Raw genomic sequence first — 144179 nt, 5'->3', positions numbered from 1 at the left:
TTTCTGAATCTTTTGAGAGGATCATGTGGTTCTTATCCTTTCTTTTATTGCTGTAATGTATCACATTGATTGTTTTGCAGATATTGAACCAGCCCTGCATCCCAGGTATAATTCCCACTTGGTCATGGTTAATAATTTTTTTAATGTACTGTTGGATCTGGTTGGCTAGTATCATGTTGAGGATTTTGCATCCATGCTCATCAGGGAAATTGGTCTGTAGTTCTTTGTCTGGTTTTGGAATCAAGGTAATGCTGGCTTCCTAGAAAAAGTTTGGAAGTTTTCCTTCCATTTCTAATTTTTGGAACAGCTTCAAGAGAATAGGTGTTAACTCTTCTTTAAATGTTTGGTAGATTTCCCCTGGAAAGCCATCTGGCCCTGGACTCTTGTTTTTGGGGGAGATTTTTGGTTACTAATTTGATTTCTTTACTGGTTATGGATCTATTCAAATTTTCTATTTCTTCCTGTTTCAGTTTTGGTAGTGTATATGTTTCTAGGAATTTGTCCATTTCTTCCAGATTGCTCATTTTATTGGCATATAATTGCTTGTAATATTCTCTTATTATTGTTTGTGTTTCTGCTTTGTTGGTTGTGATCTCTCCTCTTTCATTCTTAATTTTATTCACTTGAGTCCTTTCCTTTTTCTTTTTGGTCAAACTGGCTAGGGGTTTATCAATTTTTTTAATTCTTTCAAAGAACCAGCTTCTGGTTTCATTGATCCGTTCTGCTGTTTTTTGTTTGTTTGTTTTTTGTTTTGTTTGTTTCAATAGCATTGGTTTCTGCTCAGTCTTTATTATTTCCTGTCTTCCTGCTGGTTTTGGGTTTTATTTGCTCTTCTTTTTCCAGCTCTTTAAGGTGTAAGGTTAGGTTGTGTATGTGAGACCTTTCTTCCTTCTTTAGAAAGGCCTGCATTGCTATATACTTCCCTTTTATGACCGCCTTTGCTGTGTCCCAGAGGTTTTGGGCTGTGGTGTTATCATTTTCATTCGTTTCCATGTACTTTTTAATTTCCTCTTTAACTTCTTGGTTAGCCAATTCATTCTTTTGTAGGATGGTCTTCAGTTTCCAAGTATTTGTTATCTTTCCACATTTTTTCTTGTGGTTGATTTTGAGTTTCATAGTGTTGTGGTCTGAAGATATGCACGGTATGATCTTGATATTTTTGTATTTGTTGAGAGATGATTTGTGTCCCAGTATGTGATCTATTCTGGAGAATGTTCCATGTGCACTGGAGAAGAATGTGTATTCTGCTCCTTTAGGATGAAATGTTCTGAATATATCTGTTAAGTCCATCCAGTCCAGTGTGTCATTCAAAACCATTGTTTCCTTGTTGATTTTTCTGTTTAGATGATCTGTCTGTTGCTGTAAGTGGGGATGTTGAAGTCCCCTGCTATTATGGTGGTGTTATCAGTGAGTTTCTTTGTATTTGTGATTAATTGATTTATGTATTTGGGTGTTCCACATTTGGAGCATAAATGTTTACAATTGCTAGATCTTCTTGGCAGATAGACCCCTTAATTATTCATTTCTTGTTACAGTCTTTATTTTAAAGTCTAGATTGTCTGAAATACGTATGGATACTTTGGCTTTCTTCTGGTGACCGTTAGCATGATAGATGATTCTCCATCCCCTTACTTTCAATCTGAAGGTGTCTTTAGGTCTAAAGTGGGTCTCTTGTAAATAGCATATAGATAGATCTTGTTTTCTTATCCATTATGTTACCCTATATCTTTTGGTTGGAGCATTTAGTCCATTGACATTTAGAATGAGTATTGAAAAATATGAATTTATTGCCATTATGTTGCCTGTAGAGTTGGGGTTTCTGGTGGTGTTCTCTGGTCCTTTCTAGTCTTTGTTGCTTTTGCCTTTTTGGGTTTTTGTTTGTTTGTTTGTTTGTTGGGGTTTTTTTCGTCTTTCCTCCCCTCAGAGAGTCCCCCTTAAAATTTCTTGCAGGGTTGGTTTAGTGGTCACCAGCTCCTTTAATTTTTGTTTGGGAAACTTTTTATCTCTCCTTTTATTTTGAATGACAGCCTTGCTGGATAAAGATTTCTTAGCTGCAAAGTTTTCTGATTCAGCACATTGAATATATCCTGCCACTCCTTTCTGGCCTGCCAAGTTTCTGTGGATAAGTCTGCTGTGAACCTGATCTGTCTTTCCTTGTAGGTTAAGAACTTTTTTTTTCCCCATGCTGCTTTCATGATTCTTTCCTTGCCTGAGTATTTTGTGAATTTGACTATGATACACCTTGTTGATGGTCGGTTTTTGTTGAATCTAATGGGAGTCCTCTGTGCTTCCTAGATTTTGGTGTCTGTGTCTTTCCCCAGGTCAGGAATGTTTTCTGCTGTGATTTGCTCACATAACCCTTCAACACCGTTTTCTCTTTCTTCATCTTCTGGGACCCCTGTGATTCTGATGTTGTTCCTTTTTAATGAGTCACTGAGTTCTCTAATTCTTAAAATGTGCTCTTTTGCCTTTGTTTCTCTCTTTTTTTCTGCTTCATTGTTCTCCATAAGTTTGTCCCCTATATCGCTGTCATGCTGCTATGCTTTATCCATCCTTGCCGCTGTGGCATCCATTTGAGATTGCGGCTCAGTTATAGCATTTTTTTTATTTCATCCTGACTAGCTTTTACGTCTTTTATCACTGCAGAAAGGGATTCTAATCTATTTTCAACCCCAGCTAGTATTCTTATCATGATTCTAAATTCTTTTTCAGACATCTTGTTTGTATCTGTGTTGATTAAGTCCCTGGCTGTCATTTCTTCCTGTTCTTTATTTTGGGGTGAATTCCTTCATTTTGTCATTTTGAAGGAAGGAAAGGAATTAATAACGTAAAAAAATTAAATTTAAAAAATTAAAACAACACAAAAAAATCAAATAAAGGATGCCAGATCCTAGGTGTATTTTGGTCTGGTTGTTGAAAGGAGATTGATAGATTAGAGAAAAAAAGGGAAAGATAAGAAAGGGGAAAAAAAGAAAGAAAAAAGAAAAGAAAGAAAGATAAGAAAAGAAAAGCAAGGAAACGTTTGCAAATTTGAAAAAATGAGTACAATGAAATAGAATAAAATGAAATGATGGAAGTAAAATAGAATTTGAAAAATTTACAAATAAGTAAAAGATGTAGTAGAAAAAATAAATCAAAATATTTCTAATAAAAATGGAAAATAATTTTTTTCTCTTTCTGTATTCAAGAATAAGAAAAGAAAAGAAAAAGAAAAAACAATTCAATAGATGGATCAGGGGACTGACTGAAATATGATTGAAATTACATTGGTTTCCCCTGGAAGTCAAACTATGAAGCATTTTATAGTTCATAAACTAAGCAGGCGGAGAGACTTGTGGTTGTCCTCCTCAAGAGCACGGTTGGTCCAGTTGGGCAGGGTTTAGTGTAACAGCTTCGTTCTCTACTAGGTGGCGCTGCTTACCTTACTGAGGTGGGTTGTTGGGGTGTGTATGCGCATGTGCAGAAGGGGTGAAAATGGTATCACCCAGCTACCCAGTCTCTAGTATCGGGACTCTGTCCTCCCTGATCATCAGTCACGCAGCTGTCCTTTGTCTCTGGCTTCTGTCCACTCTGTGCTTTTACACTGTCCGTGACCAAGCCGTCAGAATGCCAGGCAACACCTCCCTCATGAGTTTTATCTCAGATTCGGCTGTGTTTCCCAACCCCTCACTTCTGAGGGACTGTGGCTTTGACCCATCCTGACTCTGCGGGAGAGTCTCACTGAGCAATGGCCAGGTACCGCCCACCCCCAGGAATGTTCATGGGACCGTGATGCTGCTGATGCCCAGAGACTGCAGCTGGGTGCCAGCCCGCCCCAGAAAAAGTTCACACGATTGTGTAGCTGCAGCGTTTCAGGGATTATGGTAAATCACAACACACATCTGGCACCAGGCTTCCCCCTTAACGTCCTTGTTCCAGCACCAGTGAACGTGGTTGTTCTCCAGGGCCCACTGGGACCTTTGCCTCTGGGGTTTCTGCAGTCTCTACCAAATGTCCTCCCAGCAGGGGAACTGACTCTCCTGTGTGGCCCAAGTACCCCTTGGACCTTGCTCTCTGCTCCTGGGGATTTGCCCTTCTCACCAAAGTACTGCCAGGTGTGGAGCTGCGGACTTTCAGACTCTGTGCTCCCCCTGTGTATAGAGTCTTGATGGAATTTAAACTCTCTCCTTTCTCCTTTCTCCCTTTTTTGTTGAGTCCCTTGCGTACTCTTCCTTTTCTCTCCAGCTGCTTTTAGGCAGGGGGTGGGGGGATGCTTTCCCGTACTCTCCCCCCATCTCCATCCTCTCTCAGTCATCTCTCTGCAAGCAAAAGCAGCTCCCTGCCCTCTGAGGCTTCACTCTCCTCCAGTTCACCTCTCTGTTCCACATACCTGCTGAGGTCTGTGGTTCAGGTTATGCAGATTGTTGTGTTAATCCTCAAATCAGTTTTCTAGGTGTGCAAGATGGTTTGGTGTTGATCTGGCTGCATTTCAGGAATGAGAGACACACAAAAAACTTTCATGCTGTTCTGCCATCTTGGCCCCTCCCCTGTCTTTTGCCCATTTTCTAATTGGATTGTTTGTTTTATTATTGAGTTTTGAGAGTTCTTTTTATATTCTAGATATTAGTTCTTTGCCAGACAGGTTGCTTGCGAATATTTCCTCTCAGTCTGTAGCTTGTCTTTTCACTTTCTTAAATAGGAACTTTCACAGAGTAAACACTAATTTTTATGAAACCAGTGTATTAATTTTTCCTTTTATAGACCATACTTTTGGTCTCAAAGCTAATAACACCTTGCTTAGCCCTACATCTATTTTCTCACATTAAAAAAATTATACTTTTATATTTAAGATTTAAGTTCATGACTCATCTTGAGTTAATTTTTGTATAAAGTGTGATTTTTATTTTATTTTAATTTTTAAAAGTTTATTTACTTTGAAAGAAAGAGAAGAGAGAGAAAGAGTGGGAGCGCGGGGGAGGGGCAGAGAGAGAGAGGAAGAGAGAGAATCCCAAGCAGGCTCTGCACTGTCAATGCAGACCCCAATGGGGGTTCGAACCCATCAACCATGAGATCATGACCTGAGCTGAAATCTAGAGTCCAATGCTTAACTGACTGAGCCACCCAGGCACCCCTATAAAGTGTGAATTTTAGAACAAAGTTCTTTTTCTTTTTCTTTTTTGCCTGTGAATGTTCAATTTCTTCAGCTCCATTCATTGAAAATGCTATCTTTTTTCCTTTGAGTTATGTTTGTACCTTTGTCAAAAATCATTTGGGTGTAAATATATGAGTCTACTTTAGAGTTCATTCTTCTATCCCATTGATTTATGTGTCTTTCCACTAATATCACATCGTCTTGATTACTATAGCTATATAGTAAGCCTTGAAATCAAGTAGACTAGATTTTTCCCCTTTGTCTTACTTTAATAAATATTAAGCTATTTTAGTTCTTTTGCTTTTTCATATACATTTTAGGATAATCTTGTCTGTATCTACAAAAATCTTGCCGAAATTTTGATAGGAATTGTATTAAACTTATGTATAAACTCAGGAGTAATTAAAAAAATAAATTCAGGAATAATTGACATCTTTACTACATTGAGTCTTCTAATCCATGAACATAGTATGTCATTCAATTTATATTTTATTTTATTTCTTTCATCTTGATGTGTAGTTTTCTACATACAAGTTCTATTCACATTTTGTTATATTTTCCCTAAGAGTTTCATTTTGGTGGGTGATTGTAAATTATGTTGTATTTTTAGTTTTGGTGTCCATGTGTTCATTGTTGTTTATAGGCATATGGTTATTTTATGTGTTTATCTTGTCTCCTGAAACCTTGTTGAGCTTACTTATTAGTTCTTTTCTTTAAATGGGGGAGAGTTCTTAGGATTTTCTATGTAGACATTCATTGTCATCTGCAAATAAGGAAAATTTCATGTCTTCCTTTATGATGTATAGAAGTTTTATTTCTTTTCTTGCTTTATGGCACTGGCTAGAACTTCTAGTACTGTGTCAAACAAGAATGGTGAGAATGGACATCCTGGCTTTGTCCATTTAGAGGGACACATTTAGCCTTTCATTATTTAGTATAACATTACATGTAGATGCTCTTTATCAAGTTGAGGAAGTTCCCCTATATTCCTGTTTTTATAAGAATTTTATCATGAATGGGTGTTGAATTTTGTCAGATAATTTTCGTGTATCGATTGATGTGATCGTGTAATTTTTCTTCTTTTGTTTGTTAATATGGTGAATTACATTGATTTTCTAATACTGAACTTGTCTTGCATCTCTGGAATAAACATCACGTGGTCATTGTGATGCTTAGTTATATGTGTCAATATATGTGCCAACTTTACTGGACTAAGGGATGCCCAGATAGTTGACGAAACTTTATTTCTGGATGTGTCTGTGAGAGCGTTTCTAGAAGAGATCAGAATTTGAATTGGTGAAGTGAATAAAGTAGATAGTCCCCCTCAATATGTGTAAGCATCACCCAATCCATTAAGGGCCCAAATAGAAAACAGAAGGCAGAGGAATGGTAAATACTTGTTTAAAATAAAACAAAGAAAGAGGGAAAAAGAAACATAAAACAGGTGGAACAAATAATAAACAGATAATAAGATGGATGATGCAAGTAACATCAGTAATTGCTTTAGATGTAAATGGAATTAATGCTTTAGCTAAAAGACAGCCATTATGAGACTGGATAAAAACATAACCCTATTAAATGCTACTCATAGATGTACCCTGAACATAAAGATAGGAAGATTGAAAGAAAAAGAATGGGAAATATATAAGTAATATTCAACAAACTAGACTTTAGGGAAGAAATATTTTAATTTAGATAAGTAAGATTTTATGAAGACAAAAGGGCCAATCTGGTAGAAACACAAAACAATATAGGGAAACTGCAACATGTCTCTGTTGATAACTGATAGTATAGACAGATAAAAAAAAATCAGAAAGCCTATGGAAGACCTAAACAATGTGATAAACAAACTCAACTTAATAGACATATATAGAACCCAGCATTCAATAATAAGAATTCATGTTATTTTCAAGTACACATAGAACATTTATCAAAATTAACTGTATGCTGGGACTTAGATCTCAACAGATATCAAAATTTTATTCATTCAGAGTAACTTCTCTGACCACAGAGGATCTAAGCCTGAAATTGATTATAAAGATAACTAGAGGGGTGCCTGGGTGGCTCATTTGGTTAAGCATCTGACTCTGACTTCGGCTCAGGTCATGATCTCATGTTTCATGAGTTTGAGCCCCACTTCGGGCTCTGTGCTGACAGTGTGGAGACTGCTTGGGATTCTCCCTCTCCCTCTCTCTCTGTTGCTCCCCCATTTGCATTCTCTCTCTCTCTCTCTCTCTCTCTCAAAAATAAACATTAAAAAATATAACTAGAAAATTCTTCAAAGTTTTGGAATTAGGCAGTGTGCTTTTAAATTACCTTGGATCAAAGAACACAAAATATTTTGAATCAAATGTTAATGGAAATATGACTTAGCAAAACTTGGCAGATGCAACTAAAATTATGCTTAGAGATAAATTTATATCATTAAATGCAAATCTCAGAGAAGAAAGACTGAAAATAAGTGATGTAAACATCATCTTAAGATAGTAGAAACATAATAGAAAATTATTATGATCAAATAAAGGGGAAGGATTCAAGTAATAAAAGAAGAAACCAACAAAATAGGATTCAGATTGGGCCTTCTAGGACATTTGCTATACCTAAATATACCTACTTGGGGGCAAGTTTACCTTTATATTTTCAAAAAGAAAAACAAGAGGTCAAGTTAGAGCACTTTGGCTTGATATAGTAGACAGACTCTGGCTTAGACATTAGCATGCCTGGGTTCTAGTCAAACTTTTGCCATGATTGAACCACATGACTTCTTCATGCCTCACTTTTATCTTTTTGTCACATAGGACTATAATACCCAACTTATTTCATAAGGCTTTAGATCTTGTCGTATTGGAATAAATCAGAAAACTAGGTGGAGACTTGAGCCTAGAATCCTGGGTTGTAGCCCTGCCTCCTTTACTGACTTTCTGATATTAAGTCACTTACTCTAAGTGTTTCTTTTTATCTATAAAATAGGGGGTTGTACTCCTTTCTAGTTTCTGCATTAGGAAGTAAGATAAAACTGTGTCAGTTTCACAAGTGAGGTATGTAAGACAGAGAGGCTAAGTCACTTGTCCGAGGCCACATAGTTTATTGGTAGAGAGAGGACTAGAAATAGGTCTCCTGCTTTCTGAGCATTTGTCTCGCACTCTCTCTCTCTCCTCTTTGATCTATTCATTAATTTGATCAACATATAAGCATTTTTAAAAAAAAAAATTTTTTTTAACATTTTATTTATTTTTGAGACAGAGAGAGACAGAGCATGAACGGGGGAGGGGCAGAGAGAGAGGGAGACACAGAATTGGAAGCAGGCTCCAGGCTCTGAGCCATCAGCCCAGAGCCCGACGCGGGGCTCAAACTCACGGACCTCGAGATCGTGACCTGAGCCGAAGTCGGACGCTTAACCGACTGAGCCACCCAGGTGCCCCTAAGCATTTTTTAATTAATGCAGAACACGCTTGACAGAAAAGTGACAGTCTACATGGTATGATTTGAAGGACTGACGGTTTCTGAACTTTTTGCTGAAAAATGGCCCTTTCCTTAGCTTGCAATGGCATTTGAAATTTTCATCTCTTTTCATTTCTTTAAGTGCAACCACTGAAGACCTCGTGAAGAAAGCAGTATGCTGGAAAGACACATAAAATCCACCATCGAGACTTCAGCACTAAAGCTCCCATTGTATTGTTCCAGTACAGAGCAGCAGGTAAGGAAATGGAACAGAGCAAGGATGCTTTCAGGTACTGAACCAAAGCCGATGTGACACATGGCCGCTGTGGTGGGAATCAGCATCTTAACTTAGTCAGGTATGAGTGAGTCTTACAGTGTGATGTCAATGTAGATCACTAACGTGAAGAAATATTTTATGATAGAAATCGGGGCACCTGGGTGGCTCAGTCGGTTGAGTGTCTGACGTTGGCTCGGGTCGTGATCTCATGATTTGTGAATTTGAGCGCCGTCTTGGGTTCTGTGCGGATAGCTCAGAGCCTGGAGCCTAATTCAGATTCTGTGTCTCCCTCTCTGCCTTTTCTTGCTCACGCTCTGCCTCTCTTTCCTCTCTCTCATTCTCTCTCAAAAATAAACATTACAAAATTATAATAGAAAGGAATTTAAAAATTTTTGCAGTATGTGATTTTCGTGTCTTGTTCAAATAATGCAACTCAGTGTCCTTGGTAGTTATTACAACTGTTTACATGGTAGCAAGTGGTGACTTATGCCTGGCTCTTAGTCCCGCGGAGAGGAACCAGTGGTGAACAGTTCCTGGCGTGGCCTCTGGAGCAGTTATTTGCATGCGGGGAATTCCAAGTTTCACAAAGGAGGCTGGGTTCTGGAAATTTATGCATACTCAGAAGGCCTCACTGGGGAGTGAGATCTGAGATGGCTCTGGAAAAGAAAGCTGTTTGGCTGACTGATGCACTGGGGGTACTAACATAGATAAAGGGAAGGAGATGAAGGAAAAAAGTTTCAGGTACAGGAAAGGAATACAGGATCTGGGGCCGGTTAAAGAGGACATTAGGGGCACCTGGGTGGCTCAGTCGGTTAAGCGTCCAGCTTCAGCTCAGGTCATGATCTGTGGTTCGCGGGTTTGAACCCCCCATCAGGTTCTGTGCTGACAGCTCGGAGCCTGGAGCCTGCTTCAGATTCTGGGTCTCCTCTCTCTGCCCCTCTCTCACTCATGCTCCATCTCTCTGTCTCTGTCTCTGTCTCTCTCAAAAAAATAAACATTAAAAAAAATTTTTTTTAAACAAAGAGGAGGTTAAATGGGATGGATTGGATTGATGGGGTTTTTCCTAATCATTCTGATCTGGCATTTGTTTGAGTGTTCTGTGACTTTTAGTCCTTGTGTTTCCTCATAATATATATGCCAACACTGAAGTGGTTCATGACCCCGGGGGCCAAATTCATAGAATCACTTTAAGAAGACAGATAGACAGGTTTCTAACCATGAAGCTATTTGGCAACATTCAGGTCCCACTTAAGAATATTACCCGGATTTAAGATAATCCTCAGAGGATTTGGGTTCCATTAAAAATTTTGAGCACAGGATAGATGTCATCCTTGATTCCTTATTTAATAAAAATAAAGATAAATTGGTGCACACACACCAGCGCCCTGAAATCAGAGATGATTAGAAATAACTTGATTGGAAATACATTCAGACAGATAGAAATGCATTTCAAGTCATTGGGTGGCGTTTCAGGTGGTTTGGGGAAATGTAGTTTCCCCTCGTCTTTTACGGTCTGATACAAACAAAACAAAACCAAACCCTCCCTTAAACAGAGTCTTTCCGAAGCTTTTGTGCTTGCTGTGTTCACAGGGTGCCAAGGCACGGTTTTGCTCACTGGTTATGGTCTTGCAGGTCAGGGGAAAGATGCTAAGCACCAGTTGACAAACACTGTGCCAGTTGTTCTGAAGTTAAAGGAAGGAGAAGGACCCCATTTTTGTTAAGGAAATGAGGCTAAACCTCTGAGAAGATGTAAAATAGTACCTATTAGATACATTAGGTTGTAATCAAACTGCCGGCATTTTTGCAGCGTGTTACAGTTTCAGAATAGTTTTGCAAAGCATCTCTCTCTTCGTTTGATACCAGGTGTATAGGAAATGTGTACTGTGTTCCAGACATCATAAAATATTAGAGTAAATGACTTCCATAGGTTATTTGAGACCTTATCGACTGAGTCTTCTCAACCCTTTCTCATGTGAACTTTCTGACATTAAACGTTTTTATTTATTTATTAAAAAAGTTTTTTTAAACATTTATTTATTTTTGAGAGACAGAGCAAGACAGAGCATGAATGTGGGAGGGACAGAGAGAGGGGGTACACAGAATCCAAAGCAGGCTCCAGGCTCCGAGCTGTCAGCACAGAGCCTGATGCAGGGCTTAAACTCACGGACCATGAGATCGTGACCTGAGCCAAAGTCGAACGCCTAACCGACTGAGCCACCCAGGAGCCCCTGACATTAAATGTTTTTAATGTACTATCTTTTAACCCATTCTATTTTGATCTCTGTTTATATCTGCAGTCGAACATTTTGTGTTGGAAGAAGCAGGATAATTTGCAACAGTTTTTTTTTTAATTTTTAAATTTTATTTATTTTGTGTGTGTGTGTGTGTGTGTGAGAGAGAGAGAGAGAGAGAGAGAGAGCGAGCGCAGGGGAGGGGCAGGGAGAGAGAACCCCAAGTAGGCTCAGCACCATTAGCAGGGAACCCAACGTGGGGCTCGAACCCACAAACCATGAGATCATGACCCGAGCAGGAACCAAGAGTTAGGCGTTTAACTTACTGAGCCACCCAGGTGTCCCTCAACAGTTTTTTAAAATAGCTTGTGTAGACTCATAGATTCAGAACGAGACATGGAGGGACACTTACCCAGATTTTGAGAAGGCAGGTTGATTTGATTAGATGCACTTATTTAAGGAGATAGAGCCGAGATAGGAAACTTCTCCTGCTGAGGATCCCTGTGCAGTCTGCTTAGCCCATGTGGTGACGTGTATAGGCAGGGCTATCCTAGACTGAGCACTTGTAGATAAACTCTGAGCCAGAGTTTCACGCAGAAGGTGTATTGCAAATAAACATCTATATGGTTTGGGGAAGACAGGATTGGGCTCCGGGAGGCACTGACTTATAGTTCTGTGGCAACGGGGGTCTCATCTGATTCTACAGGGAGCTCTGGAGCTGGGGTGGCCCTTCAGAATTGTCCCATATTGAGGCATTGGGACCAGACATTTGTATCCCTTCATGAGCCAGTCATTGGCCATAGCTAGTCCCCTAGCAGGGACCATCATCCTGGTTGAGGCACATCCCTGCAGCTGAGGGCAATTCCCAGTGAAGAACTCATCTGTGAGTCGCCAGCACGCAGGATCCTTAGCAGCCGGGACATGAGTGTATTGGTCCTGAAGAGGGGCACTGGCTGGAGAACCTTCGAGTGCCCTACGGTCCATTCCCTGTGCTGCTCAAATCTACTTCTTTTCTGTAAATAAACTCACCCGATCTGGGAGCATCTATTGTGTTTTGGTTGGTCTTGTTCCCTCGGAGCGTAAAAATGAAGGTTTATTAGGAAATACTACAGCTCTTGCTTCTACAGTTATCTCAAGGCTGTGACTTATGCTTCTTTACCATTCATTCTAGAGACCTCTCAGCCCTGGCTAGCCCCTCTGCTGGTCTTAGGTGGCTGATCTCCCAGATTATCCTGAGCTCTTGGCTACTGTGCCCCTCTCAAGTTATGGCTCCTGTTCTTGTCCATTTGCCATGAAATGGTAAGCATGGGAGCATCAAGAGACTCTGCAGTGGATCACCTGATTGCCAAACACGTCCTTCCCTACTTGCGCTATGTAGCTTAAGAGAATCCCCTCATGTGGGCCAGGGGTAATTCCCCTTGCCAGGATGGTAGAGTCCTTTGCTTGTCTGCAGGCCTCCTGGTATAAAGATCCCAAAGTAATTGGGTGGCAGCTATAGGCTGAAGTTCAAAGGGACTCTTACTGTGTCCCCAGGTAGAAGTATTCCGCCTTTGAGAATTAGGACCTTCAGACGCACAGAACCTAAACTTGCATGGATAACAAGCATAAGTAACCCAAGCGGATTACAGGTGGCAGGGGTGATAAATAGTTTTACCTTTTAGTTCCTGGGCATATGTATTCTACCTAATGGGGACACAGAAATAAGTGCTGGTCATTTAGAGTATATGTTGAGTTCTGGAGCCAGCCTCATAGAGTATCATCTCTAAGATGGTCCCTCAGCTATGTCATTAAGGAGCCATTCCACTGCTCTTGCAATCTAGGGCCTTCTCAGTACTACAGCATGTGAAGACACCAGTGGTTTTCACAGTCATATGCCCCCTGCCACAGTACCTCTGCTGCAAAGTGGGTCACCTGGTCTGAGGTAGTGTTTCGTGAAATCCCAAGTGGGTGGCACTCTTATAAGTCTTTGGATAGTGATAACTGTTCAGGGCTGTGCGCAGGGAAGGAAAACACACACCTGGAATAGGTATCTTTCCTAGTCAAGATGAATTGTGGCCTTTTCCAGGGTGGAAGAGGTCCAATGTAGTTGACTTGCCACCAAGTGACTGGTTGATCTCTTTGAGGGATGGTGTCATATGTTGGATATGTGGTAATATTTGGTGCTGGCACTTGGTAATTGAGAGCCTGTTCTATTAGACTCATTCATAGGCTTTATCCCTGCAATCGTGGCTGCTATGTTTATTCAGGCATTATCCCAGCACCGGGGTGGCTGATGACAAAGATAGGCCAATTCACTGTCAACTTTGTTGTTTAATCTCTTCCGTCAGAGATGCTCTGTGGTGGGAATTAACATGTACTTCGAAGAACTTCTGTGTTCATGCCCTCTCCAATAGGTCATCCAAATGCCTCTTCTCAAACCTCCTTCTCCCCAGGCTCCCAAATTATCTCCCACCAGGCCCCTGACTAACTGGCTAGGCCATTGTCCCTGAGTTAACGTATATGTAACATCCACTTACTTTCTGCACAAAGTGGAAGACAAGTGCGTCACTGGCAGCCTTGCCTCCTGGGAAGATTGCTACCCCATGCAGGCTACCCCTGCGTGGGCTGTAGTGCGGCTCAGCTCTAGGCTGAAGCGGCTCAGCCTCTTCCCTCCCATGTCTCCCAGTCCTGAGAGGCTCCCTCATGCAGCTGTAGGCAATGGGCTGGTGCAGTCGTCCTGGAGGATTTTTGAGTTTGTGCCACCAGCCTGTGCAGCCTGAGATGTTCTCTCTGCACCTGCTCATGACTGATCCCTGTTGGACCACTTCCATTTATAACCAATTCTTCTTTTTTTTAATCTCAAAAAGATGATGGCACTATGCCGTCTAGGAAGGCTCAAAGACACAATCAGTTCTGCATTTCCTGGATTAAGGATTAAATAATAGTTGGCAAGAATAGATGCCAGTGCCAATTGCCCATAGTTGAGCTGCATCCAGGAAATTTGGTCAAGGACTAAAAAGAATTTCAGAGAGAAGCAAAATACCCCTAGTGTCCAAAGAGCTAGGGTTGGCTGAGGCTGACTTAGGAAGGAGGCAAAGTTTGTTTTTCCTTTTTATACAGTTTTGTACTTGAATGTTTTTATAGTAAAAATTGGAAAGTATGTGGGTTTTGGTGTTCAAATGACCCAGATTAAAATCTTAGCTCCATTTCTGGGGCGCCTGTGTGGCTCAGTTGGTTAAGCATCTGACTCTTGATTTTGGCTCAGGTCATGATCTCATGGTTTGTGAGATCGAGCCCCACGTCAGCATGGAGCCTGCTTGGGATTCTCTCTCTCCCTCTCTCTCTGTCCCTCTCCTGCTTGTGCTCTCTCTCTCTCTCTCTCAGGATAAATAAACATTAAAAAAAGTCTTAGCTCCATTATCTTCCAGCTGTGTGAATTATTTTCTTTAACGTTTGTCTGTTTATCTATGTATTTATTTATTTTAGTGATCTCTACACCCAGTGCAGGGCTAGGACTCACCACCCTGAGATCAAGAGTCACGGGCTCTGCTGACTGAGCCAGCCAGATGCCTCTCTCAGGCAAATGATTTAACCTGTCTGAAACTCAGTTTGCTAGCTAAAGATTGTAATTAGTAGTGTGTACCTCCTGGGGTTATTGTGAGGGTTAAATGAGATCTTTGCCTGGCGTGTAGGAGTTTCCCATTACATGCTGAGCAAACGACTGGATAAATGACGGTTGTTTTGAGCTGGTGTGTGCAGAGTACCCTGTGTGGTACCTGTTGTGAAGGACAGGTGAAGGGGAGGAGGAGAAAGGATCAAGGTGAACTGGGGTGGCCTCAAGTGTCAGTCTCTGCAAGCCAGGAGGTGGCAGGTACTGAGAATGTTCAGGTTCTCTGAGCCATCTAGAACTGTCACCCTAAATTCACTGAGCGATTACAGGGAGAGCTGGGGGTTTGTGCAGAGGGAGTGAGAATGACGGGTGAGGCTATTGTATGGGGTGATCCTGGTGACGTATTTATGTACGTTCTTGAAACACCTTGAAACTCCTCCTCTCCTAAATCCTTTGTCTTGCTTTTGAGGTCCCACCCCTCTTCTACCTACTCATTCGTTTGCTTAAACTCATCTCCTCCCCATCCTCTTTTTTCCTGCACTTTTTCCAGGGTGTTTCCCCTGTTTGGATTGTCCTACACTTCACACTTCACCTCCTCCAGGCAGCCTCCTGGGGTGAATCCCTTCTCCTTGCTATTTTGAACCAAATGCCCGGGCCCTCCAGTCAGCACAGGATGGGTCTCTGCTTACCCCATTTGTGTGCTTCTCATTTCTCTGTGGAGAATTGCATTTCTGGGGAACGGCTATCACAGTGCTCAAAAAAAAAAAAAAAAAGAATATTAGCTCAATCCCTATCTGTTGGGTAATTATCATGTGTCTCTTTGGACCTTCCAACAAATAAACAGGGCAGTCCCCATGTGGAGAACCCTGATTCATTTCCAGTGTGTGTGAAAACATCATGTTACTTCCCTGAGCTTCAGCTTCATAAATTGAGAGTATTGGGTTTGATAACCGAGGTCTTTTCCAATAAGAAAAGTACATGATTCTATGAAATATGAGGCAGCAACATATGCTATCAGATCTTTGCATGGCTGGCTCCTTGTCATTCAGGTCACTTAGTCACTCTAACACATGACCCCAGCTTTTAGTTTTAAGTGGCGATAAATGCAAAGAAGAAACTGCCTGCCTTTCTCCTGTCCTTCTTTTCCTTTTTTTCTTTCCATCCTTGTTTATTTGTTTATTGTCTATCTCTCTTCACTAAAGTGTGAGATGCAGGAGTTCAGGCCCATGTTTTAGTCATACTTGTTTCCCCAGCATCTGTAACGGGGTCTGGTGCATAGTAGGTGCTCTGTAAATACTTGTCCAATGAATGAACGAGGTCCCTTAAACTGGATAAATCCAACCGTATGTGAGCTGTTAGTAGCCAGACTCCTTACCATTAAATGGGAATTCTACAGTTCATTCTGTATTCCATCTAGAACTACACATAAGTTGGGCTGAGTGTGTGGGTGTCCTCATTGCGTGCAAGTCTCAGGACAGCAGGGGCCCCAGCTGCTTAGGCGTTATGTTTGCCATGGTGTTCCTTTTGACGTTATACCATGCAGTGGGTTCTTACAGCCCTGGCTTTAGGAGCCATACATGATGACAGCTCCAGCCTCATGGTGATGACCTGAGGATTTAATTTATGAGTTCTTTGGACCAGTCCTTTCTCCTTTTGAAATAAGCCTGGAACCATTACTTGGTAAACCGTGTTGATACGTTTTCATCTCCCACTGGTTGGTTCATTACACTGTCTGGTTTATGTGGTCTCCCCAGAGACTGTCAGCTCATCTGTGCAGTGGTTTGCTCCATCTATAGTGGTTCATTGTTTTCAAGGAAAAATAGTATTCACCATCAAGCATGGCTGCAGACCTTGCCCTGCTGAGATTCTGGAGATAAAACAGCTCTGCAGATGAATACTTGCTTGAAGCCCAGGGCTCAGGGAGTTTAGTGCCTTTCTGAAACTGAGTGTTTTGGGTAGGGTCATTGTCTGCAACAGCTAGGACTTCCAGGATGGAAAAAAGAGTCAACTTTAGTTGAATTGTAGAGCAAGGGCAAGGGGAGGATGGGAAGATTGATGACTTTGCAGGGACTGTGTTGTGTGCAATTATCTCAGTTAATCCCCTGGCAAAACAGGAGAAAACCAATGCTCATTGATTTAAGTACCTATATTTAATAGGCTGAGCTAGTCCCTCAACACAGACCTGGCTGACATCAAAGGCCATGACTTTTTTTATTATACTAGGCAGTGCCCAGAACAGTGCCTGGTATATCAAGGAATCTACATTGAATGAATGAATGAATGAATGGATGGATGGATGGATGGATGGATAGATGAGTGAATGAATATTGACCAAGCTTCATTTCACTTCTTTGCATTTTCTATTGTGAGGCCCTCATTTTCATTCTACTCCAGAACTGCTGGCTACTTAACTCCCCTCTCTAACTTTGGTGCTCCCCGTGGGTCTGCCATTCTCTTAACATGCTGATCCATTTTTTTACCGTGTACACTGAGCTCTCCACCCTTCTAGACTTTCCAGTTTTGCTCCTACTCTTCTCAGGACCTTTGCTAGGAGGTTAGTAAAGTAATGGGTGCCTCAATGTTTATGGTGCTCCTTATGCCCTCCTTCTTGAAGAATTACTTTAACGCCAAGGTAGATCTCTATAGCAGCTGTTTTGGGGACAAGTTGCAGTTAGGTACAGGAGGTAGACTTTGGGTGGGAGGGAGTATGAATGCCTTCCAAGTTGCTGCTTCTACTTATGCTGATGAAGCAGAATTGAGAGGGAAACCTAGGCGCAAAGAGAGTGTGTGTTTGGGAGATAGAACAGGGGGTTGAAGGATATTCCAGCTATGAGGAGGGAACCATCAGCTGGCAGACCAAGACTGTTAAGTCTCTAATGTTGAAGAGTGAACACAAAATATCTTCTCCAGACTTCTTCCCTAGATTTTAATGAGTAGGATGGGGGATTTTGTTGTCCTACCTTTAAAGAAAATGTGACTCTGTATGTTACAATCTATCCTATATAAGAACTGATCCGTCATAAACAGGGAGGTTTGGAAGCAGAGCTTTGAAACCTTAAGGCCCCCAAACCACTGCATCAGCGGTGCTCAGCTCACTCCACCGCCAAGCCTTCCAGGGGTGCCTGCTTACTAAAGTCCAGCCCCATGGTCTGAGAAGTCTAGAAGCTTAGAGGGCAGCCCCTTTGATTGTTCTCAGGTAGTAGGGTTAGGAAATCCTCCTCTGACTTCCATCCCTTAACCTGTGTGTGGCCCTCAGGAAGGGAACAGATTTAGTCCTCAGCAGGAACAGCTCCAACAATCTCAGCCTGCAGAGGGTTAATTATGCATGCAGCTCTGCTTTGCACATTGAAAGGGACAAAAGGCAGGGTCGGATTAAAGTCACAGAAGCAGTGCTTTGCAGCTGATTGTCCTCTGCCCTATGTCCCTAAACACATACATGTGGGTAAAAGCTACAAACGTGGATCACGGTTTTTCTGTTGACTGTGTGACAGCCTCTGCCTCTGGGTCTCTGTATCCTCATTTGGAATTTCTGGCTCTATTGTCAGTGATTCTAAGCACTATAGAAATAATCCCTGCTTTCTCTCTCTCTCTCTCTCTCTCTCTCTCTCTCACTCTCTCTGTCTCTGTCTCTTTCTCTGTATGTGCATGTGTGTGTGAGAGGAGGAGCAGGGTGGGGTAAGGTCTTTGGAGGGAAGAATCTCAGAGATCTAGATTAATCTGTAATTGACAAAGGAGACCCTTCTGAAATTTGTGCACAGTCCTCAAGTAAAGTTGTTGAGCATACCATAGGCATCATCACTGAATTTGATTAATCATCGAAGATAGAGTCCAACTTTCAAATTCTCCCCCTCTGGGCACAGCATCATTCATATGTTTAGCTGGTATTTACTGAGTGTCTACTGAGTGAATAATTGTATTGCTGGTTCTGTGTGGAATGCATTATTTAAGCCACACGTGGGTTTAAGATTGACCAGCAAAGAAAAGTCAGTGATATCAGTAAAATCATCATAATTGTAGCTACCGTTTATTGACTACCTACTCATTAGACAGATATCGTATAATTCATGTAACCCTTGCTCTGACACCCCTCACTGTAGCAACATCCTCGCCAAGTGGGTGTTATCAGAGGTTTCGCAACAAGTGTATGCCAGACCTGGGACTGAAGTCCAGGCTCTTCTGACTGTGTAGCCTTGGCTCTCTTCTGGAAGTCACATTGCCTCCCCATAGGGACAGAGGCAGGGACCGGTCACAAGGCAACAACAGCAACTTTGTGCTGAAAACACTGAATTCAGTCTAGTCCATACAGTCTCACTGAGCATGCAAACATCTCGTAGGGTAAGTTTAGTCTAGGCAGACATCATGGAGAAGGTGTCTCCTTAGCAAATCATACAAGGAAGGGAGAATTCAGATTCATGGGGAAGTCCACTTGGGCTTGCCTTGCTTTTGGTTCGCTTAGGGATCAAACACAACTGACAAGCGGAAAAGCTACTCTCCTTTCTGGCCTTCCCTTTTTCCTTCAGTAAGGAGAAAGTCTGACTTAAAGGAAAGGACCCTCTCCCTCTGGCCATCTCTTTTTGCCAGTGCTGAGGTAGGAAAACCCATCTCTCCCTATTCATCTTCTTCTTCCCTCTCCCCTCAGACTGGAGTTCCCATCCTGTACTTTGTGCTTTTCACTTAACGAATGTTAATGAGACGGCATTGTAATCACCGGATTTTATAAATATCTCATCCACAAATTGGACCACAAAACCCAAATGAGCCAGCTGAGCATCTATATTCCACGAGCCTGTGTTTTCCCCACAGTCTTAACCAAAGGATGTAAAACGTGTTCTTGCTTTGAAGCTGCTCAGGCCCATGGGTGTTAGATGCCGAGGACAACTGCTGTGTGCCTGTCCCTAACTCAAGTGGCTTGTTGGGTATGAGCCTTTCACAGAGTCCTGGGTGATGTAAGGGATTTAGGCTTGATCAATTATACCCTTTTCAAGTTAACGCTAGAAAAATGAGAAATTGATTTTTTTGACGAAACAATATTTTAGAAATTCAGGATATAAAAATGGGATTTGACCTCTCTTATCAAGTCAGCTATCATCATGATGATTACAGTCTACAATTATGCCATATTTTGTATGTCACGGCCTAATGCGATCAGCTTGTCAGATTTGTTCGGGGAGAGGGTAGAGCGATGATAAAGCATCCAGCTGTGACTGCTTTGTGGTGTGAAGGCGAGAACCTAGAAGATCCATCTTGTTCAGCAAATTTGCTGGAGTGAGCGTCCTCAGACATGGGCATCAGAATCTAATAATCCTGTTTAATTTCTCTTCAGTGATCTAATAAACAAAAGCTGTATTGAATAACTTTTCTTGTGCTTCATATTTGTACGTGGTATTTTTTCGTGCCCCTATTATACCTAAATCGTAACAAACAGTAAGTGAGGAGATAATGTACATTGGAGACAGTGTGTTGACTCACTGATCGGTTAAATGGGATTTTGAAGGTAGGATTGAACTCTATGCGCTTTTGTATCCTCAGTGCTGCTCGGCTCACAGGAAGGATTCAATTCATGTTCACTGAGTATCGGTAAATACTCCCAGCCTTGGAACCATCTGAAGAATAGTCCCCAGGCTTCTCCACTGCAGTAATATAAAAGAGATCCCAATTCTTTAAAACTTGCCTGTAAAAAATGTTGCTCGCTTTGGTTAAGTGACTTTTTGCAAGGTGGTTGGTTAGTCCAAACATTTCACTGGTAAGCGAAACAAACAACAAATATAATGGAAGGAGCACATGGGAGATTTTGTTAAAAACCACCATCATCACCTCCCTTCCGATATGGACACCTGAACGGCCGTGACTTTAGCTTTCCTACTGTTCATTCCCAAGTACTTCCACATTTTTCTGCACCATTTATTTAATCACTAGTTTAAAATGTCATTATCGTCATACACTGAGTTCTGGAATCTGCTTTCAGAATTTCTGTTCCAGAACAGAATATATTGACTTTTTTGTCTACTTATTCACTAATAATACACTTTTAGTTATAGTAACTCTTTTATATGTTTTCACATCCTCCAAGGCTTGTAATTCATTATTAATTGTTTTTCAATGATTTTTTTGGTTATTTTTGGGTAGCTATTTTTTAGGCTGAACTCAATAGACATTTTGTCAAGTTAACTTGTTCATGTTGTTGTTGTTGCTGTTATTGTTGTTGTTGTTTTTGCTTGCTCTCTGCCTTCTGTTCCCAAAGTCTGGTGGGAATTTTTATCGCAACTCTTTTAAATGTATTTATTAATTTGCAGGAAAATTGACCCATTTATGATGTTACATCTCTCAATTTGATGTTGTATTTTCCGATATAGAGAAAACACTGTGTGTCAGGGAAACACCAGACTAAGAGTCAAAAGCACGTGGATTTTAGTATCTGCCCAGTCATAGCTGTGTCCTGTTTATGTCACTCTTTTCTTGTCTCAGATGTTGAAAAACATAGATACATTTACATATATGAAGCTTTATGATTTATGGTTTTCAAAATGATTTATTATCCTTTGTTTGATAGAATTGGGGTATATCCTTTCCTCAATTCTAGGATTTTGTGTCAGATAAGTGGGATAATCACTGAACATATAGAGGAATTCTAATTCTGGTTGGGGGATAGGAAGGTACAAGAGACCATTGTTCCCCCCTAAAAAGGAGAATAAGCCATATAAGCTACAAAATCATAATTTTAAAAACTCATCAGGGGTGCCTGGGTGGCTCAGTTGGTTAAGCATCCAACTTTGGCTCAGGTCACGATCTCACAGTTCATGAGTTCGAACCCCGCGTCGGGCTCTGTGCTGACAGCTCAGAGCCTGGAGCCTGCTTCAGATTCTGTGTCTCCCTGTCTCTCTGCCCCGCCCCCACTCACACTCTGTCTCTGTCTCTCTCTCTTAAAAATAAATAAACATCAAAAAAACCTCATCAGACACAACGGCAACCCAAGTGTCCACGGAGGGATGAATAGATAAACAAAATGTGGTGTCTACTACATATAGTGAAATATTCAGCCTTAAAAAGAAAGGAAATTCTGACACATGACGACCTGGATGAACTTTGAAGACATTATGGCAAGTGAAATAAGCTGGTTACAGAAGAATATATATCATTCATTCTGCTTGCACAAGGTGTACGGAGTAGTCAAATTCAGAGTCAGTAAGTAGAGCGGCGGTTGTCAGAGGCTGGGGAGAAAGGAGTAGGGGGTTATTGTTTCACGGGTACAGAGTTTCAGTTTGGGGAGATGAAGACATTTTGGAGACGGATGATGGTGCTGGCTGGCCAACCATGTGGATGCACTTAATGCCCCTGAACAGTACGCTTAAAACTGAACAAAATGGTAAATTTTATGTTATGTGTATTTTGCCAGAATTAAAAAGAAACCCTCAGAGAACTGAGGACAGAAAGAAACTTGAAGGAACTACAACCCAGAAGTATTAAGCTAATTAAATAAATAAGCTATTTCTGGATGGGAAGAACAGAGTAGTGGGAGGGAGAAGAAGATGCCAGAGGCAGGGATAAGAAGTCAGCTGAGCTTCAGATAACTTAAAAAAAAAAAAACCCAAAACTAAGTGTTTTATGGTTCTATAATTGACATACAATACATTTCAAATACTTAAAGTGTAAAATTGGATACATTTTGACATCATTATACATCCATGAAACTATCACCACAATCAAAATAATGAACATACTACCTCTGAAAATTTCTTTGTCTCCCCTCTATAATCCTTCCTTCTCCTCAACCCTCTCCCACCCACTACCCTCATCCTCAGGCAACCGATGATCTGCTTTTTTGTCACCATAGATTAGTTTGTATTTTCAAGAATTTTATATAAATGGAATCATGTAGTATTGACTCTTTTAGGCTTGGCTCTTTTCACTCAGCATAATTATGTTAAGATTCATTTACATTCCCGAGTGTATCAATAGTTCATTTCTTTTCTTGTGGAATAGTATTCCGTTGTGTGGCTCTACCACAATTTTTATCAATTCATCTGCTAATGGGCATTTTGATTGTTCCCAGATTTTGGCTGCTACAAATAGAGCTGCTCTAAGTATTTGTGCATAAGTTTTTATATGGACATAGCTTTCTTGGGTAAATACCAAGGAGTGCAATAACTGTATCACAGAGCAGGTATATGTTTAACTTTGAAAGAAACCATTGGGGCACCTGGGTGGCTCAGTTGGTTAAGTGTCCAGCTTTGGCTCAGGTCATGATCTAGTGGTCTGTGAGTTCAAGCCCTGTGTGGGGCTCTGTACTGAAAGCTCGGAGCCTGGAGACTGCTTCGGATTCCGTGTCTCCCTCTCTCTCTGCCCCTCCCCCCTCAAAAATACATAGCCATTAAAAATTTTTTAAAAAGTAAAGAAACCATCAAATCATTTCCCAAATGTGTGTGAGAGTACCACTTTCTCCATGTCCCCACCAACACTTGATGGTGTCAGTCTTTTTATTTTAGTCATGTAAAAGAGTATGCCGTGGCATTTCATGTTTTAATTTGCATTTTGCTAATGACTGGTGACGGTGAGCATCTTTTCTGGTGCATATTTGCTGTCTGTTCAACTCTTTTGGTGAGCTTCTAGTGGCCACATGTAGGTTGGCCTGAGCAGTTAGTATCTTAAGGAACTCCAGCCACAAATCAGGTTTGAACCAACCCATGAACGCTTTATAGTGGGCTTCACTGAGTACATGGGGATAGTATATACTCTATTAGTTTTTGAGGGCTGCCAGAACAAAGTGCCCCAAGCTGAGTGGCTTAAACAACAAAAAAGAGAACAGAAGAGATCTTAGATCAGTGCAAGAACACACACAAACAAACGCTCCATTACATGTGTAATTGGAAAAACAGAAGGAGAAGAGAGAGAAAATGGGACAGATGAAATAGTTGAAGAAATAAGGGCCAAGAATTTTAAACAATTGTTAAAAGATATTAACCTACAGATCAAAGAATCTTGAAGCACTCCAGTTCAAGGGAAACCACTTCTAGGCACATGGGAGTCAAGCAGCTGGAAACCAGAGATAAAAAATAATAATAATCTTAAACTATAGAAAACAATGAAAGAAGCACTTTACTAAAAGATAATATAAAAGCTGTCCATCTAGAATCCCGTTATCTAGTGACAATATCCTCCAAAAATTAAGGTAAGATAAAGACATTTTCAGATACTCTAAGACTGAGAGAATTAATCTTCAGCAGGGGGCACGTGGGTGGCTCAGTCCATTCAACATCCAACTCTTGATCTCACGGCTTGTAGGATCAAGCCCTCACTGGGGACTCTGTGCTGACAGCACGAAGCCTGCTTGGGATTCTCTCTCCCTCTCTCTCTCTGCCCCTCCTCTGCTCATTCCCTCTCTCTCTCTCTTTCTCTCTCTCTCAAAATAAATAAATAAACATTAAAAAAATCTTCAGATCTGTACTAAAATAAATTCCAGAAGAAGTCCTCCAGGCTAAAGGAAAAAATGATGCCAAATGGAACCCTAGATCTTCAAGACAATTGAAGGCCACCAGAAAAGAGAATTATCCGGATAAATATAAAATACCTTTTCAAAATTATTCGATAGGTAGACACACCTATATATATGTCTGTATGTGTGTTTACATTTCTTTAAAAGAATATGGACTGCTTAACACGAAACAATCACAATATATTCTGGGGTAATTAAACATGTTGAAGTAAGATATATGAGAATAAGCACACAGGTTAGGAGAAGGAACAACTGGGTTATACTGTTTTAATCTTACAATGTTAATGAAGCTATATTAATATTATTTGAAATTAGACCTTGATAAGTTATAGATACATATTACAGTTTCTAGGGCAACTACTAAAAAAAATAGTAGTAAGAAATATGGCTAAGAAGACAGTAGGGGATGTAAAATGAATTACTAAAAATACTTGATCAACTTGAAGCCTGGAAGGGAGGAATAGAAAACAAAGAAAAGAAGAAACAAAAAGAGGATAAATACCAAGATGGAGAACTGAAATAGATGCATATATATATGCATTAAATGCAAATTATATGAATACCCCACATAAAACACAGTGGTTGTCAGGCTGAATAAAACTCCTCTCTCTCTCTCTCCCTCTTTTGTAATTTCATATAAATAACATATATAACAGCTTTTAAATATAAAGGCACAAACAGATCAAAAGTAGAAGGGTGGAAAAACATATACCATCCACATTCTAAGCATAAGAAAGTTGGTGTAGCTTAATATCATAAAAAGTGACTTCAAAGCAAGAGATTTACCAGAGATAAAGATATATTCTAATGATAAAGGGATCAATTCATCAAGATTTAGTATTCCCCAATGTGCCTACATCTAATAAGAGAAGTTCAATATTATGACACAAAACCAATCTTCCTAAAGGGAGAAATAGAGCTACACTCATAGTTGGTGATTTTACACCCTCTCAGTTGATAGAAAAAGTAGACCAATAATTAGTAACCCTGGGCATCTGGATCTGTGGCTTGGTGACATTGATTTTGGAAAGTTCATGGCCATTATTACTTCAGATATTTCTTCATTCTCTCTTCTCCTGATATTCTTCTTCCAATTATGCATATGTTGCACCTTTTGATACTGTCCTATAGTTCTTGGATTTTCTGGGTTTTGTGTTATTTTCTTCCCTCATTCTTTTTTCTCTTTGTATTTTGGTTTTGAAAGTTTCCATTGACGTATCTTCAAGCTCATGGATTCTTTCCTTGGCTGTGTCCGGTTTACTGATGAGCCCATCAAAACATTCTTTATTTTTGTTAATGTTTTTGATTTCTGGCATATCCTTTAGATTCTTTCTTTTGCTTCCATCTCTACCCATTAGCCATTTGTTCTTGAATGTTGTCTTCTTTTCCATTAGAGCTCTTAACATAATCATCATTGTTATTTAAAATTCCCTGTCTGGGGCACCTGGGTGGCTCAGTCAGTTGAACATCTGACTTGGGCTAAGGTCACGATCTCACAGTCCATGGGTTCATGCCCCGCGCGTCAGGCTCTGTGCTGACAGCTCAGAGCCTGGAGCCTGCTTTGGGTTCTGTGTTTCCCTCTCTCTCTGCCCCTCCCCGGCTCATGCTCTCTCTCTCTCTTAAAAATAAATAAACATTAACAAAATTTTTTTAAATAAAAAAATAGAAAATAAGTTTCCCTGTCTGATACTTTGGCATCTCTGTCGCATCTGAGCCTGTTCTAATGATGGTTTGTTCAGACTTTGTTTCTTTTTTCATTTTTGCTTGCTTTGCGACTTTTTCTTGAAAGCCATGCATATTGTTTTGGGTACTAGGAACTGAAGTCAATAGGCCTTTAGATTTATGTTAATCTAAGATTTGGGCTGGGTTTAATATTTGCCGTAATTCCAGGTACCAGAAGATTCAGTTTCTTCTAGTGTCTTTGCTTTTGTGTCCTCTTGACTTGGGGCTTCCCTAAATACCCCTCTTCAGTGAGAGTCTGCCTTGCAGGTCTTTTAGCTGCAAGCCACTGTCATTGTACTGCTATTCTCCTGGTGTGGTGGTAAGGCAGGGGAAGGAAGATCGTTTTCTAGTCTAAATCTCAACCTTTTAGTGGGCCTGTGTCTCAGGGCTGTGACCTTCACAAGTGTTTCTTCAGTGGTATCCCTTTCTTCCTCTGGCCCCTGCCTCCCCTCCCTGGATGCAGCATTTCCAATCTATTTTTTTGAAGCTCTGACCCCTTTGATTGCATTTTCCCCTCTTATGTGAAACAGGAAGACTGTAGGGGGCTGGGGTGGGAAGAATTCTCTTCCTTCAGCTGGTACACGGTTCTGGCAAAATCTTTCCCTGGAAGGTGGACCTTTGTTATAGACAAGGCTCTGGCCGAGTGCATTTAAAATTTATTCTTCCTTTCCTCCTTCTAGAGCTGTAAGCTGTAGGATCCCTTTTATATGCAGTCTAAAAATGGGGAAAGTAATCTATGGGGATAGAAATCAAGATGTGTTTGCCTCTGGGGTGGGAGAATTGACTGGAAGGGAATAAATGGGAATTTCAGGATTGATTGAAATATTTTATATGCTACTTTGGGTGTCAAAAGTGATGGAATCGAACACGTAATATTTGTGTGCTTTGTTATATGTAAATTATACTTCAATAAGAAAAAAAGAAAACTCTGGCCTCTAGATATGGAAAAGCACAGTAATGTTAGCAAAGGGTGTAGAACCATGAGGACACTGATAAATGGAAATCCTGACACAGGCCTAGGTGAAGAGTTTGGGAGAGGCAAGTTGATGTCAACACTTTACTTTGTGAGCTTCTATCAGTCATTCACTTACCTGGGTTTGAGTTTCCTCCTATATGAAAAGAAGCAGCTAGACCAGATGATCAATAAGTAGGGTAATCTTATTATATATTGTCCACATCATGACATTTTTTGAGAGGGAGATGCAGCTCTCTTAATAATTATGCCAAGGGAAGAGTCATAAAGCCCCTCCTGTCCTGGGCTGTGGGGATGAACTCTCATCTTGTCAATAAGGGTCTCTAAAATGTCTCAGACCATGGGATTGTGGCAGCCTGGGTATCAGCAGCAGTGTGGATCTAGGAGCTTGATCTCGTGAGCTCACATAGGTTCCATTTGATCTGATGACGTGTCAGGACCTGTCACTGCCGCTGCTTGCAGGGCAGGGAGAGGGGTTTTAGAAAGGCCTCCAGCCCTTCCGGTTCAGGGGGCTACTGTCTCCCATTTCTGTGGAATAATAAAGACTTCCTAGTAGTAAGATATTGACACTTGTAGGCTAAAACACAGTTGTTGAAATGAAATTAATTTCTCAATAGGATGAAACATGGATCCTCCTTTCACAGGTTCTGATGACATGAAAAGAAGGGGTCTCCTTTACAGATTACCCCTCCTTTTTATTTTCTATGTTTGAAGGCAGTTTATTAACCTCTATTTATGAAACTCATAGAGATTATAAGCTATCAGTGTCATCTCTGTGCTGCCAAAGCTTTGAAGGGACTAAGAAGAAAGTCCTAAGGGACCAGGGTTCAAGCCATTCTGAAATGTAATAATGTCACGTTGATGGAATTCACTTTACTAAGAGACATCTGACTCAAATCCATTCTCAGAAGGAATTCAGTGGGTCACACAGACTCTGATATAGGTAACAGAGACTAGAAAGTATCTGGGAGATGACTGGAAAATGCTCCAGACATTAGTGACTTTCCCTCATATCCTAGGGAAGGAGTGGGATTTAGAAAAAACACAACCACTATGCTCAGTTAGGTGGGACTGAGACCCTTATAAATAAATATGCTAATTTATAAGTAAATCCAGTCTCTAAGACGGTGAGAGCAGGAAGCCGCCTTCCAATTTTGTGTGCTGCTAAATAGGAACTCTTTGTCCCCAGGTTTGCCCTGTGGGTGTGTCTTGTGCTGAGAATCAGGAGGTCTCAGAGATTCTAGTCCCAGGTCTTGCCTGATGGCCAAGTATATGGACTTCATCAGCATGACCGTGGGAGTTAGTAACCACTTTACAAGATGGTTGAGAGGAAAATGAGATAATGTTTTAAAGTCCTTTGTATGTTGCCTGGTACATCATTCCATAAATTCCACTACTAGAAAGTTACTCTCAGATTCTGCATGGTGCCTCTACAATTCGTAACCATTTTTGTGCTGCTGGATCTCTCTGTCTGTCTAGTGAAGCCTATTGACCTTGTCTCATAATTTTAAAAATACAGTTACATGGCATGTGACTATCAGACTATCAGAGTAGTAAAAACAAAATTTTTGATACAGCAGTATGTATTTCTTAGATTAATGAATTAAATAAGACTTAGTGGTGACTTTAATGCCTATTTATTTCAAAGTTGTGATGAACACATGGTATTTTAAGATACCCGCTGAAAGTTAATATGAAATGAAAATATCTGAGATTTCTGTTGGTAACCGGACCTCAGGTATTGCTAATATTACTATGATTTGTTGCCTACTTTCATAATTGAATGAAATTTGTTAATTTAAAAATTTTTTTTTAACGTTTTATTTATTTTTGAGACAGAGAGAGACAGAGCATGAACGGGGGAGGGGCAGAGAGAGAGGGAGACACAGAATCGGAAGCAGGCTCCAGGCTCTGAGCCATCAGCCCAGAGCCCGACGCGGGGCTCGAACTCATGGACCGCGAGATCATGACCTGAGCTGAAGTCGGATGCTTAACCGACTGAGCCACCCAGGCGCCCCTGAAATTTGTTAATTTTAATTGGAGGTTAATCAAATTAGAGATGTAATTTGTTTCCCATTCAGATTCACGGACCTCTTGAATTCTATGTAGGGTGAGCAATTATTTTCCAGGGCTTAGAAGTTCCTGTGCTAAAATCGGGACAGTCCCTTGCAAACTGGAACAGTTGGTCTCTTAGTGAACCCCAGTTTAAGCATATCTGCTGTGGAAACTCGATGGTAAGATGTAAATTTCTTTCCTTCAGAAAGATGCCTTTCAGGCAACATATTACCCCACTATTACCTTTTCATTTATTAGGAGGAGTTAGAATTAGCTCCAATGACCTGACTTACCAAGCGATATAGTTCCTTTAAACCTACTTTGCTTTTGTTTTTTAAACACTTTTTTGATTTTTAATTTTCAGTGGACCCCGTTATATTTTTATTGTTGCTGTTGGAAGCTGACAAGTTAATTACTAATTACAGCAGAACAGTGGTTATTTCAAATCTAAGCCACTGCCTTTTGATTAGAGAAGTCAGAAAGCAAAGCACAGCCCAGAAGTGCACACAGGAAAGCTGCATAGGGCGACTGCAGTGAGGGACGGAGGAGATGGCTGCCCACAGGGGTCACAGGGATGTAGGAAGGCACTTTGCTTCTGAAGTCCCTGTGCTTTTTTTTTTTTTTTTTTTTTTTTTTTTTTTTTTTTTTGCATAGTCATGCAAAGGGGCCCAGCCCAGAGTAAGAGTGAGGAAGGACTTAGGCGGAAGTCTTGCATCTGTCATTGACCAGCTGTGTGACTCAGTAGAAGTCCATTCACTCCTCTGAGCCCCTGAAATTCCTTCTAATGTTAGTATCCTCTAGTTGTCTGCCTGAGAAGCCATACTTTTAGTGGAAAAGTATCATCCCTCAGCCACTCGACATCCTGTTTCTAGATGGAGGAAAGGAAGTATACTGGGGTTGCATTTTCCTCCTCACTCCTCGCTGTGAACCAAGTCTCAAAGTACCATTAGTCATGGTTTATGGAGCTGCTGGGTCCTGTTCTGTGGGACAGACACAAGAAACACCGTGGAGTATTAATGGGGCATCATTGGTAGTCAGCCCAAATGGGTTATTTGGAACTCTCTGTGGAGACTGATATTCCTGTGTATGGCTATAAAAGTGAGTGGGCCTGTTGGTTTTTCCTGTTTAGCATCTATTGTTTCATTGAGCATTTTAGCTAATGAATAAAGATACTGACTAGGGGCTAACAAACTGTGAGATCAAGACCAAGACTGGAGCTGAAATCAGGAGTCAGACCCTTAACCTACTGAGCCACCCAGGCACCCCATCCTTTGAGCTTTCTCTGTGTGTCCCCAACTTAGCAGCCAAGGAGGCCAGGCTGCTAGATCCCAGATTCTAGGCTTATTTTGATAATTCTGTCCTTACATGGGCTGGGTCCTGGGGTGCTGTGGGCTTGCTCAGTCATGTCCCAAATTGCAACATCAATCCCTGGTTCAAAAACAATGTAAGGTCTTAGAGTTGGTGTTGGGTAGATGAGGACATCCCCAAGCTGGGAGCTGAGTAGGAGAGGGACTGTTGGGAATGAACATGTGAGGAAGGTCAGTGTGGTCAGAAGGAAAGCACATGTGGAGAACTACCCTGAAGCAGCATGCTGGGGCCATTTAGAGGGGCTTCCAGAGAGTTAACTCTATTCACAATGGGGAAATAGTCTAGGCATGCAGCATAGGGAACATAGGGAATTATAAAGGTGAAAGAGAATGACAAAGTTCTCTGGTCCCTTGTCCCTGATTGGTAGTTCATGATTCTTTTCTTTAGAGAATATCCAGGTCAACCCAACCCTCTCCCTTTTATACCAAGGACTTACTGAACTTACCCCTTCCATCATTATTTCTCCCTGCTTTAGTGTTTGCTAGATCCGTCATATGGAAAATACTCATCCTTAGTTAGGGCTGGATCAGAGAGTGAAAATAGACTGGCCGTGTGTGTTCCCTGGCACTGGTGGGGCATTTCCTGGTCTTGGACATCCAAGCTGGAGGACTGGGGAGGAATGTCTCCCATCTGGGAACATTTGGCTTCCTACAGGAAAAACCATTTGGGCCATTTCCTTTTGGAAGCCTTCACATTCCATGTAATTTTATCTCCTAAGAATGAGGCTCCAAGTAGTCATTCTGATCTTAATGTCCTTTAAGGCAGGAAACTTTCTTGTACTGTAAACGTTCCATTTTGAAGGATGTAATGCTTCCAAAAGGACAAAACAAATCTATGTGTTCAGTTTCTGATTTTCTGTTTAACTCTGACTTTTCTCTCTTTCAAGTCACTCAATCACCCTCCTTTACCATCTCTATGCTTTGTTAATGATAGTTTCTATTTCTGAGAAAAATATCTCCAACTAAATTTCCACCTTAGTTCCCAGTAGGCTTTGTTTGCGGATTAGGTCACAAAGGTTTCTGGAGGTGAAATCAGACATACTGGTGTTTGTGACTAAAGTTGTTTAGATCCATATCTATATATCTGTGGTATCTGCTGCAAGATGAGAATGAGTTTTAAATTGATCTTTAAGTGTTGAACAACTGTGTCTACTGAAACATTTCAGGAATTTCTTCTGAACTTATCACTTCATGTCATAGGTTGGTCAACTTTTGTATTTTCACCACACACGTTTTTACTTTCAATGTGGTTGCATGCACCCCGGCCAGAAAACTCACTTAACATAAGATCAGTATCCCTGGCACTGAGCATCTCTTGGGTATGGGAATGAGTTCTTGTATACTTATAACATCTTTAGAATTTATTGACTTCGGAGGTGATATTTGATTTGTTTCTGAATCCATTGTTGGAAGCACATCCATTTACTGTCTATAGATACTGGAGAGCTTTATAAATGTCATTTGAGAACATAACTTCCACCACCCAATAATGCTGCTGGGCATGTACAGTATGGGTTTGTTACCTTCAAAGGGGAAAAAAATGGCACCTGAAACACATCTGAGTCTGCATCACTGAATTGTGCTCCACGGGCTCTTCTCTGTGGGCCCTTGAATTACTTGGTGGTCAGGGTTATATCCTAAAGGGATGTAGTGGGCTGAATTGTGGCCTCCAAAAGATATGTCCACCTGGAACGTGACCTTATTCATAAAACGGGTCTTTGCAGGTGTGATTAAGGTGAAGATTTTGAGATGAGATCACTCTGGATTACAGGGGGCCCCAAACCCAATGGCAGGTCCTTAGAAGAGAAGGGGAAAGAGATACAGACACACAGAGAAGGCCATGGGAAGATGGAGGCAGATTGGAGTTACGTAGTTACCAGCCGGGGAACACCAGGCTTGCCAACAGCCGCCAGCAGCAAGGAAACAGACATCGAGTGATTCTCCCTCAGAACCACAAGAGGGAATCAGCCTTGCCGATACCTTGAGTTCAGACTTCTGGCCTTAAGAACTGTGAAAGAATAAATCTCTGTTGCTTTAAGCCACTGACACCATGGTAATTTATTATGATAGCCCTAGGAAATGAATACAACGAAGGTTGTCAACTGAAATATTTTACATAAAGGACATGTTACTTAAAGCAAGAGTTGGCAAACTATAGCCCCACTGGCTGCTGCCTATTTTATAAATAAAGTTTTATTGGAACACAGCCATACTTATTCATTTAGATGCTTTCTGGCTGCTTTTGTGTTACAATGGCAGAGTTGAGTAGTTGTTATAGAGACCGTAAGACCTATAGTGATTAATATATTTACTAATATATTTTTCTGTGCAAATACAGATTTACTTAAGAGAGGGACAGCAATGGGGAATAGGGAATTCTGTAGTGATTTCTTCAGCTACCCTTAATGTATCTGCTTTGAAAATCTATATGTTCATATTTCAATTTGCTTAGTCACATGTCTCCTAGAGAAGTGGAGATATTGATTAAAAGAAAGTTCAACAAAAACAACTGATCTATAGGATTTGTGTAGCCTCAAGGTAGAGTGTTAGTTCATCCTCCTCATTTTGAGTTCTTGGACTTAATGTGAATTGGAAGCATTATTAGCTTGGTAGGATTGAGTAAGCAATAAACATCCTCTTGGAATAAGGAAAAGAGCTATCCATCATTGTATTGAAGGTTTGTCTTTCCCAGATAGTCCTGGGTGCTTTTTATTTGATTAACCATGAGGAGCGATTGGATGGGCTTTCTCTCTAAATGTGTGAAATTCTCCTGGCTCCTAAACAAGAGATACGGTAACTGAATTTTATCTTTTTTTTTTTAATCTTTATTTATTTTTGAGAGACAGAGAGAGACAGAGCATGAGCGGGGGAGGGGCAGAGAGAGAGAGGGAGACACAGAATCCGAAGCAGGCTCCGGGCTCCGAGCTGTCAGCACAGAGCCCGACGCGAGGCTCAAACTCACGAAACGTGAGATGGTGACCTGAGCTGAAGTTGGCCCCTTAACTGACTGAGCCATCCAGGTGCCCCCGGTAACTGAATTTAAGTGGCACACAGCAGTAGCTTATTTATTTATGTTAATATAGTACATAAGAAGGCTTTCCCTCTCTGTGGAGGAAGTCATCCTCGATGATGTATGCTTTTCTCCTAACCTTTCCTTTTAAAGTTTTCTAGGGAAATAAAGATTTAGAAATTTTGTCATTGACCTTCTAGTCAACGTTTCTAACTGCTTTTGAAAAAGACTCCTCTTACTGAATTTTTTCATGCCTCTTGAAAATCTACTTCAGGAGATTATTCAGGGAAATAATCATGGATGTTTAACCATTTAATTACAAAGATGTTCTTCAAAGCACAGTTTACAGCAATGAATAATGGCAAAGAACCTAAACTTAAATTTGAAACAATAGAGAATTGATTAAGTGCTTCCATACTGTGAGCTCATCAAAGAATATTTAATGACATGGAAATGTCTTGGTGTATTTTTAAGTAGAGAAAAAGCAGGAAACACACAGTATGCATGGTATAGGACAAGTATACACTCAGAAGAACAGGTGAAAGTTTTAGGCGTTTTTTAAAAAACATTCTTTTACTTATCTTTATTTTCTAATATTTTTTCGAAGAATATTTTTTAAAGATTTTTTTTTAAGTAATCTCTATACCCAATGTGGGGCTCGAACTCACAACCCTGAGATCAAGAGTCATACACTCTACCTACTGAGCCAGCCATATGCCTCAAGAATATTTTTATAATAATAAGAAAAAAGAGTTAACTTAAGATGAGGAGACTGTGCTTTCAAATATTTCATTTAGAGTTAAGAACGCTGATTGATATAAAAAACAAAAAAACAAACAAAAAAAAGCCTGGGGTGCCTGGGTGGCTCAGTCAGTTAAGCGTCCGACTTCAGCTTAGGTCACGATCTCGCGGTCCATGAGCTCGAGCCCCGTGTCGGGCTCTGAGCTGACGGCTCGGAGCCTGGAGCCTGCTTCCTATTCTGTGTCTCCCTCTCTCTCTGCCCCTCCTCCATTCATGCTCTGTCTCTCTCTGTCTCAAAAATAAATAAACGTTAAAAAAAAATTATCATTTAAAAAAAACAAAAAAACAAAACAAAAAAAAACCCCCTTTCTTTTTCTTTTGCTTCCCAGAAAAACTGATAACTTACTTAAATTGTTGCTTGCTAGGAGATTACGTTTGGACAAATCATTTTCTTTCCTGAGCTTCGGTTTCTTCATCTGGAAATGAGAGCTTTCAATTCACTGAATCCTTAAGTTCCTGGTCACCTACAACATTCTGAGCAGCATGACACTGCGTCCAGACCAGGCTATTTATCGAGCTAATTTACTCACCAAGAATAGCACACTCAGAATGGAGGGTACTCAGTTGTCGAGGTGGGTATCAGCCACCCCAGGCCTTTAGACCCTAAGTAAGGCCTTCTGGGTAAGGAGCCCGTGCTCTTGCTTAGACTGACACAGAAAGCCTACTTCCCTTTCTGGCTTGGGAGTCTTGGGTCAGATTGGTCCTTTTATGAGTTGGGTTTCCTTAATCCTCTTTGTCTTGATCAGGCTGTGCCAATGCATTTTCTTAGGGAAAAAATTCTGCTTTTAAAATTTAATTTGTACTCTGCGGCTCCAGGCAAAGAGAGCCTGCAATAAACTTGGTGTCAATTCTATGTTTTGCCAAAGTTTGTGAAGTGTTTTATTTTAGGAGAACTTATCATTCCCTGTGTCAGTGGGGATAGGGGGTAGGGTGGGGTTGGCCATTCTTTTTTTTCTCTTTCCCTTACCTGCACCCTAACATTCCCTGGTGCTGCCCAGGATAAAAGATATTCCCTGGTAATGTGTTGAACTGTTTTGCCAATAAGACATGTACGTTCCTTCAGGATAGGCATTGTGATTTTTTTGCTCATTTTGTATCCTGTTCCTATCCTGCCCAGTATTGTACATAGTGACCAATGAGGGCTTTCAACTTGAATTAAGGAGCATTGCAGCAGGCCCTTTCGGACGCGACCCTGTTTACTGAAGGCAGGGTCTTTCCAATAATGCTATATTTCACCCTACAGAAGTTCTTGTTTTGTTTGAAATTATAATTAGCCAAGTACAAGAACAGGATGTGCTTTGGTGCATTAATATGCTGAGACATTCTTGATGTTGGAGCATAGATATCGAGTAAAACAATTCCTAGGGCTGTTCATTCATTCAGTCAAAAAATACTATTATTCATGGTGCTGAGGTAGCACAGTCAGAGCAGAGTGAGGACTTTTGGTGTCTGTGGTGTAGGCATAAAGATGGGAAGGGAGATAAAAAAAGAGAAGTGATACATAGAACTGTATGATGCATTCATCCATCCATCCATCCATCCATTCATCGAACAAATATCAGTTGATAGCCTGCTAAGTTCCCAGAACTATTGTAGGCACTGGGAACATAGTATAATTAAGACAGGCAAAGTTGCCTACTTTGTTGAAGGTAGAGCTTATAACATGGTGGCAGACACAGACAATGAGTTCTTAAATACTATCACTTCAAACAGGGAGAGAAAATGCTATGAAGACAGATAACACTGTGTAAAGGAATGGAGGCTGATGGGGGCATTTGGGAAGGCTCTATGAGAAAGTGCTGAAATGGGGTGAAGAGGCAAGAGAAAGAGCCCTGGGCCAAGAGTCTGGCCGAGATCTCATTTTCACTTCGCCATCGACTGTGTAACATGGACCAAGTCCCTCAGTGTCCCTCTGTCACCTGATCCTTGCTGAAATAAAATGATGTGTGTGACTGTACACGCAAGCTTAATGTATTATTATTAATCATATGAAGTCCTCTTGCATCATTTGCATAAAGGGCCAATGGAAAGATGGTGTGTGTGTGTGGGGGGGGTGCTTTTACTATTTGCTACTCGTTCATGGCTGAAGACAGCTAAGCCCAACCTTTCTGGAAATCTCCAAGGAGAATTCCTTGGAGAATTCCTCAAAACCCAGGGAATGAACAAAAGGAGGATGCGCTTAATCTCTTCACTGGATGGAGAATGTTCGTGTGTGTGTGGGGAGATAGGGGGGGGTCTTCCAAATGGGACAGAGACAACCAGCAGTGTTTTCCAATGCACAGTAAAACAGTTTATTTAAAAACAACGCATTCAGTACTGTGTTTGGCACATGAGGCAATGAGGCAGGCACATTCACACTTAACAGGTACATTTGGGGAGCTGTCGAAGCAAATCATTGCATTTTCTTCACAGACTAGTCACAATATACACACAATTACCCCTACAAAAGAAAGATGATCATCCTTGTTCACCAAGAAGGCAGAAGATATTTACATGTTCCTCAGTCCAGCAGGGCTGGCTCCTTTCAGGTCTCCATGGCCCTGCCAGTCTGGCAGCTTGTTTCTGAGGGCAGCTGAGGCTGCCTGTCACAGGAGATGTGAGTCTGATCCTAAGGGCCACGGCTTCTCCCGAAGAGTGAGAGTACTTCTGATGTAGGTGAGAAGGAGTGAAGTCTTCAATGCCAGTGTCTCAGCATAAGATGGCATTTTCCAAAATAAATGCGTCAAGTGTGTGAGGGGAGGGCTCCGTGGTTATGACAATGGAAGAAGCATTGATTTTCCCTGACACATGCTTCTTGCTCATTTCGTTAATAACTTACATTCACTGTTCTCCCACCTCTGACCTTTCGGTTTCATCATTACTCTGAAAAGAGCTTGGTTGTTCATTCTACATTGGTGTAGCATTCTTTAAAATGAGGCTAAGATGAAGTGGTGAAACCAAGTAGGTTACGTGAGAGAAGATATCGCAAACATTCTTTCGTCTTGACTTCTGATTTATGCTTTACAGTGGATTGTCAGCCTCCCCCCTGCAGAGCGGAGGCAGCATGGTGTGCAGCATGGTTTGGGAGACCCTGACTCTGATTGTTTTTAACTGGCTGGGCAGATAAGTCACTTCCTACTCTCTGACCCTCAGCTGTCTCATCTCCATGTTGAAGATGTTGATCTGGAATCTAGACCTGAGATAGTGTCTAGATCTGTGAAGTTCTGCTAGGCATGTAGTTGATTCTCCTATGTGAACAAACGATGCTGCATTGTGATGTTTCAATATTTTTGTTTTGTGTCCTTGGAGAATTTCAGCGCTAATTGCTGATGCTTGGTGATTGGATCTCAACTCATCAATAACCCCCTCCCAGGGCTCTTGGCTGTAAGGCTGATTTTCTGTATAATAAGGGCTGAGACCTGGATTTTGAAACATGGTTAAAGAGTGTTTAGACATGGAGACCAATTATTCTAAGTCTTGCAAAATGGTCTAGATTCCAGATATCAGAGGGAAACTTCCCTTTCCTTTTTGTAAGTATTTCAATGACTTTATTCCACTTCTACACATTGAACAAACCTCTCTCCCATCATCTACCCATTTTTCTAACCCATTTCCCTGGCTAAATATATTTTGGGAGTGACTCATTCCTCAAGGCTGGTTTTACTGTGAATTTGTTCATAATAAGATGGGGCCTTCTGTCAACTCCCTTCTGCTTGTAGCTATGGCCTTATCTCTTTGGTGTCCAGAAAAGAGCCAGGGGATGAAGGTGTATTTTGTGCCCAGGCCAAATGCAATTTGTTTTGAATACAGAAAAACATCTGAACATGTACCTGATCCATTTAAAACAAGATGTAGCTTATTCAGTATAGAGAAGCAAGCTCATTTCAATGGCTGTTAAGGAGCACAGAAAACAGAGGGATACCCTGGCCTTTTAAACATAAGATAGACAATGTTCAAGTTGAGTTTCAAACATTTATAGTCTAGGAACATGTTATAGACCCTGTAGGATATTTTACGACAGCAAGGAAACTAGATTTTGTCCTTTATAATCTAGCTTTGATTTACTACATACAGAATAAAAGCCTATGTCCACTTACTATGTTTGAGGAATTAAATACATTATTTTTCCAGCATTGACTTCCAAAGGATTTAATCAAATTCACCTAAGAATGATTTCCATCAGAAAAACCTTTAATTTGCAAACAAAGCTTGTTCTGTGGCTCACCAGAGTATTTGATTTCTAAACACTCTGTAAGTAGGAAATTCCCTTACAACCAGTAGGAAGAAGAAGGAAGTTTATAGTACAACTACTTCTCAATGCCCAGGGGATGGTAGTGGCCAAATGTTTGATTTGGTAGGTTTTTTCCAGGTCCCGCCTTACACTAGCATAGCTAAGGGCAAGGCATCACATGATGCCTTCCTCTACAAAGTTTGCCCAGTGGTGTTCTTATTTGTGCTGTTTACAGCCAGTCAGAAACTTTTTGAGGGCAAAGAAAGCCCAGCCGAATGCATACTCAAGCCTTGGGCATGAGGCTTAGCAGGTGTCCCCTACTGGGGTAGAGACACTTGAAGAAAGGAGACTCTCTAGGGGTGGTAAGTCTAGGTAAGCTTACTGGATGTCCGTTCTTCCCTTGCTTCCGTGCAAGTGCTGATTTCTGGATGCTGTGTCAGAAGAATGAGGAGCAAGTGGACAGGGAAAATTAGAGATCTGGGGAAACAGGTAATGGACTATAAGATATGAGAAAAGATCAGCCAAACATGGTTTCAACGGGCAGTTAAATTAAAAAATGTTTACCTGGAAATTCATCCTTAGAAATTAGAAAAACCGTGGCTGGTTATCTCTCAAAGTACTGAGTGGTCTGTTGAGAGGTTCCTAAGAGTCACATGGCTAGGAAGTATTTTGAACACCTTAGGGTCCTTAGCTTCAAGGACACAATAATATACGAAAAATTAGTAGATCTAACCGAAGTAGAAACGCCTCCTTGCAGGGAGGGGGCACTTGGGAGTTTCTCCAAAGCCACTGCTAGCCTCTCCCATGTGGGACTCACCGACTCAGAAGTCGTTCAGGCAGTGCGGTGCTGGAGCCAGCTCGTATTGGCTCCTGAAAACATGTTTTTACATATTCAGCTGGTTGACATCAAGTTAGTAGCTTGAAACTCTATGCTGACAGTATTTATACCGTGGAAATTGGCAAATGCTACAAATCAGGGCCCCACTTTCTCCAGATCCAGTTGTTAAAAGTTTAGCAGCACACTCAAGAGCTACAATCGTCTCTGAGCCCCATGGAAAGAAAATCACAGGAGCCCTTTAGTATCTCTGATGATTAAAGGCTTTGCATGTGCACAGCTGTCAAAATGAGCCTGGCCCAAACCACATTAGAGTGGTATCACCTTATTCAACAGAGGCTGGCCCACGGCAGCCAGTGCCAACCCGTTCAGCTGGTCTTAGAATTTTATACTCAGTTGGTCTTAAAATTTTAACTTCTTGAATTTCCTTTTTTTTTTTTTTTAAATTTTTTTTTTTCAACGTTTTTTATTTATTTTTGGGACAGAGAGAGACAGAGCATGAACGGGGGAGGGGCAGAGAGAGAGGGAGACACAGAATCGGAAACAGGCTCCAGGCTCCGAGCCATCAGCCCAGAGCCTGACGCGGGGCTTGAACTCACAGACCGCGAGATCGTGACCTGGCTGAAGTCGGACGCTTAACCGACTGCGCCACCCAGGCGCCCCATTGAATTTCCTTTTTTGATTGGTTTCATTTTAACCTGAGGATCTTTGTATTTGGGGAATTACCTGTAGGTTGAGAAATCAGACCCCTTTAGGAATATTTTAGGCTCTGGGAATGACATCCAAGTAGAATCTGAATGAACCACTTAACTTCTCTGTTTCTCAGTCTGTCTATCTGTAAAGATGATTGACCTGAGATCTGCCTCTTAGTTTGAAATATAAAAAGTGAAATATAAAGAGCCGGCCTTGGGGTAAAGTATATTAAAGCTATGTCCCTCGCTCTGTCTTCAGGCTTGCATCCATTCTGACTAAATTAACCAGTTGCTATTTGCTTACAAATTAGTGACAGGTCACTTCAGCCAAAACGCAACTTGAATAGTTGAGTCACTAAGACTGTGTCTATATTGCCGGGTATTATGATAACTTTAAGGGACAGATAGGATACCAATTACATGAGGAGTGATAAGCGTTCAGCTACTTTGGTCAAAATGGTATATGTGACTTGGCTATATGTTATTTGTTTCCCAATGCTGGCAACATCAGAATCACCTGGGAATCTTTGTAAGCTTAGCTTATCCCAGCACATTCTGAGTCAAAGGTCTGGTGTGGGGAGGAAGAGTGTTTTAAAGAGCTCCTCACATCATCCAGCTTTGTTTGCTGGTGGATCAGCAGCATAATCCAGGTCCTAACCCCATCACCCCATTGTCATCTTAGATTGGAGTCAGCTTTTCTGCGACAGGCTCTTCCCTATGATTCCGCTGTAATTAACAGCAGGAGAACGGGCTTCATTGAGGATAAGACATCTATTAAAACACATATCTTCAATAATAATAATCACAATAAAAACAAATTTTCAGAAATACTCTCTAATACAATAATGACGTTCTGAAAGGTTTCCCATTTCAAACGTTATACTTATGTGGCAAAGCAATATTTAGTCATTTTGGTCCTTGTCATCAATTCAACTGTGGCCTTGATAAATTGGGCCACAGAGCCCAGTCACATCAGTCAGGTGGCCCAGGGCCACCTAAGTCTCTGGCACTTGTCATGTTCCATCTGGGTTTTTCAGCCACATACACAGCCCCAACTCTCTTTGTAAGCAAAAGGACAGTTCTGTGTATTCAGGGAGAAGTAGAGGCTACACAGATACTTTTGCTTGGTACATTTAAACCATTAGAGGAAAACAATTTAGAGATGCAGATTTATATAGAAAACTGGTCTGTCATTTTGCACATGAAGACTCGGCCCAAATTATTCACTATTATTTACACGTCTTCTTAGCATATTGAACTAAATGCAATAATGTAAAGTCTGCTGTTGAAATTACTTACGATGTGGAATGAATTGACAAAAGGTATTCCTTATCTCAACAGGCCCCAGCTGAAACTATATACATGGAGAAATACAATGAGTGAACCATTTTTTTAGGTTAAATAAATTGATAAAGATTTTTAAAAAGAAGTACATAACTATTCTCAGTATTCAGCTTTTAAATTGTGCATACATATTTCTAAAACAAGGCTTTATAAGTGAATAGAGTCTTGGATAAAATTCCAGCTATCAACTGTGAACTATCAGTAACTAAATTGTGATTTACCAGAATCATGACTTACCAAGTTGGTTTTCTCTTATTTTAGGGGAAGGAGAATGTAGGATATTACCCGCGAACTGTTGTATGCCTAGGCAACCATCTCCCTTATTGTTTTGTATTGACAAATAAATACTTTTTGTGGGAGAGGGATAAATCTTCTTCCTTTACAGACTACTTGTTTTCTGTGCCATGAGGACCCCAGACCAAAATCACTTTCTTTTTGTGCCCATCTTCATTAGATGCTGATAAGGAGGAGATGAGGAGTCATACTTTTTCTACTCATTATCCTTGCAATCTTGGGAAATCCCTTAGCCTCTCTGCTTCTCCATTTCTCATTTGTAGCATCAAGGATTAGGACTAGAGAAACTGAAAGGTTCTTCCATTTCAAATGTCCCATGTTTCTACAGTTCTGTCCCTGCTTCCTCTGGCCTCAGGCCACCCTTCTTTGCTGTTTGAGAGTGTCCAAAAATTACTGCTTAGCCCAAAGTCAGAAGAAATGCTCTTCCATTCCTTAGCGTCCCACCAAATCAGGTTAGTCATGGCACTCATATTCGTGGATAATTGGAGATCCAGACACAAGGAGGCTGGAGGGACCTCTCACCTTGCATATCCTGGCTGGCAGCCTCATGGTCACATGCCTGACACCAAGGTCACCTGACACCATGGTACAGCAGTCACAGCACTGCTAGGCACACAACACTACTAAACACACAGCACTTTTATAATGGTCAAGGACACTTGAGACCCAGAAGCAAGGGCAGAGGAGCCATAAATGTTTTAATCATCAAATATGGGAAAGATTTCTGGGTGTGGGAGGAACTCTTGGTACCACATTTTAGTCCTGAATCCCCTGGTTTACAATCCCTGCACATGACTCTCAGAACAGCCAATGCAAAACTGAGGGACTGGCATTAAGCAGGTCACTAAATGTTTGTGGGGTTTTTTTTTCCCCTCTGCGACTGAATTGGTCATTTGTGTTGGTATCATGTGTAGACAGCCTTGAGGGCTTTACGGTAAAATTCATTCCAATGGCTGAGGGTGGATTCTGCTGTGAGTATCCTAAAAGATGAAAGGTTCTGATAAAAGGATGCACTTAACCTAGAACCAGCAAAGCAAGGGCAGTGCAAAAGCCAGGGATTTGTATCTGAGTTGAATCAGGAGGGGGAACTCAATAGTCCTGTCTGCCCATTTCACTGCTCTTGACCACACAGGTCAGGGAGTTCTGGCTACTTACACCACTGCCTTTCTAATCAGGACTCAGGGGACCCACCGAGTCTTTTGGTCGCGACAGTGGTTCCATAGGTTTGACCTTTGAAACAGTCCTCAAAAACAAAAAGAGATCGTGTATGATCAGCTAGAGGCTGCATTTCTCTGTGCTGCAACTGTAAGTCAAGGGCACAACTAACAACAGAAGTAACAGTAAAAGCTGCCATTTAGTGAGTGTTTACTACCTGCCGAAAACTGGGGTAGACGCTTTACCCAAATTTTGTGTCCAAGTTTTCCAACAGGAGGCATATAGGCTGTACAGAAAGAATTTATAAGCTATGAGAATTGTGGTTAACCCTATGGCAGGGCTTAAGATTTTCTTCAGAAAAGGGAAGGGTGGTGGTCCTTTTGGATCAGTTCCAGGAAGTCCTGCCCGGAAATGGGATAGGCCTGGCTGCTGAGCCCTCTGATTCTAGGAAAGAAGCCCGTTTTGAGTTCTTGTGAAAGCAACAGATGAGACGATACTGGGGGATGGTAAAGTCCTTTCACACTGAGGTTAAGACGAAGCCGAGAGTGGTGTGAGATGTAAAACGTCTTCCTCAACTTGAAACGACAAAACAACCCCCACTCCTAAAACAGCATTATGATGAGGTCTACTTTAAAAGGTCCACCATAGAACAATTAACCAGTTTTAGGGATTCTGGTCCTGTGCTCTTTTAACCTCCCTGGTTCAACATGTCTACATATTTATATTTAGTGAAATCTAATGGGCACATTGGGATTAAAACTCCAGAGTCAGGATCTGGCCCATGTAATATTGGCATTAATATCACTCAGCCGCAACCAGATGAACTAAGTGCTTAGGAAGAGCCAACTAGACACTCCTGTCAGTTGTCAATCTCGCAGTGATCCTCGCAGAGCACGGCATGAGCGCTGTGGCACAGTCCTCTTGAAAGTGACAGGGAACAAGCATGGGGTGGTGTTGATGCCCACCAGGTTATACCAGTGAATTTAAAACATGTTTTTTTTTTTTCACTACCTCCTCCTCTAATGTCTTTCAAGTATTGAGCTGTGTCAGTGTTTCCCATTTTGAAACATCTATTCCTGTTTCTTCCCATCTCTTTGGATGATTGCCATTCGTACAACTTTGTAAGATGTGCCACAGTTAGCAGCAACTCCAAGCCTGTATGGTTTTTCTTTCACCAGTTAGTATCTGGATATATGTTAGCTGCTCTGATTAGCTTTCTGAAAACAATTAGAACCAGACATCTCCCCTTTAGGACCAGGAGGCACATGAGCATAAGAAACAACGTCTTTTCTTATTGTATGCGGCTTAATGGGGGGCCTGATTATACCTTCCCAAAGAGGGACAGTGAGCCGATCACTGAACTATGGCAATTATTCTAAACGGCATTTGTAACATTACAAGCAGTGTAGGATGAGACTTCTGGAAAAGAACAAGCTACCCCACCCAAATGTATTACAAATGTGCTTGACTGGCATTTGGAAAGAAGAAAGAAACTCTTATTAAAATTTAACATCAACTTGGCCAGACTTTGGGCCGAATTGGAAGAACAAAGTGCTGCTCAGTGAAAAGCCCGGGGTGGGAGTGATGTGATTTCTACTTCTAAGGCTGAAATAATGATAATAAAAAAAAGACAGAACGGCCAACTAATTCCTTCATGGCAGATCTACACAGCTTAAATTCCAAGGGTTATTTTGTATCAAATCTTGCCATTACCCAATGGCTTTTCCTTATGAAACCCTTAATTTTTAGATACACAGATCTGATTTCAGTGGGAAAAGGGACTATCCGGTGTCTACAATTATCTTGAAGAGAACAAATGGTTCTGAGCGGTGCTGGTGGACACAGTGACACTGAAGATGACCTCACCTCAGCACTGTTCCCACAGGGGCCTGTCCTGATCAACCTCTAGTCTTCTACTTTGCTGCAACTCTGCTGGCTTTCAAAGACCAGGTGTCTCTGAATGGGCACCATGGTTACAACGCTCTAGGGTATATGGGGATTCCATAACAACTTCTAAGTATTTTTCTTCCTTTTCCTCTCTGTGTCCCAGGATCTTAAGCTGACTCATTGCCTCTATATTCTGAGAGAATGCCCAACCCAGCTCTTGGGTTGGGATTGTGGGACGCACTAAACTCAGGCTGGCATGCCCTCACAGATGTGGCGATAGAATGATCTGCCACAATAGCATTCGTGTCAAGAGATGCAGTGCCACCCATGACATTCATTTTCTTTGTGATAGTGAAAGATGCCACTCAGCACAGAGGGACCACTCTGCTGTCGAATGACGGCATGGACTAGTGAGAACTTTGTAAGAGGCATTTCTTATAAAAGTAGTCATAAGGGGATCCATCATCATTTGGTCAGCTTGTCACGAAACAGCAAAGTTACCCAGAGCCTTGAACACATCAAGCAAGTACAGATGCAACACATACAAGCAAAGCTAATTTAATATGATTCCTAGCAAATTATTAAACTCCACAGTGGTGGGGCGAGGGATTGTAGGGAAGAGATTGAGAACAACAGCGAGAAATAGAGAGAGTGAGAGATGAGATACGCAAATGGTTTTTTTGTTTCCGTTTTGAAGAGTCTGATCCCACCCAGGCAAAACTGAAATCCTGCCCAAATTGGCCAGAGGCCTGTGACAATGAGGACTGTATCTCAAAGCTGCAGCAATGACAGCTCCCGTCCTCATAAAAAAATGGGAGGCAGTTTATTATCAAAATACAAACACTAAAATACTTCCGACTATTTTGTTAGCAGCATGGTTCCCAATGCGACATTCCCTTTATCAATCAAGTTTACATCATGTGGCTTCAATTCGTTTGTCTTGCCAAGACTCTTAAGAGAGCAGGTGCAAAAAGAGGGAGAGAAGAGATCTTTCCTTTTAAGCGGCAGACAGTCTTTATAAGGAATTCTCTAGGGTTCTATTCTGAAGACTATTCCGTTTGATTTGGGGCACTTTTCAAATGGCCATTTGGCACTTTCTGTTCAGAGTCTTAGGCACAGTGTGACAGAGTCAGCTTGGTGAGCCCTTCCCCATGCATTCGGTACAGCAGCTGAAACTCGGCAGGCAGCTGGTGTGACTCCTGCCACTTGGTGGTAAATTTGGTCCCTTTTTTGTCATAATAATGGTATGGAAGATCTTCCCTTGTGTTGGGGTCAAATCCAAAAGGCCAAAATCCATACAAGTGGATCTCTTCACACATCGCTGACGCAAGGGTGTACATGAGAATACCTGTGCTCAGCCGTTTGGGTGACAAATGTTTGTTTTTCCAGTACCTGTGGAACAGTAAGTACATGTGGATTCAGAAGCCAGTGTTGGTTTCAGGCAAATAGGTCAACATGACTGGGCCAGGAGGTGGATTGGTACATGGATTTGCCTTTTTTAAAGTAGTATTTGCTTTGAATCTATCTTTTAGAACACCTCTGGGCAGAACCGGCTACATAATTTGTGAGACCCAGTATGGGACGAAAATGCGGGCCCTTCTTTCAAAAATCACTGAGTTTCCAGAGGGCGATAGCAGGGCATTAAACCCAGTGCCAGCCCTCCTGAGCACAGCTCCTGTGTGACCGCACAGGTTATACATCGCGTGACACGAGCTCCGCCTCTTGGCTGTGCTAAGGAGTGGTGGCCCTGACTCAGTGGTGACACTGCAGAAGGCTGGCAGCAATGGGAATGACTATGCTCCTGTGTCACCTTCTTATCCAAATCTAGAGGTTGGTTAAATGCTTCTTCTTTGGTCTGGAGAGATTGTGGGGCCTTATTTTTCTGTAGCTTCTTGTAAAAAAAAAATCATATTCCCTGTTCCTTTGTTTTCTACCTAAGGGCTCCTAGGGGTTCCCTTCTTTAGCATGCCAGAACCCAAGAAAAGCATTTAAACACTTTCTGAATTAAAAAAAAGCTAAATTATGGCTGTTTTTCCTTCCATATTGAAACAGTAGTTTGAAGCCTTCCTACCTATACTACCAAATATTCGAGACTGCTAGGGAGTGTGTGTGTGTGTGTGTGTGTGTGTGTGTGTGTGTGTATCATTTGCTGTGTAGGCAAAATTAAACTGTTTATGAATCAGGTTTCTACGGACTGTATTTCCCTTGAGTTTTCATTGAACCAATGTGTTTGGTTCAAGCCTGAGTGGCTGTGAAGCATTATGGCTAACTCCGTGGCCTTTCTGAAAAGCTAGGGGCAGGGTAGGCCACACAGGCCAATTTCCTGAAGCTTCTAAGCACGTATAGTTCCTTCTTTATTACTTGAAAGCTTCACAGACCTTTCCCCATTCCAGTTGAAATGTAACAGTTTAGTCTTGGTTTTCTTACTAAAGAGTTAGAATGACTTCTGACAATTCCTTTGGTATGGCTGAACTTAAGTCAAGTAAGGCAGGAGCAAAATGATGAGGTCAAAAGGCCACAGGAGGACAGGTTGGTGGGAGGCATGGCTTCTAATTCTGATTTTGCCCATTTGGGGCAGTGACATTGGGTGGTAAATAATTCCTTTTCTTTGTACCTCAGTTGACTCATCTTTAAACAAGAGTTGGGCTACCTAACCTCTCGAAAAGATGACCATACATCTTGGGAAGCTGGGATAGTCTCAATTTTTGTTTGTTATCCTGTTGTTATTAATAGTACCCTCTTTCTCTTAAAGACAGAGCTCCAGTTTGGACTATATATTATGGTGTCACCCTACCTGTTAGATATATACTACTTTATTAGATGATGATTCCTCCTTCTATCAGAGGTAACCTAAACAGACATTAAGTTTGGTAGACTTCAGAGGACTACAGGATGGGAATAATATACTATGGGATAAACATCTTTAGAATTCTCTGGTTACCTGTCCTCCCAGAACCTGGTTTAACTTGTGGGACTATCCGGACAGTATGTTAGGACATGGAGGCTACTTGCTCAGGGGAAATTAGAGTTAAGGCAGTTTCCTCAGATGATTTAAAAAAAATCCTACAACTGATTTTGCTTTATAAAATGCCCTGGACTAGTGGCTCCCAATTTTGACTGCATATTAGAATCATCTAGGAGTTATTAAGAAAAACAGGTACCGGGCCCTTCCCCTCCCCCTGCCAGATAAATTACATTAGAATCCCTTGAAGTAGAGCCCAGGCAACAGTAGTTTTAAAAGTTCTCCAGGTGATTCTAATGTACAGCCAGCATTAAGACTCAACAGACTAGACAAAAATATTGCATTTCTGATCAATCTCTCTATCAAATTATGAGGGATAACAGCAAGCTCATAAAATATCTTTCACATGTTTTGGCACTGAAATCCCAAATTTTAAAGGCCAGTTATGCAATTTATGCTTTCCTTAAGTGGTTTTCTAATCTTGGACATTGACAAAACACCCAAATATAAAATCAAAAGGAACATTTTAAGTCAATTGCATCTTGACTTGGTTTGTCTAATTCAGCCATTGGCATGATTGGGACATAGCTCTCCATTAAAGACAATTCTTGATTTTTGATGATTTCCATGACTGCCTGTTAGGCTTACCACCAGGGGAGGGGACAGGGATTAGAGAGGGCAGACTCACGAAACACCAGTCCCCCCCCTCCCCCATATAGCACTTTGTTACCAGCTGGAAGTAGGAGAGTAGGAGATTGAACTTATTACTGAGAATGATTCATTCTCTCATTACAAAAACATAAGAGTTTGCCTCAAAGTTCTAAGCTAACCACAACAAGTAACTAACCAGATACCTCCCACCCCCAAGAGATTACAATATTGATTTGCCATCTGGTGGGGTAAGACTTAAAGGCAATAAAATATACACACCTGTTGACATGTTGCATTATATTTCCAGGCCAAGCCAATTGGACCTTTAACTGACCTCTGTGTTCAACAAAAAAGTCAACTAATGTCCTGGTAACAGTTGCTGAAGTGTGGAAGAAAAATGCAGGGATCCAAAGAATGGCCCCATCGAGCTTTTTTAAACTCAGGAAAAAGTTGTTACGGTCCTGAATGGTCAAAAGATTGTTGTAATATTTTTCCAGAATGCTGGGGTTGAAGGTGGTAAGGTTGGTTTTCCTTCCAACATCTCTTTGGAAAGCCTCCGTAGGGGCAAAATTGCAACGGAAAACAAAATCTGACTTATCTATTTCTTGTCCACACCGGCTCCCTGTCAGGATCCCACTATTTCCAACCACAGCACAAATATTAAAATGCTTATTCACAATGGGTGACACATCTGGAAGCAGTGATCGGAAGTTATTGCTAATAGAGAAAACATATTTATGGCTGGAATAATCATAGTGCATCAGTTGTCCGATCCGAACACTATTCTTGGTCAAAGAAAAATTTTTTATTACATCGACATGCTGAAGAATTTCTTGCCTAAAATGAAAAGAAATTCATTAAATGCATCCCATTCAAAAGAATTGATTTTCCATCTTATGTCTTATGCTGCCATTTCATTCAGACAAGAATTGTAGGCCCATTGTATCTAAGAAAGATTATACATTCATAATAATTGCGGTCATTGTGGGAAAGACTACTTGAGAATCTACAGAGGTGTTAATTTCTCAATCAAGTTCTGGATGTAATCCTTCAAGGCTTATAAATGTTGTCACTTACAGTTTTAGCTGGCATTCTTTGGTTTTCTGCTCTATGTGAGAAGTGTATTTGGTCAAGGAGGAGGCATGATCATAGGAGGTCAAACTATGTCAGAAAATACAGGGAGACAATTTACACAGGCTCCAAAGAGCTCACATTAATTCACAAACATTGGTGACTTAGAGTTTGTAACCAGGTACTGTTTGTTTGCTATTGGACTGCAGCATTCAAGGAATATCAAATGTCACTGGTATCCAAATAAGAGCCAAATAGATACGAGTCAGTATAATACTATCTATTATTGAAATATGGAAATGGTAACAATAGTGAATGTAGTTGCGTATTTAATAGAAATGAGATGATAATCTCATTAAGGTCCTTTGAATAATGAAACAGGAATATTTTTATACTTGATTATATAGAAACACAATTTAGTTGGAGGAACTTAATCCTTAGAAAAACAGGCTATCGTGAATCCTGAAAATGTGTGCACATTCTAAGAATTCAGAGGATAAACAAGGCAAGGGTGATACTTAGCATTAATTTCAGGTTGCTCTCATGTTGAGCTTTAAGTAAAATGAAGTATTTCCTCTTAGAGTTTCAGCTATTTAAAATATTTATGAGAGACCAGTAACATGTTACTTTGCTACTAGATTCTCTAATTCTAAGAAATCACATTGTAAATTTCCTATGTCTTTTGCCTAAAAAAATAGGATTGAAACTAAATGCTTTGCATATCATCACTTTAACTGGAATTTTATTTAAAAAAAAAAAACACTTCACTTGTCAAAATATAAAGCAACATAAACTGAACGCTTTAATCTAAAATTTCCAGAGTTACCCATACTGTTCTTTACAAGCTAGTCTTTACCTGTTATAAAGGTAAAGTAAATTTAAAATGATACTGGGAAAATTAATTAAAGTTTACCTAATAAGTGGATTGAAAGGAGGGAAGTTTTGAGAAGGAAATATTGTTCTGACTGGTCATTTGGGTCACATGGCCCAGTGTGGGAAGTTAATTTTTACTATGTTAGAAATATGTCTTGGGAAAGGTATAATGTGTTCTACCATGAAAGTTTTCTGGTTTGTCTATAAAATTAATATTGGACTAAAAACCCAATAGTTTTTTTTTAAGGTACTTCTGTGGTTTAGAATTTATCAATTATTGCCATTGAACTAATTTCTAATTGAACAGTGTTTTAAAATTTTTATTCATAATCACATGACTATATCAGCTTTTCATGACACCATAGATATCTACTGAATTGGTTTTAATTCTGTCACTCAAAATAAAAAAGGGTGCAGTAACTAGAAATGCTATGACAAAACACAGCTCCCTAAATGAGTGGTAAAATGATCATTTGTAAAATAAATATTCACACCCCTAATGAATACACTAGATGGCTCACATTCCATTTAGTAGCATAATAATCCCACCAAAAAGGAAGGAGTAATGACTTAACTGGGGTTGCTAAGAGTAGACCAGAATCACTCAGGATAATAAATTTGAATAAATCTCATCCTTCTTCCCCACCTCACGCACACACACACACACACACACACACACACACACACACACACAAACTCCCTCATGTATAAACCAGGCTGTTACAAGACAACAACCTGTAAAAATGATGTTGGGTAGCTTTTACAATGTATTAAGGGCTGTAAAGGTTTAATGAAAACAAATAGGCAAAACCAGAACAAAACCATACTTAAATACCTGCATATATTTGGGCCAAGATTTTGACTAGTAATTGATAAGGGCAGATTATGGTATTTTCTGTGTGTTTCAGTGTGAGACAATTCTATTTTATTTCATTTTTAAACATTTTTCTCAGTGGGAGAATGAAAATACATTATTAGATGGTCTTTATGCAATTGTTTTTGTTTTTTTTTTGTTTTTGTTTTTTTTTAGTAGATGGCTTTGGCAGTGTTACCCATGCATGTTAACTATAAATCATTGTGCTCAATTAAGCCCAAGTTAGGGAGCATATTGGAAATATCTTTTTCCCTCCCATTCAAATTGGTCTTCTTGATGTTTTCTTTTTTTTATGAGAGGGCACTACATACATAAAAAAGAGTTACCAATCAGCCTTTGTGCAGTCAGGCCTAGAAGACAATGCAAATAACACCTCCGGTGGGGGACAGATTTTTGTTGTTTTGGAGTATTTTGTTTTGTTTTGTTTTGTTTTGTTTTGTTTTGTTTTGTTTGAACTCCAGAATTCAAAAACACCTTTCGGATCTTTTCCCCCTATCCTACCTTTGATGTAAAAACGCTGTCCGATTAAATGTCCACTTAGAAGGTTTCTCTTGGAGTTCGTGGGTCAGAGAATTCGTAATGGGCACAAATGACGGATCTAGAAACTTCAGCGCAAATTGTGACCTGGAGAGGAGCATGAGTACACAGACAAACGTGCTGGCCTCAGCTGGGGGAAGCCAACGTAGCCATTAAAGTCCAGGCGGCTGGGGGCGGCGCGCGCGTGTGGGGTGAGGGGTGCACCTGGCACACGCACTGGCTCCATCCCGCCCCAGAGCCCCTCTCATTTGGCCCACTCCCTGCTCCCACACACACCCGGGGGGAAGAAGGAAAAGTAGGGAAATCCGCCTCCATTGTCCATCCCTCCGGGTGCGGGAGAGACCATAAAATGGCCGTCTCGCGGAGAGCAGGGCGGGAGCCCGGCGCTCTGCTGGAGCCAGACGCGCCGTGAGGACCAAGGAGTCAGCACCGCGGACAGCGGCCGCGCCTCCGCTATTCCGACCCGCGACGCCCCGGCTGTCCGGGTGAATTGATTTTTGGAGAAAGGGCAGAGGAAACCGGAGTCCCAGGGGAAGACTGGGGGTGGCTCCTGCCTTAACCTCTTACTTCCCGAGCCGAGTCTGATTTCACTCCCTGTCCCCTAACTGGGGACCCCGGAGGCCGCAGGGCAGCTCCACTCTTCTGCCCAGGTGGGGCTTCTCTAGGTTCCGCACCTCTGGCCCGCTTGGACCACAGCTTGCAGTTTGTATTTGCCACCTGGCCCTCGGGAGGTCCTCCTGGAAGAGCCCCTGAGGGTCACAGGTAGAGGCAGGGGTTCCCGAGGAGCTGCGCCAAGCTGCGCCTGGCCCCTTCCCTGTCCAGCCCTCTCGCCCGGCGGCGACTTGGACCAGGGGCGAGGGTAGGCGGCCCTTAGGAGGCTCGCTTCCCGCAGAGGGCGGAGGAATTGCAGAAATCCCGGAAAGGGGGGCGGGGGGCGGTGGTGGCAGCAGTAGGGAAAGGATCGAGGTAAAATACCCCAGGGGCTTCAGAACAGACCCGCGCATCATTTGATGGGGTGGGGCGTGACGGAGAGGAGTGAGCACAGCGCTCGGGGAGTCCGGCGCCTGCGCCATTAAATCGCCCTGGACCGCCCGGAGCCCGGCCGCGGAGTCTGCGGACGCCGCACCGGGAAGGCGCTCACCTCACGCACATCCATCTCCCGGTTCACCGCCCCCTCCCACACACACTCATTGCCTCTCCCTCCATCATCATTCTCCTTAAACCCTCCCCCCATTTTTGAAATGGGGGAAGGGATGCAGAGGAAGAATACGAGAAATGCAATCACATTGATTAGGACAACGGCTTTTAGGGGCTTCGGGTTCAAATAAATAAAGGAAGGGGGAAGGGAGAATCAGAAAGAGGAGTGGAAGGACCACGCAGTCATCTTGCCCAAAGTGTCTCGGAGAAGCCAAAACACCCCCCTGTCATCTCCCCCCCCCCCCCCCAATAAACCAGATACCCGAGGGCGCTCAAATAGAGAGAGGCCCGCACTCACCGGAATCCCGCGTGGAACATGTACATTCGGGGCGCCCCCGGGTTGGCGTACTTGGGAGTGGTGAAGATGTTCTCCTTTTTCAGGGACACGTAGCTGATGAGCGATAAAATCAGCAGGGCGACGCTGAGCATGACCAGTCCCAGCACACTGGCGACCCGGGCCATTTTGCAATTTCTCATCCCGGGCTGGGCTGGGATCAAGGGAAGCAGGGAAATCGGTCCATTGAGCGGCCAGCAGCTCGCTGGCGTGTCAGTGTGTGAGTGTGTGTGTGTTCGCCCGCGCGTGTCAGCGTGTGTGGCGGGGGAGGGGGACCGGGCAGGGGAGCCGCGGAGGCCCGGGAGGTGGGGAAGGGCAGGAGCCCCAGAGAGAAGCCGACCCCCAAGGCAGGGCCGAGCGGGGCCAGGAGGCTGGGCAGGAAGATGGAGGGCCTGCGCGGCGGCGTGGCGATGGAACGCGCCGCGCTGTGCGTCCCCGGCCGCCGGCTGAGGCTCCCCCGCGCGTTTCCAGCTAGGCTGCCATCTCCTCCGCCGCCTGTAAGATAAATGTGATTGGAATAACGTTACAGTTCGATCTAAGCACAGGATTTAATTAATGAACTCTAATCTCCCAAATAAGCGGGGGGAGGGGCCGGAGAGGGGAGGGGGAAAGAGGGGTGGCAGAGGGAGGGGAATTGAGGCTGGAAGGCTGCCGCCCACGTCAGTGGCCTTCCCGGCTGAGGGTTCGCGCGGGGAGGTGGCTGGGGCGACACAGAAGCCCAAACTTGGTTAAACGGACCGTTCATTACTTTACAAATATGATGCAGGATAGGGTGATAACCAACTGGATTTGCTGCCTTGGAGGTTACACACCAACTGCGTGCTTCTCCTAGATGCAGGGAGAGTAGTTTTAGGAAGATAGACATTTAAAAGCTCTCCTCACCACTGAGGCACCACCCTGAGCCCCACGGGGTAGCATGCGTCCTAGCACCCCAGCGCCCCCGCAAAGAAGCCCTGAGAGCAGCTGGCCCAGTTTGGCTTGTGAGTGCTTAAAACCTCCCTAGAAATTTCCAGAACCTCTCCCCTATCCGCTTCCTTTGCCCACCGCATACATTGCTTCTCTCTGAAAGGTGGGCAGTGCCTAGCACAGCGGTGAGGTGAGCTGGGGGGGGGGGGGCTGGTTTCTCCCTCCCTGTCAGTGTCTCAGCACATGGCAGGTGGTCAGCTAGGCTGTGTTCCCCCAGGAGCAATTCCGCCTGATTTAACTCTTCATTGCCCACTTTCCTGATCCATCCCTGGGGCCAGGTCTTGGGGATGGGCCACCTAACTTAGTCCTGCTTGGTCCAGAAGCATTTACAAACTACTTTATAAATACATGGAACTCACCTTTGAAGGAGTCCAAGAACCAGGTAAGAGTGGCTGCCTCTGAGGGTGGAAGGAAAGCTCACTGCCTAACGTTTTATATTGCATGACCTTCCATTTATTTTAGAATATTCATATGTTGCCCGTTATAACATTCATTGGACATAAAAATTAATCCATTTTCAGTGAGGCTGCTGGACACTCAGCGGCAACCCGCCTATTTCTTTAGCTCTGTTCTTTGCAATCAACTTGTGGCTTCTTCCACCCTAGTCTCACCCTTGGACTGGTCCTCCCAGCTTATTGGACTGGCCAATGAGCACTAATGAAAGAAGCTGGAGGTGAGAAATTGTCCTCCGAGAACCTTTTCCAATAAAGCAAATTGACACTTTCCGAAGTTTTTATGATTTCTTTCTCTCCTGAACTTCTTGCCTTATGGACTTCGGTGGGCCTGATGATACGTCTGTCTGTGGACCTCACATTCCTTACAGGGGTGAACCCCTGGACTGTTAACTCCTGCAGAGCCAGGGGCCATGTCTTCTTCCCTGCTGTTTGCACATACTGTCTGGCAATTGTCCCATGTAGAGGGTATGCTTAATAAATGTTTGAGAACTGAGTGAGGTCCCTTGGAAAAACATCTCTGTCTGGTTGTGGACAGAGGCACGCAGAATGCAAGTGTCTGTTTCCAGTGAATGACAAGGGGAGTTGTTCAGTTTGTACCCACTGAAGACATTTTATACCAAAATCTAAAAATGTGGGCCAAGAAGACACAAATAATCTTCTTTTTCTCATGGGGCTTACATTATTTAAAAAATGTGAGAAAGGCCTGCACATCTATATGATGAATACTGGAATGATATTTTTTGAATAATTACTATAGTTTCTTTTAAAGAGAAGACCATGTGAATATAGCGTAAAATGTCAAAAGGAGTAAGATCGTGTCTTAGAGAGCTATCTAGGAATTACACATGTTGGAAAAACTCTTCTTGAACACGGAGTCAGGGGAACATGCTACAGAGCTCAGAGTAATGGTTACACTTTCAGGCTCTGAAGCCAGCAGACCTGACTTCAAAAGCTTACTCTGGCACCCACAGCTCTGTGACCTTGGGTAAATTATCAGCCTCTCTGTGTCCCAGGATCCTCACCTGCAGAACCAGGAATTGGGGGATGATTACACAAGACATGTAAAGGCCTTGGCAGAGCTCTGGGTCTTTGTTAAGCTGTCAATAAATATGAGCTGAACAGCTTGGACAAGTTTTCAGTGTCTTTCTCTGGCCCCATAAATGACCCACTACAGAGTGCATGGGAAGGGATGTACTTGGTGAGGCATTTTCCTACAGAAAATGGCAAGGATCAAGAAGCTCTTTGGTTTTCTTTATAAGAGAACATAAGAGGCTTTCCTGGGACATATGATACAGACTCATTCCACCTGGATTTAAAAATTGATATATTGCTTATGTTTAGCATACCTTTGTGAACTTTCTGAAGGAAGTCCTAGGAGGATGATCCCCAGATTGCATATGGGTCACTGAAAGTCATATGATGTAAAGGAACCAACTTAGCCAGAAAAGAAACCAGCAGGCGGGAATCCTGTGCCAGGCCTAGAGGTGGAAATGACAATTACCAGCGGGAAAATTTCTGGGGATGGTGCTTCACAGAGTGACTACAGTACTAGATATGGGATTTTTTTCAAGCCTGGGATGATAGCTACTTAATAAATTAAAAAAAGGGGCGCCTGGGTGGCCCAGTCGGTTGAGCGTCCGACTTCAGCTCAGGTCGCGATCTCACCGTTCGTGAGTTCGAGCCTCGCGTCAGGCTCTGGGCTGATGGCTCGGAGCCTGGAGCCTGCTTCCGATTCTGTGTCTCCCTCTCTCTCTGCCCCTCCCCCATTCATGCTCTGTCTCTCTCTGTCTCAAAAATAAATAAACATAAAAAAAAATAAAAATAAATTAAAAAAATAATGAGGACATTTGTAGACTATCACCTAACAAATTTCATTAGAAATGAGATCTATCTGGGAGAACAGGAGGGTGAAAACAAGAAATACAGAAATGAAAGACCTCCTTGACTTCTGTTTCCTAGGGGAGCTGTTATTTTGGACACAAGTATTTCCCTCTCCTACCTCCGTGAGTATGCACCTTTTGCAAACATGTCTCTGGGGCCCTGTCTAGGTCCTCACCAACTCATACCTACCAAGAGTAGCTTCCAGGCATTTTGGATGGGAAACCTGGGAAGGATGATGTCTTTTGTAAGAAAGAGCTTCATTCATTTCTTTATTTCTGTTTTCTTTCATCAATTCATTAAATAAAATGTGTTGGTTATCAGACACCTGGCCGGACAGATAAAGGGTTATAAAATCGTCCTTGACCTCCTAATGCTTATGGTCTTGTGGGAGAGAGATCAGCCGGCATAATGGCAGTATCGTGTGAGTGGGCACTCGGGTGGCTCCATGGAGTAGGCTTCCTGCCAGTACCACGGACAGCTCGACAACAGAGGGCTGATGGGAGAGGCGGAGAATAAACTGTGACAGGTTGTCAGGGTTCTTCGTGGAGGGCAACATCTGAGCTGGGCTTTAAAGTATGAGTATGATGCATTAGGTAAAGAGGTTAAAAAAGGACATTCCAAGTAGAGGGGTGAGGAGGAGGTAGGGAAGATTAATTATGGTGGGCTTGACTAACAACAAGAGATGTGAGGTGACTGCCACAAAAGAAGAGCCCAGAAAGGGAGTGAGGGCCAGACTGGATGACGTGCTAAGGAGTTGGCCGTGTCCTTGGCAGCTCCACTCACAACTGCCCAGCGTTTAAGAGAGGAATGGCTCAATCTAATTTGCACTGACTAGTGCAGGAGCAGCTGGAGGCAGGCCCATGGGGAGATGGGAACAGCAGCTGCTCATGTGGACATCAGCTGATATATTCTGTCCACGTGCCAGAAGCACCAGTGTGCCTTAATTTATCAATGAACCAATTGACCATTTTCTGTTATGAGACACTCACTCCTGAGTAAGGCACCAGGGAGTTGACTTTTGGAAGGGCAAGTGACCCCTCCTGGATGACATGGAGATCATAGTCCAGGGAGCTCGGGGACAGTCCACTGGGAAACTGCTCTTGGGCCACATGTGACCGGAGTTCTTTCTGCACATTATTGCTTGACTTCTTAGTTCCTAGTGGGTCTAACAGTGGCCACAGGGGAAAGACTTGGGGACTCTGGAGGTTTCTACCTCTTATTTTCCCTTAAAAGATAAATACTTTATGAGCTCAGGGGTGGGAAAGCCACTGTAGTCAAAGAAAGCTTCTCAAAAGCCCTCAGATGGAACTGAGACTAGAAAATGCATGGGGATTTCCAGAGGTGGAGATGGCAGGAGAGGGCAGGGCAGGGCCAACCAGGCTGAACAGAGACGTGGAGGAAGAAGAGGGAAAGGCATGTCGGGGCCAGCGAATAGATAAGCCCACTTGGAGTAAAGTGAAAACAGCCAATATGTAGAGAGCACTTCTTATGTACCAGGAGTCTTTTATACCTAATCTGTAATCTTCACCCAGATCTGGAGAGGAAGGTATAATTATTTTCACTGCATAGTTGAAGAAACTGATGGACATGATCTTGCTCAAGACAAATCCTCTTTGACTCTAAAGCCCACCCTACCCACTATTCCAAACTGCTTGGAAGTGGTTCCTGAGACAGAGTTGGAAATGTGTGCAGCCCTGGGAAATCTGAAAGCATCATTCTTTGAGAGTGAGAATCAGTTAATACTGATGAGGAGGGGGAGGAGAAGAAGGGGGAGGGAAATGATGTCATATAGCATTTATTGCACACCTACTATGTTTTGGGTATTACCTTGGCATTTTAACAACTGATCTCATTTAATCTCTATTCCATCCCTATGAGGATGGACAGAGAATGAAGAAACTGAGGCCCAGAGAGGTTAATAACTTGCTAAGGTCACACAACTAGTGTGTTCCAGAAGAAGATTGGACTCTATTGGTATTCCAGAGCTCAGAGGAAGAAGGGTTTTAACTCTCTCTCTCTTGGCCATTGTATCTCAGGGTTACTAAGGAAGAGAGTACATAGCCTCTTTGAAAAAGCCATTTAATCATAAAGGTGCAGTGCCAGAGCAACAAGGAAACAACCTGAATGATTCATCTGAGGACCAGTGGCTACTCTGGGGCTGGAGGAAGGTTGGGTAAGGTTGGAGCTTGGGGACAGAGTGCCAGCCATCCTGTGGGGTTAGCCAGGAGACAGCATCTTACTTTCATTGTATCCTTTAGTGCCAGCACACCAATCAGCACAACTAATGCTCAGTTTGGAAAGAAGGCAGGGAACTTCTCTGCTGTACAGAATACCCGAAGTCCAGAGTAGGGAGAAGGTTGGTCTCTGGTACTGATTGCAGAGAAAGATGATATACCTCAACTAGGGTAGATGAGTTAAATTACCTATTGAAGAGACCATGTTTAATGAGGTTAAGTAGTTAGATCAAGCTAGACTGATATTAATACATGAACATAGTACAAAATATAAAGCACACGAGGGATGCAGTGGGAACAGTAAAACTCCCTCCTCCCACCTTATCTCCTTAGAGACAGCCACTGTTGCCATCCGGAGATGCTCTATGCATTCAAAAGCATGTGAGTATTAATTTTTAAACGTAAATGCTGAGACCAGTTTAAAATGATATTTATTTCATGGCTTTTGTCTGCATTTTACAAAAGACATTTTGCATAAAATTTTAACATTTCAGATGTTTGCAATGATTACCTTTTCTAGAAGCTGAGGAATTACTCATTTTGCGCCTACAGACGAATGCTTCTCTTAAAGCTCAGTGAAGCGGCTCTATGTGAAAGGAATATAAGAACTTCAAATAGCCCTTTCTTCATTGAATAAATAAAATATATTTGGAAAGCCGTCTTAAGACTATTTGTGATCCAGTCCCTAGGAAATGGTTTGGAAGGAGCTATTATGTTCAATTGTGTTAATCTCCTGGGTCCTTGCATAGAATTTCCACCTTTTAAATGTTTTCAGCGATTACCTCTTCTAGAAGCTCAGGTATTATACTTGAGAAGCTACTTGAAAAATAATCTTACAGTTAACTTTTAAGCTATTCTTATGTCTATTGTGTCTTTTTATTGCACTCACTGTGGGTATAAGAAATCACCCACGGTTAGAGCCGCCACAATAACATTACTGGCATACCATTAGGGGAGGTGTTTTAAAAAGAAATCTAATTTTAGTCTTCATCTTGAGTTTTGGGGCAGTTTTTGTTCCTTATGCTTCTAAAACTGTAATTGTCAACAGCCCATCTTTGAGAGCAGGAGAAAAAAACACTGTTTTGTTTGTACGTTATTATAACAAAAGCTGGTAAAAATTTCCTTGTAATTATTAAAAATGCACTACCATTTGCTGATTTATTGGTAGGTGTGGCTTCCACAGAGGAAATGGTAGGGATTGTTGATGGATGGATTTCTAAGTACCCTCCTCTCTCAGTTCTGGACCCCTAGTCCCAATTATAAGCACACACCCCTAGCTGAGATTTCTTATTTTATGTTCATAGGAAATTCACAGAGATAAGAGGTTGCTGGACTTCTCGATATTGAAAAATCCAGTCTCAGTAGGGGCAGTGGGGGAGGAGACTGAGCTACAACATGTTTTATATTACGGACCTGTATGTTCTATATCAAGTCATGTTTATAGTAATGCTATGTGATAGCATTTTTATTTTTTTCCATAGTTATGGGAAAGAGCGACTCTGAGAGGTTAAATAACTTGGCCAAGTTCACAGCAGCTTTTTTTTTTTTTAAATGGGATTTTAATATAGGACTGAATGACTGGATGGTTATGCCCCTTTTCACCAAACCTTGTTGCCTCCCATGCTAGAAGCTTAGGGTTTGTGCACTGGGACATGAAAAATTTTACTTTGTAGTGGATATTTCTCATTTTAAAAAGAGCCAAGGATGTGGTACCCATTTTGGCTTTTGTGCCCCTTTCTCCTCACGGTTAGGTTTTTACCAGAACGTTTGACTACAAGGGAAGTGACTTCTCAGTGGATGAGACGATCAATAGAAACCTGCAAAGAATCTCTTATCTCTTTGTTTCAAAATTCTATGTTGTTCTGTAGTTTTAGAGTTTTACTTGCGAAAGGGTTTAAGTTCTGTTGGGGGTGGTGTAACATGAAGGAACGTCTGGCTTTGGGTGTCTGTACTTTTGTTTTCAGGAAGGCAGTTTTGAAGTAAGACGATCTGCAGGTGAAGGAGGTTGGCGGAGAGTATCTCTGAGGAGTTGCAAGAGGATCAAGAATGTAATTAGCACCTTCTCCCTAATAGCATCTGGAGTAGAAGGAGCCAGAGAAGGCTTAGAGGCGAGAGCAAGGTAACTGATCTTTCGCAGGCTGTCTCTGATGCCTGCACGAGCTACCCGACACCTGGCTTAATTCCTAGGTAGGAGTTTGCCTATCTTTTTGTTCTTGCTCTGAGTTCAACTTGCTTAGTAGAAAAAAAAAAGCCCTCAACATTATGTATGCTGTTTCCTTGACAAAGAATTATATTTCTTGCATTTTTACTCAAGGAAAATGTCAAGCGAAAGCGAGTAGAAAGCATATTATAAAACCGCTCTTCACGTCTGTCATCTGTGATTAAAGAAAGTCCCCCTGTTGGACGTTAGTCACCACAAAGAGGTATCGCTGCTCCCCCCGGGGCCGGTGCTACCTCAAGGGCAGTCAGAGAGTGGAAGATGGAGAGTGTTGCTTCATTTCTTGGAGACCAGACATGACATCCCATAGAGATAGGCATATTCAGGACCTGAAGTAGACCCCAAGGTGGTCACTGAATTCTGCTGTTGGTTTTGACTCAGCTCTTGGATAATCTTTCCCCATCTGCCAGGGGAATTAGGCTTTTCTGATCCTGCAGCATTGCCTGCTAGCACAGATGTCTCTCCACCTCTCCTCTGCCTTCCCCATTCTCTTTAACAAGTAGGATTGACAACTAAATGGAAACCTTATAACATTAAACTTACTTTTTAATCTCTACAGCAGCATGCTTAACTCTTGAGTTTTATGTTGGCTGGCTGTGTGATTTAGCAATATTAGGTAGGATTTGCAAGACTGTGGAAACTGCATCTATTATAGGTCCTGTGCAAGGCTAGCTGTGCAAAAGTGAGAGTTGCAAACAGCCTCAGACCTTTAGATAGTGGCTGTGAGCACTTATCAAAGGATGCTTTCTTTGTGAGCTCAGTGGAAAGGGATGCTGGTTCCACGTAGGTCTTTATAGTTGATAATCACTATCTTTAGGGCCATCTTTGGGGAAAAAACTGACAACCATATAAATCTTACATTTTTATAGCACTTCAATCTTTTTTCAAAGTACTCTCACATCTATTATCCCATCTTGACCTCCCAAGGAAACTGTGAGTTGGGCACAGCAAGTATTTCTATCCTGATTTCACAGATAAGACACAAGGAGGTTAAATCACACAGACAGGCAGGAGGAGACTGAAGCTAAACATCCATGTCTGATGTTAAGACTGCTAGTTCCTCTACCCTCTTTTTTTTCCCTCTGCAATCTAGCTTCTACTGCTGATATTGCTTTATTTAAAGCAATGTTTCTCACCTCTACCTGTTTATTTCAGTCACCTGAACAACGGAAAATTAATTCCGGGGTCCAGGTTCACCCCAAACCAATTAAATCAGGATTTTGCAGGTAGTTCCCAGGCATCCATGTGTCTTAAAGCTCTTCAGGTGATTCTGATGCACAGTTAGGATCAAAAACCATTGTTAGAAGCTGACCAATGGCAATGCTCATGTCAAATTCAGTGGTTTTTTTCTTCACTACTAGCCTGGACCAATTGGACATTAATTTCTTGTTTAAACTCACTCCTTTCTGGTTTTAATGAAATGACACTCTCCTGGTTTCCTCTTCTTCTCTAGTGACACCCTTTTATTTTCTTATTTTCTTCTTCACCTTCTTTGTTTTGTCTTCCCAACTTACATGACTTTGACTTTACTCTTTTCTCTGCATGGTTACATAGGGTTCAGAGGAATAGCGTGTGGGAAGGTTGTGCAAGGGGTCATTTATTTGCAAGGGCTTGGATGTTAGAACATAAGCCATGTAAGAGCAGAGCCTTTCTTCCAATCACTGCTACAATTCTAGAACCCAGGACCATTCTAGAACCTAGGACAGACACATGCTCACTAGCTTGATGAATGGACCTACTTGACTGAATCTCAGATCTGGGTATGCAGTTCGGACTTGCATTCAAGTCTTGCCCCTCTAATGCCATCTCTTGGACGTGCCACCATCTTCTTAAACCAAACCGGCTCAACACTAAGCACATCTTCCTTCCTTCTACAAAATAGCTCTTTAAAATGCTTGCTACCCACATCACTGCTTCCAACAGCCTCATCCTTCCAGTCCTGGATCATCTTTCTCCTTTGGATCATCTTTCTCCTTTACCCAGACCTACATCATGGTCTCCCCATTTGGCTGACACTGCCTTGCCCATGGCCTCTGGTGGAGAAAGAGTGCTAGGCTGTGCCCGGGGCACTGACTGGACCAGGAGTGGGTCCATCCATCCATTGGCCAGTTACTCATATGGTAACCAGGGAGGAAGGCTCGCAGTTCCCTTGGAATGTAGAGAGACAACATAGAGAACATTAATGGCAGATTTGGAGGAACTATCAGTCTGACTTTGTGATGCAACTTGCTTCGACACTGAATAGCTTTCTAAATTCAGTTCCAAGTTTTGTGAATCCTTTATAGAAATTCAATTTTTCTTAAGGTTGCTGGCATGAGACTATTCTGACGACACCCACCCGCAAGTAATTATATCAATGTCAGTACTAGTATTTCTTCCTTTGAAAATAACATACTTTTCAATTTGCCTCAATTTTGCCTCTTTTTTTTTTTGTATTTAGGACCATTTAACTAGGTCTTAACTACCTCCTGCTTGAACCAGGTAATAACTTTCTAGCAGGTTTACTTGTTCCTTCTGCCTAGACTTCCTACCTCTAGTTAAACCATCTGGGTTTAAAACTTGTATTTGTCCCTTTGAAAAGCTTTTTGGCAAGATTAGAGAGGAAGAATAGCCCAGGGATTAAATAAAAGAATGGGTCTGGGGTTGGCCTGCCTGGGCTTGAATCCAGGAATCAGTTAGCTAAATTGGTGATCTGGGAAAATCTACTTAATTTCGCCGTGCCTCAGTTTCTTTATCTTAAAATAGGAAAGAGTAGTAACTATGTCAGAGGGCTATTCAAGGGATAAAAATTAGTTAATTATGCAATGCACTTAGCATAGGGCCAGGTATATAGTAATGTCAAGATATGTTGGCTTAATTATTGGCATCTCCTCTGAGAAAGCATCCCATTTCCCTTTCCATTCCCTACTATCCCCCACTCTCCACAGAAGAATTAGAATTAGGCTCTCTCTGCTTTCATCAATTACATAGTTTCCTATTATTTTGAAATTTAGGGCTAAACCATCTTTTCACATACCAAATTTCACAATGATTATTACATTGAAATTTGGGTAACTTTGTACCTTCTACCTACTACCTCAGAACAGAGTGAGACTCCTGACTGGGTACCAAAGCTGACTCTGTTGGCAAACTCTCCAACACTTATCTTTTGCTCTTGAGCAGAAATGGTAATTATGTTTTCTTGCCGCATTCTGCTTTAAGGGGAGTATGGGCTCCTTCTGGCCAATGAGACATGAAGGGAAGTGCCTGGGAGGGTTTTTGAGGAAGACTATTACCTCAAATTTAAAATGATGCCTAAGGAAGAGTAGTTGCTCTCCTTCCCTGAATATTGTTGTGAGGTTTAGAATGGTGGCAGCCATCTTGGGACCATGAGGGGAGACAGCTAAGGACAAAACTAATACTGTAGATGATAAGGGAGAAGGGCAGAAGGTACTGGGTCCTTGAGGATTTCACAAGGAATTGATCTAACTGATATTACAGCATCCCTTTACCATGACCGCTAGCTATGAAAGAAAATAAATCTTCCTTAATGTTTAAACCAGTTGAGTTTGGATTTAATTTGGCCAAAGGCATCCTAACTGACATAGTGCCCATACCACATTGTTTAAATTCTGATTATTAAAATAAAATCTGGTCCCTGGTCTAATGACTCTGGACCTCTTGAAGAGAGACTTTTTTCTGATAGTGCTAGATGAGGGCAATTTTTTGGTACCGAATGAGAGGAGATGAAGGAAAGGTGGGAGGAGAGAAAGAAGACAATGTGGAAGAGGGTATAAAAGAGTGAGGTGGCTTTGCATGGCTCCCTACCCCCTGTCAGTCTATGTGAAGGACAGTTTTCCAGCCTTATAAGGTTTCCAGGGATATAGTCCCCAACACCTTCCCTGCATGGGGACCCAGCTCTTCCTTTCTTTCCTGCAGCTCTTGTCAGTTACTTGCTAAAACGACATAAGGAGTCAGTTTGTTTATTTCTCTTTTACTATTGCTTAAGGAACTTCTCTCTGTTTCTAATATATTCCTCCCGAACATCTCTGAGTTCACCTGAATACTATGCCTTTGTTCGCTAAATATTTAGCAAGAACATACTGTGTGCCCAAGCAGTGTTGCCTGCTCTGGGGATCTGGACATGAATGAGATAGAGAAGGTCCCACTCTCATGATACTGTGGAAGTGACAGATGATAAGTGAACAAAATTATTTCATATGGTGCTGGCTGCTATGTATAAACTGTAAAAGGAAGTGTGAGAGAGGATGTGACTTTTGAGCTGAGGCCTAGAAGGGAACAAGGAGCCAACCAGATGGTGCAGGAAGAGGGGACAGCAAGTCAGTGGCCCAAGAGTTGGACTTAACCTGGCATGTGTGAGGTACAGAAAGATTAGTGTGGGAGTATGGTGAGAGGGAGGCTGACTCCAGATCCCATAGGCCCTTGTAGCATGTGGGGTTGGACTTTATCCTGGTTGCAGTGGGAAGTCCTTGGAAGGTCTTAAGCAGTGGAGCAGTAGGGTTAGATTTACAGTTTTGGAAACCACTCCTGATACCGTGTGAAGAATGGCTATTGGGATGAGGGGCAAGGGTTAAGTAGGGAAGACAGCTAGGAGCCCCCCACAGTGGTTCAGATAAGAAGAGAATGGTCGACAAGATGAATAGGATTTCTTTCCTCACAGAGCTCACTGACCTGTTAGGGATATAGATGAATAAACTGGAGATTTGATAGAATATGTTCTACAATAGGAAATCTGACAACTTGCATCCTGTAGTTTCCCTATGATGCCTCCTGGTGCGGTGGGGACCTTGTTTGTAGGGGACGAGGGTGGGCAAGTGGCCCAGGGACTCAGCAACTGAAACTCAGCTTTCTCCATCTAGTTAGGAGGGAAAGACTCATCAAGCATGTTTGTACACGCACATTGTGCTTTTTGATGTACATATGCCTTGACTTTTTAAGTGAGATTTTTAGGTCCTTTGCAGTGAAGTGGTACTTTTTTTTTCTTCTTTTTGTAACCTAAGTGAAACCTGGTATGCATTAACTGCCCAATAAGTATGATCCAAGTGTTTGTCAATTATTTCTGCATTCAGTTAAGAGACGAAATTAGAGTCTGGAAAAAAGAAGAGTCTAGTACTTACTAGCAAAGAGAACTCAAGAAAGATCTTTGGAGGAAATCGTAGACACCACCAAAATGGGCAGAAGAAAAAGTTTAATAAGGGTGTAGGCAGGGCTTACAGGGGCCAGTAAGGGATGATGAAGCATCATGGGACTAATGACAGTGAGGAGCTCTTACCCCCCCCCCCCCCCACCAGAAGGGCAAGAAAATAAGAACTTGGACAGGGTAAGTGATGAGGGGGACAGCCTATATGAGCTGTGGCCTTTAGAAGAGGGATGCAGCCAGCCTGTGGCAACTAGATGCATGACCTCACACTTCTACCAGTCTCTGATCTCCACCTGGGGTCTATTTTATTTTATTTTATTTTATTTTATTTTATTTTATTTTATTTTATTTTAGAGAGACCATGAGTGGGGGAGGGGGGCAGAGGGAGAGAGAGAGATGATCTTAAGCAGGCTCGATGCTCAGCACGGAACTTGACGCAGGACTTGATCCTCTGACCTTGGGATCATGACCTTGGCCAAAATCAAGAGTCTGATGCTCAACCGACTTAGCCACCCAGGTGTCCCTGCAGGTGGGGTCTTGGGTTAGCTGAACCTAACACTGGAAAGCAAGGAAGCTCATCGATGCAGCTCAGATCTAGGTCCATGTCCCAGGACACGGAGCAGAGTGGAGTGGAGTGGAGTGTGACTCTGGAGGTGCAAACAGAAGACAGCTGATAAGAGTGTCTTGCTCCTTCCCATCTCTCTTCTTTCTGGAGCATGCACTTCAGAATGGCAGGGATTGTGTTTCACTGGAATCGGAGTAAAGCTATCATCATCATCATCATCATCATCACCATCACCACCATCATCATCATCATCATCACCATCATCATCATCATCATCATCATCATCATCATCATCATCACCACTTCTATTTACACAAAAGGAACCTGAATAGTTCAAGGTAACATAGTTCATGTGGCAGAGCCAAGATTTCACCCCAAGCCTTAGGACTCCTGGCTCAGTACTTCCCACCTTCGTACCCAGTGTCTCCCCAGCCACCTGCTCCTGTCTGCACACGGATGAGTCATCTCCATCTTCATCAGTTAACCCACTCTCATGCTGGCAGCTCACTGTAGAGGGTCACAGCACAGAACCCCCGGAGCCTGCAACCCCGTAGCTGTTTTTAATCTCTTACTTGTACCATGTGCTACACCACAGGTCCTGGTGAAATTCCAAAGCGGGGACTCTAATTACCAACAAGGGGCTACCTGATCTGAATGGTCTCTCCTCTCAGTGGGACACAGCGTTCTATCGCTGTGCCTGCTGCCAGGGGGATGCCTTCCAGGGCTGACTCCTCTGCAGGCTTGCGCAGGGAGACGTCTGTGGCAGGGATGGCTCTGTTGATTTTGAGATAACGCAGCTGTTCTCCAAGGCTTCATCCCAAGAAGTATCCAATGGAGACGACTTGGGGCTTCAGTCAACTTTGTACGTTGGAAGTAGTGGCAATTCTTGAAGATGGAGAGAATTTGGGAAGAGGGGCCTTATAATAAAAAATTAAGAACTAATATTTACCATGTGTTTATTATTATGTGAGGCACTATTCGAAGCGCTTTAGGTGTTCTTAAAGACCACTTAAGAGTTCTTACAACTTTATGCTGGAGGTGCAGTCATTATCCTGACAGTTCCTCTGTATTTCCTGGGTCTTTTCATGCTTCTGCTCCACTCACATGGATACCTGTCACACCTCCTCCCCCAGCTTCGCCAGCTGCATGTCCTTACTACCTGGTGACTCTGTGTCAACGTGATACCATCCACCCTCCCTCCTGTTACCATGGATGAAGTACTTACGCACTAGACCCTGTCTGCCCTTGCCTCCCCAAGGGCATTCTTTTCTCCTGCATCATCGAATCGTTGCTGTCTGCTATTTCACTCCCAACTGCCTACCAACACACTTTAATCTCTCCCACCCCTGGAAAAAAAATCCTTCTCTTGACTCTACACACTCCTCCGGCTACCTCCCCAGGTTTCTGTTCCCTTTTATAGCAAAACCTCCTCAAAAGACTTGTCTGTTCTTTTTTTTAAACTTTACCGGGGAACAATTGACAAATGTAATTGTATAATTTAAAGTGTAAAATGTGATGATTTGATGTACATATGCATTGTAGAATGATTACCAAGATCAAGATAATTAACACATCCGTCACCGCACATAGTTAACGTAGTTAATACCCCCAGTTATTTTTGGGGTGAGAATGCTTCAGATCAACTCTCAGCAACTTTTAAGTGTACAATACAATGCAGTTAACAATATGGTATCGTATATTTGAAAAAGTTGCCTATTCTTCATGTCTCCAATTCTCCCCAGAACCCACTGTAACCAGGCTTTTGCTTATACCTTTCCAGAGAACCCAGTTTTTTCCTAGATTCTACTCAGCTCCCTAAACCATCAACCATGAAGGGTCCCAGGACCCACAACTCAGACTACTATTTTTTAGCTATGCTCATTCCGTAGATGAACTCAACTAGTCTCCTGGCTTTAAATATGCTGAAAATTTCTGAAATATTTTTAGTATTTCATGTATGTATGTATGTATGTATGTATGTATGTATGTATGTATTTATGAGGTATAGTTGGCATATGATATTATATTAGCTTCAGGTGTACAGCATAATTATTTGATATTTATATACGTTGAGAAATGATTACTACAATAAGTCTAGTTACTATCTGTCACCATACATAATTACAGAATTCTTTTTTCCTGGTGATGAGAACTTTTAAGATTTACTCTCTTGGCACCTTTCAAATATGCACGATGCTGTGCATTATAGCCCCATGACTTATTGATCTCATAACTGGAAATCTGTGCCTACTGACCTCCTTCACCCCCTACACCTACCCCCAGACTCCCTCTCCTCCATTCTTTATCAGTTTTATTTTGTTTGTTTTGTTTATTCAATTCCACATATAGATGAAATCATGCACTATTTGTTGTTCTCTGACTTACTCCATTTAGCATGAAAGTTTGCAAATCTATATTTCCAGCTTGCATTTCCTCCAATAATCTTGGCTTATTTTTTTTTCTCCATAACACTCATTACCTTATAATGTATATTTTGCTTATTTATTTGTTTGTTTTACCACAGACAAATGGTAAACTCTATGTGGTAAGGCATTTTTAAAAAACATTGTATTATGGAACATATCAAATATACAATAAATCCCTTATATTCATCATGCAGTTATAATAATCATCAACTCTTGGGGAATCTTGTATCATTCATACCCCCTCCCACACCACTGGATTAATTTAAGGCAAATGATAGCCACCATACCATTTAACCTGCAAATGTTTCAATACGTGTCTCTAAAAGACAAGAACACTTAAAGTACAACCATAGCAATTGCTTAATGTCATCAAATATCCAGTCAGTGTTCCAATTTCTCCAGTAGTCTCACAAATGATTTTTTATTGTGATAAAATATATATCACATAAAACGGACTATTTTGCTAATTTTTAAGTGCACACACCAGTGGCATTAAGCTCACGGTTGTACAACCATCTCTGCTATCCATCTCAGAGATTTTTTTCATCATCCCAAACCGAAACTGTACCCGTTATGTACCCATAGATGACTTTTCAGTAGTGAGTTTGTATCGGTACTTTTAAGATCCATCAATTGCATTTGACTGATACTGTGTTTATGTTCCTAGATTCCCCTCCCTCTTTTCTGCCTTTGAAATTACTGTGGAAGAAACTGGGTGGTTTGTCTTGGATCTTGCTGATTGCATACCCATGGTAGTATTTAACACGTTCCTCTGTCCCCTGTATTTCCTACAGACTGGTAGATCTGGAAGCTTCTTGAGATTCATGTTGGTTTTGCTGTTTGCCAGGAGTTCTTCAGAGGTGGTACTGTGTCAGGAGTCATGTAATACCTAGTTGTCTCTTTTCGTGGTATGAGAAGTCATTGATGATCTTACCCAGATCCATTAATTCGTTAGTTGGTTACAAGATGGTGCTATTCTATCATTTCTTCTCCATTTATTATCCAAAATATAGAATTCATTCCTAGAGCATGAAATATCCTCTCTTAAACTATTGAATTACCTTGAGATACAGCTCATTCAGGAAGGGTGACTTAAATGCTTTATTTTATTGTATTCTTTTCAGCTTTCAGGATAATGTACCCAGCATCCTCAAAATGTGATCGTTTGAAAAATATCAGTATGAACTCTTGGATTTTTACAAATGGGATGCATTTCAGTGACCTCTGATTATCTTTTTTGATGCTCTTCCTCCACCAATAGGAGTCTCTTCAAGTTGGCTCCTGAGATCTTTTGAAATGACTTTGGATAGCTGCCTTGTTTTCTTGGGTAAAGAGATGTTCCGGGCTCATTGTGTAACACATTCTCCTCTAGACCTGGGCTTTCTGTCTCTTTTGTTCATTGCTGTATCTCAGCTTTGTGGTATATGCCAGAACAGAGTCTGGTGCATAGTAGGTGCAAAATGAATACTTGCTAAATGAATGCATACATGCTCTTTTTAAAAGAGACTGAGAGGGGCGCCTGGGTGCCTCAGGCGGTAAAGTGTCCGACTTTGGCTCAGGTCATGATCTCATGGCTTGGGAGTCTGAGCCCCGTGTTGGGCTCTGTGGCTGACAGCTGAGAGCCTGGACCTGCTTCCGATTCTGTGTCCCTCTCTCGCTCTGTCCCTCCCCCGCTTGTGCTCTGTCTCTGTCTCTCTCAAGAACAAATAAAACATTAAAAAAATAATTAAAAAAAGAGACTGAGATAGTAGGGGCTGGCTAACAAGCCTGCAGGTGGCACATGGGAGAGCAGGATTCGAACCAAGAGAGTTTGCTTTTCCATCTTGTGCTCTTAACGGAAACACTTGTGGGCCTTAAGATGGGCCAGGATGAAAATACAAATTGGTCAGAAAGGTGGGACACACATTCACGAATGGTCAATCCAGAGGGCTCCCTGAAGACAGTAGAGGCCACTGGGAGCTTTTCCATCCCCGTGGGCACTCTCCAGTGCTGTTCTCTGGAGGGAGCCCATATTTACCATACTTACATAGTAGATGCTGAGGGGTGTTGTTTTATTTACACTCTGTAACAATGCTGAGAACTGTGGTATCTGAATGTAACAGGTGAAGTAGCTGTCACCTAGGGAAGTGGAGTGGCTTGCTGTGGGTCGCACAGCTAGCTGGTAGAAGGGCTAACACTGGAGTCCAGGCCTGCCTGGTTCAAAGAGAAGGCACGTTCTTCCTGTGGTTTCCCACGTCCAATAGAGGTTGGGACAGGATATTCATTAGGACAGCCCCATCTGGCATATTTGATTACCTTGAGTTTGGAGACATCTGATTACCTTAAGTTTGCGGGGAGTCCTATCCCCCGTGGCAATATCCTGCCGAATCCTTCAGAGACCAGCTCGCAGCACATACCTTTCAACTCTCCTGTCATATTCCTATGGTCCATTATTTCTCTTACTTACCCAGCTGCCCTGAATCTGAGTGATGTGTGCATCCCCAGTGGCAGAGATGGGTGCTCCAGAGAGCAAGTTCCATGCCCAGCTCATTCTTGTGTTTCCCTGTATGCTTCTCAGTACCCAACACAGTGCCAGGCACACAGTGGCCACTTAAGCACTTTGAATTGTTTGCAGAATGTGTAAGACTGATCCTTCGAGTTTGAGGATCCTTCTTCCCACCCTCAGACATATTCATCCACAGGACAAAGAAATTCCTGTTCTCTAGCAAGTTGGCACATCTGAGACGAATGGCTGAGCAGAGACACGACACCTCCAGAAAAGTTTAAGGAACAAAAGAGTAACAGACAGGGAGGATGCTTACAGCCATGGCCTTCAAAGAGGGTTGTACCTGGTGATTGGCTGGATGGAGTAGAGGGAGAAACATTAGATTTATTTGCGTAATCTAATTTTCGACTCATTCTTCAAAAATGCCTATTTCTGTGTATGCTTAAAATTGTCCTAATATACAAGTACAGTTGTATATAATTTATAAATTATAAATGTAATTTATTATAAATAAATTTATAGTTTATTATAAATGTATTTATTTATTTAATTTATTATAAATGTAAATTTATAGTTTTAAATGTACGTATATTGGGAACACACTTAAAATTTCTTACCTGGAGAGATGGGTGGTCAAAAAAAACTTTGGAGACCATCGATTTCTAGAAATTCCTGGCTGGTACCACCAGTGGTTTCTCATGGAAAATTCCAGGCTGCCAGTCCTGGAGTAGCGGGGAAAGGAAACAATTACTCTAAGGCACCAGTGATTTGAGCAAGTGTTTTTGCAAATTGTGCCAATAGTTGGTGTATCCCCAAGGGCCTGAAGAGCTGGGTTTGCTCCTCCCTAGCGGGGGAGGCTGCTCTTGGTTGGGTGAGACATTAGGCGTGTGGTCGCAACTCTCCCCACCCAAGCCACACACCTTGGTGCCCCTGTAGAGACAACCCCCATCGTTGGGGCTGACTGTCTACATTTCAGTTTTTAATTTATTCTTGGGTTGATCTGCTCAACCTTCTCCCCTACCCCACCCCACTTTTCTTCTTTTCAGCTGCCCTAAGAATTGTCTTTGGCTAGACTTAACCTAGATACAGATGTGGGCGACAGGGGTTTGGCCAGGGGGGCCTGATCTGACACAGTCCCCCAGGACACTGAATTTTGGCATGTAGCGTCAGAGTGGCCACCCTTTCTTCCTGGTGCTTGGAAGTAGGGTGCTGTGGGTCTAAGGACTGTAACACGGCGTCCTCCTCTAAAACAAAGAGGGGTCTCTGGGTTGAAGGAACTGCCAAGGCTACAGACCCTGAGGGTCAAGTATGAATCCAGCAGTGACAAGTGGAGGGGCCCTCGAACTGAGAACTAGAAGCAGGTGCCGAGTAGGCACTGAGGGTGGGGGGTGGAAGGAGGAGTCCTGAGAGATCCCCTGCCTCTCTAACCAGCTAGTGTACCCTCCGTGGGGGTGTCCCATGTGCTGGGGGACACAGCCATAAGATGAATGTGATGTATTTTCTGGCTGTATCAGTTTTACTTGAAGAATGGGGCAACGGTTTTTACAGTAAAATACATATAGAAAGACTATGGAATAAAAAGCAAATGCATTTTTAAAGTGAAAACAGATTTTTGCTATAGATCTCTTTATGCCTCTTCCCAGGTTTCAGAGGATTTGCCTTCCCTGTCGTCTGCTTGTGGGAAGCGCGAGAGCAAAATATTCGTCAGTGGGTCTGTTGGGTGTGAAGGGCCAGAGGTGGAGGAGACAGGACACCCTTGGCCCCAGGGAGCGAGCACAAAAGAAGCTGACCCGGCCTGCTGCACAGCACCTTGGTCAGTCTTCACTGGGGAAATCCGATCCCACCCAGGGGGGGAATCACCTCTCTCTGCAAGAAGCTCTCGCTTCTCAGTGTCACTTGCCCAGGGAGCTGGAATTAGAGAGAAATTTCCACTGTGTTAGAGCCAGGGCCTTTTCTGGGGGGAAGGGAGAGTTCTTTTTGGATTGGGTCAGGCCTGCTCATTGGGAGTTTGAGTAGAAGGGCATCTGCCTGTCTGGTGAAGAATCACTGGATGTTAGAGCAGGGAGGACCTGATAAATCCTCTGCCTGACTCTCGCGTGACTTAGGAGAATCTGGGAGCCCAGGGAAGCAACTGGCTGCTTAGTGGCAGAGGTTGATTCAAAACAACATCTTTTTTGGGGGTGCCTGGGCAGCTGAGTTGGTTAGGCGTGGGAATTCAGCTCAGGTCATGACCTCGTGGTTCACAAGTTCCAGCCCCGCATCAGGCTCTGTGCTGATGGCTCGGAGCCTGGAGCCTGCTTCGGGTTCTGTGTCTCCTTCTCTCTCTGCCCCTCCCCTGCTCATGCTTTGTCTCTCTCTCTCTCTTGCTCTCAAAAATAAACATTAAACATAACCTCTTTTTTAAAAAAATTAAATAAACTTTATTATTTTTTTTAAAATTTTTAATGTTTATTTTTAAGAGAGAGAGAGAGAGAGAGTGTGAGTGAGTGGGGGAAGGGCAGACAGAGAGGGAGACAGAATCCAAAGCAGGCTCCAGGCTCTGAGCTGTCAGCACAGAGCCCAACGTGGGGCTCAAACTCATGGACCGGGAGATCATGACCTGAGCTGAAGTCGGATGCTCAACCGACTGAGCCACCTGCTCAGGTGCCCCAAAAAAATTAAATAAATTTTAAATTGTATTATAAGAACACTTAATATGAGATCTACCCTCATAACAAAGTTTTAAGTGTATAAAAGCAATATTGTTATCTACAGCACAATTGTGTACAGTTAGATCTCTAGATCTTACTCATTTGCATAGCTGAAACTGTATACTCATTGACTGGTAACTCCCTGTTTCTCCCTCCACCATTCTATTCTTTGTTCCTATGGGTTTGACTAATTCCACTCGTACAAGTGGAATCATGTAATATTTGTTCCTTTGTGACTGGTTTATTTCACTTAGCACAATGTCCTCAAAGTTCACCCATGTTGTTGCATATTGTAGGATTTCTTTCTTTCAAAAGGCTGGATAATATTTCGTTGTATGTATACACCACATTATCTTCATGTTTTCATCTGCTGATGGGCGTTTGGGTTGTTTCCACATCTTGGCCTTTGGGAATATGCTGCCATGAACATGAGAACACAGATCTATCTCCTTGTGATCCTGATTCCAATTCTTCTGGACGTACACCTAGAAGCAGGATTGCTGGATCATCTGGAAATTCTACTTTTAATTTTTTGAGGAACCTCCATACTGCTTTTCATAGCTACACCATTTTTCACTCCCACCAACAGTGTGCAAGGGCTCCACTTTCTCCACATCCTCAATAACACTTGTTATCTTTTTTTTTTTTTTAATAATCACATCCAGAAAGACGTGAGATGATATCTCAGTGTGGTTTTGATTTGCGTTTCTGTTACAGTTTGTGACGCTGGACATCTTTTCGTGTATCTGTTGGCCATTTGTATGTTTTCCTTGGAAAAATGTCCATTCAAGTCCTTAGCCATTTTTTTAGTTGAGTTATTAATATTGTTTGTTTTGGGCCATTATGCTGTAGGAGTTCTTTATATATTTTGAAAATTAATCCTTTATCAGATGGGTAAATACATGGTTTACAAGTATTTTCTCCCATTCACTGTGTCAGTTGTTTCCTTTGCTGTGCAGAAGCTTTTCTGGTTCGATATCATCCCACTTGTCTATTTTTGCTTTTGGCAGCTGTGCTTTTCATGTCATATCCATGAACTCATTGTCAAGACCTGTGCATGAAGCTTTCCCCCTGTTTTCCTCTGGGAGTTCTATAGTTTCAGGTCTTAGGTCTGTCTTTAATCCATTTTCAGTTTATTTTTATGTGTAAGATAAGGGCCCAGTTTCATTCTTTTGCATGTGGATATCCAGTTTTCTCAACACCATTTGTTGAAGAGACTATTCTTTTCCATTATATATTCTTGGTAACGTTGTTGAAGTAACATGTTGCACCCCTCAATGTCGTTTGTTTGAGGGGAACTGAAAGGTCTATATCAGCTCCAACAAGACCAGGTCATGATGGTTCAGAATTTTCTAGAACAGTCTTTGCTAGAGATTTATCCTAGCAAAATAGTGACTTATAAAATGGATATATATATATATATATCTCCACAAGGATCTTTATAGTAACATTATAGAAAATAGTAGACTTCTAAGGCAAATCAGAAGATTTTGGTTGTATTCATTGTGGAAATACCACCCAATATAACAATGTATATAATTAAAAATTTCTTGCACAGAATATGCACTGGCACTGTGCCTCAGTGGTGATTACAGGGTCAACAGAAATAGCAATGCAGTCAATCTCTGGGTGCTGGACAATAGGTGATTTTTATACGTTCTTTATAAATTTCTGTATTTTTTAAATCTTCTACAGTGAACATTCATTATATTTCTTTTATATTATTTTACCTTTCAAAATAAAAGTGAGTCTTTTCGACTGACTGTATTACTAGTTAATGAAAAGCTGCCAGTGTGTTTTACAATTACTGGGTTCATTGGGTGGCTCACACCATACCTCTACTTTGACTTTTCTTTTTGCTGCAGAACACCTGTTGGTAGTTTATACAAAGAGGTCGTGTGGATAGTTAAAAAAAGTCTATTATTAGCTTTTGTATATTTAAAATGTCTTTATTTCATCTTTACTCTTTAATGATCATTTAGCAGACTGTATAGTTTTTATTGCATTTTCCTTCAGCATTTTGAAGATATTCTGTTGTGTTCTGGCATCCATTGTTGTGTTGAAAGAGCAAGGTTAGGTTAAATGAGCATATTTAATGAATATATTTTTGTGGGTAATCTCTCTATTTCTCTCTGGTAGCTTTGATGATTTTATCTTTAATATTCTGCAGTTTCATTATGCTGTGTCTAAGTGGGGATGTATCTTTTTTTTACTCTGCTTGGCACTTGTACACTTCCAATCTGAGGGTTCATTATCTCTCATCAATTCTTAGCTATTTCCTCTTTGAATATTGCCTTGATATCAGTTCCTCAGTTCTCTTCTAAGAAGTCTGATTACATGTATGCTTTAATCTTCTGATCCATCTTTTATAGTTTTTATTTTTTTATTTTGCAACTGAGGTAAAATTTATATATGGAGAAATGCAAAGACCTTAAGCATACAATTTGGGAAACATATGCACCTGTGTATCTACAACCCCAGTTAAGATTTAGAACGTTTCCATCACTAGGAACATTCCTTTATGCCCCCTTCCAGTCAATTCCCACCTCTCATAGACATTTTTTCTGACTTTTTCCATCCTGTATTAGTTTTCCTGCTCTTGAACTTCTTATAAATGCAATCATGTAGAATACAGTTTTGTGCCTGGTCTCTTGCACTCAAAATATTTTTGTGATTCAACCATGTCGTTGTACGTACCAATAGCTCATTACTTTTTTCTGGCAGAGTACTATTCCGTTGTAGAAAAATACCAAATTTTGTTTAATCTGTTTTTCTGAATTATCTGGGGGGAGTGGGGTCTGTTCTACTGACTGCTTTTTTTCTTGAATTTAGTCACACAAAATCAGGGGAAAAGTCACTGAAATCAATACTGTGTTACTTCTATGTCTCAATTCTGCACTGTTACCCCCTGTTAGTACCCAACATTCCTCTCTTACCCCACTCTTGTGTCTCTCCATTCATCTGCCCTGTCACTAGCTGGGAAGAAATATGATTGCATCATTCACTCATATTAACCATTGGGGAGTGTGGTAGATAGATAGAATAATGCCTTCCCCCACACGTCCTAAATCCTAAAGCCTATGGATGTGCTCCCTTATATGGTGAAAAGAACTTAGCAGATATGATTATTTAACGTATTTTTGAAGATTAACCTGTATGAATGGGGTGGGCCCAATAGAACCAAAGGGTTTTTGTAAGAGGGGGTTGGAGAATCAAAGGCAGAATAGGAGAAGTGACGAAGAAAGCAGAGTCAGAAAAGGTGATGCGATGATGAATGCAGAGAGAGAGAGAGAGAGAGAAAGAGACAGACAGACAGAAAGAGAGACAGAGATTGGAAGATGCTTTGCTGCAGCTTTCAAAATGGAGGAAGACGGTCATGAGTCAAGGAATGCAGGCAGTCTCTAGAAAGTAGAAAAATCGAGGGACAAAAAAATCCTTTCCTGGAGCCTCCAGAAAGAATGCAGCCCCACTGACTTATCTTAGACTTTTGGCCTGTAGATCTGGGAGAAAATAAGTTTATGTTGTTCTAAGCCAAAAGTTTTTGATTACTTGTTACAGCAGCAATAGGAAACTGGTCTGGGGACTGAAGGTTTGGCCTCGCTCCTAGGTTGAAAATCTAGAATGTGCTCAAAGGATAAAGGCATTACTTAGCTCAAATGAATGATTCTGTCATGGTGGGATTTCAGCCACGCAACTGGCTGCATGCCTCGTTTCCAAGGCCAGTCTGCTTCAGGGATGTTTGTCATGTGTCTAACGCCTTCACTTACTTCTCTTACCACAATGCCGCTGCCTCGGGGTAACCTTGTCTGAGAAGGCTGCTTCCACAATGCTATTGAGCTGGGAAGCTACTGGCATTGGAGCAGGTTTTAATGTATTTGAGGACAGATACAGTGAAGGAAACCAGGTGTAAAAATATGAGAGGTTCTCTGCTTCCATGCTGGAGGCCTTCTGAGGCCCTGGGCTCCTTCGAGCAGATGCCGGGCTGGTGGAAGGAGGCACCCAGGGAGGCCTGGCCCAGTGAGGTCTGCCCTTCAGTCCTATACCGCTGGTGAGGTCACGTGGCTGCTCCTGAAACAGACTGTACGAAGGAAAAGTTGCAGTAAGAAACAAAGGTGATTTTGCTTCCGATTCTTCAGAGATAGCAATATGTCAGCAGCCCCCAGAGAGGCTGGAAGTAAATGAATCAGTGCTAGAAAGTGAAGGATACCATCCGCACGGAATGGCGAAAAGGACTCCTGAACAGTATCTTCATTGATTTTTCCTGTAATTGACACGGCATCTTGGTTTGCCTTCAGGCTTCAGGAGGAGAAAACGGGGAGCCCATGTGCACAGCTTCCTTGGGTTGGAATTTACTAAAAAAAAAAATCCCCCTGAATGAGCTTCTCTTCTCCATAATTGCCTCTTTCTCTTTGTGTCTTCTTTCTACCACCTCCCTTCCCATCCCTCTGCTTGCTTCCTTAACTTCTCCCTCCCTCCCCTCCCCTCCTCCCCTCTGTCTGTTTCCTTCTCTCTCTCTCTCTCTCTCTCTCATTTCTTTTCATACAAATAAGAACTTCGAGAACACACACCACAGAATGGGTAACCAATTTTTGCTGGATGCAATGTTGAGGACTTGAGAAAGAAAAAATATAGCACATTCCATCTTTCATGTCTGGTTAAGTCTTGTTGGGTCAGAAGCTCTCTGTCCCTCTCTTTGTCTCTGTCTCTAGCTCTAGCTCTCTCCATATATACCTGGCACTCACAGTTGCCGTATCTGAGAACTGCCCTCTGGTGTAGGATGCAGAAGAATGCCCAGGCTTCCTTCACAGGCCCCACCTCACAGGGATGGAAAGATCAGCTCCTCACCTCCTGCCCTGCTGTGTTGCTGGTTATGTATTTCACAGCCAGGAGGAGCAGAGGTCAGCCAGATAATTTTCAGAAGAGTCTCCTGAAATGAATCCCTCGGTAGGGCCAGCCTGGTAGCTGCTGTGGAGTGTTCTTCCTGGCTTGAAGCTGGCTTTAAAAAGCCTGGGAGCAAAAAAAGGATCTCCTAACCCAGAGGGAAGAGCTTCTGGAAAATTTGTCAGCAGTTGGGAGGTATCCAAGGAAAACAGAATTCAGTGCTGGGGAAGGCAGATTGTTTGAGAATCTCTGTTGGTACCCGGCGTGTTTGCCTAAGTGTTCAGAGAGGTGGGAGAGCATCTCAGACAGTGTAGCATAAAGATGTTCCATCAGGCCAAAAGCTAGTCTTGGCACTGGAGTGATTCAAAATATCTTAGCAACTTAAAAATGAACCTGAGGGTTTTGTTGCTGTTGTTTTTTTAAGAGTTGGCTTCAGATTTGCCTTTGCAAACCACATTCGTTCATTCAACAAATATTTATAAAATTCCTACTATGTGCTAGGTACCGTGTTTTATGTTATGAATATAACAGTCAGCAACAAATCAGATGGAATGTCTTCTTTTACATGAAAATATAAAACTACCAGCATGACATATGCCATGGAGAAGAGGAGGTGGGGGCACAGGCGGAATAATGGGAGGACTGGCTTAGTCAGAGAAGCCAGGACACAACTCCCTGAAGATGTGGTGATTCAGTGCTAGAGCTAAAAATCTTCAGGAAGAGTAGGAGTTACTCAGGGGGAAGAGACTGGGAGAGGTCCAAGGAAAAAGAGAAGGCATACACAAAGGCCCTGTGGCATGTTGGTTTCAAGGAACTAAATGAACCCTGAGCCACTTGGCCAATGCTGAGGGTAGGGAGAATGGTAAGAAGTGAAATTGGAGAGTCAGACGAAGGGCCAGACTGTGTTGAGGATTTTAGTCTTTATCTCAAAAGCATTTGGAGGTTTTTTTTTTTTTTTTTTTTTTAGCAGCTTTAACGTGTGTGTGTGTGTGTGTGTGTGTGTGTGTGTGTGTGTGTGTATGAGAGAGAGAGAGAGAGACAGAGAGAGAGAGAGAGAGAGAGACAGAGAGACAGAGAGAGACAGAGAGAGAAATATCAGGAAAAGTCAATGGAGAGCCAATAGTGGGGAAAGGTAATCCAGTTACAAGGCAGTGATCGAAGAAATAGCTGGTATTGGCTGGGACTAGGGTGGAGGTAGACAGAAGTGGATGGAGTCTATCGGTTATTTTGGGTGACGAGTTAGATGAGAATGGGCAGGCGAAAGCAGTTAATGATTCCTGGGTTTCCAGCCTGAGCAACCCTATGTATGGATAGTGTTGCCATTTGATGATGCAGAGAACCATAGAGAAGGAGCAGATTTGGGATGGGCATGAATTCGGTATTAATCATGTTGGGTTTGAGGTGTCGTTGAAAAATATAAATGGAGATTTAAGATGAACTTCCCCATGACTCCTCCTGCCTGATTGAGAGCTACTGCCTGAAACAATTTCATTTGACCCCCCACCCCCCCAATATGTAAGTGGGAAGAGCAAGTTTTATCATCCTCACCTTTAGAGGAGAAAACTGAGGCTCAGAGTGGTTAAGCTGCTTACCCAAGGTCACACAGGCAGAAATTTGCAGAAATGGGGTCAGCTCAATTATTTTGACTCCTAGTGTGGATCCCCTTTTACCACACTGCTTTCCAACCAAAGCATCTCAAAAATGATGTGCTTCCTAGCACTTTGCAAACTGCTGGGAGAAGATATTTGACAAAAAGGGGCTTCTGCCTTGGTGGCCCTGTGGTCTGCCTACAAATGAGACTGATGCCTCAGAGCATCTTAAGGTCTAGTGACAGAAACTGATTGTGTCAAAATGCTTTTGTGTGTGGTCATGGTTAGAGGGTCAAATATGGCACTCAACATTCAGAATTCAACTGAGAGGACTAACATTTATTGTTGACTCATTCATTCTTTGCAACAGCTCTGTGGTATTGTGGAGGTGGGTATCGTGACCCCTTTTTTATGGACAAGTAAACCGAGGAACCTATATTAGAAAGTGGCCAAGCTGGGATTGAAACTTAGGTTGGTTTGATGGTAAGATCATGCCCCTTGAAAGAAGCCTCCCTGATTCCTCATGGGAAGGGGGGCTGAACCAAATGGCCTTGAAGGGACCTTCTAATGCTCCCATTTAATTATCTGAATCATGAAAACAGTGTTAGGGGAAAAATAACACTGAACATGATCCTAATGTGAACAGTCTATTGCTTTATGTTATTTTTTCTTGAATACCAAGGGTCACCTCTGTAGGTGCACGGAATACTAATGCTCATTTTTGCCTGATCTCATAAGAAAAAAAATCAAGTTCCAAATAAAGCAATAAAACAATTCTTATGGAGCTGTCTTAATAAGGAGAAATTGGTCTATTCTACTTATTTTTCCTTTTTAGCAGACCGTTTTCAGCTTGGGAGGGAGATCGGATTTTTTGGATGTGGGGGGAAGATTTAGAAGTGAAAAAGTTTAGAAGTGGCTTAAGAAACCAGAAGCAGGACAGATACCAGGCATGCCCTTTGCATGGGGGAAAGTTTTGCTAGCCCCCTCTCCCTTCCTGTGGGGGCTTCCTCTGCCCTTTTGTCTCACCTGAGTGTGTCCCCTGGTCCCCCTCCCCCCAAGACACACTCAGTGCCCTACATCAGTGCGTTGCCACCCCAGCCACACAGCAGAATTGCCTGGCGGGGGTGGGGGAGTGGGACTTGAGAAAACGTGCCGATGCTGGGCAGAATCCCAGACCCATTCCTTCGACTTTTAGCACTGGGATTGGGTGATTGTGATGTCTCACCACAGAGCTGGAAACCATGGGCCCGGGCCATGGGGTTTGTGCGCAAAAGCCTTCTTGGGATTTTTGGGGCTGGCTAATTTAAGAGTAACCCATAGGCGAGGTGACCCAGGAAGAATTTCAGAGAGGTAGAGGGACCTGCACATGGCTGATGCACATGGCTGATGAGGTAGGTGGAGGTCATGCCAATGTCAGCAGGGATGCGGGGCAGCGGTCAGCGACAGCTCAAGGAGAGAAAGAGGGAGAGAGGCTGGAGAGGAGGGAACCCTGGGTCCAGCCATTAGTTCAGTTGGAGCCACTTTTAAGAAGTCTGAAGTGTGAGGGTCAGGGACTAGAGAGGCTATGTTTCTCTTTCAAGTACCTTTTTTTTTTTTTTTTTTCAACGTTTTTTTTTTTTTTTTAATTTATTTTTGGGACAGAGAGAGACAGAGCATGAACGGGGGAGGGGCAGAGAGAGAGGGAGACACAGAATCGGAAACAGGCTCCAGGCTCCGAGCCATCAGCCCAGAGCCCGACGCGGGGCTCGAACTCACGGACCGCGAGATCGTGACCTGGCTGAAGTCGGACGCTTAACCGACTGCGCCACCCAGGCGCCCCTCTTTCAAGTACCTTGAGGGCAAAAGGAAACCATTCTAGAAGCAGTAGCATGTTGTGGACAAGGTGAAGGGAAAACCTTTTGTTAAGAGTGGGAACTTGAGCCTGGTTGTACATTGCAGTCGGCACCAGCAAGGGGGGAGGGGCCGTGACAGTGACCGGCAAAGCTTCCCCTTCCTTCCCAGGCTGGGATCTGATTTGTTCTCATTCTCCTTACTTCTCTGTGCCTCAGTTTCCACGTCTATCAAGTGGGGGTAATAATAACAGCTGCTCCAAAGGCTGTGGAGAGCGGAGAGCCTGGCACATAGTAAGCGTGATACGGTGTATGCTTGCCATCGTGATGTCTCCATCCTCCCCTCCCACTGCTCCCCTCCCCCTCCTCCCCCTCTCCCCCTCCTCCTCTTTCCTCTCCATCTTCTCTCTCCCCCTCCCCCTTCCTTCTCCTCTATCACATTCTTCTGCCTGCATTCTCTCTCCCTCTCTCCCTTTCCCAGCCACATCCACCTGGGAGCGTGGCCTGAGAAACTGGCGTCACAGCCCGCTCCCAGCCTGGATGGATGGTCTGGGTCTGCTGCAGAATGGAGGACTGTTTAACTCCTTTGCCTTGAACTCTGGCTTTTTGATTATTTCCTTTAAAGTCTCCAATAGCTGTGTGGATTTGTCATAGAGATCTATACTTGGTCCTCACAACATATGGCGCCATGAGAAAACTCTCCGTGTGCCAAAGTGAGGAGGAAGGCTCATCTCCACAACTGTTCATAAAACAGGTGTTTTAAATGTGGGTAATGGCACCCCCAATCCCTTGTCAGCCATTCCTGAGTTTGTCCCTGAGTGTGGGGCTGTGGAACGAGACAAAGACTGGGCATCAGATGACTTTGGTCCAGCCCTTGTTCTATCAGCAAGCAGCTGTGTGACCCCAGACTAGTGTCTTCACATCTCTGGTCCAAGTGATTTCCTATGAGGGTGCTGGACTTCAGTTCTTTTATTTTTTAATTTTTAAAAAATGTTTATTTATTTAACATTAAAATGTTTAATATTTATTTATTTATTTATTTTAAATTTATTTATTGTCAAATTGGTTTCCATACAACACCCAGTGCTCATCCCAACAGGTGCCCTCCTCAATACCCATCACCCACCCTCCCCTCTCTCCCACCCCCCATCAACCCTCAGTTTGTTCTCAATGTTTATTTAGTTTTGAGACAGACAGAGACAGAGCTTGAGTGGGGGAGGGGCAGAGAGAGAGGGTGACACAGAACCCGAAGCAGGCTCCAGGCTCCGAGCTGTCAGCACAGAGCCTGATGCGGGGCTCGAACCCACGGACGGTGAGATCATGACCTGAGCCGAAGTCGGACGCTCAACAGACTGAGCCACCCAGGTGCCCCGAAAATGTTTATTTTTGAGAGAGAAACAGAGCACAAACAGGGGAGGGGCAGAGAGAGAGGGAGACACAGAATCTGAAGCAGGCTCCAGGGAGCCCCATGTAGGGCTCAAAACCATGGACCGTGAGGTCATGACCTGAGCCGAAGTCAGATGCTTAACTAACTGAGCCCCGCAGGCGCCCCTGGACATCAGTTCTGATGGCTGACCCCCACTTGTTGGCCTTCCCAGGGCCACTGCCTGCTATTATTGCCAGCTACCCCAGGGGTAAGGGGGCCTCACTCACATCGGTCTGCTAGAGATTGCTCAACAAAGCCAGTGTCGGTCACGAGAGGAAGCCGCTGAGGAAAGACAGGACAGGGATTTTAGGGGATCCCAGAAAGCCTGGCTGTGTCCCCAGTAGGACCCCTTTCTCAGCAAGGAAACCCATTCTTTGCACCTGATTCCTTTTGATCCAAAGCCAGGGTCTGCAGGAGCGAGGGAGGCATCTTATTTCAAGGACTTCATGTCTCAGCACGAGTAAATGTCAGATTTTTCCGGAGACCACCAAGGCCTTAAGGGCAAGGTGTGCAGAGTGGGGAGGGTAGCAGACCACCAAGGAGAGAAGGAGGCAAAGGACTCTCTTATCTCATAGTTGGCGTTGGGGAGGAGGGGCATGTCACATGTGTTAGCCATGCTGTGACTGTAACTATTATTTTTCATTACCATTGTGAGTAGTGTGGTCTGGTGGTTCAGAGTGGTTTGGAGGTGGACAGAGCTGGGTGTTCGGTCCCAAAACAACCTACTGGCTGAATGACCTTATACAGCTTATTAAAGTACTGCTCTGTGCCTCAGTTTCCATATCCTAGTCTTCCTTGCAGTAACAATACCAGCCGTTTAAGTGGCCCTCTCCATGGACTGGAACTGTTATGCACTCACCCAGTCCTCAGTTTACAGACCAGGAAACTGAAGCTCAGAGAGATTATGTGACATGGGAAGTCACATGATGAATCAATGTCAGAGCCGGGGTGCAAACCCGAGCAGGCTAACACCAATCTCTACTCTTTGCTGTTATGCCTTGTTGTCTCCCTAAAGTCTTGGCATTGATGTCAGGTCATCCTTGCCCATCATGTCACAGTCATTTGCCAACCCCAGAGTCATCCCACCCATTTTTTGAAGACTTTCCCTCCTGGCTGGCTGTCACCCTTGCCAATATTCCTGCCGAAATTCTTGGTAGGTGATACTTTCTTATCTTAGCCTACCTGCTCCTTGACTTCCTCCTTCCAGTTCATCTTGCCTTCCACCCAACCATCCTCTCAAGTCATAACCTTGGCTGCCATTACCAGTCCTTCCATTCCAGTCATCTCGCTTCTATACTCTGCACGTCACATCTAGTCTGTTCCCTCTCTCTGTTCCCCAAACCTAACAACTCATCCTTGCTTGCTACCTCCAAGTCCACTGAGCCTACCACTTTCTCGCTGTCCTTCTCCCACTCGGTGGCCACACTCCTTCCTTACCCATCTTTAGTTCTGTGGCCCATCATTATATTTACATTCTCACATACATGCTCCCCTTGCTGGGTTCTCCCTCAAAAGTCCAACTCTGATCAAGTCCAGCTGTCCTCTTGCCGTGAAACTGCACCATCAGAGCTGAATGGGACCAGAGAAATATGCACAGCCACACTGACTATTCTTGCCTTGGATTCACCACCACTAACTTCCAGTGGACCATTCTACTGCGTATCTCAGGTCTGCTCACACTTTCACATTTGGCTAATTTCTACTTTCTCTCTCCTCAAACCTTCCCCATATTTACTACCAGTTGATGATCTTGGTTTGCTATTTCACGGGGAAGATAGAAGCCATCAGAAGAGAAGCCCATTCACCTACCTACGTCTGTGCCCAGTGTTAAAAGGGCACAGACGTAGGTAGGTGAATGGGCTTTATATATTTATATATATATAAATATATATTTAATAGAATACTACTTGGTTTATATATTTAATAGAATACTACTTGGCAATGAGAAAGAATGAAATCCTGCCATTTGCAACAACATGGGTGGAACTGGAGGGTATTATGCTAAGTGAAATAAGTCAGTCAGAGAAAGACAGATATCATATGTTTTCACTCATATGTGGGACTTCAGAAACCTAACAGAAGACCATGGGGGAAGGGAAGGGGAAAAATAGTTTCAAACAGAGAGGGAGGCAAACCATAAGAGACTCTTAAATACAGAGAACAAACTGAGAGCGAATGGGGGGGAGGCGGGGGAGAGGGGAAAAGGATGATGTACAATTGAGGTGGGCACTTGTTGGGATGAGCACTGGGTGTTATATGCAAGCAATGAATCACGGGAATCTACCCCCAAAACCAAGAGCACACTGTATACACTGTATGTTAGCCAACTTGACAATAAATTATGTTAAAAAAAATCAAATGCAAAATGGAGACCGGTCTTGAAAATTTCTTCAGGAGACAAAACCATTTAAGCCACGTAAGCAAAATTAAACCTAGCTTATGAACATAAGCGAAACTTAACTTAGGTTATTTCTTGTAAACGCCTCCGATCGTCGTAAAAGAAACTTGGTCATCTTCCTAAAATGGTTTGAGGTACTCATACTCTAATGAACCCCCTGCTGATCAGAAACCCCAATTATAATAACCACTCATTGTAAAGGTTAAACAACTACTTCCTCATTTTCACTTTATAAGATACCCTGTAGAGAAACCGGAGTCATTTTTCTAAAATGGTATCAGACCCTCACTTTTAACCAATTCCTGGCCACCTGGAACCCCCTTTGTAATAACCGATCATTATAAAATTTAAACAACTCCCCTGTTTTCTCTTTATCAGACAATCCATAATGTCTTGCTCCTGAGTTTCATGTCAGTTTTTTTTTAATGTTTATTTATTTTTGAGACAGAGAGAGACAGAGCATGAATGCGGGAAGGTCAGAGAGAGAGGAAGACATGGAATCTGAAGCCGGCTCCAGGCTCCAAGCTGTCAGCCCAGAGCCCGACGCGGGGCTCGAACTCACAGACCGCGAGATCATGACCTGAGCCGAAGTCGGAAGCTCAACCCACTGAGCCACCCAGGCACCCCTCATGTCAGTTTTGAATTTAACAGCACCTCATTTTTGAACTGTTCTTCTAAGCACACTAAACTCTATCTAAATACTGTTATTGACCTGGTGGTTCCAATTTTGCTGTTTCTGGATTTTTAACACCAGAAAGTTCTGCCTTCCCTTCTTTTGCTCTGCGTAAGCAATCTCTGCTCCTTTCAGTCCAGAATCTCAGCTTTTGCATGGGATTCCTTCTTCTCTATTCAAGGACATAGTTCCTGAAATTATCCTTCTCTCTTGGAAATTATTAAAATTTCCCCTCCTGTGTAGACCATTTCCATCATCATGTAAACATGCTGTAATTTCTCACAGCCTTAATACAACACAGACTCTCTTGAGCGTCTCTAGCTATTGCCTCATCTTTTGGCCCTTTTTATGGCAAAAACTCTGAAACGCTCTCTGCTCTTGCTGTATCCAATTGCTATCCTCCAATCTCCAATCCAAAATAATAAAGATTTTGTACCCAACAATCCAAAAGTATTGTTCTCATTAAGATTACTGATGGCTTGGGGCGCCTAGGTGGCTCAGTCGGTTGGGCATCCGACTTCGGCTCAGGTCATGTTCTCACGGTTCGTGAGTTCAAGTCCCGCGTCGGGCTCTGGGCTGACGGCTCAGAGCCTGGAGCCTGCTTCCGAGTCTGTGTCTCCCTCTCTCTCTGCTCCTCCCCCGCTCATGCTGTCTCTCTCTCCTTCAAAAATAAATAAAAACATTTCAAAAAGAAAAGGATTACTGATGGCTTCCATGTTGCTAAAACCAACGAGCAATTCTTAGTCCCCATTTGCGACAGCACTGAAGTGTAGCCTGTATACTCAGTGTACCCCTCTCTCTTCTTTATCCTTCTCCTCTTTCCTTGAGTCTTCAACACTGCACTCTTCTAGCTTCTCTCTTGCTTTGTGGTTGACACCTCCTCTGAATCCTTCACTATTGTCCTCATCTCCCCAGCTCCAATACCCAGTCCTTGGATCTCTTATCTTTTCTATCTTCTCTCAATCCCTTGATCATCTTATGTAGGTTCCTGGCTCTAAATATCATCTATATGCTGATGACTCATTAATTTCTATTTCTAGCCCAATTGTCATTCCTGAACTCCAGAACCATATGGTCAATAGCCACCTCAACACCCCTGCTTGCCACCTTCAAAACTGAACTCCTGGAAGTCACATAGTCTGATGGTGTTGAGGGTGATTACTAAATGCCTTCTGATGGGTATTTTGAGTTCTAAGACTCTTGGTTTTGGTTTCCACACATAGTCATGAGAACTGGTTGATGAGAAATAATTTAGACAATCAACCTGTTGGCTGTTGAGACTCAGTGTACTTGATTGTGTTTACATTTAATGCCTGTCTTCATGAGTCAGTACTACTGGCATTCATTTGGCTGCTTCTTTGATGAAAACTTTCATGAGTCTGCTGGTTGGCCTTTCTGGACAGAAAAAGAAATTTGAGGCCAGCAGAACTCTTCGTTATTTTCATTGTCCTACAGAAGCCAGTCCACAGCTTTCTGGATCTCTGATCTCTAGCACCTAGAACACAAGGGCGGCCCTTGTGAAGGAAAAGGGCCTGGGTCAGAGGCACAGCTAGATAAGCTTCCTTTCTCCAGGTTTCCTGGGTGGCCCTGGGAACCTACACAGACTGTGGCCTTAAAATATGCTGTGGAGGTAGTTCAGGGCAACTAATTTGGGTACCCCAGAGGGGAGAGAGTGTATAGCAAATTAACAAATGAAACCAAAACCAAGAGCAGAAGCCAGCTTGCAGGCTGAGTGGTCATGGACGTTCCCATTCTGGGACACAGTCATGTTAATTCCAATTGGAATTCTAAAAAAAAGATCAGAGAAAGGCTGGTCCTAATATTACTTGTGTTCCCCCATTGACAGCTTTGAGGCCAGGAGCTATATCTTATTCATCTAGCAAGGTACCCAGCCTACAGTGGTGCTCAGAAAATCTGTAAAGAATGAGTAAATTATTCAGAACTGTATCTCTGTCAGGGTGCTAGAGAAAGTGGAGGCTTTGGGTGCTCATTTAAAAGGGAGTGTTTGGGATGCAGAGGTATTGTCTTTGTGAAGCCAGTTTTAGGGAGGGGTGGTTACAGATCTGAAGGTATTTTTAAAAGCCTATTTAGCTGGGGCCTGTTTGTGTGCTGGGGTGTGAAACTCTATGAATGTATTATCAGCAGGACCTTGGATGGGTTCGTGTGATTTGCTTTGGCCAGAAACAGACTCCTTCTTCACACATTCCCTGGGGGAAGAGAGACCAATAGGACCACCTGCTACTCTAATGATCCACACACACACACACACACACACACACCCCAATTAATGGGAGAGATGTTTTGGTCTTTAAAGGAGCAGACTCAGCTTGCTCTAAAGGTGCAAGATCCAAAGTGGTAGACATTAGCCACATGTAACTGTTAGCACTGGAATTATGGCTAGTCCAAACTGCGATGTGCCGTGAGTATAAATTAATCGCCAGGTATTTAAGATTTGGTACAAACAAAAGAACATAAAATCCCTCATTAGTAATTTTTATGTTGCTTATACAATGAAATGATAACATTTTGGATATATTGGGTTAAATAAAGTCTGAATTACAGTTATTATAACTATTATTTTCAAAAATTTTTAATGTTCGTTTATTTTTGAGAGAGAGAGAGAGACAGAGCACGAACAGGGGAGGGGCAGAGAGAGAGGGAGACCCAGAATCCGAAGCAGGCTCCAGGCTCTGAGCTGTCAGTACAGAGCCCAACACGGGGCCCGAATTCACAAACTGTCATCAGATCATGACTTGAGCCGAAGTCGGACACCTAACTGACCGAGCCACCCAGGAGCCCCTATAACTATTATTTTTTAATGTGGCTACGTAGAATGTGAAATTATAGAAGTGGCTCACATTATGTTTCTATTACATAGTGCTTCTCTAAAAGATATTCTGTCAGGGGGCCATTTCTAGAATGCTTGTATTTCATTTAGGTCTTGAAGAAATTTTAAGAGGAAAATAGGATCCTGCATGGAAAAAGTGCCGATACCTGACACTACAAGGTATCTTTAGCAAAAAAGGGTGGAACTGTTGGCCTCAAACCACCCCTGGTTTTCTCTGTATTTGATCTTGTGCTCTGAGGATTCAGATGTCAATTTCACCATCATTTCAGCTGGTAAAGAAAATACAGTAATGGTGGCTAACAGTAGTGAGATGGGAACTTGGTCCAACTATTCTGTTCTCTTCTGTTCTATTACTGAGAACTTGCTATGTGCCTTAGGCTGTCCTAATTACTTTATCTACATTTGCATTAATGAAGTAGACACCTGAGTATCCCCGTTTTACAAGTGAGCAGAAAGACAGGTGGCACACAAAAGGATCAAGACAGTGGAAGTTACAAGAGGTGAAGGGTGAGGGGCAGAGGGTAGTCACAGGTTATTCCTGGTTTGACCAGTGGGTGAATGCTAGACCCATGTCCTGGTTGGGGTGGCAGGAGGGGCCAGTTTCCTTGGCATCTTTCCAGGAGATGCCTGGCAGAATGCCTTGTATGTAGCTTGTGTTCATTAAACATTTGTTGATTCACCACCTGAGCCCTCTCCCTTCGCCCTCATTTTAATCATGCTCCTTCCTTGTTCCCATTACCTCTTCCCACAAAAACTGCTCCATATTATTGGTGTGTGGTGGACAAAGGATGGCCATTAGAGTCAGATGGACTCAGGTTTGGAACTAAGTCCTGCCACTTAGTGGCTGAGTAACTGGGAGAAAGGTGAGGCTCTGTCCTCCCTCATAAGATGGGGGTACCTAATGCCTACCTCACAGGCTGTAATGAGCATTCAATGACATGGTGAATGTAATGAAACTCCAAGCATACAGAAGGTGCTAGTGAATATTAGCTAGTGTCATTACTTGTCCTTTTCTTGTGGCCACCTCTCTATTTTCCTGATCTCACTTCCTGGAGGAGAGGGAGAAACTGATGCCTGGGAGACTAAGGTTAAGAAGAGAGTGACCTTGGGGCACCTGGGTTGCTTACTTCGTTGGACATCTGATTCTTGATTTCAGCTCAGGTCATGAGTTCATGGTTCGTGAGTTCAAGCCCCGTATTGGGCTCCGTGCTGACAGTGTGGAATCTGCTTGAGATTCTCTCTCCCTCTCTCTCTGTCTGCCCCTCGCCTGCTCGTGCACGCTCTCTCTTTCAAAATAAATAAATAAACTTAAAAAAAAAAAGGGTGTGACCTCCATGCTTAGGTCCACTCTGATTAAATATATATGTGTAATTAGTGATATACATAGGGCAGCTGCCCTTTGGAAGCTGGTGATACGCTTTGCATGAGCAAATAGCAAACAGTAGAAGCCGTGTCAACAATGTGGTTTCAAATGTGATCTTCCTCTGGTCTCTGTTGTCATGGTCCTGTGCCCAGCCATGTGGCACAGGACAGGGAAGCCAACTGAGGATCCTTTCTTTCATTAGAGGTGGAGTGCACATGCTGGGACAGACCCCAGCCTAGGGCTAGCAGACCTAGCTCTGGCACTCAGGTGTAAGGGGGCTTTGAACAAATCCGTTTTCCTCTCTCTGGTCTTGGTGTCCTCTGTCCTCATCTGTCGAACTAGGGGATTGGGTCTGATGGTCTCAGCTCCTGAGCTCCTTGATAGGAACTCCAGAAGGTAGAGACTGTATCTTGTTTGTAGCTGGGTCCCTTGTGCCTTTCACAGCATCTGGCGTATAGTAAGTACTCAATAAATGCTTGTTGAATAAGTGATTGATCCTTAGCAGTTTCAGCTGTGACCCCCTGCTAAATAGCTGGTGCTGGCCCTAAAACCACTTTTGGAAGAGAGGAGTAATAAGGGGACTTCACAGACATCCGAGTTGCTTAGGGCAAGCTGAGGGCTTCTAATCATTTTTCATCTTTCTCATCCCTGTGCTCTGTACATACTCTTCCCGAATCTACACATTGCATAAAATAGTTAAAAAGAGGGGTAATTGTAAAACTAGTTAATTCAAAAATGCCTGAGTGCATTGAAAACAATGGTTAGGATATTTAAACGTAATTACATGTTGGTTGAAGGTTAAACATAAACATATTTAGTTTATTTTTCATTTAGTAAGCAAAACAAAACAAACATCGACAACAAAACTACCTTATTTGGATTCAAGAGAAGGAGCCCAACCAACGCTTAATGAATTGTGTCAGTTTGCATACATGGAACATCTAATGTGACGGCTGAATTGTCATGGGCTGTGATTACTTCGGTCGGCAGACCCGAGGGAGAGAGAGAGGGAGAGAGAGAGGGAGAGAGGGAGAGAGGGAGAGAGATTTCCTTCTCAGCAACTCGCAGACCCCCTCGACGTGCTTGCCCCTTGAGGTGGGCAAGAGCAGCTGAGAAGACCCACGTATTTTATTTGTGAAGTCCATTAATCTAATCCCTCAACCAAGACAATGCCTGCAGACCATTCCCCTGGCCATTCGGGAGACAGCGGGTTCCTGGAATCCTCCTCCTTGAAGAGGAAATGGTGCACGTGGGGGGACCACTGGGTCCCGGGAAGTGCTCAGCGTGTACTCAGCACCCGGTGAGTAATAGTCATTAATAACTTACGAATAAAGGTGCATCGTATCCAGAGCACAAAAAAGAGGGACGCTGTGCTTGAAATTATGAGCTGGCTTATGTACAGTGAGAATGGAAAAAGGGTGGCAGGTGGGCGCTGAGCTCAGACCTCGTGAGCAGACAGGCATAACTCAACAACGGGGGGGCAGACAAAACAGGGCCTCGGCCTGAGGAAGAACCACAGAACAGTCTGGGGCTCGCAGGCGGCTCTCCAGCTGTCCCTTGGGTCATCTAGTCTCCTGGCGCTTTGCAATAGCTCTTTACACACACATACATGCACACGCACACGCACACACACATGCACTACGAAGACTTGCACAGATCAGGGCAGTAAGATACACAGAGCATCACAAAGAAATCACTCAAATGGAAAGGACGTCATCCTAATAGGAAGATTTGCATCCTAACCCCGCTCATTTTACTGTCTTGGCCACTTTAATCCTTTCTCCTTTAAAAAACGCTTCCCTCCGAAAGCCTAAGAGAGATCGCTTCCCTCCTTCCTCCTTTGCAGGCTCTCAGGGTACGCTCTGGGCACTGCCAGGCCGGTCCGGCTGCCCCAGTTCTGGTGCTGCGCCCTGGGTGCTGCAGGTGCCCAGCGGTGTCATTCTGCCTCAGGCATCAACAGAACCGCCCTCTGGGAGGCCGTGGTGCTTCCACTGCTGCACAAAACTTAGTTCCACATCTCTTTTGTTCTGAGTCAAAACAAGTCCCTGCTCTGGGCATTGGATAAACACTTCTCAGCGGTGGGGGGAGTGGGAGTGCGCGGGGAGGCTGCAACAGCGTGATTTTCTGTTTAGTTACAATTCTGTAACTAGATTTGCTGAGTCTGCCAGAGAGAGGCAGGCTGGGTCCGGGGGGCTTGGAGTCTGGGGACCTGACTTCTAGCCCCCCGCCAGCGTGCACAGTAGCAGCCTAAGTGGCATTGAGCCAGCCTTATTGCCTCAGCTTCCTCATTGTTAAGTGAGAAGGATGGTCCAGGTCGTGCCACTGCCCCTGAGAGATGCTGTGTGAAAACCGGGCTCCAGGATCAATGGAGTTGACTACGCAGTCCACTCTGGTATCAGCCAACAAATTGCACTTGGTTTTGATCTCAAAATATATTAACACAGTCCTTGCAGGCGATCCTGTGAAGCCGGTGCTATTGTTATTCTTCTTTTACAGATGAAGTACAGAGAGGCTAAGGGACGTGCTCAAGGTCACACACCCAGTAAGGGGCAAAACTGGGGCTCAAGGCGAGACTTGCCTCCAAGTCTGTGCTTTTAACCACTGTGACCGCTCTGTGCACATGCGGGAGTCAGGCAGGACTCTGAGAAGTTTTGCAGGAAACAAACGGGTAACCATCCCAGCAGTCCCCAGACTGGCTTGACCCTCAGGAAGCAGCAGAGTGTGATGACTGAGAGCAGAGTCCAGCGTTAGATGTAGCTGAGCTTACATCTTTCCCTTCCCCTTAAAATCGCAATGACTTTGGGAGGCGCCTGGGTGGCTCAGCCGGTTAAGCATCCAACCTGGGCTCAGGTCACAGTCTCACAGTTTGTGGGTTTAAGCCCCGCATCAGGCTGTCGGCGCAGAGCCCGCTTCGGATCCTCTGTCTTCCTCTCCCTCTGCCCCTCCCCTGCTCTCTCTTTCTCTCTGTCCCTCTCTCAAAAATAAATAAACATAAAAAAAATCGAAAAAAAATTGCAGTGACTTTGGACAGGTGCTCAACCTCTATAAGCATTAGTTTCCTCTCTGTGAAATGGGGAGGAGGAGGAGGATGATAAGGTTTTCAGGAGGATTAAAAGAACCAGGTCATGGCTCTTGCATGATGCCAGCCTTATTCTGTGGATGCCCGCTTTTACTCCAGTTACCTACCTAGGCATAGAGAAAGAGATAGGTATATACTATAAAGAAATGTGTATCTATGTATTAGGTATGTAGACGTCAATAGAGAGACATAGGTAGATATATACTATAAAGATATATATTTATAATTTATATGTAGTTAGTAGATACACATATACACACAAAAACAAACCACGCACACATGTATATGCAAATCCCAGCAAGAGTTTGTAGAACCAATATTTCTGAAATACATTTTGGGCAATATTAGTCCTATAATCTTTAGGGTCCTCTTCTTTTCCTTTCCCCCATTTTAATTTTTAATTTTTAATTCTTGAATTTGTAGGATCTTGTGGGTGCATATGTGGGCTTCCTGAGTGGAGAGAACTCACGTGCATGGGACTTGACATCTGGGGAGGCCTTGCAGATCATGGTGTCATACTCGCTTATTTCACGGAGAGCTGAGGTCCAGGGAGGTTCCAGTGACCTGTGTAAAGCCACTATCCATGTGCCTTCTTTGAAAAACAGTGTAAAATATATGAATTCGTAGGTATGGGTTATGGGACAGCACCTCATCACCTCTCTTGCCCTGGGATGGGGCGGGACTTCAGTCCCTATGAGCCTTTTGAGCACATTCCCAACAGCCTCAGGTAGAATGCTCTGGGCCTTCCTGAAAACCCACTCATATGGTTCTCATAGGGTAGCTAGGGACCCGTAGGCCCGTCCGTTCCAACTGGTCCTCTTGGTCTCTCTAATTTGCATCAGGAATGTGAACAGTCCCTAATATCTGAGTAATATTTAAGGAAGGGGAGGCAAACTCTTTGGCTTCTCTGGCCAGCCACATAATGAAGATGCCTGTTGGGCCCTGAGACACTTTGTGGGGTTGCCACCGTGGCATCGGGGGAGCACAGACGCTCCTTGAAGTCATTCCAGTCCCCAAAGCCCACAGTGCTGACCACCCAGGCGGGCCTCCGCCTGGATTGAGCTTTGCCGGTTTACAGTTTGTCATCACCGCTTGAGTAGTCTGAAGCACCTTGCTGTTGGGGTCTCCTTCCTCCCTCCCTGCCTCCCTGGTCTCGGTACCCCATGTCCCTCTGGTGTGACCGTCTTCCTGTATGTTCACAGTCTGCTGTGCTGGGTCCCTCCGCTGGCCTTTGTCCTCTGTGGCTGACTTGCCACCAAAGTTTTGTGTGCCTCTCTCATTGCCGTTGCTAGAAAGTGGCCGACCCACCAGAGACCCTAGCTCTCATCCCCTTCTCAGCCAGGTGGGTCAGTGACCTGACTTCATTTCCTCGGCAGGATGTGGAGGAAGTGAGGTGAGCCACCTGCCGTCCTGAACTACATACACCTTCCGTGTGACCCTGGCCCACCTCTCCCCTATTTGCTGGGTGAATGTTGAATTTGAGTAGCTTTGAAGGGCATGTGGTGAAGATAAGGGAATCAGCCTCGTGGGACCCTAAGCGCCCGCGTGGAGGAGTGTTCTCCCTGATGCCCAGTGTTCTGCCTGTGAGCAAGAAATACGCTTCTGTTGTGTCAAGGCGCTGATATTTCAGAGTGATGTGTTACTGCAGCTAGTGTTCCCCTCATACATATTCCTACTTCCTCCACTAGTGATATCCCCCCCCCCCCCCCCCCCCCGCCCTGTGTCTGGATCTCAGCGCGCCCCGCCCTCTGCATTTCCGCAGCTCCCATTGTCACACTCAGGCAGTTCCCACTTCACTACAAGTGAGCTTGTAGCGCTAATTGAAGAGGACAGAGACCCTGTTCTGTACTCATTCTGCATCTCCCAAAATGCCTCGCGTCAAGCCCGGCAAACAGTAGGCACTCAATCAATACTTGTTGATCGATTTGAGAGAGGCTGGAATGATGCGTATCAAACTCCAAGCATCATCTGGGAGCTTGCTGATTAAACAGATGAATCTTGCAGTCTTTCTTTACCGCCACCAAGCCGGCCTTTGCTGAGCGGGGAGGCTCTAAGCTGCAGAACCCTCCCTGCCGACCAGTTCCTGGCTGACGTCCCAGGATCCAGGGTGCTCCAGGCCTCTTTCAGATGGCCAGGGCATCCATCAAATGACCTGTCGACTGAAGGTTATTCTTTGTTCTCTCTGCTCTTCCTGCTTAACAACAACCTCCCCCCCACCCCCCAAACTCCATGGTAGACCCCTTTCTGTAGGTTCCTGTTTCTCTGTCTGGAGAAGAGTGTAATAGAAGTATCTTCCAATTATTGTGCCTGTATTTTAACATAGAAAAAATATATTTATGTGATAAAGTCTCATAGAAGTGTCCAGACAGGAGGCCTGAGAAGCCCAGATGCAGGATTAGACATTTTAAACATTTCGTTCGTACACTTTGAACTGGGTGTTTCTGTTCTAATTCTGCAGCCACTGACCCATTAGTGAAAAGTTTGGGCATTCTGGGTAGTTGCCACCGTGGTGATCAAAGCTGTCTCAGAATCATTACATTTTGTTTTATTCACTTTTTTTCATTACTTTTTGTAGTACAAGTAACCTGTTTAAAGAAAAACAAGAGAGTAGGGACAGGCAAGCCAAAAATTAACATCACACAAATTTCCATGAGTCAAGGATAACTCTGAATATTTTGGCGTACATCTTTTTCAGACTTTCCAAAGCCAAAGTATAAATTTCTTATAGTTCCCATACAGTCTACAGACTGTATACTGTTGTGTGAGTTTGTTTTTGCTTCATGTTTTTCTACCTTAAATATAAACAGTATCATTTAAAATGACTTCATATGGTTTCGTATATAGAAACCATAGTTCAGAAAACTATTATTATCTGTCGTTGGAGCTTTAAGTGTTTTTCTGTTTGTTTTGTTTTGCTATTATAAATTATTTGATGGACATTCTTGTATATAAACCCTTGCCTGCTTACGTGATTGTTTCCTTAGGATAAATTCATAGAAATGGAATTGTGGGGTCAAAGCGAATGTAGATTTTAAAGGTGTTTGATACCTGTGGCCAGAAAGGTCACAGCAATTTGCCCTCCCTCCAGTATTCCAGCTAGTTTTAAGCTCATCTGCTCAAATCGGTTTGTGTATGTGGATACCAACAAGGGAGGGGTGGGATGGGGGAAAAAATTGGAATAGTTAACGTATTTTTTAAAGCTGTTTATCTGAATTCAGTCTGTTCTGGTTGAATTCTCCTGCTCTTTAACACAGACTTGTGGGTTTAGATACTGTTTTCATCTGATGCAGGGTTTGCAAAACGTCTTGAAGTGGCACCATTTGCATGAGTATAAAGGAGATGGGTTTGTTTTCAGCATAATTAAAACGGGCAAACGCAATGTGTTCTGGAAAGCTATGTGTTCTGGTGGGTATATCAGGGGAGGTGTATATATTCATCCTGGAGGTCATAGTGGTTGTTGTTTCCATAGGAAAAAAAGAAGCAGAAGAAGCAGAAGAAGAAATCTGCTTTTGAGATGCTCAGGCACGAGAAAAAGCAAGGTGAAGTGTGGTCTGCTTTATCTTGCCAGGAACGACGCAGGGAATACTGCGTTTGGGAAACTGGCTTTTTAGTGTGTGCTGATGTATTAACATTCTTTTCCTTAATGGGTCAAAAAAATCTTTCAACGTGAAAAATAGAAACAGTTAATATCTCCCCCCTCCACCCTCCCTGCCATGCTCTCTTCTCTCGCCTGCCTTTTTACTCCCACGCTGCCAGGCTCGCTGTCGGGCAGTAAGAGGGATGGTCAGCATCTGCAGGGGGCACATACCCTGTGCTGCAGGGAGCACCTTCACCGGTGGACAAGACCCTTCAAGGTCACATGTCGTGATTAGCTTTCTCTCCTGAGGAATGAAAGGGGTTGTCTTATTCATGAATCACTGAGCAAGATGGCTTCTGGAAGTGGGGCACTAGCTAGCTGTCTTGTGCAGAGGAACAGGGGACATATCTTCTGGTTAAGCACCATCCTGGCTGGTCCAGTCAATCGTCCAGATTGTACTTCTGCAGGAAGAGTTTTCAGACAGTGCCATGTAAGGGGAAGAGAACAGGAGTTGATTAGGAGTCCTGGCTCTGCCAATGACTGCCCCAGTCATTTAACTATACTGAATCGCAGTCTTTTTTTTTTTTCCTGTTAAATCAATCAAACCTTATTTTTTTAAATATAATTTATTGTCAAATAGTTTCCATACAACACCCAGTGCTCATCCCAACAAGTGCCCTCCTCAATGTCCATCACCCACTTTCCCCTCTTCCCCCACCCCCCATCAACCCTCAGTTTTTTCTCAGTACCCAAAGTCTCTTATGGTTTGCCTCCCTCCCTCACTGTAACTTCTTTTTTTTCCCCCTTCCACTCCCCCATGGTCTTCTGTTAAGTTTTTCAAGATCCACATATGAGTGAAAACATATGGTATCTGTCTCTCTCTGACTTATTTCACTTAGCATAATACCCTCCAGTTCCACCCACGTTGCTGCAAATGGCCAGATTTCATCCTTTCTTATTGCCAAGTAGTATTCCATTGTATATATAAACCACATCTTCTTTATCAATTCGTCAGTTGATGGACATTTAGGCTCTTCCCATAATTTGGCTATTGTTGAGAGTGCTGCTATAAACATTGGGGTACATGTGCCCCTATGCATCAACACTCCTGTATCCCTTGGGTAAATTCCTAGCAGTGCTATTGCTGGGTCATAGGGTAGTTTTATTTTTAATTTTTTGAGGAACCTCCATACTGTTTTCCAGAACGGCTGCACCAGTTTGCATTCCCACTGACAGTGCAAGAGGGTTCCTGTTTCTCCACATCCTCGCCGGCATCTATAGTCTCCTGATTTGTTCATTTTAGCCATTCTGACCGGTGTGAGGTGGTATCTCAGTGTGGCTTTGATTTGTATGTCCCTGATGATGAGTGACGTTGAGCATCTTTTCATGTGTCTGCTGGCTGTAGGGATGTCGTCTTTGGAAAAGTGTCTATTCATGTCTTCTGCCCATTTCTTCACTGGATTATTTGCTGTTCAGGTGTGGAGTTTGATAAGTTCTTTATAGATTTCGGATACTAGCCCTTTGTCCGATATGTCATTTGCAAATATCTTTTCCCATTCCGTCGGTTGCCTTTTAGTTTTGTTGATTGTTTCCTTCGCAGTGAAGAAGCTTTTAATCTTGATGAGGTCCGAATAGTTCATTTTTGCTTTTAATTCCCTTGCCTTTGGAGATGTGTCGAGTAAGAAACTGCTGCAGCTGCGGTCAAAGAGGTTTTTCCCTGCTTTCTTCTCTAGGGTTTTGATGGTTTCCTGTCTCATATTCAGTCCTTTATCCATTTTGAGTTTATTTTTGTGTATGATGTAAGAAAGTGGTCTAGTTTCATTCTTCTGCATGTTGCTGTCCAGTTCTCCCAGCACCATTTGTTAAAGAGACTGTCTTTTTCCACTGGATACTCTTTCCTGCTTTGTCAAAGATTAGTTGGCCATACATTTGTGGGTCCAATTCTGGAGTCTCTATTCTATTCCATTGGTCTATGTGTCTGTTTTTGTGCCAGTACCATACTGTTTTGATGATTACAGCTTTGTAGTAGAGGCTAAAGTCTGGGATTGTGATGTCTCCCACTTTGGTTTTCTTCTTCAATATTACTTTGGTTATTCGAGGTCTTTTGTGGGTCCATACAAATTTTAGGATTGTTTGTTCTAGCTTCGAGAAGAATGCTAGTGCAATTTTGACTGGGATTGCACTGAATGTGTAGATTGCTTTGGGTAGTATTGGCATTTTAACAATATTTATTCTTCCAATCCATGAACATGGAATGTTTTTCTACTTCTTTGTGTCTTCTTCAATTTCCTTCATAAGCTTTCTATAGTTTTCAGCCTACAGATCTTTTACATCTTTGGTTCGGCTTATTCCTAGGTATTTTATGGTTCTTGGTGCAATTGTGAATAGGATCAGTTTCTTTATTTCTCTTTCTGTTGCTTCATCATTAGTGTATAAGAATGCAACGGGTTTCTGTACATTGATTTTGTACCCTGCAACTTTGCTGAATTCATGTATCAGTTCTAGCAGACTTTTGGTGGAGTCTGTTGGGTTTTCCATGTAGAGTATCATGTCATCTTGAATCGCAGAGTCTTAATGTGTCCAATGGTGTTGACAAGGTTGTGAAAATCAGATGGACTAATCTTCCTAGGCCTGCTGACTGATACATATTTCCTGAATTCCCAGGTAGAAGTTGTTTTTCCTATCACTCCCTCTTTGGTACGATCATGGCACATTGTTTTACATAGTTCTCACCTCACCTGGTGAGGACAGTTGACAGAGTTTGTGTTCTCTGCTGGGCTATTGTGTCAGGGTGATGATAGTGGCCATGACAGGAAAACTGCCGAATTTTACAGGTTTAGCCCAATAAAAGTAGATTTATCAATCACTTGGAATTGAGGGACCCAGATTCCTTCTGTGTTGTCGCTCTGTCATCCCCTAGCTCCCTGGAATTATATACACCCAGCCAGAAAACAGGATGAATGCATGGAGAATGCACACCTGCTTCTTTGCCATCTACCATCATGAGTGACTCATGTTACTTCTGCTCAGAGTTCATTGGTGAGACCAATGGTTCCACCTAGAGGCAAAAGAGACTGAGAATGAGAGCCCATGGCTGTGCAGCTGTGCCAGAGACAACTCTATTCAGTGAAAAGGTAAGTTTTGAGTCTTTAGTGGACAGTTCATTACCTCTTCCACATCTAAGATCTCTGGGAGGGTAGGATCTTGTCCTTTCTATGTCTTGGCACCCTACATCATTTCTTTTTTTTTTTTTTAATTTATTTTTTAAATTTACATTTAAGTTAGCATATAGTGCAACAATGATTTCAGGAGTAGATTCCTTAGTGCCCCTCACCCATTTAGCCCATCCCCCCTCCCACAAGCCTTCCAGCAACCTTCTGTTTGTTCTCCATATTTAAGAGTCTCTTATGTTTTTGTCCTCCTCCCTGTTTTTTTTTTTATTGTTTTTGCTTCCCTTCCCTTATGTTCATCTGTTTTGTATCTTAAATTCTTCATATGAGTGAAGTAGATAATATTTGTCTTTCTCTGACTGACTAATTTTGCTTAGCATAATACCCTCTGGTTTCATCCATGTAGTTGCGAATGGCATGATTTCCTTCTTTTTGATTGCTGAGTAATACTCCATTATATATATACATATATACATATGGATACATATACATTTAGTGTTATATATATATGTATATATGCATACCACATCTTCTTTATCCATTCATCTACTGATTGACATTTGGGCTCTTTCCATACTTTGGCAATTGTTGATAGCGCTGCTATAAACATTGGGGTGTATGTGCCCCTTTGAAACAGCACATGTGTATCCCTTGGATAAATACCTAGGAGTGCAATTGCTGGGTTGTAGGGTAGTTCTATTTTTAATTTTTTGAGGCACCTCCGTACTGTTTTCCAGAGTGGCTGCACCAGTTTGCATTCCCACCAGCAGTGCAAGAGATACTCTTTCTCTGCATCCTTGCCAACATCTGTCGTTGCCTGAGTTGTTAATGTTAGCCATTCTGACAGGTGTGAGGTGGTATCTTATTGTGGTTTTGATTTGTATTTCCCTGATGATGAGTGATGCTGAGCATTTTTTCATGTGTCGGTTGGCCATCTGGATGTCTTCTTTGGAGAAGTGTCTATTCAGATCTTCTGCCCATTTATTCACTGGATAGTTTGGTTTTTTTTGGGTGTCGAGTTTGATAAGTTCTTTATAGATTTTGGATACTAACCCTTTATCTGATATGTCATTTGCAACCCATTCTGTCGGTTGCCTTTTAGTTTTGCTGATTGTTTCCTTCGCTGTGCAAAAGCTTTTTATTTTGATGATGTCGCAGTAGTTCATGTTTGCTTTTGTTTCCCTTGCCTCCGGAGACGTGTTGAGTAAGAAGTTGCTGCGGCCAAGATCAAAGAGTTTTTTGCCTGCTTTCTCCTCGAGTATTTTGATGGCTTCCTGTCTTACATTGAGGTCTTTCCTCCATTTTGAGTTTATTTTTGTGTATGGTGTAAGAAAGTGGCCCAGGTTCATTCTTCTGCATGTCGCTATCCAGTTTTCCTAGCATCACTTGCTGAAGAGACTGTCTTCATTCCATTGGATATTCTTTCCTGCTTTGTCAAAGATTAGCTGGCCATACGTTTGTGAGTCCATTTCTGGGTTCTCTATTCTGTTTCATGGATCTGAGTGTCTGTTCTTGTGCCAGTAACATACTGTCATGATGATTAAGCTTTGTAGTATAGCTTGAAGTGCAGGATTGTGATGCCTCCTGCTTTGGTTTTCTTTTTCAAGATTGCTTTGGCTATTCAGGGTCTTTTCTGGTTCCATACAAATTTTAGGATTACTTGTTCTAGCTCTTTGAAGAATGCTGGTGTTATTTGGATAGGGATTGCATTGAATATGTAGATTGTTTTGGGTAGTATTGACATTTTAACAATATTTGTTCTTCCTATCCAGGAGCATGGAATCTTTTTCCATTTTTTTTGTGTGTGTGTGTGTCTTCTTCAATTTCTTTCATAAGCTTTCTATAGTTTTTAGTGTATAGATTTTTCACCTCTTTGGTTAGATTTATTCCTAGGTATTTTATGGTTTTTGGTGCAATTGTAAATGGGATCGATTCCTTGATTTCTCTTTCTGTTGCTTCATTGTTGGTGTATAGGAATGCAACCGATTTCGGTGCATTGATTTTATATCCTGCCACTTTGCTGAATTTGTGGATCAGTTCTAGCAGTTTTTTGGTGGAATCTTTTAGGTTTTCCATATAGAATATCATGTCATCTGGAAAGAGTGAAAGTTTGACCTCCTCCTGGCTGATTTGGATGCCTTTTATTTCTTTGTGTGGTCTGATTGCTGAAGCTAAGACTTCTGATACTATGTTGAATAACAGTGCTCCCTACATCATTTCTGATGCAGGTGTTCAGTCCAGTAAAATTGTATCACCTAGCTATTGAATTTCTGTTAAGTTAACTGCACAAAGAAGGAGAGAGAGAAAAAACCCATCAAAATAATGCCTGTGATTCTGTTCACCCATCTTAGGCGATGGGTGGGCAACTAGAATGGGGTCTGCAGACTACAAGGTGTAAGTCAAACCTTGCCTGCTGTTTTTGTCAATGAAGTTTTATTGGGACACAGCCATGTCCATTCATTTATATTTAGTTTATGGCTGCTCTGGTGCTACAATGGCAGAGTTGGGTACTTGTGACAGAGACTGCAAAGCTTAAAATATTTGCATCTTGTCCTCTTCAGAAAAAGTTTGCTGATTTCTGCTCTAGAGAGAGAATGAGATGTGAACTTTGAATCTGCCATTCTTTTGTAAGTTTCTGTTCCCTTGAGCTCCTCTTTGAGTGAGCATCTCATTGTGCTGAATGTGATTATCAGACTAATGTTTAAAAATACATGTTTTTAATACAACACGGTGTCTAAATACAAACCAAGTACTTTGGCAACGCACAGACCATGTACATGGTACTTTGTCGGTTATTTCAGGAATTTTTAAAGGCAATATTTTTCTTACCTTTTTCAGAGCTTACTGCTTCTTATAAAATGTAACTCTGCCATAAAAACATGTTGAATGAGTGCGTAAGTGAATAGAACATCCTTTTGGAAGTTAAAGGGATTCTACAAATCACAGTATTGCCATTACTTTCATTTCTTAATTATCGTATATCAGGAAACAATGATACCCCCTACCCCAGCTGAATCTAATAAAAATAACCTCTCAACCCCAGGATGATCATTAGAAGTTTATACCTGCTAGTTTTGTGATTGGTGGCCTCTCTCTTCTTGGTTAGTTCATTGTCACAAACAGAAAAGAATAGTTTTTTTTTAATTATTATTTTAAAGATGGGCAGGGGCATTACAGATACCCTAACTAGCAAATAGTGAAAGGGAGATTAATATGTTAATACATGCAAAGTGGCAACCTAGGCTTGAGTGCACCTCACTGGCCTCCTTCCCTTCCTTGGCTCAATTTCCTGTTTTCCTACTGACGCTTCCTGAGATAGTCTCCCAAATAAACCACTTGTATGCAGATCCTTGTCTCAGGGGCTGCTTCACTTTTTAAAGACAGCTTCACTTTTTAAAATTTTATTTTGTGGCCTAAACAAACCCTTGATTATGGACTGTTAGGAGGTAGAGAGCAAAAAGAAAGAAAATGCTGAAACATTTTCTAATTTCAGACTTTGCCAGTCTTGAAGCTTACATGAGAAGAAACCAAAGAAATATTCTGGGGAAAAAAAGATTACAAAATCAGACATTCCCAAGTTTGGAAACACCTATAAAGCAAGGTTGTGTTAACAATATCGTCTAGAGAATTATAAAAGTGATTCCTCCTATGAGAAAATCAGATTGTCCCTAATAATAGAAATAGTCAGTAAGACTTTTTAAAATTACCACAGGGAATCCCGATGTAAAGCCAGGACTGAGGGTCACTGCTCTGTATGTTTAAGTCCATGACATCATAGTTGCTAGTGTTTAGTATTGTTTCTATGAGGCGGGCAATGTGATAATTCCCCTGCATGTGCTGTTTCATGCTGACAGGAATTTGTGGGCCAGGATTTTTTATTAACTATTGAGGATATTTTATTTCAGGAAGGGATGTTGCAGGTCAACTTCTTCCTATATGACCTCTATATGATGTGAACAATCAGGTAATTTGATAGGAGGCATTTCTATGGAAACGAAAGAAAAACAAAGATTAGTGGATGGAGCAAATTATCAACTTAATTTCTGAGTTTGGAGGGCAGCCAATTGAGAAAATGTCTACATTTGAGTTTGAAGCAAATTTAGATGGTGGAATGAGGATGGCAGTTTCACTCTGATGGGTTTTCCCAATTTGTAGTTTGATTGTCTTTGATGATGTCATTGGGTGTTCTGGTGAACTTTCAGATACATTTTATTTTCTGCATCTCTCCTGCACTGAGCAAAGTTAAGGAACTTGCCTTTGTGTCTGAAATTTAGCCTCATGCCTTCCTCAGGTACCTGTGTTCATGTGCTTTGTCTTTCTTAGTCAAACTTACCAAAGGTTGGTCTCATCAAAGGATTAGTTTTATTCTGTTGATTAATTTATAATTAAAAAAAAATCTTTTCTACCTCCTTCCTTCTACTTTCCTTGGATTATTTTGTTGTTGCTCTTCCTGATTTGAAAGTTAAGTTCATTTCATTTCAGTCTATCTTTTCTATCAATAAACATGTTTATTGGTATTCATTGGCTTCAAAGTACTGCTTTGGCTGCATCCCATAAATTTTGCCATGCAGCACTCTTGTTTTTGAGTTATAAATAGTTTGTAATTTGCTTGTGTTTCTTCTTAGCTTGGGAGTTATTTAAAATCTCTTTTGAAATTTTCAAGAACCAGAAATCCAGAAATAGAAAAACTAAAGCCAAATAAGTAAAACAGTATTTAGTAAGAATTTTTTTTGTGTGTGTGCATATAAAAGCAGGTTGCAAACTAGGAGCTTTCAAATTCAAAACTGTCATGAAATTCAAGGATATGATGTTACAGGATGGCTTATGAAGTGAAAATGAGAAAATTATTTAACCTTTACAATGGTTGGTGATTAGAATGGGAGTTTCCAGCCAGCAAGGGATTGGATACAAGTGATTATCTCATACCATTTTAGGAAGATGACTGGTTTCTTTTTTGATCATCGGAGGCACTTATGAAAAATAACCTAAGTTAAGTTTTGCTTATGTTTATTGAAATAAACTAGATTTAGTTTTACTTACATGGCTTAAGTGGTTTTGTCTATTCGGGAGATTTTCAAGCCTGGTCTCCATTTGATTTTGTTTAACAATTCTCCTCTTTTGGCCATCCTTTCAACAAGCTGTGTGTGTGACTAACCAGTATAGCATTTCTCTCAGATACCAGTGTTGATGTAGTCTGGATGGAGAGTCACATAGTTGCTGCCTCCAACAGTTGAGTAGTTGGGAGGGAGGGTCATGTCACTGTTTTCCCCATTTGTATAACCATCCTTAGGCCCTTCCAGTTGTCTAATCCTGATGGATACATTTGACCTATGAGTGGCATTTAAAACCCTAGAGAGGTTTTAGGTAAGCCCTCTAGGGAGGTTGATATGATGACTACAAGGAGACTAATATCCCAGGATTGAAAAATTCCCCAGAGCAGAGAGTCCTAGGAACCAACACTTAGCGAGATAAATAAATAAAAAGACTTCTATTAAGACTTGGGTTTAAGTCAACCTATACTTTTCTGAATAATGTGTAATTGGGTCTCAATTTTTCTGAGTTATTTACATAGGTATAACATATGTAATAGCAATCACATATCTTCATGATGACTTAGGAGAAGATGAACATGAGGATATTTTATTTCAGGAAGGGATGTTGCAGGTGAACTTCCTCCAATATGACCTCTTTATGATATGAACAATCAGGTAATTTAATAAGAGGCATTTCTATGGAAATGAAAGAAAAACAAAGAGTAATAGTTGGAGCAATTATGAACTTAATTTCTGAGTTTGGAGGGCAGCCAGTTGAGAGAATGTCTACATTTGAGTTTGAAGAAAAGTTAGATCGTGGAATGAAGATGGCAGTTTCAATCTGATGAATTTTCCTGATTTGCAGTTTGATTGTCTTTGATGATGTCACTGGGTGTTCTGGTGAACTCTTTCGATTGGCCTATATAGCAACAAGCATGAAGGTTGTTTATACATATTCTCTTATGGTAGTTTATCTGAGGTTTACAGGTAGATGGTAATATTTATAGACAAGAAACAGAACTAGAATCTGGTCATGCATACGTATATTGTAGTTTTTCTATTGAAACATAATTTTTTTTCCTATGGTCATCCCATTTTAATTAAAGGTAATTATAGGGAAACTAATTTGTAAAAACGTAAGTCTAATCTTATCAAACTTGGCTTGATTATGTATATAAAGGTAGCAAGAATAATGATTCTGTGCATATTGTCAAATAGAACATTTCAGCCAAAGCTTTGCTAATATCCATGGGGCTTTATTGGCTTCACAAAGTCAACATTAGTTCTTTAAAATTGTCTGATAATAAGGAATTTCAGGTTAGACCTTTAAAAGTCTCTCTAGGCAAATAAGTCAAGCTAAGACTTGCCTAATAAGGACTTATCTAATTGTGTACTGTTACAAAGAGAAGAGATTCTTATTGAATTTATGTAAATACATATAGTGTCATGAAAAACAAGAAAATTTAATATGAGTTTCTGAATTCTGGAGGGATCAGGTAGAGAGAAAAAGTTAAATGTTTCAACCTTTGATTGCAAAGTTATACTTTACCAAATTGCTATAAATTAGAGATAGCCTCAAAGAAAGGAGAAAGCAAGTCCTTTAAATCTGGAAAACAAAACATTAAAGAACCAGCAATGTTTCAAATGAACTCACAAAAATTATAATCATTTTCATCAGTTCATTCATTCTCATGTAATTAGTTCATGTTTGTTTGATCTTAGGTTAGCAGTTTTATGAATCAATCAATTTTTCCACAGAGTTCTAGAAATTTTTACCCAGTTCAGGGTTACAATCTTAAAGTTATCAGAAACCTGTATTCTAGAGTTCTGTATTCTAGAACATTGTCCATGAATCTCTTTGAAGATGAAGCATTTTTCTTGTAATTGATTTGTAAATACTTTCAGAGAAGAATAAAGAGTAAAATAATAGCTCTGAATGAGAAAAGACTTAAAAATAGCTATGGTTAAAGCTCTGGTGAGAGCTAAAAATGATGCAGTTGATAAGTAAATTTGGTTATGTTTGTGACATACAATATTACAAAATAAAAACTGGAGTTGTGACTGATAAAACTATACCAGGATATATCAGATTTTTAGTAATTTCATATAAATTTCTGAATTACTTATGTTAATAATATATATCTATATAAATATAACCTAAGAAAGTTAAGTATCCCTTCTTATTTGATAATGTTTCCCATGCAATTTAACATCAAATAAGTCTAAATTAATTAACATTTCTTTTTGTAAAAGGAGAGAGAGTAAGGACTCTTGAGATCTTCCAAGGACCCTATGGAAAATTGCTAAGTTAGTTCAAGGTCAAAAAAACTTCATTCAGAATTTGATTTTGGGAAGTTTGTCAAAAACATCAAAAGGTTTAAAAAACTTAATCAAATAGAATCACAGGTCACTGTGAAACACTTATTTATCCATTCAGCCAAAGTGTCAATTAAGCTAATCATCAGGGAAATACAAATCAAAACCACACTGAGAATACCACCTCATACTGGTCAGAGAGGCTAAAATTAACAACTCAGGAAACAACAGATGTTGGTGAGGATGTGGAAAAACGGGAATACTCTTGCACTGTTGGTGGGAATGCAAACTGGTGCAGCCACTCTAGAAAACAGTGTGGAAGTTCCTTAAAAAAAATGAAAAATACAATACCCTATGACCCAGCAACAGCACTACTGGGAATTTATCCAAAGGATACAGGAGTGCTGATTCGTAGGAGCACATGTACCCCAATGTTTATAGCCGTGCTTTCAACAATAGCCAAATTGTGGAAAGAGCTCAAATGTCCATCAACTGGTGAATGGATAAAGAAGATGTGTATATATATACAATGGAATACTACTCAGCAATGAGAAAGAATGAAATCTTTCCATTTACAACAATGTGGATGAAACTGGAAGGCATTATGCTAAGTGAAATATGTCAGTCAGAGAAAGACGGATATCGTATATTTTCACTCATATGTGGAATTTGAGAAACTGAAAACAAGACCATGGGGGAGGGGAAGGGGGAAAAATAGTTTCAAACAGAGAGGGAAGAAAACCATAAGAGACTCTTAAATATACAGAAAAAACTGAGTTGATGCAGGGGGGTGAAGAGGAGGGGAAATGGGTGATGGGCACTGAGGGGGACACTTGTTGGGATGAGCACTGGGTGTTGTACGTAAGTGGCGAATCATGGGATTCTACTCCCAAAGCCAAGAGCACACTGTATACTCTTTATGTTAGCTAACTTGACAATAAATTATATTTTTAAAAATCTCAAGGGCAAATACAGAAAGTTACATGGTTTTGAAAAACCTTAGCTCTTTCAATATTGAAGAGTTAGTTTTTCTAAGTAATTAAAAAGCTGATAAAGACAATGTGAACCCTAGGAAATATTTTGATGAGATGAAGAGTGTTTGTGTCCTGGGGTGCCTGGCTGGCTCAGTCGGTGGAGTGTGTATCTCTTGATCTCAGTGTTGTGAGTTCAAGCCCCACATTGGGTGTAGAGCTTATTTGAAAAAAAATTTTTGTTTCCTAGGAAGCTTACATTAAAGGTAAAGAAAACCTTATATACTCTTTTATTAAAAGCAGACTAATAATCTAAGATACTTTGTGATTTTTAAGAGAGAGAAAATTAAACTCTAGGTTTGTATTATAATATTATTGAACTTATTTAAAAGCCCTTATAAATATATCTATTCAATTTTAGCCCGCATTGACCTCACAACATAAAATTTTTTTTCCTACAAACCTTCAGCAGTTTTCTATATTCATTTACATTTTGTCTTATTCTTTTTCTTTTTGTTATTCTGAAACAATCATTTTTTTTAAGGAAAACTTACTTTAAAAAATCCATCTTGTATTCCTTGCATACTCTTCATATAAAAAAACATGCCATATTCTTCTCATACTCTGTATACAAAATTGTTTCCCATTGCTCTTATTGTTTCTAGTAGTTTTTTTTTTACAGGGGTTCATAAGTTTTGACTATTAGTGACTTTGACTTTCCAAGGAAAGCTAGGAAGCAAGCTGTTGAACATTCAATAGTAGCTTAGCAAATTTATTAGTAATAATTATAACATTTATAATTTTTTAGACAACATATTTTCATAGTATAATTTTTTAATGTGGCAAAAAAATACTTATTAATAGACCCAAATATCTTTGGTTTCTCTATAAAAGCTAAGAAGCTGAAAGTAGATAACCTTACATTTAACAATTAATATTAAGTATCAAGTATCCTTTTAATTAAAAAATCAAAAAGGAAAGTGGACTGGGTGTTGTTGGAAATTATTATTATTATTATTTTTTAATTTTTTAAAATGTTTATTTATTTTTGAGACAGAGAGACACAGCATGAGCAGGGAAGGGGCAGAGAGAGAGGGAGACACAGAATCCGAAGCAGGCTCCAGGCTCTGAGCTGTCAGCACAGAGCCCGACGTGGGGCTCGAACTCACGAACCGTGAGATCATGACCTGAGCTGAAGTTGGACGCTTAACCGACTCAGCCACCCAGGCACCCCTGTTGGAAATTATTTTGATTGAATATTTGGTATTTTATAAAGCTAAAATAGTTGGGAAAATGTTTTTGGCAAGAACATTATATGTGTGTGTGTGTGTAGATAGATGGAGAGAGAGAATTGTTTATACTAAGAGACTCTATAATCATGTTTAAAAGACGTTTTCCACTCTAAACCTACCTTTCTACTCAAATGGAGTGTAACGGTATTGGTAAATAACAGCCTTCATACCGAAAGGAAGTGACTGAGTCTAAGTTGATGGGATCACCGGATCAGAAGACAGTTAATTTAGGAGAGCCTGCTGTGAAAAGTGGAGGCTTGAGCATGAAGACAGAATGAGGATATGAGGAGCCCCACCTAAAGGAGAAAATATTCTTGTCATATTCCTAATCTGTTGGTTCTGTTACTATAAAAAGTACCAACCAAGATAAGGGTGTAACACCCTAGGATGGCTCTTTTTGTGTGGTTTCAGTTAGGCTTTTTTTTTGGGGGGGGGAGTGGATATATTGTATGCAAATATTGTGTTTCAGCATAACATTACTATTTCTTTAGTGTAAAAAGAAAATCTGTAAAGAAGTTTTCCCCAGGAAAACCTCATAGTATTTCTGGTAGTGTCTTAGGCATTTTTGATGATCTCATGCCATACTTTTTGTATGCTATCAAAATGGAAGTTTTGTAATGGAAATTGTTTATTCTACATGTTATTACATAATTTCCTTGAGCATCTCAGGATAAGTACTTTCGCAAAATGCTTTGTAGGAAACTTGTATATAGAGCTCTTCAAGTAGTCTTTTATTACAAAAAAAAAATTTGTGTGAGATAGTGAGATTTTTATCAGGAAACACTTAACAAAAAAGATGCCAGAAGTAGATAACTTATGTTTGTCAATTAATATTTATGTACATTATCTTATTTGGAAATTACCTAGATATTCAATGAATATCCATAATTTGGTTTAACTTAGAGTAAACTTTTATATTATTTACATCTATTTAAATTACTTGTTTTTAACGATTATGTCTGGATTAGACATTAACAGCTAACCATCAGCTTAAGTTATTTTTCTTGTTGTCAAGAAACTTGATGGAATGGAAACCTGGACCTCAACAGGCTCTATAGATTTTACCTAAAATTGAGAAAACATCAATGACCCATGTTAAAGAATGGAGGGGGTAAAATTCATATGTTGAAACCTAATCCCTCATGAGATGCTATTAGAGGTGGGGCCTTTGGGAGGTGATTAGGTCATGAATGAGAAGCCCCAGAGAATTCTCTTGTCCCTTCTGCCATGTAATGACTCACTAGACACCAAACACACCAGCACCTTTATCTTGGACTTCCCAACTCCAGAATTGTGAGAAATAAATTTCTATTGTGTATAAAGGAAAAAAGAGAGAATGGAAGGGGTGGCTGAAGGAGATTATGGAAAGACTAAAACCTTTTCCTTACCCCCAAGTTGCCAGTGGTACAGACCATTAAAAACAATCTTTGTATCCCCTCCCACCTTTTGTATTCTCTGTTAGCGACTTGGTCAGAATAAATCTTTTAAATATGTTGAGTTGAATAGTTACTCCCACCATAAAATACTTAGTACTATGTAGTACAGAGAGCAAGAAGAGTTATAGTTCCAGGTGACCAGGTGTTACCAGGTACACAAGAGAGGACATGAGTCTTCAATAGGACCCTGCAGGATGAATAAGAGGGGGGCAATGTGGAGTGCAGTGGAAGGTGTTCCCAGGATAGAGAGTAGCGCATCAACTTGTTGGCAATGGAAACTAGTAAATCATGTTCATTTGCATGAAGGCAGCAAAGCAATTCTTGTTACCAAGAATTCATGCTGTGGAGTAATGGGAATTCGAGGTGATTAAGCAGGATAGAGCAAGTGTGTTTAGGCATTTTGTTATTTTTTTAACATTTATTTATTTTTGACAGAGAGAGAAAGAGAGAGAGAGAGGCAGAGAGAGAGGGAGACAGAGGATCTGAAGCTGGCTCTGTGCAAGAGACAAATGTGGGGCTTGAACTCATGAACTGAGAGGTTATGACCTGAGTGGAAGTCGGACACTTAACTGACTGAGCCACCCAGGTGCCCCAGGATTTTAAATTTAGAGCAAGGACTTTAGTTTCATATGGGAAATGGGAGTCACTGTTGGTAAGGCTTGGGAAGTGTTTTAAGGATCCATCAGTGGTGGGCAAGAGGGACTAAACCATCAATGATGGACAAAATAGGTTAGAAAGAAGAGAACAGTGTGTTAATGAAGAGGATGGTATAAGTCTGGGAGATATTTTGAAGGAAGCATCAATAGGATTTGGGGACTAATTGAACGTGTGGGCTGAGAATAGAGAGGAGTCAAAGATGACTCCTTGGTACCAGCCTGCTAGGCTGGGAGATGGTGGTGACATTCAAGACACAGGAAAGTAGGTTTCAAAAGAAGACCACTAAAGAGGGTGGCTTTAGATGTGTTGAAGTTGAGAACATCCAAAAGGAAAGGTCTTAAAGTCATCAAACTGTAAAAGATAGAGGTGGCAGAAAGGTTGTAGAGACAGTTACAGAAACCAGGAAGAGAGAATTTCAAAGAAGTGTGTGTGCAGGGTGGGGGAGGTTGTTAAATGTGTCAAGTGCTGTAGAGAAATGAGAGCAGGGTGATTAAACAAAGCACTTGAGATTTAGCCTTAAAGACTATAGTTTCATTTAATGTTGATGATGAGGGTTGGGTTGCAAAGATTTAAGGGAGAAGAGACAGCAAAGCACAGGAGGCTATTGGCCTAAAGGGCACAAGTGACATCACTTTGTTTAACCAGCAAAAATTCGATTCAAGACTTTGCGATGGAGGTCCTTGGAGTTAGGGCAGGGAAGAGAGGTCTGTAGGCCATTGAGAAGTTGGATTTAGAGGAGAAATTAAGCCACTCAAATCTCCCAGATTGGTGAAAAATGGGTCTCAGGCACAGTATGGAAGGATGAAGGGACCAAACTGGGGCCAGTGCTAAGGGCATAGGCTCTGTGTTGGTGGCCAATATAAGCTGGCAGACCCAAGGGCCATCTCATCTTTGGAGAAAATGAGGTAGGAAGGTGATGCAGCCCTCCTCACTGAGTCAGCACTAGACGTGGTGATTTAGGGGGGGATTTCATGGTGATCAGAAATAACCACTCCTGCCTCAGTAATTTCCACTTGTGAAGATTTCTTTCTTGGAAGGCCCTGTTGGATCATTATGGTTGGGGAAAGAAAATGCTCCTCCCCTTGATGGGCCTGAAAGTAAAAACTCTTTTCTTTCAGTTCACACTTAGCACAGCTTTTAGGCTTCATTAGCTGTACCTCAGCTCTGAGAGGAAACCTCACAGGACTTAATATTTATAGCTCAGGAACCTAGTGCTCTTCCCAGAGAGAATAAATTGGGCAATATCAAGTTCTTGGTTGGAGGAGGGGCTTGAAAGGAGATAGTCAGGTTTTTAAGAAAAGGAGGTCTTTCTCCTTCTGCTGAACTGCTAGGATGCACCCAGACCCGCCCGTTGCACATGTGGACACGTGAAGCAGATACACAAACATGCTGGCCTGAGGATGGGAGGACTCGGGCTTCAATCTAGCTGGTTGCCATGGGCGACGGGCATTTTCCCTCTCTGAATCTCAGTTTTCCACTGTAAACTGGTGGGTGTGGTAGTGGTGTGGAAAAGTAACCCATCAAGCTTTTCAAACCCAAACTCTCTGTTCTGTGAGTTGAGGGTGAAGACAAAGCTGCTAAGTGAGGAGGAGATTGAAGCGGCTCATCTGTTTTGTGAGAAGACCCGGCCTGCCTCAGGGGGCTGTGGGTTCTGGGCCCACTTCTGCCGTAGTTGATGGCAAGTCACAATTCACCTAGGCCATTCTGTGTGGCCTCAAATAGGTGGTGCAAACTATGTTTAAAAATACACAGAAGTACTCCTTTTGTAAGAGACCAAAAGCATATGGTTTAGAAGTCTGGTGGAACTCAGCCCTCTGAGATTTCATAGGGCAAAGACCATATGAGCGCTGGGAATCCTTACATCATGAGATTGGGACTCTCATTCCCTCTGCTTTCTAGGGGAGGGGTTTCGAATGCCATTACGCAATTGGCTGGCCAGCCACGACAGCTGGGCTGTGTATTGATGTCAGAGGAATAGCTTTGGATTTTACTTTTTTATCTGGAGAATTTTCCTGCTAGAAAGACCAAAGACTGGTGTTGCCGCATAGCTTGTGTGTATATGTGGTGGTGGGGCTGGGGAGAGGAGCATACATATTTAAAGAAGACTCTCTCTATAACCACATCCCTTAAACTTTTCCACTTTTGCGATGGAGTCATTCTAAAAATGGGAGCGAAACCTCTCCAGATTCTGTGTCCACCATCATCGATCACCCTTGGTCTTTTCCCCCACGTCGTAGATAAACTTCTTGAGAGCCTCACTTTCATTTGCTTTTTCCAGTTCTTCACCTGGCCCTCATACCTTAACCACTTTCTTCTATCCCCAGAGCTCCATAGAATTGTTTCTTACCAAGGTCTCTGCGTAACTAAGTCTAACAGACACCTTTCTGTCTCTTAACTCTTCAGCAGCATTGAACAGAGTTGACCTGCATTGGATCATGCTTTCCCCAATGCAGTAGATTATTATATTCTTTCTCTTTATCTCAACTATTCTCCTTTTCCCTTTGGGGGCTCATTGTCTTTCTAACCATTAAATTGTATTGTTCGAGAACTGTCCCCCCTTCTCATTCCTGTCTCACATTATGTCCCTTTCTAAGCAATTTCCTTCACATCTTAGCTTTCATAACTTTCTAAGAGCCTATGATACTCAGATTTTTTTTTTTCTAAGTAGGCTTCATGCCCAGCGCATAAACCAACACAGGGCTTGAACTCCCAACCCTGAGATCAAGACCTGAGCTGAGATCAAGAATTGGACTCTTAACCAACTGTGCCACCCAGGCACCCCCCAAGATTTGAATCACAACCAGATCCTGCATACACTCTTGGAGTCAGAATGGCTTTCCATTTCTGGTGCCAGTCCACCATGAAGAGCATGAAACATGTGATTCTTTATGAGATTAGATGATCTCCTTCTACTCAAGCTACCAGAATCGAGTTAGTGCTTTTACCAAGATAATGCAGCCTGTGATGTTAGGGAAAAGCTTGGTCCCACTCCGAAGAATACAGTTCGTTTGGAATGATAAAATGCATGTAAGTGAAATAATACATATCAAGACAATCTGTGAGGGGGTACACAGAAGAGAAGGGACCATGAGCAATATCGTGACAAAAATAGAGAAGTCTGACTAAATGAGATGGTAGAGCCCTTCCCTTTGTGCAAAGATATCTCTTAGTTAGAAAGAGAACCCAGCAATCTAGTATTCTATCAGAAATTAACACCATCACCAACTCTCATCAAAATAACACATGAACAGCACATCTAAAAGCTATTTAGCAGAGCCACTCAATATTACACGAGAGGTTTGAAGATGCCCACTTTAAATTGCTCCTTTTAATCACACACTGGAAGCAGCAAGATGTAAGAAAAATTATTCTTGCCTCAAATTAATTAGAATTCTCTCTGGTTGAAAGCTTTTTCAATGAAAGAAAGGGAAAAATAATTAATGTCATATAAAACATGATGATGGAAAAGGGCTATGTATGAATGCAATGACTATTTAAACCACTCAATGCTTACAAAGCATCCAAGGCCTTGTGCAGGGATACTGGTCATGGTGACACACTCAGGAAGAGGATTCTTTTTACTCTGGACCTAGTGGCTCTTAGAGCCTGTTAGAAGCAGAAGAAGCAATGTTGCAGCCATAGAATTTGTCCAAAGATTGATGCTGGGAAAGAAGGCTGGTTGAGGGCAAACCCGAATGAGTAGAAGTTTCTTGCATCTGATCCTTCTCAGGCTATCTTCAGCGATGTCCTGATTTCAGATACCCTCTCTTTACCCTGGGATCCTTGTCCCATTGTGTGAGACCTCCACACCTTTTGTCAGCCTTCTGTCCTCCATCACGATGCATCTGGCCAACATCCCATCTCCCCAAGGTCTTCTTTACCTCTAGTTGTCTGTGTTATGTTACTTTTCAGTAAACTGGTTTTTATTTGAACATTGGCCTCCTGCAGGTAACTATGCAATCCAAAAGAGTGGCCACCAGGGAGAAGTTTCAGGCCACCTGACAAGAATACTCTCCTATAATCACAGCACATCCAGTGTTGGGGGAGGAATGTTGACTTTGAGGTAGAGCAGTCCTGTTCTGGGGGAGGTCCTACCACTTCCTAGCTGGGAGTACTTAGGCATGTTTCTTATCCTCTCTGAGTCTCAGTTTCTTCATCCATGAAGGACAGATCATGATACCTACTTCTCAGTGTTGAAAAAGATTAGAGAGAATGGATGTTATGGGCTTAGCCCAGAGCCTACAACAAAGTAGACAGCCCTTACCCTGCCTATGGAAATATTATTTTTTGTAAAAATTCTCCAGATTTTGTTGAAGGAGGTGTAGTGATGGGAAAATGATGGTTCAACACCATCCAGCTGTATCCGAGCCTGTGCACTGGTCGCAGGTCCATGCTGGCTGCATGAACAGAGAGTCCTGGTTCTGTGTTCTAGTGGGAGGAGCACTTGCTGATCTAGGAGTTAGGATAACTGGGTTCTAGTTGGTTCTACCCCAAATTGACTGTATAATCTAAGTTAAGTTATATTTCCCGTGAGAATCAAATGAGCAACTACATGTGGAAGCCTTTAAAAACTATGATGTGCTATGTAAATGTTGGCTATGAAGAATATCATTTCCATTTTGGCCTCACAGGGTTTGGAGGGAGGCTAAATCATGTTCACATGTACTCAGGTCCATGGACTGCCTGGGAAGCAGAGGAGAGCGAAGACCACACGGATTGCCTGAGGAAGACAAGAGGATCTAATTTTCATGAGGTTTTGCAGAAATTGTTTTTCAGTCCTGAATTATGTAAAGACATTCTCTTCCTCCTACAGACACCCCAATTTTTATAAGGAAGTTTCATGTCAGCTGCCTTTTTTGGATCAGGGAGGGGAATCATTGCATTTTCTTTCTCTAATGAGTAGCTCAGAAAGGATGGCCTTGCCCAAATGCCAGTGACCTCTTCTTATAATGCAATGCCCTTCTTAGAGTGATTGGGCTGGTTTTAATTTTTTTTTTTAACATTTATTTTTGAGACAGAGAGAGACAGAGCATGAACAGGGGAGGGGCGGAGAGAGAGGGAGACACAGAATCTGAAACAGACTCCAGGCTCTGAGCAGTCAGCACAGAGCCCGACGCGGGGCTCGAACTCACGGACTGTGAGATCATGACCTGAGCCGAAGTCGGACGCTTAACCGACCGAGCCACCCAGGCGCCCCTGGGCTGGTTTTAAAATGACCTCTCTCAATCAGTATTGAAAGAAGGACTTTAATTCCTGGGAGTTTTCTGAGCTAAGAATGTTGCCTCCAGACTTGAATCTTAACCAGAATTCTGGGACAACAGAAGAACTATGTTTGGTCACATAGCTGGCCACCAAACAGCAGGTTTAGAAGTGGAGAATTTGATGATGGTGTTCACATCTGTTTACCCACAGATGCTCAGAACTGAATTCTAATTATGTGTGTCACACAATGGCCTAGGTTAACACCAGCAAATGGCCAAAGTGAGGGTAAACTCAAGGGCAGATAACACTGAAATACTTTTCTGCTTAGCCTTTCCTGTTTTATTTAACTAATAGTTAATAGACACCAGCTATGTGCATAGCATTGAGCTGCGCTCTGAAGGGAGGGATCAAGGACTTAAAGAACACTTCCAGGAGATTGCAGTTCATTGGAGAAAACACGCATGCAAATAACCAGGATCCTGAACAGAATGGAATGTGTGCTACACTGGGGTAAAAATCCAGTGCTGTGGGATTGCAGAGGGAGGAGTGAGTAATTCTGGTGGGGTAATTGGGATGGCGTCTGGAAGAGGAGACATTGGAGTGGGCACTGAAAGATGACTCAACTTTGAAAGGTACAGCAGGTAGGAAATATTTCAGATGTATTTATAGATGAGCAAATCTGTTCCAGACTGATGGTGTAACATGGACCGACATGGAGACAGATGACAATGGCCAGTTCCCTGTGGCCTCATAGGCAGTATGGAGGAGGAAATGATGCTGGAGAGAAAGGTTGGAAGGACTTGGAAGGGGTGTCTGGAGTAGAAGTAAGCTCCCTACAAGAAGGATCTTGTCTGTTCATTCCTTGATATTTTCAAGACCTAGCCAGCCCTTGGTACATAGTGGGCATTCAATACATATTAAATATAGGATTGATGACTGAAGTGAGGAGTTAATGAGCATTTATGCTTTAAGATAGTTACTCTGTTGGTGCAAAGGGATAAAAGAATCATGATAGGGTCATCAGGTTGGTGGACATTTGTCATTAGTTGCCTGGAACATTCCTTTGCACCTGGCCACCGAACTCCTCCTCCTGGAGCAAGACCTGTTCCATTTTGCCCCTCTGCCTAGCGATTAGTCCAGAGTGAGGAGTGGGCCTCTAGTTAGGCCAATGAAAACCTTCCCTGGGGCTTCCTGCTAGAGCTATGTCGATTCCTGTCAGTTTCCACTGGGATTATTAAACGAAGAGCATGTGAGTTTGGGGCTGCCAGAGGCTATCTTGCATAGCACAGAAGACAGACTGAAGTCAGGCAGCAGGATGTAGAACCAGGAGATAGAGAAACTGAGCCCTGACAACATCATTTGTGGCCCCGGGTCCATTGTACCTAAAACCTCCCTTATGCAAATCAGTAAGTCCCCTTTAGTCATTTGGAGGCAGAGCTTTGCCCCATGTAATGGTGGTGGTCCTGATTAGTACAATCAATTAGGAGATGATGTCCAAAGTCTTGACAGTTGCTACAATTTGACAGCAAGATAAGAAAGACTGAAATCTACTACTGAGGCACTTCATTGGATGTCTAACCATGGGGCTCTTTCTTAACCAAGAGCCAGAGTTGATGCTGTTTTCACTCATTCTGTGTGTATGTTTATTTTGCCCTGTAAATCTAGTTCCGGGGCCCCATGTAGCAGTAGTGTGATGAGATATAGAGGTTTGTCTTTTGTGGGTTGTTGTTATTTCTGCAGTTCCTTTACTTACTCCTCACTCATACCCCATCCCCATTCTCCCTTAGATTTCAACTTATAGGGGTTCGGGTTCTGATATGGACCTTGTATCTTCCCCATCTTCACTTAGAGGAGATGGAAACATTTCTTTCTTGCAGGAGTGAAGAAATTGACAGGAAAGGAGATAGGGTGTTAGGTTCAGGGGAGGGAAATAACTATTCCTTCTTCTTGGAATCCCCATTTATATTTTCAAATGTGAGGGCAGAGAAGGCTTGTGTGACTTGCTTCCAGGATGAGGCCCAGGGACTCAATAAGATTCATAGTCAAGTTCTCCAAACTGTCAGGGTGGGGCAGTGGTGGAACAGAACTGATGGTGGATGAGGTATGTGCAGGCAAAAGATGGCCAGAACAATCTCTAGGTTTTTCCTGGGAGGCTTAGAGCTGGGTAGCCAGTAAGGGCCCTTCTGCAGAGCCTGGAAGATAAGCAGAGCACCCATGGCGTGCCTACATAGAAGCAGAGGATGTAGCTAGTTCAGGGTGGAGAAGGAGTTGTTCCTGTCCACACTGGGCCACAACAACATTGCACAAGCTCTGTTCCTTCGTCCCCCCTGGAGCTTAGGATCAGCTGCAGAAAGGCACAAGGAGGGCGAGAAATCCCAAATGTGAGTGACTGAGATTTAAACCTGAAAGGGTTATCACTGAATTTGACGTTTTCCTGAAATTAGTAAGATTGAGTTTCTGGCCATCAGGTAGAAATGAGATATTGATGAATAAATGAAATCCTGTTAGAGAGAAAACCCTTGAGTTTGTGACTCATGAAATTTGCACCTGCTACATACATTTTTGGGTATGGATCTTCAGTGCCAAGGTAAAATCTTTAGGTAAAGGAAAAGGGGAGATGGGGTTGACCACCAAGCTACCCCTTTGTGCTTGTGGCCAGCCTCGTATGTGTGGTCATCTTTGCCATTAAGGCCCCTGTCTTGTGGGCTGCTTTCCTGGTGAGGGAGTGAGGAGCCTGGTTGCCAGTGCTGACAGCCAGCCATTAACCATAAGAACTGGTCATTTCTGAGGGATCCTGAAGCCTTTGGCCAAATAGATACTCTCTATCTCTGAATTCAAAATAAAGGTTTGGCCAGGATGGATTAATCTGAACAAATGAAAACAATCAAGTCCTTTCAGGCAGTGGTGTTCAAACTTCAGTGTGCACCACAGTTACCTGGTGGGGAGAGGCACCCGGTGTTGGATAAGATGGAGATCCCCAGGCCTAGCCCTTGAATTTTTATTTTGATGTAAGTGGTCCTTGGTACATACTTTGAGAAACAGTCTGAAGTGTGTCACATACCATTTGGATGTCCTTAAAGGCTCTCAGAAATGTACTAATAACTCATTCAAATTCTCTCCTGCGGATGAGCTCTAAGGGCAACCCGAAGTTTTTAAGGGGGCAAAATCATGTGAAAGGTAGTTTCTCCAGAAAGTTGACAGCAACTAGAAGGAAAAAACGTGCCTGGAATAGACATGACATCTTAATCATTGGTACTAAGGAGCTGTAATGCCAGACTATAGAAAGCTTAAATAAAACTGTAGCTCTTTTTCTTTTATTAAAGAAAGAAAGCCCAGGAGTACAATAGCAGAACAAGAACTAATTCTGGAAGCTTGCTGGTATGATATTGTCAATCACACCAGAGATGTGGATAAAAGCTTTTAGCACATGAATAATTTCAGTGAAAGGGCTTTATCGCTTTTTATTTGCTGGGCATTTACAGGAGAATAAACATGCTGGTATATATTATATATGGAGTGAAAGTCAGCAGCAAATGAAAGCAAAGACCCCCGGACCCAGTTACCAGAACAGACTATGGTTGCTTAGCAACCAGGCAACTGGAGAATTCTCTCTCCCTTTCTTTCTTTTGTTTTTAGATTGCAGTAACCTTTGATCAATTTTGGCTCCACAACAAAAGCCTTGGATATTTTGAGCAAAGGGTACCTGCTAATTTGTAGTAGAAGAATGTAGACCATGACACCAATTTCTCTGTCCAATTTCATGTTAAACAGCAAAACAGTCTAACATTCTTTTTAAAAGTCTTAGTGCTGGTGGGCTAGGTCCCTGATGAATCGGAAGTTACATGATAATTGCTTCCAATTACTCTAAAAGATGTTGCTGTCTGTCAATTCACCTTGATTCTTCTCATTGGTGAGCTTTGGAAGCCTAGTTTTTCGTTCTAAATCGTGTTCCTAAGAAGAAGCGTCTGAATGTCCAAGTCCTAAGTCGTTGGGAGACTTTAAATGCCCATTCCTTTAAAAAAAAAAAAAAAGTCCTGGAATAGGGAATTCCGTCTGGCCCTTCTTTCTTTATAGGTTCTTTCCACTCAAATTTTTACAAGGCAACTTGCTAATGTCCACAAACCCAACTACCAACCACGAAACCTCCAGATTCTTCTTCCCCTCAGGGAACTTTAAAGCTGTGAAGAGCAAAGAAGGTACAGATAATGATCCAATTTGATTCGAATGCTCAACCTAGAAGGAAACTATCTGACAGTTTGCAGGTAGCATGTCAATGGAGATTCCATGGGATAGAACAGTTGCTGGCTTCCAAGGATTAAATCTCAAAAAAGTCTGCTAACAGTTTGGATTTTAGAGGCCAAGTTTATGTCAATGAAATTAACTTTCCTGAATCAGTCAAGGACTCCTAATAGGCCAATAACACCCTTTCCTTAGATGGAAAGAGATGCAAAGGAGATGGAGTGGGGGGTGGAGAGAAGTTAGGGAAGGTAGGGGTCATGCCTTTCTGAACTCTTAGTTCTTCCTTTTCAAGGTCTTTTGTCAGCTAGAGATGAGTGGGGACCATGTGAGCAGCGCAGTTCTTTTCCTCCTTAAAAAGGAAGGTAACGATACCTTTGCAGCCCCAGATGCTCTTGGTCTTGGATCAGTACAGAGGAGTGTACTTTGCCTTGATCAGCCAAGGTTAGTTTCATGGCCTCTTCATGGCTCAGATTAAATGAGGAGCCTAATTCCCAAGAGGCAAATTCCCAGGCCAGGGGGCTTATAGGTGTAAAAGAGATGGGCCAAACATGCAAAAGGAGGATGGCCTCTCTCAAACTTTGTGTAAGTGCCCAGACATGGCAACGTCCATTGATGTCTAAGGATGTTGGCACAGGGTAAGGGAAGTCAATCATCCAAACCGGGGTAAGGGAAATCGTTCATCCAAACCGGCCTGCAGAGGATTATAGAGGATCCCAGACTGGGCCAGAGGACAGGAGTCTAGACCTACACCCAGTTTTCTGCTCTGAAGCCCCACATTCAGGGTCATCACCAGTTTCTTTGTACTGAAAGATCCCAGCAGCTCCTTGCACCTTGCTGAAAAGAGGATAAGCAATGCTCACCTGCCCTGCAGACTCCCCAAGTCTGAGCTTGTTCTTGTTAGGCTGGTGTCCACAGCACCTGTCACTTTTCTCCCTGTCCTCAATTACTGCCACCTGAGCAACTGCCAGGGCGGGGAAGCACTTTGAACTTAAACTGTCTTTGTGTCTGCACCTTGAGTTGAGCCTTAATTACGGTTCTCCACCTGCTTCTGCATCCCAGGAAACCTCTGGGAGCCCTCCTGTGGCTCATTCGGAACCTGGAGGATCCCAAAGAGGTCAGCCAAAGACGTGGGGGGTCTAGGAAAGAAGAATCTGCTGTTTCTTTCCGTGGTAGCTTACCACTAACTCCCTAATGAGCCGATTCCCATTTCTGTGAACAGATTAGCATGAATGAAACCGCGTTTTGATTGTTGCCACTTCCTAAAAGAGGATTTAGGATTATGAGACGACTGTTGCTAAAACACCTTCCTCCTTCCCTAGCGGCAAGAGGGGCCAAAAACTGGAAGTAAATAGGTCAGTGGAACAGTCGAGCTGTTGAAAGGCCCACAAACTCAAAGCGGGCACAGAGGGACATGGTTTTGAGTGGTTGAGTTAAACACTTTACAGCTAGGACTGTTTCATTCTGAGGCTGAAAATTTATATGTGAACCTAACCCAGTTGCCGGCAAGAACTACTCCTAATACACTCTTCATGCCCTGCTCGATGCTGGAGCTGGTCAATTCAGTGTGAAGACAATTTAATTTAGTAAATAGTATCAACCAAATTGGTAATTCTGTGGTGCAGGGGCGAATCAGGAGACTGGCTGACTCAATTCTTTGCTTTTCCCAAAGTTGAGTTAGAATCATGCAGAGGTCACCTGTAAGCCTTTGTATCTTTAGCCCTCATTATTACCTGTATTCTTGGGAACAGGAAGTCAAAGAATTGGCACAGTGGGGAAAATGGGCTACTGAGAAAATGACAGCCAAGGTGTGCATTGTCTGGGGTTCAGAGACCTAGAAATCTCTGTTGAAAAATCTTTGAATTGGGTATTTCACTCAGAATGTGCATTCCTTGTAATTTTTGCTCTGTCAGCTGTTGGAAATAACGTTTTTGTAGGGAACCCCCATGGAATTAACCCTTCGGGCAAAGTAAGCCGATCTTTAAAACATGTGCTGCTTTTGGTTTTAACCATTTGTGCAAAGTTGCAGTTTGTAAAATTGCTTAATTTCCCAAAAGCTTAGCCCGGTTCATTCACAATTCAAATCAGGGAAAGTGAAAAGGGAAACGGCAATACAAGCAAGGTGCCATCGCTGAGTGGGGACACAGAGCCTTCTGCAAAGTGCCAGGATTGGAAGGGAGGATTTGGAGACACAACAAAGGGGGCCTGAGTCTGGGCAGCTCCCCCCAGGAAGCTCTTCCCTCTGTTGTCAGATCTGTAGACAAAAGGAATATGGTTGACACTGAACATGAGCAGAGCAACCTTGATTAATTCCGCAGAGGCTGAAGCATCGGGGCTGGTGCACAACGTGCTGTAAGAGGAAGAAGCATCTCGGGAAGACGTTGGGCAGTCTGCAGACATCTCAAGAGGGGTTTGTGAGGTGTGGGTTTCCTGTCCCCAAAGGATATGAGCTAGAGGCTGTTCTCCTTTGATTTGCCTAGCAACCACAAAGAGCTTTAGACAACCAAACCCATTTAAGGGATGTCTTTTCCACATATCAATCCTGTGACTATAGGGGACAAAAATGTAAGGAGGGATTATGGCTTTTTCCAGTCTCCAAATGCCCTGGTTTGATATGACGAGCACTGTGGGAGGAAAGCTACTTTCAGCCCCTCGGAGGATACTTACAGAGGACACGTGAACTTTCCCCAGACCAAGGGTAGTCTGGGAATTTGTCTCTGTAACCGGCATGTGATGGCAGCCAGGTCCCCAGATTACCTGCAAAGACCTGGAACGTCTCAACTGTGTTCTACCATCCAGCTTCCAGCCACTGCTTCCTCTCATTTTGGGTCATTTCTCCCAGAGAAATGTGTTGGCCTTGTGTTTTTGCAACTGGACATTCCAGCCTTATCAGAGAGCTGGTCAAATGTTTGTCTTGTGTGGACTTAATGCTTACTTAGAGTGCAAGAGTGACTAACCACGGCACAGTAGTCTCTCAGTTAATCAAATCGATATTCCTTTATTAAGCCCTAGTTTCATCCTAGGCTCTAGAGTCAGACTGCCTATTTGTAGGTGAGTTACTTAACCTCTCTGTGCCATAGTTTCTCTGTTTTTAAATTGGGCTAATAATAGAATTTACCTCATGGGGTTATGAATGATACAGTGTAGGTGAAGGACTGAGAATAGAGCCTGGGATATGGTAAAAGTTCAGCAAGTATGTCTAAATAGCACTCTCACCTGACGTTGATGGCCACCGTGAGTTGGTGTCTGTGTCCATGTTCACAGGGGAAGGAAAAGGGAAGGATTTTCCTTCTTTCAACATGACCACTCCACCAATTCTCCTCATAGCCCTAGTTATCCTCCCAGATTATAAAATAGTTACATTACCTCCTCCAGGGCCCCGTGATACATTGAAAGGCCCTATGGTAGTCAGACCACTTCTTTTAAAGCCTAGCAGAGACAGGAGCTCGCATTCTTAGTCATTTGGGGGTCTGTTGAGATAATCTTTGAGACTTCCTTTCAGGCCAGCTTGGCATCAGGGTAATGCTCAAGTACCTGTGGGGGCTGAAGTGTAAGTCTGGGAGCTCTGTTTTGACACCTGCATCCTGAATCTTCCTTCCCATACCAAAAATAGGAGTGTTTTTCCTGGAAGTCACTTTGGATGTTGGGGGCACTTTAGTCCTCGGGGGATGACTCACACAGGGCCAGGGAGAGTGATGTCGAGGGAAAGGAGAGAACCAGAGAATTATTGGAGTCCACAAATTCATTTAATTTCTGGGACAACTAAAGTTTCATCCCTCAATTCACTTTGTTTTAACACTTGATGTTTTCAGTAATGCTCCCGAACATCTAAGCATTCTCCTGGCTATGACAAGCCCAGTCTTGTGGCCATAATTCGATCTTTACTAACAGAGGAGTGTGTTGGATTTAAGAAGCTCTTCTCTGAGTGCCAGTGCTCACTGTGCAATCTTGTAGACCTAGCTGTGTGACTTCTCTGACTCCCAGATTGTCATCTAGGAGATTGAGATAATAATAGAGAACTTGTAGGGGCGCCTGGGTGGCGCAGTCGGTTAAGCGTCCGACTTCAGCCAGGTCACGATCTCGCGGTCCATGAGTTCGAGCCCCGCGTCAGGCTCTGGGCTGATGGCTCGGGAGCCTGGAGCCTGTTTCCGATTCTGTGTCTCCCTCTCTCTCTGACCCTCCCCCGTTCATGCTCTGTCTCTCTCTGTCCCAAAAATAAAATAAAAAACGTTGAAAAAAAATTAAAAAAAAAATAATAGAGAACTTGCCTCAACTTTTATCATGCAGCTTAAGTGTAAAGTGCTTAGTACAGTGCCTGGTACATGGCAAAATACTGTGCAAGTGTTCACTGTTATAAGTATTAAAAACGTTCATTGGGGCTCCTGGGCGGCTCAGTCAGTTAAGCGTCCGACTTTAGCTCAGGTCATGATCTCACGGTTCGTGAGTTGGAGCCCCACGTTGGGCTGTATGCTGACAGCTCAAAGCCTGGAGCTGCTTCGGATTCTGGGTCTCCCTCTGTCTTTGCCCCTCCCACGCTCACGCTCCATCTCTGTCTCTTTCTCTCTCTCAAAAATAAATATTAAAAAATAAAAAAAAAAAGTCTATTCCAGGGGGAACATCCACTTAACCAAAGCCTCTAGTTAGGTGGGTTCTGATGAATTGAGATTTCTTTCTAAACAGGCAAGTCTTAAAAAATAAGTCTTTGTTACTAACCATGAGGGAAAGATAGAGCAGGATGCAGTTGGGCTAGGAAGTAGCAGGGGCATTTCTTGTGGATTTCATCTGGGTAATATGCCTCTTTCCCAGCAGAGCATTGTGTCTAGGCAGATACCCTGTTAAGTACTGAGTGGTTATGAACATAAGGCCTGATCTTGTCTGCGGCCCTAATGTCATGCTCCCAGGCTTGGATGCCAGGGTAGGTGGCACCATGATGCTGGAATTTTCTCTCTCCCTTTGCCAGGTTGTGTAAAGAGACAGCTTTTTTGCCTGAAGAGTAAGTCCTCGAAGATTGTTTCACTCTCTGTAGCTTCCCCAAACTGGCCAAAGGTTGGGAGCCTCTAGGGAAGATATAGTTTATCCCAGAAGGAGACGGTGCCCTCGAGGACTTTAATTAAAGTCAGTCACTAGGGCCAGGCCAAGGACAGCTCAGGGAGCATCAATTCTTGAGTACTAGGGGCCTCTATTTTACACAGTGTCCCAAGCCAATATGGCCTCCTTCCAGGTTCATTAATTGCTATTAGGGGGACACAAAAAGGTGAAGAATCAATGCATGCTTATTTATGGTACCCTTGTCCTTGTCATTCTTATTACTGTTGCCATGTATAATGTATTCTGGCCTGATCATAATCATACTGAATGCCGTTCTTTATATATTTAATTATTAAGAAATAAAATTTTAATTAAAAAATTGGGACTCTTTGAAAGGAACTTCATGCAGACAAATTCTCAAGGGAAATAAGATTGATCCAGACACTCATGGATTCTCAACGGTGGTGTAGATGACAATGAATTAAGAGACCAGGGGCTACACAGAATCTCTTTCCTGCATTTCAGGGTCTTCTGCTTTATGGCAAAGAAGGTCAAAGTATATCGGTGTCCTGGTGGGAACCAGTTTTCTGATTAAATATGCCATAGAAGGCTGTGTCTTTGTGTTGGGAAGCAAGGGAATTTTAAAACAAGTGTTATAGCATGTAAACAACTCTCTATTATTTGAGGAGTAGATGTGCTATTGGTCAATATTATGGAATATTTCCATTGTTCCATCGCTTCATTTCTCTTCAAAGGATCTTGTAGGAAACAGAATCTTGACTAATTAGTGAGGCGTGGCCTTCTGTCCCCCCATAAACTCATTTATCAGATAGGCTCCTATTTTAACCAGTTACTTTAAAAAGCAAATATTCTTTATCAGGCATGTCTCTATTTTAACCAATTACTTTATTGCATTTTTATTACAAGTGCAAAGGTCAGGCAAAGTCGATGCCTGCTGTCTACATGGCTCTTAGTCACTGCAAACACTGCTGGTCAAGGAACTTTGGAACCAGACTTCTTATTGTCCAAACTGTCATTAGTTCCTAAGTAATTATTATAAATGTCTTTTATATGTCAACCATTATGTTGAAAGTCTTCCCAAGTTCAAGCACACAAGAGGGGGAAATCACCTCCACCTTGGATTCCTCTGATAATCTCGGAAGATTATGTTTTCGACCCTAAATGGATGTGTACAAAATGGTCTTTTGTGAGGCAAAGCCTGTGGCACTACCCAGTCATAAATAGAGATGGATAGAAGCACAAGTATTAATTCAACCGCATGTTAATTTGGGCTAAAATTCTAGTTTCCTTTTGAATTCTGAAGTTTATTTAGCTATTTGATTATATTTGTCTCGTACCAGCCTTTCGCCCATTCCTGCTACCGTATATATGATGTGTTTCACTGTCTCAAACCCTTTGTGCAATAGACAGGAGGTGGAACCGGGGGCAGAGAAAGTAAAGAAGCAGATATTTTCGGGGCTTCAGGTGTTCCTAACGTCCAGAGGATTTTTGCCCCAAATGCTAATTTTCCGCCGATTTTGTTCCAGCTGTCCAAAGAAGACTTTGGGAAATGGAGAGAGGTAGTAGGGCATGTGGGAATGAACAGAGCCCTGTGGGCCACTGAACTGTCTTGAGTTGATATTATTGTTACTTTGGGTCAGAATGACAGAGTCCTAATGGATTTTTACCGCTGGCTGGTTCTGTGGTACTTGGATAAGTCACCCCACATTTTGAAGCCAAAGTTTCCTCATTTGTATTTCAGAGGATCCTGCTGGATAAGTATTTCTCCAAGTATGGCCCTCAGTGCTTGTTAAAAAGGTGGCTCTTGGCCCCCACTCTGGCCCCTCAGATGGCTGGGATGGAGCCTGAGAATCTGCATGTTTAACTTGCCCCACAGGTGTTGTACTGAACAGTCTCAGGGTCACTGGTCAGGTGAGCACAGAGGCTCCTTACCCTCTCACAGTCCATCCTGCTGGCAGTGACAGGAACAGGTGGCTGCTACAGGTATACATGTGATGTTTGCAGCTGACAGTAGGTAGCTTGAGGAGGTATTCATTTCAGGAGAGAGGGGGACAGTCTTTTGGCCTATGGTCAGGGAGGAATGGGACCTTGCGCCCACTTTCACTTCCCTGAGACCCACACCTTCCCTACTGGGTGAGCCCAGGCAAGGCTGCATATCCAGGAGGCGTGCAGAAATCTCGGGCAGCCCTCTCAACGTTTTGTTTGGCTCCTTATAGACCAAACAGTCTAACAATTGACTTCACCCACATCGTTCAGCCATGGATGAGGCTTTTATTTCTAGAGCTGTGTGAAATTCGGACAAAGGTTCTTTCTTCCTCCCTCCTCCACTCCTGAGAGGTTCGGCAGCAGAAGGTTCCAGAAAAAGACAAGTTTTCTTTGTGCCACTTTTTCCGTGTGACTTTTCAACTGCCCATTGGTGAGCGTGTAAGCAATTGAACGGCAACGGAGTTGGGGATCTGAAATCCCGCTCCAGTTCTCAGGCCTCGGGCGATCTTCTGGGATTCTGGCACACCTACAGACCGCCCCTGGTTTTCATAAACCTCCATGCCACAAAATTCCCAAGAATCCTTCCCACTGTCATCAATGCCACCGCCATCACCACTCTTCTTCTACCCCTGTGGTCTTTAGATTGTGTGGCACTTTCCAGTGTGTTTGTATCTGTAACTTGTTTGGGCCCCATGCTAGCTCTAGAGGTAAGATCATTATTTCCTTTGGTAGGTGGGGAAATGAATAAATAGATTGATGAAGTGACGTGCCTGCCCTCCCTGACTTGAACTTTTCCTCCCTCTTCCCAACTCCAGAGCGCTTCGTCCAGATGTCACTCTCGTGGGTCTTACCTCTTCTCACCTTGAATCATCTCCTTCCCTGTCGAGCTCCTGGAAAGCAGGCTCCATCCTGTTAACCCCTGATGATTCCATGTGCCTGTACATAACAGGTGCTCCTTAGTTGTTGTTGAATGAATCAGTATGTGCTATACGTAGTACCATTTCTCAAGCAGCTACGATGTGCTGGGCTCTGTGCTTTGCACCTTAACCTACTTCATTCCATTTGATTCTACAGCCTTCTGCAGTATGTATACTTTTCATCCCCATTTTACAGAGGGAAAGCCGAGGCTTAGCAAGATTAGGTGATTTGGCCAAGGTCGTGGAGCTAATAAGTGATGAAACGAGGATTTGAACCTGGATGGGCCTGACTGGTCCAGCTGCTGTGCTTTATTGATACCCCGTACTGAATGGCGGTTGCACAAGGAATTAAGAACCAGACTAGAGCCAGATGTCCTCACTCCGGGCATCAGTGCCCAGAGCCCTGGTGCAGCTGATGAGCGTCCTTTAAAATAAGCCACAGTGCAACATTTTCTGGTTTCATAGCTTCGATTTCCCATCACCTCATCTGTTGGGCTCTTTTCATTTCTGATGCAAATTTGCCACACAGACATACAAGCACGTATGTACACACACTCATCCATTCCATTCTGAGAGCTCACTGCCAAGCCTGAAAAACAGATCTTGACATTTCTGAGTTTCAATTCCTTCCCAGATATTTTTCTCTCAGCCCTCCCCATCCCCTCCAATCCCAAGCAGCCAGCAGGAGAATTTGGGACTTTCAAATTGTGTCCTTCTGTAAGGACACAGGATCATTCCCCAGTGTCCCTTTAGAAGACTCCGTCCACAAAGCACGCAGTGAATGAAACAAAGTCTCATGCCCTCCCTTGGAGTTTAGCGAAAAAAAGTCTTGCTTCAGGATGCAATTTATTGCTAACAGTATCATTATGGACAGAACGTATTATTAGTAATAAAATTCTCAAAGCGTATTTTGGACATTTTAGTATGAAGCAGTAACTACCTCTTCGTTTTCTCCTTCCTCCAACGGCAAGGACTGACCGGCTTGGGAGGGGGTGGTTTCACTAACTGAGCCTGCACAGCCAAATCCTACCCAAGGGTGTGTTTCTGCCGCTTGAGCCTCTGGGAACCAGATGTGTGCTTCTGCAGGCTGAATTTGGCTGTAAATTATGTTTTGTTTTCTGTCAGCTGCCTGACAGCTAAAATCATATTTGCTGTCAGAGGTGACAGGGGCCACAATGGTGATGTATTAAAGTGCTGTAGAGTCATAGGGGAGCGGGCTGGGCAGGTTCCTCTGGCCCCCTCTGCTGTCACCTGCTTCCTACGGTGTGTGGCCCAAGCTGGTGCGTCTGGTGCGGGTTTGCACCACAAATGAGATGCAGTCCATCAGAGTCATTGCAAGCAGGGCCAGCTTCCACGAGGATCTCTTAATAGGCTTAAGACGTTGGCAGAATCCTAGCCCTTAATTGCATTGTGTGACAAAATGCAAAATCCATCACCATAATTACTTCCAAGCACTGGATCCCAAAGCATTTTGGTTATATTCAAATGGATATTTAAACTCACAGACAGCAAGCTTAAATTTCCCCAAATGACCAATTGTTTCTTGTCCTTGTCCAGGTCCCCACCCCCCAATCCCTACCCCCAGCAGGATGTCTACTTTTTTCACTTTTAGAGACCAAAGTGTCCTTTAGACTGACGATAAGCCCAGCTTTATGGCCTCAATGCTCACTAAGTAGAAACAAGACAGTTTCTTGCTCTACTGCTCATTGCCTGTTAGAAGCTGTCTAGATTCCTTCCCTTTCCTTCTCCTGGATGTCCATTAAACTGATAGGACCACCTTATAGGATTGGATCTGGCTTCTGAAGCATTGTTGTTGGAAACTCACCACTCTATCAAGGATTGTTATTGCTTAGGGACCCCTTCCTAAAGGCTGACCAACATTAGCCAAAGATTAGAAATACCGGGTTTTATAGGAATTAGTCCTGGAACTCATCTGTGGAGAAAATACTGCTCCCCGGGACCCGTTTTTTTTTTCTTTTTTAATGTTTATTTATTTTTGAGAGAGAGAGAGAGAGAGAGAGAGCAGGGAAGGGGCAGAGACAGAGGAACACAGAACCTGAAGTAAGCTCCAGACTCTGAGCTGTCAGCACAGAGCCCGATATGGGGCTCGAACTCACGAGCTGGGAGATCATGACCTGAGCTGAAGTTGGACACTTAACTGACTGAGCCACCCAGGTGCACCTCCCCAGGACCCTTTTCAAAGATGCTGTCTGCCTGTGGGCAGGGTGGTTCTCCCTGCCTCTTCCCATAAATCTAGAACCCCAGAGAGAAGGAGTACAGGAGCCAGCCCCAGAGTGGGCTTCTACACAGCTAGTTCAACATGATAAGTTCAAATAAAGAGCAATCATTCCCCCTTCTAGGGGAAAACAGATTTCTACAAATCTCACCCAGCCTCGACTCATTGATCCTTGAGATTGGCATGGGAGGGGACACACTGTCTCTCCCTTGGCCTACTGGCAAATTACAGACAATAGGACAGGGCTTTGGAGTCAGTTAGGCTTGGACTCAATGACCAAAGTTGAGCTCTGCCATGTACCAGCTGAATGATCTTGAGGAAGGAATGTATCAACCCCGAGAGTTTTTCAGGTTGCCACTTCTACAGTGGAGACAATGCAATAGTGTTTGCAATTTTATCAGGGTTGCATTCTAAAGTCAGTCTCTAAGGAGGGAATGGTTATTGGCTGGAGCTTCCCTTGAAAACCCTTTCAACCCACCACACTTCAGTAATAGATTCTCCCTTCTCACTGGAGGTCAAACAGCATCTCTCACTCTGCAGGTTGGGCTCTCTTCGGTTCATCAAAAGAGGTTGTGGTTGGTTTGTTTTTCGAGGCCACTTTACGTGAAAAATAGCTCTCTTAAAATATTATAATGGCACTCTTCACAGTGAAATGCTGACACTTTGGAAGGGACTTAGGAACTGAATCTGGTGGGGGAGAAAAATAAGTTTATGTCTCCTCTTGCCCCTTCTTCCACACAGCCCATCTTCCAGTGGAAACATGATGGAATCACCCTTGCAACTTAATCCCCCCCCCTTTCAGTGTGCACAATTTGTTATGGGTTGAATTGTGTCCCTCCAAAAAAGATATATTGAATTCCTAACTCTTTAGTACCTCAGAATATGACCTTATTTGGAGACAGGGTCTTTACAGAGGCAATCAAGTTAAAATGAAGTCATTAGATGGGCCCTAATCTAATATGACCGGTGTCTTTATAAGAAGGGGAAATTTGGTCACCAAGACACATACAAAGGGAAAGCTAAATGAAGACACAGGGAGAAGAGGGTGACTTATAAGCCAAGGAACTCCTGAGGTTACCAGAAGCTGAGAAGGAAGCTTGGAATAGGTTCTCCTCCATAGCCATCAGAAGAATCCAATCCTCCCAACGCTTCGATTTCAGACTTCTAGCTTCCCAAACTGTGAGACAATAAGTGTCTGTGGCTTAAGCCACCCAGATGGTGGCACTTTGTTATGGCAGTCCTCCAAGAAATTAACATGCAGTGGGATTTCCCCAAGTTACATGTGTCTTTGATGAGACTCCCCTGAAATGCCTACCTTGTAGGGTCTTTCATGAGAATCCAGTGAGCTAAACTCTGAGTGCAGTGCTCAGATCTGTACCCTGGACACATTAAATACTCAGTGTTAGCTCTCGCTATCATTACTAGACTGTGATTATCATGGCCTCTGTGAAGCAGTCATTGGAACTGGGGTTAGCTGCTTGGGCTTTGCAGTGAAGAGATCCCAGACAATAGCTGATGAAGGCCTTGGGCAGGCAGGCCAGGATGCCACCAGGAGGCTAGGATGCCAGTGGTGCTAACCTGGCAGTAACTGATTTCACTATGAAACAGCATTTTAGACCAGGAAATACATGGAATGTGCAGAAAATAGAGCCTGTGCCACACTTGGTGCTCTTTGGAGTCCTTTGCAGAGGTTTTCTCTTAGAAGCCAGGCTACAGTCACGGGGCAATGTGTCCCTCCGGCTGGGTAAAAGTGGAGATCACTTCTATGCTTGGAGTGATGACAGAAGTGACCGCATGGCAGCCTGTCCTCATGGAGGGACACTCAGGCTGTAGACACATTTCCCTAGTGATTGTCCCCAGGGGCATGGGAATCAGGTTTCTTGGAGAATCCTAGGACTAGAATGCCGAATGGTAGTTTCTGTAGCATCAGAATCAGCAACCGGGAATCACAGGTGAAGACAAAGTGTCTGAATGGTGGGGGATCCGCGTGCTCCAATGGCCACCAAGAGATGACAAATGACTTGGCTGCCACCCTCCTCTTACTGAAGAGCCTCTACTCACAACTCCCCAGTCAACATGAGGAAATAATTGAGCAGAGAAAGAAAGAAGAGGGTGAAAAGCTGGTAGGAATTTAGGGTTTACTGGTCCAATGGAGACTGCTATGAATCCTCCACATGAGGGGCAGGAGAGGGATGCTCTCTCTACTCAAAGAAGCTTTAAGAGAATCCTTCATGGAGATCACACATGTTTGCAGAAAGTGGAGCCTGGCATCTCATTTCCTGATTGCTTATGCTCATGCGACACACCATCTGATCTTCTCCCTTTGTCTAATTAAGGTGGGAAGAAGAGACTTGGAAAAAGATGGCAGGGTGGGCAGAGGAGGAAGGTGGCAATTTAGGAATTACCAGAGGCTGGGAGTGAAGCTTGGCGTAGATCCTCCCTCTGTCACCTTGAGAGGAGGTATAGCCCTTCCAACACCTTGATTTCAGACTTCTGGCCTCCCAAACCTTGAAACCATAGATTTCTATCATTCTAAGTCTATGGTGCTTTGTTATGGCAGCCTAGGAAACAAATACAGTTGATCCCATGGGAGTTGTGGAGCTGGGATTGCCCTTTGGGGTTCCCCCAGCTGTATCTGGGGACTGGATCTTTGAACCTCCTTATTGACCACTCATTGGATATGGGCTGCCCCTACGTCTGATGGGTGCACACTGGGTGAGGCAGCTTCCCCTGGCCAAGGGTTCTTCTGGAGAGGTGCTCTACTATGTGCCCTCAGCAGCCATTACTCTCTGCCAGTGCCACAGCAAGAGAAGTGAGGCACTCCCCCAAGGGGGGTGCCAAACTGCAGCAAGAGAAGTAATTTTTTTACAAAATGATTAAAAATTATAATGAACTCTATCATCCTTGATAAACAAACACCAATTAAAATTTTACATAAAACCAGGTCAGTAGTATTGACTGTTCCTCTCGCCATGGGCTGTAGGCGCTGGCATGGCCCTGCTCCCTGCAGCTGGGAAGGAGTGCTGTGGTCCTGAAGGGGACATCTGGGTGGCACACCACAGCATCCATTACATCCAGGAAGAAGTAAAGCCAGGTTTAGGACCTTGGCAGTCGGGCTCTGTAGTCTGGATGCTTAACCACTGCCCTCTACTGCTTGGAAGTCTCTAGAGGAAGTATTTTGAGGGAAAGGAATGATCGAAGCAACAGGAAAGGTTGTGAAGTCTGTTGTGTTACAAAATCAAATCTACATATTGTTCTGTGGAATGGAAATGCCAGCAGGGCCACAAAGCGCTGGAAGCTGGGTCATAGTGTTCTGGGGTCTGTGCCTAGGAGCATGTGGACCCATCTGGACTCGGGAGAGAGAGGAGCCCATGCTGGCTGGCTGCTGAGCAGGCTACTGTGACGCCAGTGGCACAGTCAAATCAAGGTCATGCTGTCCAAGGACAAGGGCATTTGCTCGTCCCTCTCCTGCCATCAGTCCAGCCTTTTGAGTGATATAGGGCTCCTGCCTGGACATGTTTCCTGCTGCAGAAATGACAAATCTGGTTGGTTTTATGTCCCGTGTGCTGGGTCTTTGAACTCGTGGCAGATAGGCTCCAGGCTGGGAGGGATGGATGGATGGTCTCTGTACATTGACCCCTACCCTTCATCCCAAAGACAGTCTACCCAAGGCTACCTGAGTAAATTACTCCTCTCCTTCCAGGCCTTGATCTCTGCTCCTCCCCCACCCCCTGACAGAACCTAAAACAAGAGACAACCTTCCTTTGCCCAACTGTTATAAATTCCCAGCTTAGCAGATCTCAGGCTGATCGCCTTGGCTTAGTTGTCTGTCTGTAAATGAGGTTCCTCACACATGACGGATGGCCCCACGCTCCGGACACACATTTGACCTAACTGGAAGCACCACTGTTAACTATTTAACAATATTGTTTCAGAGCCAACTCCTTCGGATGGCATTATCCCGGGGTTGACCATTTCTAATCAATAAAAAATGTCCGTGGGAACTAGTAACTCCCACCTCCACGCTGAATGACAGAGGCCGTATCTTGGCTTTGAGCGCAGAGAGCCCCTTGCCTCCTGAATAAACATCACGTCAAAGGTTATTCTCTGTTCTTCCCCTCAAGCCTAAATTTAGCAAAATTAGGATATGGATTTTCCTTTATTCTCTGTGATCACAAATGTAATGTCAGATTTTTTCTCCCGGAGAGCTTTTCATCCCACCTCTACTCAGTGTCAAGGTTGTCAGAACCATAATTTATTCATATTTTTGACCTCTGGGGAGGACAATATCCAAAGGGTCAGGGAGTGTTATTGGATGTCAGGATGAAAATTCACTGCTCGGCTCCCTTCACCACGTTACGTTTAATCAGGCGCGCAAATGCGGCTGAGATATTGGTGGCTATAATTACCCCGAAGAGCACCCCTTTCGTATTAGTAATTACGCAGCGTGTATGCATTTCCCAAAGTCCTCAACGTAGAAAACAGGGAGGGAAGGGGAGGTCTGTGCTTTCTGGCTCTCTGCGTGCGTCCTTGCGGGGAACCGCTGTGGGGGCGAGGGGTGGTGGAGGGAGCATCTTGCTGGGGGCTGGGCCCTCCTCTGGCCGGGCCACTCAGAGACCGGTTCCTTCTTGCAGGGCTCAACGTGCAGCTCTTTACCCAGAATGTCAAGGCCCAGCCAGCCCTGGAAGCTTAATGATTTTCTGGGAACTGTGTGAAGAGGCCTAGAGGGCCAGAGGAACAATTAATCAATGCTAAATAATAACAATAGTTATTTTCCGATTCACGGATGGAATAAATCCCTCATTTCTGACCCTCAATAGATACAGTCCAGACGTGCACGGCAGAGACTGTAAGCTCATTAGAATTCTTACCAAGCAGCATCTTACATATCTTCCAGAGGGTTCCATTTTCCCAGTCATTTTAAACAGCTTGGACAGAGCTTCTGTGAAACCTCACTGTATTTTGACTGGTTTGTTCCCATTCCCCTAAAGGCAGAATAAGGTTCTGACTGGGTCATTTCAGGGTGGGAGAGTCAGGCTGAGGGCTTTGGAACCACACGGATGTGTGTTCATAAACCGGTCTGACCACTTTCCTGCTACGCAACCTTCACTGTGTCACTCAACCTCTCTGAGCCTCAGTTTCCTCACCTGCAAAATGAGAGCAATAATGGTACCTATCCATAGGACTATGGAGGAGATGACGTGAGATACTGAATCGGAACTGAGATGGAGAAAATGTTATTTTCTTTGGAGCTGGTACAAGGGAGAGCGTCTGATGTGGAAAGAATCCCTTGATTAGCCCACTTGGGGTTGAGCCCCCAGGGCCTGGGTATTGACCAGTCATGGCTTCAGAGGAAGGCTGAAGCTGCCTTGCAAAGTTGAGGGAGATGGTTTGGAACTGGAGGGGATAAGGGGAAGAGGGCAGGACCGGGCTTTCACAGGAGGGGGTGGGAGAAGGGAAGGGCAAATAAAGTGGGAAATGGTATGCAGAGTGCCCTTCCTAGTGACCTTTCCCCCAGTTTTTCCATGGAAGATTCAAGAAATTCTTGGTGAGGCCAGATCGCTAATGGATGCTGGTCACATTAGGGGGGGTAGGATGCTCGTTCTCATGTGGCTCAAGGAGGGTCCAGAGATGGCAGGGACAATGAGGGCTGAGGGGGAGGAGCCTGTGGGTCTCACAGGAAGTCACAGAGATCTTGAGGAGAGACTTGGGCTTTAAAGGTGATGGGGGGATGGTGGTCAAGGAAGTTTCACCTTCAATGCAAGGGGAGGGGTCCCCAGCAGACAGGCATGGTGTGTGTCTTCTGGTAAACGCACAGGAAAAGTGGTTGCTATGATAAATGTTAGTTTTATCCTATTAGCCTGGATGAGCTAGGCTGTCAGTGGGTTTCCAAAGTAGATCAGGACTGGAGAAGCAGTGTCTCCCACTTGCTGATTCTTAGAGCCTTTAAGGAAGAACCCGTAGAACTGAGGGCTGTTAACAGTACCTTAAAAAGGTGGGTCTCCTACAGCCGAGAGACTTCCTTATCTTATCTTGCCTCATCTTGCCTTCCCTTAGTAACCATTTGTAGGCTTTGGGTGCCTTATGTATGCATCAATATAAATCACTTGTACTGTGAGTTTCTTTTTTAATTCAAAGGCACCTGCTATAGTTTCTGGAACCCCAAGAAGGGAAACATCACCCTCTGTTGTTACTTTGCATCTGGGGAGTATAACAAAGCTTTCTTCAGTGGCTCCGTCATCTCTGCAGGTCTGAACTTGCTCAACCTTCCAGACCCATCTCAGATGCCACTTCTCCAGAACTATTTCTATGATCCCACAGCCAGAGGGTGCCTCTTAGCTAAACATGTGCATTGCCACTCCTTTTGTGGCACCTGCCACTTTCTTGTGGCACAATGGCCACAGAGTAGACCCATGACATTCACAAGGAATGTGCCCAGGACCTTTGCAGGTATCCGGGTCACAACGTACACTCTTTGCCATGGATAATTGCCTTCACACAACTTTGATTTTCTATTCAGGTCCTATCTCTACGTCCCCTTCACTTTCCTCATCTGGTAAAGCACTTACTTTCTTATGGGAGCCATTTTGTTTTTACAAAGAACAGTGTTTTTACCCCTTCACTCCAGTTACCGCAGTGGCTAGTGCTGTCCAAAAGAACTCCTGCAGTGATGGAAACCTAGATCTGTGCCATCCATTGGGGTCGCGACATACGTTATGGAGTGCTTGGAATGTGACTAGTGTGGCTGAAGAGTTGAATTTGCATTTTTATTTAATTTTAGTTAATTTAATACTAAATTCAAACAGCCACATAGGGCTTAATGGCTACCATTTTGGCAGGCATAGACACGGACATGCAGAGAATCACACAGGTAGGTGGCTAGGCTCACTCATGGGCTAAGGAAACTGCTTTTGCCTTCGTGTCCTTGAAAGGTGCATGATACAGATACATACCTCAGCCAAATCTCAGTTTACCTCCCAGGGAGAGGATGTAGGAGTTAAAAACGATGGCATGCCAATGGTCAACTGGTTTCTTATCTTCAGCACCATTACTTTAGACACGCATATGTAAAAAAAATTCTGGAGTGCCCACAGTGACTAGCATGGTGTCTTTCAAAGAGTGTGTCCAATAAATATTGGAGGAGGAAATGAGTGGGGATTTTATGAAACTAAGCTGCACTTTTGAGAGACTAGCAGCCACTGTGATTCTTTTTTAAAAGAAGTAGGTACAGTGATGTTTGGGATGAGGTTCTCAGGAGATTGAAAAGAATCATTCAATAAATATTGATTAAAAGCACCTTCTGGTACACAGTAGCATGGTGAAGGAGGAACCACGAAAGCTGTTTCTTTTTTGCCTTATAGCACAGTCGTTCTGGGATCTTCCTTGAGGGACCTTTCGTGAGCTGATTGGTGTGGTCTGTGTTACGGTTTGAATTATGTCCTCCAAAAAAGATCTGTCCCCTGTATTTACCTCAGAATATGGCCCATGTGGAAATAGGGTCACTGCAGATATAATTAGTTAAGGCAAGATGAAGTCATACCGGAGTAGGGAGGACCCTTAATCCAAAAAGACTAGTGTTCTTATAAGGGAGAAATTTGGACACAGGGACAGAGACACACGGGGAGAATGCCATGTGACAACAGAGGCAGAGATTGGAGTGCCATGTCTACAAGCCAATGAAGGCCCAGGATTGCTGGCCACCGCCAGACGCTGGAAGCAGCAAGAAAGGATTCTTCCCACAGTCTCAGAGGGAGCAAGGCCCTGCTGACACCTTGATCTTGAACATCCAGCTTTCAAAAATGTGATAAAATACATGTCTGTTGTTTTAAGCCACTGAATTTGTGGTACTTCACTGCAGCAGCCCTAGGACATGAAGACAGCTGGTTGATGCTGAATTGACACGGAGACAAGGACACGGGAACGCTACCAGCTGGTTGGCGAGCGTTGCTTGGACTGTGCTTTGGCTGGGAAGGCACAGAGGATGTGCAGACCAAGATGAGTCACTTCAGTGACCAGTGCCCCTGGAGAAAGCATTCTGAAAGGTGCTTGCTCACATTCTGCAGCCATGGAGTGGAAGATGGAGCTCTGACCTGGCTCTCTCAAGCCACGCTCTCAAGCCATGCTTTTCTCCTCTGTGAAATCGAGATGCATTCCTTCGCTTGTGCAGCCCAAGCATAATCTCCCCGGCTGGATGGAGACCTCTGGAGGACAGGAATCGTATCTCCTCCCACCTTCCCTGGATGCTCAGGGCATATTTGGTGTTTCTTACACAAAGCCCCACAGATGTGCCCATCACATCCGCTCCGCTTACCACTGTAGACCCGGTGCCTGGCACATCTTTGAGGCTCAGTGGAGAGTTACTGAATGAGTAATAAATTAGTAAATGCAGCCCGTATGCTGAGTTAGTGAGTAAAAGGACTGGACCCCAGGTCTGTCCCCACAGGCTGCTGATGCTTACTTTGGGGCTTGGGGGGTATCAGGCAAAATGTGCCATGAGAGGGTGATGTCAATCCCAGATTGCTCTTATCCTTCGCATCTTGGATTGACAGACTGGGAAGCAGCAGTGAGGACCAGGCCAGGCAAGGGGCCGTGGGCTTCTGCTCTTGACTGCATAGCTCTGAAGCCTCCATTTTCCACCTGCCCAAAGTAGGAGACGGTGGGCAGGGGGAGGTGATCCTAGGCTAGGTTCAGAGGTGGGTGGTGTGGCACACTTGCCTCCGGCAAAGGGTGGAATTTGGTGAGATTTGGCTTCTCTGGATTGCCGCAGCCTAGAGAATGCCTCATTGTTTGCCCTGAACTTTTCAGCTGAAAATGACTGGCCAAATGAAATTAAGTCAGCACTGTGGCTAAGATCAGAAAATCATCAACATACAACTAAATCGCAAGAACAGTCTCCTCTTTACAGGAGGGTCTTTCCACCCTCCCTCTGTTCTTGCCTTCTTTTTAGAGCAAAACAGACCAAACGTCTCCATGCTTCTATCCTGTGGCCCTGGATTCACTTGGAAATACATTTCAATCAAATCAATGCAGGTTTGCCTCATTAGGTTTTTCTGTTCATCCTTGTCAGGATTTTCCACTTGACCACTGTGGCATTATTTCCTTGGTTGGGCATCTCAGGGGAGAAGGGGCGGTGGTGACGAGGCCTCTGCTGGGAAAGGAAAAGGTTTAACAAGGAAATGCTGTCCTGCATTGCCATCGGGCCCTCGCAGTCCCCAGGGAAACAGCACATTTATTTTACAAGGATGGCAGGTTCCAAGTTCTGCTCACCTGTCCCCCTCTCCCTCCCCACACCTCCCTGTTCCTGAGCCCCTTTGGGGAAGAGGTGTGTGGGCGGGGGGGGGGGGGGGGGGGGGTGCCCTCCTAGGATTGAACCTGAACTGGAAACTAGCTTCTGTCATTTCAGTTCCCACTGAACAGAACTGTTGGCTCCCTCTTCTTCCAAAGGAAAATTTACTGCTCCAATTTTTACAATTTACATCTTTCATTTAATATTCCAGCCCTCTTTCCTGAAGGCTTCCAGCAGAGCTCATGTCAGAAGGGACTACTTATTTCCGAACCCTTTTTGCATTATTAGTTTCATTTATTATTTTTATGTTTTCTACTGGGTCCATGTACATATCATTTCTCTGAGCTCCCCGGAGCAGCCGACAATGAATTGGAGACCATCATCTCTCAGCAAAAGGGAAGCTAAGATGCTGGCATGGGTTCTCCAGGGAGAATGTTTCTAGCTTGTGCATTTCAAATTAGCCCCAATTAACCCCTCATCAACCAGCCCCCAAATTTCCATGCAGATGGTGTCAAACCTTATACTCACCCTTCCTATCTGTTCCAGACAGTGGAGGACTACAGGGAACATATGTGATGTTGTAACTTCTCAGAGAGCTAAAACGCTTCTCTCCCACACCCATTTATCTTTTGGAGATACTCAAAGTCTGGGAAGACTGGACTTTAAAAATCCACCATTGTTTTGGAGTAGAAAGGCAAACTGATTTTACTTTGACTTAGGAAATCGTGTTATTTCCATGAAGTAAAACTGGAACAACAGCAGAGTAGATGTGTGTTCTATGAGACTCGGTGGGACATTGCAAAGGAGTCTCATTGCAAGGTTATGCTTGGTGGCAATGATCATTTCTAGGTGTCCCGTGTCACTTTCAGAGCCAGCAAAGCCCTTTGACAAAGTCATCTTTCTAAATTGCTATTTAGCAGACAAACTTTGAGTCATCATGAGTGGAAATAAATTCTTACCTGTCTTCTAAGGAGTAATAGAATTCCGTAGAAGCATTTCTGTTTGTGGGCAAGAGCATTGCTAAGAGCACATATTCTGGGAACTTAGACCAGAAAATTGCTTTTGGGGGGCTCAGGGAGACCCAGATGAGTCACAGCGATTGTGTCATAGTTGCAGATTGGAAGCTCTTTGCTGGGAAGACGGCTGTCTTCTCACCCTTACGTCGTCTGCAGTAATGTCTAAGCCTGGACCTTATGTAGGGGGAGATTCCTTATGTTTGTTGATGTTAATCACTCCATTCCTCTCCCTGTGGGTGAAGGTAACAGGATGTCAGCCAGGAGGGGTGAAGATGTATGATGGGCCTGAGGGGACTGGCCCCTCCCAAGCTGGGGACAGTTTTGTGACAGGCCCCATCATCAGCCATGGCTACCTTTCTTGCCTGGGTAGCTCCTAAGTCCTCCTCTAAATAGGCTTCCTGTGTTTGTTTGGGAAATGCTTAGGAAGCTCAAGGTTAAATATAGTCCCTTCCTTACTTTGGGCTCAGACTTCCATTCTTGGGCTCAGCCCTATACTCCTCAAGACTCACAAGATTCCAAGTTGCCTTGGGAGACCGAAAATCCTAATGTGAACAAATGTAGTTACATGAAGATCAAGCCGAAGGAGAAGCTCATATTTACATATTATACCCTCAAAGCACTTCCTCACCCATTACCTCATTCTTACGTCCTGTAGCCCATCAAAAACGACTCATTTTCTGTGTCACACTGGATCCTTTCAGTAAGTGCTCTTTGAAGTTAAAATGTATTTTTTTTTCTATTGCCTGAGTGAAAAAATAAAACTTTTCCCAGAATGAGAGCTGGGCTTGCAAAACCTGACTAAATTTGAGTCAGACACACTGACAAAGAAGAATTGATTCACACTGGGCCAACACGTGGTGCGTTTATTTCTTAGAAGGTAATAGTAAATTAAGAACAATAAAAAGAAGAGAGATGTATTTTTAAAAATATATATATCTTTTTGAAAAAGACCGTGTGCTGCTTATTAGCCTCCTTGGGAATGGACTCGCGTTCTCGCTGAGGCTTGGTGACGTGCTTTGATGTCCGTTGCCCTACCCCCAGATGAATAGTAAGTCTCGGAATGGTACTTACAGTCTGTAACGCTATTACCACTCAGTCTGCTGTGGGGTCCCTCCGTCATTTTTTCAATTAAAAAAGGCCCGATGCTCTATTAACCTTTTGTCTACTGTTCCATCCTTCATACTGCCGTTGCTCTCAGATGACGAGCCATGTATTAAAAAAGGCATATATTACTGTAAGCCACCTCCAAGTTCTCTGTCATTAGAAAGATGAAGTATCATTTTTTCATTAAAAAATATGAGACAGTTTGTCATACTCACAACTGCTGGGCCTGCCTGCAAAAATCTCTTTGTTACAGGAGATGACAGGTGACTCCCACCACTCAATGTCCTGTGGCCTGGAAGCTCAACTGGGCCCCTCCCCATGGGAGATGGGCCAGGGAAGGGTTTTGTCCTCAAGATGCAAAGCTGTGGCCTGTTGACATTTTTTTTCTGACAGCTGCTCATAGGTGAACCACTGGCCTTGGTTTACCAGATGCCCAAGTAGTAAATAAAACTGCACACTTCATACCATGTACAGCTGCACACACACACAAAAAAAGGCGGCTTTCTGAGTCTCCTTCTTGCCTTGTCCTGTGGGAAGCACAAAGTC

At 42.9% G+C, this 144179-nt stretch overlaps 1 protein-coding gene across 1 annotated transcript; it reads right to left on the bottom strand.

The window, feature by feature from the left end:
* Window positions 1–45304: 45304 nt before the first annotated feature.
* ST8SIA3 (ST8 alpha-N-acetyl-neuraminide alpha-2,8-sialyltransferase 3) lies at window positions 45305–124862 on the bottom strand. The gene is given in 12 exon segments (XM_042909708.1): window positions 45305–45896; window positions 48397–48954; window positions 51437–51559; window positions 52968–53262; window positions 53265–53303; window positions 53306–53449; window positions 60422–60528; window positions 67108–67236; window positions 122415–122561; window positions 122702–122876; window positions 123075–123138; window positions 124155–124862. Coding segments are annotated over 12 exon segments (2772 nt in total). The 3' UTR covers window positions 45305–45613.
* Window positions 124863–144179: the final 19317 nt, after the last annotated feature.

This window comes from Panthera leo, chromosome D3 (assembly GCF_018350215.1).
Source record: "Panthera leo isolate Ple1 chromosome D3, P.leo_Ple1_pat1.1, whole genome shotgun sequence".
In the NCBI taxonomy this organism is placed as follows: Eukaryota; Metazoa; Chordata; class Mammalia; order Carnivora; family Felidae; genus Panthera; species Panthera leo.
The sequence above is the reverse complement of the archived record's forward strand: the minus strand, read 5'-3'. Positions and strand labels throughout refer to the sequence as shown.